Source organism: Amia ocellicauda, chromosome 17 (genome assembly GCF_036373705.1).
Source record: "Amia ocellicauda isolate fAmiCal2 chromosome 17, fAmiCal2.hap1, whole genome shotgun sequence".
Lineage (NCBI taxonomy): Eukaryota > Metazoa > Chordata > Actinopteri > Amiiformes > Amiidae > Amia > Amia ocellicauda.
The window spans coordinates 24038377-24146281 of record NC_089866.1 but is presented as its reverse complement, the minus strand read 5'-3'; the positions used below and the strand labels follow the sequence as shown (position 1 = coordinate 24146281).

Genomic DNA, 107905 nt, shown 5'->3' with positions numbered 1-107905 from the left:
ATAAAGCTCAACAAGGCAGAACAAGGTCACCAGTGCTGGCACCCTCTGCTGTTCAGAACAGCACCATTGCATCAATGACCACACGTCAGAACCTCAGTGTAACATCTCATTGAAAGATGCATAATCCAGCTGCATAGTACTCGGGCAAGTAGGTGGAGATTTGCTAGACTATTCAGGTACTGACGAGGTCCAGTCATGTTTAGCATTTGAGATATGAAGGAAGTGTAGGTAGTATTGACTCATACCCACAGCAGAAGGGACCTGTGCTGGGTTGATGTCCACAGCAGTTGGTGTAGGACCTGTGTGTTATGAGACCACACAGCCAAATAACATGCAAGAACACCCGGACATGACAGATATTTTAAGGTTAAAAAGGAGAGAAGAACTGGAAGATGAAGGGGGCCAAGTTGGTGAATGAAGTCTAGAAGCAAAGTAAAGAAGGTGAAGAAAATAAGATCTAACAGTGAAGAATGAAACCGTTTCATATGACATCAACACGGGTAGACTTGGCTGTAGGGTTACATCCATCATGATGCTGACAGTCACCAAATAGAGTGCGCACTTGTTACGTCATGAGTACCTGTCGCTGCAATCATACTAGACAAGCGAAGCAATTCAAAGGTCAATGGTCTTGGTCTGCTGTGCACTTATGAATATGTGTGATTGACCAGTGTAGATCCAAACTAGCCTGCAAAACATTACTACATCCAAATCATTGATGCACATGGGGAGCGAAGGCTGGCCTGTGTGATCCGATCCAACAGATGAGCTACTGTAGCTCAAATTGCTGAAAAAGTTAATGCTGGTTCTGATAGAAAGGTGTCAGAACACACAGTGCATCGCAGTTCGTTGCGTATGGGGCTGCGTAGCCACAGACCAGTCAGGCTGCCCATGCTGACCCCTGTCCACTGCCAAAAGTGCCTACAATGGGCACGTGAGCATCAGAACTGGACCAAGGAGCAATGGAAGAAGGTGGCCTGGTCTGATGAATCACGAGTTCTAGGTGTTTACCTGGCCTCCAAATTCCCCAGATCTCAATCCAATCGAGCATCTGTGGGATGTGCTGGCCAAACAAGTCCGATCCATGGAGGCCCCACCTGGCAACTTACAGGACTTAAAGGATCTGCTGCTAACGTCTTGGTGCCAGATTCCACAGCACACCTTCAGAGGCCTAGTGGAGTCCATGCCTCGACGGGTCAGGGCTGTTTTGGCGGCAAAAGGGGGACCTACACAGTATTGGGCAGGTGGTCATAATGTTATAGCTGATCGGTGTATGCATAGAAACTCTTCATATAGTTGGATATTGATATTTTAAAATCTTAATTCAGAGGAACTGCATTTATTTGACAAATCGGTTGTTTCTACAACATTTGCTGTGTTTGTTCATCAACATGTGTGGACTACTGCACTGCACTTTATCTACTGAGGTCCTGAACTGCTTTTATTTTATCCACCTTGACCCCGGATCGCACAACCCCTTCTTGACAAAAACACAAGAATAAGTCATTTGTGGGAAGTCTCTCCAAGGCAACTATTTTATTTACAGCAATTATAATACAATCTTCATATTTAGAACATTATACACAATATGGAAGTGTTGGTATATTTGGTTTAAACATCAAGACAGTAGAAGATGTATATTAGTAGTGAGCCATTGTCCTAATAGAGATCAGAAACACAATATTATTGCATTATATGTAGCTCTGTCCAGCTAAAGGTAATTGATTGTTTTTATATACTTCCACCCCTTAATGTTTTCTGTTCTACTCTGTGAATACAGGGATCTACTGTTTTGGGGAGAACCTTATAATTTGTTTAATACAAAACACCATCACTGAAAAGAGAATGCAACATTTGATTCATTTTTGTTGTTGTTATGAATTTAAAGTAAACATTGCATGGCCGGCTTGATTTTTCTCCTCTTCTGTCATTGGACGCCAAAGCTATTCTTTGATGACATTTCCTGCTTCAGCTTCAGAGGACTTGCGGAGAAGTGTTGATTCTGTTAAACACACAATGTTGCCATGTAAAAGCACAGGATATGCATTCGCTTCTACATGGGTAGAACCGATCAAAGGTGCAGATTTGGATGAGGGATCTTTTTTTAAAACAAGCTTTAAACATTATTTTATACCCCTAAACACACAATTTCACTTAAATTTAAGTGTGAATGTCTATGTGTAACATGTTCCCTTTGACCTGATAGAATAGAGGCCAATGTGCTTTTTCTCACAGGGTCCCACCGTAAATGAATCAGGCACACTGTATACTGCACTGCATTTAATTAATAAATAAAGAAACTCACTCTGAGAAATCAGTATGAAGCGGACAGATGACTTGGATACATGAATACCAGCCCCCAGTCCATGCCCCACCTATATTTGACCCACTGACCACTACTACAAATCTGTGCCTGACTTTTTAGGACAAAGCTGAACCAATGTGTAACAATTTGTTAACAATGAACACCCCTAAGTTGGATATATACAGAACAATATGTACAGATAATTGTAACAAAACAAAATAAATCAGCTGTACTTATGAACTATGATCTTCATTGGTTTGAAACGAAGGGTTTAAGAAAGAAAGCTCTGTCTAAGAGGGGGGGGTAGATCATAACTATAGGAACCTCCTCGAAACATATTTTTATCCAAGCTGCCTATAGGCCCCTGTGTGTGTCACTCAAACAGTCCCTTCCTGTTTCCTGTTTGTATATATTACATTACATTATTTGTCATTTAGCAGACGCTCTTATCCAGGGCAACTTACATTTGTACCCATTTATACAGCTGGGCATTTTGCTGGAGCAATCTAAGTGAAGTACCTTCCAGTTATGAGTCCAGAGCCCTAAGCACTACTCCACAGTGCTGCCCGTGTGTGACACACACAGGGACTTCCTCTATACCTGGAGACCGGACCCCCACGTGACCTTGTGACCCTTGGGCAGAGTTTCCTGTCTCAGATGACCGGGGCTGCGTTCACAACCCATCGTTATCTGTCGAGTGGGAAGCACTGCCCCAGGGGGGTTACTGTGTGACCAAACCGCCCGAAGGGAGGGGGCAGCGAGCTGGTGAGGGAGTCTGCCCCGAGGTGTACCCGCTAGGGGGGCCTCGCTGAACCAGCTCTAGATAGAGACCACAGGGGTCCCTTGGGGACCTTGCGGACTTCTTCCTCTCCTTCACTCCTTTAACTTCTCTCTCTCCCCGTCTCCCCCCACTCACAGGGCTGGCCGCCAGCTAGACCTCATCTTCTCTAGAGGCTGCTCCCCTTCAAAACTCTCTGTGACACCCATGGACATCTCAGACCACCACTTCATCTCCTTCTCCCTTTCCCTCCCCTCCCCTCCCTTCCCACTCCACCCACTCCCTCTGGTCACCTTCCGCCGTAATCTCCGATCTGTCACCCCCTCCACCCTTGCTTCCACTGCCCTCACTCTTACCTTCCATTGACTGTTTTTCCCATTTATCTGTCAACTGTGCTACTTCCTCTTTGTTCTCCTCACTCACCTCCTCCCTTGACGCTCTCTGTCCTCTCACGTTTCATCCTACCCGTCCCTCCCCTCCTCAGCTTTGGCTCTCTGCTGTTCTCCGCTCAACCCGAACTAGTCTGCGTGCCGCTGAACAGAAGTGGAAAAGGACCAAACTCCCAGCTCCCCTCGAACTCTACCGCTCTCTACTGTATCCATTCTCCTCCTCACTCACCTCAGCCAAGAAGTCTTACTTCCAATCACTCTTCAAATCCAGTCAACAACCCCCACAAACTATTCTTCACCTTCTCTTCCCTCCTTGCCCCCCTCCCTGGGCCCCCTCATCGCATCCCATGGTTTCTCCTACCACTTCTACGCTGATGATGCCCAGATCTTCCTGTTTTTTCCCTCTTCTGACCCTCTCATTCCCTCTCACATCTCTTCCTGCTTGTCTGCTATCTCTGCCTGGATGCACTCACACCACCTCAAGATCAACAACTCTTGTTTTTGCCGCATTCTTCCTCACCTTCTAATGACCTCCCCATCTCGATCCCCTTGGAATCCACCACACTCTCTCCTTCTTCTTCTGCTAAAAATCTCGGAGTGACCCTCGATCCTGCGCTCTCCTACTCCCAGCACATCACCACGCTGACACGCACCTGTAGATTCTTCCTGAGCAACATACGCTGAATCCGTCCCTTCCTCACTGACTACTCGACTCAGCTGCTCGTCCAGTCACTGGTCCTCTCCCGCCTGGACTACTGCATCTCCCTCCTGGTCGGCCTGCCTGCAACTACTATCCGCCGCTCCAGTTCATCCAGAACTCTGCGGCTCGTCTGGTATTCTCTCTGCCCTGATTCGCACACGCTACTCCACTACTCTGCTCCCTCCACTGGCTCCCGATACCAGCACGAATTCAGTTCAAGACATTGACCCTCACCTACCGCTGTCTCGACCACACTGCACCAAGCTACCTTCAGACACTCGTCTCTCCATACATCCCCTCCAGACCACTGCGCTCCTCCGGTGCCAGAAGATTAACTCTACCTCCTCCAGAGCCGCTCCTTCTCATCCCTGGCCCCTAAATGGTGGAACGACCTTCCCACCGAAGTCAAAACAGCAGAGTCCTTGACCTCATTCCGGCGCTTACTCAAGACACATCTTTTCAGACAGTACTTGTAATATTAGTCATTTTAATCCCCGTTAGATAGCACTTCAGTTCGTTTTATTATGCTTCTTGCATTTTTGATTGTCTTCCTCCTGGCTCCCTTTCCCGTAACGTCTCCCTTTAAGAGAGTGCTCCTAATCTCAGCTCGTTACCTGTATAAAAGACACCTGGGAGAAGAAATCTTGCTGATTGATAGGGGATCAAATACTTATTTCCCTCATTAACATGCAAATCAATTCATAACTTTTTTGAAATGCGTTTTTCTGGATTTTTTTGTTGTTATTCTGTCTCTCACTGTTAAAATACACCTACCATTAAAATTATAGACTGATCATTTATTTGTCAGTGGGCAAACGTACAAAATCAGCAGGGGATCAAATACTTTTTTCCCCCACTGTAGCTTTACCGTCCAGGATGTATAACCTCTCTTACTGTACTTGCCTGTGTTAATTGGAAGTTGTAAAATGTATTATATTTTGAATTGCTATGTTTTATGTAAATTGAATTTGTAATGTTTGATGCCTTTACTTAACTGTATTTTTGCACTTTGTTTTGCACTTATGTTGTAAGTCACCCTGGATAAGGGCGTCTGCCAAGAAATAAAAATAATAATAATAATAATAATAATAATAATAATAATAATAATAATAATAATAATCTGGGCTGCCCAGGAGTGAAGACCTCAGTAACACTCTACTGAGAACAGTGATTCAACAAAGTACAAAGCGGGGCAACAGAAGTCGGTTCTCGTGCCTCCGCCTCCCACAGTAGCAGCGGCCTGTGTTAAAGACGCTGCTAATATCCACTGCAGAAAGTGAGCGGCCACAAATGACATTCTGATAGATATCAGAAACTCGCTGTCACTGGAAAATACATCCAAGCTTTTAGAAACTGCTGGTCCCCCACTTGAGCATTTCAAACAGGAAAGCAATCTCGATCTTGACTGGCAAAGGGTCGGCGCCATGCAGATGTCATCAATTGTCACTCAAAGGAGACTGAGACCAACTAATCAACTGTCAAGAAACCCGTCTGGGACCTGCTGGGATGATTTAAGGTAAGAGCATTTGAATACCTTGATAAGAACACAATATTGACTCATATACAATATGTATTTCCAAGTGTATTGTTTTACAATTAAAACTAAGTTCAAATATAAAATGACAAATGCTCTTTATTCTCAGTGGTAAACGGCTGACCTGGGCTGCAGGACTCCAGCAATAAGGTGTCATACCGGCACTCTCAGAATCTCAGTTTCCACCACTGTGTGTAATATCATGTGTTTAAAGTGACTAGTGGTAAAATGTGTATATAAACACTGAGACTGAGCCGAGACACAGCCGGAGCACCGGGGCCTAGTGAAGAACTTTAACAACAAATACACACAGAGTTAAGAATCAACTGGAGTGACTCGGGGGCGGATACACTCTCGTTGCCGTTTTGATCTTGGACTCGTATTGCAGAGTCTTTGTTTTCTGCTGGCTGCTTACACCTTATTGCTGGAGTCCTGCAGCCCAGGTTAACCGTTTACCCCCAAGGGGCCCCTGTGGCCTCTATCTAGAGCTGGTTCGGCGAGGCCCCTCACCAGTTCACCCTCCCTTGTGACGGTTTGGTCACACAGTAACCCCCCTGAGGCAGTGCTTCCCACTCGACAGATAACGACAGCTTGCAAATGCAGCCCTGGTCATCTGAGCTAGGAAGCTCTGCCCAAGGGTCACAAGGTCACATGGGGGTCCGGTCTTCAGGTATAGAGGAAGTCCCTGTGTGTGTCACACTATATACAAACAGGAAACAGGAAGGGACTGTTTGAGTGACACACACAGGGGCCTATAGGCAGCTTGGATAGAAAGATGTTTCGAGGAGGTTCTTATGGTATCGAGCTAAGCCCCCCTCTTAGACAGAGCTGGACAGATAACCTCGTTTGACTCCTCTTCCACACCAGTGAAGCGGGTTGCATAGTTCTGCCACCAGCGGGAGCTGGTTTCATCACACAACTGGGCCGACAGCAGGAGACACAGATTATTTTGAGTCTCATTTTTGAGCCCAGTTGGGACTACAGAAGCAGAAATAGAAATGGTTGAGATGACTGCTTTCTTACAAATTTTTTCAGGGAACCAACCAGAGAGTGTGCATGCATTGATTTGATATTTTCAAATGACCAAGATAGAGTCAGAGGGACACGAGTTAGAGAACCAATGGCAGACTGCGATCACAATATGGTTAGCTTTGAGGCATACTTTCAAAAACAAGGACCAAGTCTAAAACAATGGTCTACAATTTTAGAAAAGCAAACCCCTTGTCCCCTTAGAGGGAAGGGTCACTGCAAATCATTACAAAGTTATTCTGAGTGATCACCTTTATCCTATGGTGACACATTTCTATCCTGATGGGAGTGGTCTCTTCCAGGATGACAATGCCCCCATGCACAGGGCACGAGGGCTCACTGAATGGTTTCATGAGTATGAAAATGATGTGAATCATATGCTATGGCCTTCAGTCACCAGATCTCAACCCAACTGTACACCTATGGGAGATTTTGGACCAACGTGTTAGACAGCGCTCTCTAACACCATCATCAAAACACCAAATGAGGGAATATCTTTTGGAAGAATGGTGTTCATCCCTCCAGTAGAGTTCAGAGACTCAGAGAATCTGTGCCAAGAGCATTGAAGCTGTTCTTGTGCCTCGTGTTGCCCAACACCTTACTGAGACACTTTATGTTGTTTTTTCCTTTAATTTGTCACCCGTCTGTGTATAGAGCAGTACATTAAAGTACACTTACATTTCCAAAAATGTAGGATACCCTATAGTCAAAAGCATTAAATACCAACCATTTGTAAGAATCAGAATTTGTTTTATGACTCTGCCCCCCCAAAACATTTAGCTGCAGGACACCGCTGTTAGTTGGTCTAATTAAACAATTACCTGGATGCATTTAATAAATATTTTCCAGACTCTGAAATGTTCTATGGGTTCAATGTTTTGAGTAATCAGCAAATTGTAAGGTATCAACTATAAAGATTAAATATTAACATTTTAGATAAGCCTATTTGAGTAAATAATGACATTAATTAAGTAATTGAGAGCTCCAGTTGGAACAACAACCAAAAACACTGCGGACTCCCAGGACAGGAGTCTGACACTCCTGATCTATATGATCAAGACCTTATTTCATGGAGGGGTAAAACGTTGTACATTTAGTAAGACTAGTACTGGGAAGTCTGTCATCTGTATCTGTGCTAGATTTTAGAAATATTTGCAGAATATGTTTTTCTCCAAGAGTAAAAAGATCAGGATGTGTGTGAACTGCCTGGTGCATTTTAAGCAGATGATATTGCTGGAGTTACTCCTACATCAATGATTTTCTATATTTATGGTTTTATGGAGGATAGTCCTCACAGAAAATTGTAATGGCCTTGTTGTGGAGAGTATGCCTCTTCTCTTAACAAGGTGGCAGTCATTAAGTTCAAATGTAGTCCAATAACCAATTCCTATCCATGCTGATATTTCTTAGATAATTTCTTATTTAATGTAATCTTACTTGCCTATTTTTATTATTTTGTACTCTGTTTAATCCTCCCAATTGATTGATACAAATAGTGTACATGATCCTAATTTATGCTGCATAGCCCCAATACATGTAATCAGTGTGTGACTACATGGATAGGGATCTGGGTCTCATTTAGACAGATATGGTTGCATTTTATTATCCTTATAAATACCTTTATGTGAAGCAGTCTATCTTGGATTTGGACATTCAAATGAAAGTTAAATATGAAACATCTATAGGAGTCTTTACATCGTCTATATATTGAAATTCAATTCCCCTTGGGGAACCACGAGAGAAATTATTTAACAGGTTGCCAGGCCTACTGCTTCAACATGTCATTATCACCGGTATAACGTTTCAGTCCAGTGTCAGGCTGTCCACCAACCCAATACCACCTGGAAACTGACCTCCTTTCAACCACTTAATATTTATTCGTTATTCAAATCGCAAATGTCGTGTCTCTTGTTAAGCAACTACTGCACTATAACAAAGAAGTTGAGGAATACCTCTCCACACCTCATCTTCCACCATCTTCTGACCCTCATCAGTTCTGGAAGACAATACCTGGGCTGTATGCAACTCTCAAGAAAAATGCTGTGGAATACATACATGTTCCAGCATCTTCTACAACTGGAGCGCCTTTTCAGTACAGGTGGCCTTAAGACCAGACTGCTGATAACTGTCACAGGAACTGTTTGAAACCCTCATGTTTATAAAGTGTAATAATGCAACATTTTCACTCAGATTAGGGATTTACTAATGTGAATGGCTATATGAATATTTTCATTAAAACATAATAAGGCCTATTACTGTGCAGGTTTGTTATTGAATGTTGAGATACTGTGAGTACTGCTGGAAAAATACGTACCTTGCACACATAACACATATAGTCAGTGCTAATCATAATACTGTTAAAACTATAACTACAATACAAATGTGGCCATAAAATGACAGAGAAGGTAGAGACTTCTGCAACTCAACATTTACTTTCAATTGGAGTCTTCATGTGTTGGTATTTGTAGAGCACCTTTGTTGTTGTGCTGAGTTTGTTGTGATGTACAAATGAGATTGTATTTGAAAATACAACCCATACATTGAAATACAAATAACTGAAAACACAGAATAACAAATACTTGTGGAAATACATATCTGAAGTATTTACAAATTGCATGTCAATACTTAAAAAAAGTATCTTCAAATACATTAAACTAGTAAATGGAAACAGGATACAATATATTTTGGCAAAGCATTTGAAGTCATTGGAAATACAGAACATACATATATGACCCAGGTCTGATAAACTCACAGTCGCAGCCAAAACGGCACCAATTGCCTGGACTCTGTGCTTCCTTGGGTGGCGCAACAACCCAGTGGCATTTTTTAATTCTTCCCACTTTTCGTTTTGACTGATAAGAGCACGGCCCAATCGGGTGCGTCCCTGCTCTGTCTCCTCACTGGAGCGAGCGTCTCCCTCTCTGGCCAATCAGCGACGGCAGAAGGCGGGATTCAGTCGACATTGAAAAAGCGCGGTGACGTCAGCGCCTGCGCAGCCGCAGCCGGTGAAGAGAAGATGGTGCTGATTAAGGAATAGTGAGTCCAAATGTTTTACTGTTATTTAACGTTTTTTGCGGTGGATTTCTTCTTTTTTAACTTTCTAAATAAAAACAAGCATTCGTCGGGGCCACACCTTATACGCGCAGGCTCTAATTTCTGAATTATGTGAGATATTAGGAGAAATGCGGTGCTGTATCTGTGATCAGGATGTGGCTTGGGTGTAATTGCCGGTTTCTTGCTTGGGCCTGGCCTAACGGTTCTGACAGTAATTCCGAATAAGATGTCAGAATATCCGATCGAGTGTAGTTTGTGGAGGTTAAATGGAAAGATCCATCATTTGCTGACTTACGATAACGAGCAGTGCTTTCAGGAGTTGTAGAAATACCATCAAAAACCAGCCTAAGGCTTTCAGAAACTTTCCAAGCTCACCCTCAGTCACAGTACGGTTAAGGCAGCTCTTTGTGAGGAAAGTTCACAGTAACTGGCAAACTGGGAAATGGGTGGAAAGTTGGGCAGTGTGTGCCAGGGTGTATTTATTAAAAAGTACGCAAAGCCCACACCAAACTTTGCCTAGCGATATAATCGATATTGACGGCTGTCACTGGGTAGCCTGGCAGGCTGATCTGGAATTCATTATGGGTCAGAAAGGTGAGCGTATGGAAACTAGACTGCTTTACTGGGATTAAACTCCCTTGTTTAGTCTATATGGTCATATTAGTCGTGCTTATTGTCGCTTGCGGGGAGTCGGACGCATCCAATCCAAGTTGCCTGGAAATCGACGGTGTGAGAGCAGGTAGTTACCCAGACGTCAGGAGTGCCGATGCAAATGGTGCTTTTTAATGGAAAGGCAAAGACGAAGCAAGGTCTGACGATCGGTTCTCCGGCGAGATCCATCCACCTGTTTCCTCCTGCACTGAGAGAGTTTAAGGCCCCTGTCATGCTGTCAGTGTCTTGTGAGCTGTGCACTTTGATCGGAGAAAAGCACTGCGCCGCAGAAACGTTCAGGTGTTTGAATAGTCGCTGAAACACACACGATTGGTTATTTTAAGATTGACTTAATACACATTTCCTTATTGTACCCCCTCGTCACGCTTTGTGAAAGCAATGGCGCACACATGTGCTTGGAATGATCTCTGAAGCACATGATTCAATAATGGAAATTATGAATCAGTTTTGGGATTTCATTCATTACGAAATATTACAGAATTATGTGATTGGGATTTCAAAGTAGATGCACCTTTTAATCACTGATTTTATTCTTCATCTGACCCAATTACAGTTGTTTAATGGGGGGATATGCTGGGTATTGTCCTACTGTGAGGAATTCTGGCCACTGTACTGGCTAGAGTGGACTTCAGAAGAGCCTGGGTGTGTTTTTGAGTGTTTTATCTTGCTGTAGTTTCACAGGATGTCATTCCTCTTGCAGAATACAACGATTGTCTATTTTGTGCAGTGAACAGCACTTGACTGTTTAAAATACATAAGCCCCAAAAGATCTGACCCTAAACTTTCGCCATATTTCGGAAAATCTGGATGAACCGCTGTTTACAAATGGAGTTTACAAAAGGCCAAAAAGCATTAATAAGCTTCGAAGCAATCTAGAATATTAGGGGTTGAGCTCAGATGTAGCTACTGTAATAGTACTACTAGTTTCTGTAATAGGCTTGGAGTGCATGGATCTGCCAGAGTGTAATTTATTTGATGCCTTCCCAGAGGTGTAGTTTATTTGCATCATGCGCCTTTATTTTCATCTAAGGTTTTGCATATGCTCTGTCTTGGTTTGGTATTTTGGTTCCATGTATTGGCAATCGTGTCTGTGTTTTTTTCGTTGTGAAAGAATCCTATACATTTTATTCAAAGGGTACTGAATGGAAATGACTGTGCTATACAATGTCTGTAGTCAGTCTGTTCCCATGGTAGATTCATTTTTACACCTTTCCAAAGTCTATTATTTACTGCCATAGTCTCCAAAGCTGTTTTTGTGCACAGTGTGGTAGATTTGCTTGAGCCTGCAGAGCATTCCACTTATAATAGCATGTGAAACAAATTGGAAATGAAAGTAAAAGGCAGGTGATCTATCTTAAGCCTTTTAAACTGCTTGACTTATGTTGCTTTTCTGAACAGTGGCATGCTTGAACAGTGAATAGAAGTAGAAGCCTTCATGATTTCTGATTTCTAACTTCTAACAGTGGACAGTCTGATCCTTCCCAATCTGCAAACCAACAATAATATTTTAAAACAATACTGGACAAATCCATAATTGTGGTTGTCCCTATGACAAATGTATAAATCTTGGATTATTGAGGAAATTACTCTAGGCAGGATGAGGCCTGCAACTCATTATTTGTACTAAGAAGTGTAAACACTTTGAAACTTCCAAGGTATTACGGTGTTAGGCTTAGAGTTAGGGATTTCCCCCAAGAATGTTGTTACATGCTTTACTCGTGGCCAGAGTACCCAGTGATATCCATGTAGATCTACCTGTACAGGCACCTTCTGTGGTCTATAACACTGACTGCTGTGATTGGTGATAACTGGAGGGTTACAGAGCCCATACAGTGTGAAAAGAAGCCAACAGACTGACTTCCCCTGTCCCGGAGGGTGATGGAAAGCGGCATCGCGGGCAAACAAAGGGAAGGCTCAATACAAAAACGCCATTGTACTGTAGAAGGAGCACTTTCATTCTTTGCTCTTTTTGCCATCTTTTTTTCTTCTAGATAAACTTGTAATCCCCCCCCCCCCCCCCATCTTTGTTTCCAAACCATTCAATCTGAACAACAGAGAAAGCAAGTCTTGCAAGTCTCCCCACAGTGTTAGTGTATTAAGGGAGAGGACTGCTTTGTGAAACCTTTAACTTTTTAAAAAAAATATTTATTGATGTGAAGAGTCAAACCAGTGCTTTCTGGGGTATAGGGTGGAGGTCACCTGTGCAGTCACTCAGTAACCGTCTATTACAGATGATGTTGAGTGTTTTGCTGTTCTCTTCACTAATCGATATGCTGTAACCAAATGGATAATTTGAACAAGGTCATCATTACACTCCAAAGATGGTGACGGCCATTAAATCCCATCCTGTACCAAGGAGGGACTGTGTGATTAACAACTGAAGGTTCCTCAGTCTCGATGATTTTTCATTTTTTGAGGCCACATTTTATGACAACAGAAGGAAAGATGATCTCAGATTCTGTAACTCACATGAGGCATTTCTACAGCATTGTTAAAATCACCAGAATTGCAACTGTATATCATCTGAGGTCTGTCTGCCTTTCTCATTTTTTGCTATTACCATGATTTGTACAGACCACAGCTGCCTATAGCAATCTAATTGTGCTATGTCACAACAACTGTCCCCCCCCCCCCACAAGTCTGGCCTTGTGGTTAATTGTATATATGGAAGTAATACTCCACTGGGTATCAGTGCTAATCATAATACTGTTAAAACTATAACTACAACACAAATGTGGCCATAACATGACAGAGAAGGTAGAGACTTCTGCAACTCAACATTTACTTTCAATTGGAGTCTTCATGTGTTGGTATTTGTAGAGCACCTTTGTTGTTGTGCTGAGTTTGTTGTGATGTACAAATGAGATTGTATTTTCAAATACAACCCATACATTGAAATACAAATAACTGAAAACACAGAATAACAAATACTTGTGGAAATACATATTTGAAGTATTTACAAATTGCATGTCAATACTTAAAAAAAAAAAAAAATACTATAAAGGTATGCCTATAATACTCCACTGGGTAGCTCTGTATTCTTTCATTAAAGACAAAACTATACCAAGTGTAGGAGATCATTTTGTCAAGGATAATACAAGACTTCAATAGGTATCTACCCAAAATAATCACAATTAATTAATTTTGAAGTTGTAATTAATGCCACTTGTTTCTTAAGCTCCCTCTCTGGGTGTTTCAATCGATTTTTATTTTTCCTAGAGTGCCTTTTAATGGCAAGCATCATATCAAAGCACTCTTAAGCTCTCAAGGGCAGTGAAAACTCTTCTGTCATTCTGCTGAGGCCATATTAAACTGATTTTGAAACAAATCGGCGAATGGGATGAGTCTGTGTTTCTTATCTTGGTAAGCTGTGGTAACATTACTGAGAGCAGGTGCGCTCATGTGCAGCAGTAGCCTCTGCATACCCCGAGACACCGCCCATGAAAAGATCATAGTCCACCCAACCAGCGCCGGGTGTTACTTTGAATCCTAACCAACATCAGCAGGGATATTGAGTGTATTGACCGAATTCACACTCCGTGTTGTTAGTTCCAGTTCAGTGGTGGCCAGTGGCTGATAGCAGGTCTCCCACAAAATATCTTAACAAGCCTCTTGTGGGAGATTGCGTCACATGCATATTTCAGTGCGTTAGAAAACGGTTAATTCTCAATCGGCTTTATTTCGTCGTGGGCAGGGGGCTTTTATGGACTTCCTGCAAATGATCTGTCAACATTTGCGTTTTTATATTCTGCTTTTGAACAAAAATTCACTGTTTAAATGTAATATTGAAATTCACTTAAGCTTGTGCTTCTGTTTGCTAATATTAGCTATAACCATTAGCACATGTCCTTCAGCTTTTCAATTACCTTTTCTTTCAATTAACCATTGTAGCATGCTTTAAACCAATTTGGCTTATCTTTTATTTTACTTTTACTGTTTGAAATATATATGTGAGAATTTAGTTTTTCCACATATTGGATCTCAGTGGAAGTACTTAGCACTGGCATTTCTCAGTCTGCCAATGTGAGTTGTACTGTACAGCAGAGTTGTAGCGCTCCGTCATTTTGTCATCTTCCATCTGTCGACATGGAAGTCCTGCCGCGCTTCACAGAGCTGCAGGAATAGTCTGAGATTAACGGCCTGGGTTTTGGCAGGAGGCGCCCTGCCTCACACCTGTAAACATCCCAGAAATGAAGTCTCGATCATGGATATTGGAAGGGTGCCCAGACGGTGTGGCCAGGGAATGCCCTAAGTGGGTGAGGCAGGAAGTAGGAGCCTGAGATGTATCATTGAATTATAGTGCTGTGCTTCTGTGTGTGTTTCATTTATCCCAGTGTGTTCTCCAGTGTTCCTACATATTTCATACATGCATAACCTTAGTATGTGTGAACTTCCATAGGATTGACTAGTCACTTTATGCTGCCTCCGTATATTGTGCTGTGTATCTGTAAGGTTTATGGAAATACAGCATTGTTGTTAAGTTAAATTATTTGATATGGCCAAGTTTTGACTAGGGTTCAGTGTAAGGCCTTTGGTCTGGGTTTCGGTGTTGTATTTCAGATAAAGAGCTGTGGTAGGGATGGTTGATTTACTTTACTCTACGGCTAAACGTCTATGTCCAAACTAATATGAAACTGAAACTTACATGATCGACACCTTCTGTGGATTTCTCTGTGGATTTCTCTGTGCACCTCTAGCACTGACATCCACCAACAGAAGTGCTCCATTGCATCATATTGCTCTCAGGAGGCCGCCCTTTCAAAACAAATTCGTTTTGTGCACAAAATATTAACGCACAAGCTGATTTATTTTTGTGCTGACTCGAGAGAAATGCAAATTTTTAAATCCCCGACTCCTTTGAGCTTTTGAGATCCGAACAATCGTATTCTGTTCTTTTTTGTGTTAAAATGCTTGCCAGTGTCACATGAAAGGTATTAGGTCACGTAATCGGCACTGTCTTTCTATCTCGTCTGCTAGTGTAGCAGGAGGGCCAGCCCCTGTGTATAGGCCCCCTGCTCCATAATCATCACCCAGTAACCGAAGGAGTAGGCCATTCAATCTTCATGCTCAGCAGTCCTCTTAGTTTTCTCATCCTTGGTTTCCCAGTCAGTCCTATATGCTTTACCCGTATTGGTGTTTTTGAAGATTTAGTCTAGTTTGTTTTTACAGTGGTCCAGTATCTGCACAGTGGGAGTGTGGGTAAGGTGTGGACTTGAACTTGAATTGTGAAAGTGTGCAATACACCGATCAGCCATAACATTATGACCACTGACAGGTGAAGTGAATAACACTGATATTCTCATTATCATGGCACCTGTCAGTGGGTGGGATATATTAGGCAGCAAGTGAACATTTTGTTCTCAAAACTGATGTGTTAGAAGCAGGAAAAATGGGCAAGCGTAAGGATCTGAGCGACTTTGATAAGGGCCAAATTTTGATGGCTAGACTGGGTCAGAACATCTCCAAAACTGCAGCTCTTGTGGGGTGTTCCCGGTCTGCAGTGGTCAGTACCTATCAAAAGTGGTCCAAGGAAGGAAAACTAGTGAACCGGTGACAGGGTCATGGGCGGCCAAGGCTCATTGATGCACGTGGAGAGCGAAGGCTTGCTAGTGTGGTCCGATTTATTATTATTAATAATAATAATAATATTATTTCTTGGCAGACACCCTTATCCAGGGCAACTTACAACATAAGTGCAAACAAAGTGCAAAAATACAGTTAAGTACCAACAGACTTAACTCCAACAGACGAGCTACTGTAGCTCAAATTGCTGAAAAAGTTCATGCTGGTTCTGATAGAAAGCTGTCAGACTACACGGGGGTTGCATGGGGTTGCGTAGCCGCAGACCAGCCAGGGTGCCCATGCTGACCCCTGTCCACTGCCAAAAGCGCCTACAATGGGCACGTGAGCATCAGAACTGGACCACGGAGCAATGGAAGAAAGTGGCCTGGTCTGATGAATCACGAGTTCAAGGTGTTGACTTGGCCTCCAAATTCCCCAGATCTCAATCCAATCGAGCATCTGTGGGATGTGCTGGACAAACAAGTCCGATCCATGGAGGCCCCACCTGGCAACTTGCAGGACTTAAAGGATCTGCTGCTAATGTCTTGGTGCCAGATACCACAGCACACCTTCAGAGGCCTAGTGGAGTCCATGCCTCAACGGGTCAGGGCTGTTTTGGCGGCAAAAGGGGGACCTACACAATATTAGGCAGGTGGTCATAATGTTATGGCTGATCGGTGTATATTTGTGCACATATATATAAGTCCTCTGTCATTTCCCCTTAAAATGTGAAAACAATAAGATGCATCCCCTTTTTTCTTTTATCATTTGAAGGACTTTGGTTCATATTCTGGTCGGCCCTATTGTTATGCTAATACCGTGGATTGAAGAACAAAACCAAAAAAAAACCTAAAATGAACTTAAAATAATCATACTTTCAATATTGAACATGGCTTTCTGATAACAAACAATGATTGGCAATTGCAGGGTCATTGTGGTGAATATTTTCCATGTCATTAAGCAGTACCACTGTTTGCTTCAATACACTCTCTTAGTAGACTAACCAGTGAAGCAAGTGAAAGCCTGCTCTTACTGTAGATTATAGTAGTTGTGGAAAGACAATGTATGTGTGTTTATGTGGGGGAAAATTGTTTTGCTAGGTCTAGGGTACTATACTTTTGTAATGCTTAAATAGTAATTTGTATTGACTATATTACTGCACATTTGTATTGGTTATTGTGTAAACTATAAGTCACTCTAGGTAAGTGTGTCTGCTAATAAATTAAACAAATAATCCCTGTGGAATTCCAAACTGAAAGTGTTATTTGCTTTCTTAAACTCTGTTCTATGCATTGTTTCCCAGAATGTAATGCACCATTGTAAATGCCAAACAAAACCAAATCAAGGATTGTGTATGTCTAATTTTACTAATCAAGTAAACTCTTTGGGTCTTATTGCCATCTAGTCCTCTACTAGACTTCTACAGAAATGTATGGGAGTATTTATCGCATTTGGTCTGGTCCACATCTCAAATGAGAACAAAAAAAGTCTTGATTGATTGATTGACTGACTGGCCTTTGTTCTTTCAACTTCTGTTGTGTAAACACTGCCGTACTGTGTGTAGGTCACATCTTCTAGAATCAGGCACCTATCATTTCAGTTTCTGGTTGAAGCAGACAGGATTGACTACATTTTCCCTGCATTGTTGTAGTTCAATGCTGTGTGCGATCACGGCTATCTCTTGTGTGAACTAGTCTTGACTGCATTACCTTTGTTTCATTGCCCTGTGTGAAGAGAGTCCAACACTGAAGGAAACTCTTGTTAAACATCAATTCTGACCCGGTTGTCTGACTGGTGAGATCCAAAGAGGAATGTCATTTTTCATCTTTGGCAGAGTTTTGCAAAGCTTTTTGAGCCCCTTGTCAAATCTTTTAAAAAGCATCAGAAATAAAAACTATGTGTTTCTGTGGCTTATGGAAAGAGAATATCTGAGAGGCAGAACAAGGCCTAGAACCCAGCAGCAGTATTGAGACATCTTTGCTTCAATGTGTCCTCTGGTTTGAAATGCTGGAAAGTAACTGGGTTGGCTGGTCTGATTACAATATAGGCCTGTGGAATAAACACTTACTGCTTTTATTATTTACAACATAAAAAACAACCTTTGTACAGCTTCAGTTAAAAATAAAATGAATGATACATATAAATAGGGTGGGTAAACATTAAAATTCAACATTTATTCACTTTTTTGTCTTTAATATTTGTGGTGCCATACATAATTTGCATTTGGGTTTACTGAAACAAGTTTCTTATGTGATTTTGCAAGATGTTTGACAGCTGTTTTCTCAGTGTTCTTGTTCAATATTATCTCCTGGGAATTGCATGTTGTCAGCAGAATGCTTTATACTGCGCTGTTAAGTAGTATCCTCTACAGTGAGGGAAAAACGTATTTGATCCCCTGCTGATTTTGTACGTTTTCCCACTGACAAAGAAATGATCAGTCTATAATTTTAATGGTAGGTGTATTTTAACAGTGAGAGACAGAATAACAACAAAAAAATCCAGAAAAACACATTTCAAAAAAGTTATAAATTGATTTGCATGTTAATGAGGGAAATAAGTATTTGACCCCTTCGACTTAGTACTTGGTGGCAAAACCCTTGTTGGCAATCACAGAGGTCAGACGTTTCTTGTAGTTGGCCACCAGGTTTTCACACATCTCAGGAGGGATTTTGTCCCACTCCTCTTTGCAGATCCTCTCCAAGTCATTAAGGTTTCGAGGCTGACGTTTGGCAACTCGAACCTTCAGCTCCCTCCACAGATTTTCTATGGGATTAAGGTCTGGAGACTGGCTAGGCCACTCCAGGACCTTAATGTGCTTCTTCTTGAGCCACTCCTTTGTTGCCTTGGCTGTGTGTTTTGGGTCATTGTCATGCTGTAATACCCATCCACGACCCATTTTCAATGCCCTGGCTGAGGGAAGGAGGTTCTCACCCAAGATTTGACGGTACATGACCCTGTCCATCGTCCCTTTGATGCAGTGCAGTTGTCCTGTCCCCTTAGCAGAAATACACCCTCAAAGCATAATGTTTCCACCTCCATGTTTGACGGTGGGGATGGTGTTCTTGGGGTTATTCCTCCTCCTCCAAACACAGCGAGTTGAGTTGATGCCAAAGAGCTCGATTTTGGTCTCATCTGACCACAACACTTTCACCCAGTTCTCCTCTGAATCATTCAGATGTTCATTGGCAAACTTCAGACGGGCCTGTACATGTGCTTTCTTGAGCAGGGGGACCTTGCGGGCGCTGCAGGTTTTCAGTCCTTCACGGCGTAGTGTGTTACCAATTGTTTTCTTGGTGACTATGGTCCCAGCTGCCTTGAGATAATTTTGTGTTTCTTCCATTTGCGAATAATCACACCAACTGTTGTCACCTTCTCACCAAGCTGCTTGGCGATGGTCTTGTAGCCCATTCCAGCCTTGTGTAGGTCTACAATCTTGTCCCTGACATCCTTGGACAGCTCTTTGGTCTTGGCCATGGTGGAGAGTTTGGAATCTGATTGATTGATTGCTTCTGTGGACAGGTGTCTTTTATACAGGTAACGAGCTGAGATTAGGAGCACTCCCTTTAGGAGAGTGCTCCTAATCTCAGCTCGTTACCTGTATAAAAGACACCTGGGAGCCAGAAATCTTGCTGATTTGATAGGGTATCAAATACTTATTTCGCTCATTAACATGCAAATCAATTTATAACTTTTTTGAAATGCGTTTTTCTGGATTTTTTTGTTATTCTGTCTCGCACTGTTAAAATACACCTACCATTAAAATTATAGACTGATCATTTCTTTGTCAGTGGGCAAATGTACAAAATCAGCAGGGGATCAAATACTTTTTTCCCCTCACTGTATGCTTTTGGAGTTTTATCTCTCTTGATCAGTACTCTAAACAGCACAAACATTATTATAACCTCCTGATTTTGCCAGCAGTCGAATAAACTCCACCCATTGTATTGTTTTCTTTTCTTAGCACCTGATATAAATAGGCTATCTCCTACATGCTATGTAATGTCCAGAAAAAAAAAAAAAAGAGTAGCCTTCCCAATTTTATGTTTCCAAGTAAAGGTGTGGTTGTTACACAGGGAGCTTTAAAGAATGTTACAGACTTGGAGAGCTTTAACTTTTTTTTATACTGTGTTGGCTAGTTTCACAGTCCAGTAGTCTGAGAAACTGGCTAGTCTAGGCCTACTCTTCCTAAAATAACATTGAGCAGGCCATGACTAGTGCTAATTTGGATTAGAGAAACCAGTCCTATATGTCAGAGCTCAAAAAGCAGTCCTTTAGATATTTTTCACAAGGCTTTGCTCTAGTTTCTAAATGGTTTGAGACATAACTCAGTTGGTCCCATAGCTGTGTATTTGAAATGGTTCTGTTCTATTATGGTGGTTTGAAAAGTTCTGAACTCAAACTTGATGAAAAGTGCATAATTATAAAACCAGCTTATTGATTCAATTGTTATTGTAATAAGCTGAAATGGTTAGGCCTATATGTAGTTGCAGCAGCAGTGCTTCCTTCTGTATGGAAACGATTTTAGTTGTCCAACTAGAATAACTTTGTTTGAATGTGTATTTCAGTATTCAGAAACCTTGCAACGCCAGTTTGTACTGTTCACACCCTCTTATGTATCCTATGTTTGAGTTAATGAACAATGAAGTGCTTCTAGCTTGGTAAACTTTTGTTTTAATCGGTCATGTTATAAGCTAATTTAGTGTGGTTTAAGTTAAATATCCCCCTTGTTGGCGGTTAGTTTGTTTCTCTCCAGAAATTAGTAAATAACCCTAAACCATTACACTAAATAAGAAAACTCTTCAGTTCTAGTGGGACAGGGTTACTAAAGAGGAATACCAGTTGTGCATTTCCATAGAAATGTTATTAAAGTAATCCACACTTTTTTTAAAAAATAATTTAGTGTTCATTTTAAGAGCAATATTCCTTTAATTCTGAGTGAGTTTGTGTATTCTTAATATATATGATAGCTTTCTTAGATAGCCTTGGTTTCTTCACAAGGCAAACATAAAAATAAAATGCTATATATAATCATATAATCATGATTGCAAGAACATCAGGCTGTTTTCAATCAAATCTGGTTTGTGATTTGTCTGGATTTCAAGATATCGTTTTGATAGCAGTGCTAAAATCAAACTCCTCGTCTTCCTGAATGAGTCGTCTTGTAACAGCTTTCACAGGGAATGAGACGGGATTGCTTCAATCCTGGAAATCCTGCTTGTTAAAGCTCCGAACTGGCAGTGTACAAGAAAAGGCTGAAGTGTAGTTTTATTGGGCAATCTTCCAACTGGCTTTTCAGCTACAACACCTGTCCATGCTTGGGGCTCTTGTGTGACTGTGAAATATTGTGTTCCTGAGGGAGGTTTCAGCAGAAACTAATGTGAAAAAAAAGACAGCGCAAAACTGAATCACAATGAGAAATGTGGTGGTATCAAAAAGTGTACTCCTAGTCAGATGAAATCCAATCCAAAGTGGAATAATACTAAGCCTGTCCCCACATACTGGCACATTGCAATAGCCTCAACTCGAAAACATGTTTGGGCAGAGCTTTGAGAAGGGCAAGAAAATACAGGTTCAGTTTTTATTGTCCTCTGTTCTTCTGGGGAATGTACTTACAGTTGCACTAGGCTACCATATTTGTTGTGGAATATTTCACACCCTGCAAATCACCAGGTTTGCAATCAGAAAATTTCAAATTAGTTTTTTGTTTTTTTAAGAACTCTGGTGTGTGCTCCATTATTGTGCTCAGCCCCTTGTTGGAGTGTGATATTTTTGTCCCTCTGTGTAGCTGCTGTGGTTATACATCTGGAAAATGGCTGGCTGCCTCGCTCCTGTGTCAAGTGAAGGCAGAGAGAAAACTGCAGTAATATTCTAATTTCGAAATCTGGTGCATTGCTGTTGACATCCTGGGGACTTGCATTCGCGGACACTTTTTGTTTGCAGCTCACCAGCTCATACTTAATTTTAATAATTTAATATTTTAATTAGTCCTTTCACATGAATAGGCTTTATTTAAAATGGCATCTCTATAATACCCCTCTTTCAACCAGGCTCTAATCAATAGTTAGATCTTTGCCTTTTTGTGTTCTCTGCAGAAGGCAGGATCTTGCTAAATTATCGAAATGATTATCTGAATGATCCTTGTTGCAGTACAACCTATATGATTTAGTCCTGATATAATGACTCACTATCCCAGGCTTAGGTGACCTCAGAATATGTGACTATTTCAATATTGTATTAGTCCACGCAAGTTAGCTTCCAGACATAATCTTTGTTTGTTTGTTTTCCTTGTGTTGTTCTACACCAAAGAGAAGACTTTGCTCAAACCACTTTCTTTGAACCACAAAAAACAACACTGCACTACTTAAGCCAGACTCCTTTGTAATGCATTGAGGAACCACAGATAAGGAGTGTGGAGTGCTTGGGGTTTTGTCTGTGGAGCTGCAGAGTTATCAATGATCGCTGTATCGTGTAACCGTTACAGTTGTACCTTGTTTCTTTAGTCAAGCTAAAGGCATTTGTTATTGGCCATTTAGGTGTCAACTTGTCCATGTAGAAATTCCATGGTCCTAGATAATTTCTAACCATATTTTAATTTCCATATTTTAATTTAAAGATTCACATCTTCAACTGTAAGAGTTATCTTCCTAAGATAATATTTCCCTCGGACACATTCCTCTGGACCAGAATCTTCTACTTGAGCTCTTGGGTGAATCTCTTGATTGAACAGCCAAGTGAAGCTTTCAATTATATCAAGTCAGATCAAGTTTGAAGTTCTAAGATTTTGCAGATTTTGAAATCTACAAGTGGAAGTGGAAGAGCCGAACTAGTTAATTAAGTGAAATGATGAGGTTAAGGTCTATACCTTGAGCTACCCGCAAATTACACATCACAAACTAGTACCTAATCATGATTTTATTTACATCCAGTTTAAAGTGACAATGAGAGAGTTGCTACAGGTTTGTAATTTGCAGTTCATGGGTAGGTCAGAGTTTTGATTTGGTCTAGGTCTAATTAAGAACTCGTCTGCTACGTAAAACTGACTGATATTTTTAGAAGCATTGAGTTAATTCAGTTCTGACTGATGTGGTTTGTTTTGGGGCTGATACTTAACCACTTCTTCTCTTCTCTTTCAGTCGTGTGGTTTTACCCTGCTCGGTGGAAGAGGTGAGTTTGTCTTTCTATTCTTTACTACACTTTCCACAGTATTTTAAACTAATTTTGCTCTGAAAAATGTTGGTTGGACTAATAAACATTGCATTTAGGCTTCCCTTGGGACTCAATTGGGTTGTTAAGGCCTGATTATCTAGAAAGGGTAACCTCCACTACATTAAATACATGGATATCTATAGAAGAGTACATGCACAATTTCAGTGGAGTGTCAAAATCTCTGGTAGAATGTACAGGTAAGTTTTGACTGTCAAGACGTTCAGCTGTTCCACTAGATTCAGTGCAAACATCAGTTCCAGGACCATAGTTTCCACCCACTGCTTGCTCATCACAAGCATACTTCACCAAGTCCCTGGGCCATGTTAATTCCCAAAGCTGCCCCAGAGTTGAATTGTACATGGTCTCTGAGTTTGTTACCTTACAAACAGTGCAAGAGTTGCCCATGCATGTTTATTTACAAGCTCATGTGCTTGTTTTCAGTTTTATCCAAGTATGGACATCTCCCTTCAGTTATTCTGCTCTCCGCTTTCTCCCTGGCTCCATATTTAAACACACTGCAAGACTATAGGAGACGGGCTGCTTGCTTTTTGCCCTTATTCCTGCTAAACCGACTCCTCCTGTGCATATGGAACACACTGGTTAATCACAAGATTGGTTTCGGTGAACTGAAATGGGGAGGGGGAAATTGAAAAAGACACGCACTGATTCATTTGCTCCAGCAGGTGCTGTGCCATGCAGTTGATTGCAGTTTGAAGTAGCATCCTGCTGAATGCAAGTGTGTAATTAACTGTAATTGTCTCGGCTATTTTTGGTGGTTTTTGTCATTTGCCAAGTTTAACAGGCATTGAGTGAATCCCCCTCTCCCCCCTCTCTCCACATAATGACTGCTCTATCCCTATAATAAAAATAAGCCGATATTTGATCCTGTTTAATGAACATCAGGTCATAGGATCACTCGGAGTTTAAGAAAAAAAATCAGCCGAGCTTGTTGATAAGTTTTAGTTGCAACTTTGGATGCCATTGGAGATGTGGAAAACTTGCCACGTCAAGGCTTATTTTGCAGTGTTCTTGCATTGGATTGAAATGGTTTGCTTTGTTGTAGCTGCTTAAGCTAGTTCCTTGTCCTTTATCAGCCTTTAGTGTTTTGTTCCAGTATGGCAGAAAGTTTATTGAGGTTAAAGCAACTTTGGCAACCCCAAAAATATGTGCATTAGCCTCCAGTTTGAATCTATGTTGTGTTGTTTTTCTTAAACATTTAAAAGCTCATAGAGTCCACACATGGCAGGTATTGTTACAGTAATTTGCCTTTTTATGGTGTTTTTTTTTTTTCTTCCCCCTCCTGGGGTTGGCTGCCAATTTGTGCTAAACCCTCAGTCATGTTATGTTCCATAAAAGTGCAGAAATTAAAGTCACAGTTGAAGGGCCTATAGTACTGGTATACAAATCAGACTACAACCAGCCATATAGAGATGTTCCTCGTATTCACCTCACGATAGCTGTAAAACTGCAGTTCAATGTTCTGTATACACTATAAGTAAAGGTCACATGAAGTCAGGTGCCTTTGTTTTGCAAAATAAATGGCACTGAACCAGTATTTAAGTCATTTTAGTACATGCGTGATGCAAACCATGCTTGTTTGGTAGGGAGGGACAACCAGAATTGATGAGGCTTTACTAAATGCCTTAAAGTTCAACATTTATATTTTGTAGAGGATTTGAAAAAAAAAATGCACCATGAAAGCAATACGTAGAAATCATATCGCATTTGCCAAATTAGTTTCAATCGCTGCAAGAATGTTTGAGAGACATTTCAAGAGCAATCAGAGCCGAGAATACCGCAAAGTCTGAACCATTAAAGGAATAAAATCAAAAAAGTACATCGTATATGAGTTTTCTGGATAGGATGAGCTTCTGTTGATGGAGCTGAATTCGATTCCTCTCAGGTTTCCAAGGCGCTGATGCACTTTGACCTCAGGGGGGAGACTGGGATTTGGGAGGTCCTCACAGAAACGTGTTGTTGTTTTTAAGAAACCCCCCAGTAGGGGATTTGCTCAGGCTATCTGTTCATTTAAACTCAATTGGTTGCTTTGGGAATTTGTATTTATTTCCTCTCCATAAGACGGGTCGTGTTTTAAATCCCATTGTGCATTTTTGTGTAGATGCCTGTTGTACTTGTATGCAAGTGGTTTCATTACAAATACAAGATATTGCATTCTAGTTTGTCGCAGTTTACTATTATTAGCTACCGATCTAAACAGTGGCAAGCATTTTTCACTAAAGGGAAGGGTTGAAAATATTGCTACATTTATTCAAGTAATTGTAAAGTTTTTATACATAATGTTTGCATTTCAGTTTATTCCTTTTCCGCTAATATAATCATAATTTAAATTACCTAACTTGCGTAGCCTACATAGAGCACCAGCTATTTGCAGTGTGCTGGGAGTCATTAAGCACTGCTTTCTCCTCATTTGATCGGGAGGCTACAGCGGTTGAAACAATTATGGAATGTAATAATGGAATCGCTACTTACAGCAAACAGGAAGCAGCTCTCTTATACGCATTAGGCTTTGGTTTTATTTTGTTCAGTTGGTACTTTAGGAAAATATTGCAGTGTAGTCAGTCTCCTTGTCTTATTGAAACACCTGATAAAGCGAACCCCAGATATCACTTTCAAGATGTTGTTTTTGTTCATAGCAGTCAAGTGCTTTATTTACTTCCCATTCCCTGCCAGTTGTACTTGTTAAACCGCAAAAGGTTTCGGCAGCGTCTCGGATTTGCTGCAGTGAGTTTCTTTTCATCCTTGGTTCACAAGCCGCAGAGCCTTAGTTCACAGGGAGCTGAGGGAACACAGCAGCTTGTCTGGGTTATGTCAGCCGCTTTATGGAGTGCCGTACCTGAGATTTGAAATGAATGCTGCATCTCACTAGGAGAACATCCAGGGGCAAAGCTGCTACACAAACAAGGTCATTTGTTTGCTCAATTACATGCACATCTCCATGGTGTGGTGTAAATACACGGTCATCTCCATCAGCAAACAAAATTACGCCACCAAAAAAGGTATTAAAGCGCTTTCCCTCTTTCAAGGGCTCTTGATAAGAAATTTATTTTTAGCATCAAATTGGAAGTAAAACTGCATTCCCCAGTATTATGTAACCACACCTTTTCAACAAGGTTAAAAGATTTTCATTTATTTGTTTTATTTGTTTTTAGGTCAGGGAAGATTTCTCCTTTTTCTGAACTCTGAGCAGAGTTGCTTTGATTGGTAGTGCAGTGTAAGAAAGCTAGTGATCTGAAAGGAATCGGTCATGTAATGGCATGTGGAAAGTAGGTTCAGGAGCATTCAAACAAGGAGACATTTTACACTGAGAGAAGTGAGTGGTTGCATGGGTGCTTTGCAGAACCAATGGATTTATGCAGCCAAAATATCAGCCTGGGCTACATGGTCTTTTTGCTTGTTTTTAAATATTGTATTGTTCTTAGATATCTGTTGATCTGCAGTCTTAGCGTCTTACTTTGCTGTGTACTGCCATCAGTGCTAATGACTGCCGGCACACAAGTTATATCCTCCACAATGCTGATGCTATTGTGTTTGCAAAATGTTCTTTGCTTTGTGACGCCACAGGTTCTGAGGCTGAATTCACCCTCGTCTCCAGTGCCCCAGTTGAAATGTTAGTATTGAACTTCCTTTCTTAACTGTCAGATCTTTCTTGAAGGACACTGTAGGGCTTCTGCTTTGGTAAGACTAATATAAACTACTATATGGATCTCTGAGGGAAACCAGTGACAGTCCACAAGCCCCCCACTGTAATGGACCAGGACAGATAAGAAATGAGTGCAGTGCACACTATTGATCTGCTATATAGAGATGTAGGGGTGAGAAACCTTGACATGAAGGCTGTTTACATTTGGCATTCTTAATCTGAAATTGTGCCTCATACTCTTGACTTGACTTTGCTGAGTGCTGTCCTGGCTGAGATCTATATAATTGCTTTCTTTTGTTACAGAAAGCTAGCGGTTTGGAAGGGTATAGCTCAGAAGCCTCAAATCTATCTTTCTCAACCTGCAGTAGAGACCTCGAAGTGCAAAACAGCAAAAAAGCAAAAATGTAGTTAGTTTTAAATTGTATGACGAAGTGTAACATAATTTGACGAGACCAACATTTCTTATTGAGCTAAATTACAGTGCTTACAGTCAAGTGTCTTGGAGACATGTTTTCTGTAGACTATTCTCATTGCACACGTGCTATAATGAGTGTATAAATGAGATCTAGAGCCGAGTATACAATGCGACCAACTAGAGGGTGGAAGAAATAGATCTCTGAATTCCTAGTGCTGTGACAGAATACAATGTTTATGATCAGAGACTGTACTAAAACTTTTCCTTTGAAGAACAAGGAGTAATGCTACAACTGTTAAGCATAAATATCAAATTTTGAAGTCTTATTTAATAGCTTAAGTATCTTAAAGTTTAATCTTACTGTTCCTTGCAGTGGATGTCAAACAATAACCAGTGACAGGGACAACTATGCAGAGCAGGGAGAATAAATCACACATCAGAGGGAATAGGATAAGTCTGCAGCCAAACAACCTACACAGGGAGTCTTTTCAACCATGTAATTCTCTCATCTTGTGAGCTGCCCTGTAACAACCTTATACTCAGGTAGGATGCTCTCACACATACCAATGTGTCTTAACAATGCTTACTATTAGTTGGGCTCAACCTATGCTTGGATACCCTAGATCTGCTCAGTGCCCTGACCCCAGTCCCCCCAATTTTATTTATTTATTTATTTATTTATTTATTTATTTATTTAGACTTTCCTGGCAAAGCAAGTCTCCAGTGTTTTATAAGGTATATTCTGTAACTGTGCAAGGTATTAGATTTTCTTATAAATCGTATTGCCACAAAACAGATTTCTCTCTAGATGCTAAGGTGAGGTGCTGATTTTGTTTTTTGCAAGTACATGGGATTTAGAAGATCGAAGTGAATTTCAACAATGTAGCAAAATGTAGTGTATTAAAGTTCTGACTCCCCAATCTGCTTAATTATTATTTTACAAATAAGTAGTGTTAGGCACAATCAGATTTTTTTTTTTAACTCAGCATGAGAAACGAATTGAAAGACAAGTGGTACAGAAAGAGGAATTATTTTCTTAACTCGGCCAACACCATTAAAGCCATGAGATTAACTCGGGGTTGCAGGGGAATGGTGTTGAGAACCATTTTACGGCCTGTACAGCAAACTTGATATCGTAAGACCTCTTTGGCATGATTTAATGAGGAACTCCTGCTATATTAGAATTGGCACAGTATTCCTGTGGACACCCTTCAAGACGGACCAAGTATCACCCTGGTAAAGATGGTGAAAACAAGCTGTATTCCTCTCTCCTGTTACAGTCTGTCTCCTACTCCTGCTTCCTCCCTCTGAACTTTGCCCTTCCATGTGTCATGTATGCAGCCACAGTACTGTACATTGTTAATGCCTTTTCTGTTAGTAATAAAGCCAATATTAGCTCAGGTTAGTGGTTAACCTGGCATCTTGTTCAGTGCACCAAATAGGGATTTTTTTTTATAAACAGTGGCCCTGGGAGTCTTTCTGACAAGCTTGTATACAGTACTTAATTCCACTGGGGTAGCATGGCCTAGTTTAAGCGAAGTTGGTGTGATGTGACACTCCGTAGGGACCTTTGAATCCTCCCCGAATTGGGTTGCAGTAGCCGTTTCCATCCTGCTGAAAGTTGTCTGTTCTCCTCCTTAAAATATGTGGTGTGTTCGAAAGTGAATTCTGCTTTCCTAATCTTGAGTGTTTAGACCAAAGTGCCTTGACTGTGACAATTGTTTTAAACCTTTTCATCAACAAGAAACCCCGTTGTCTTGTGCCAGACACACATTTAATCCCATGTGTAATTGTGTAAACTTTTATCTGACTATTAATGCAAACCAGTTCATTCAATTTGAAATGGCTATGGTCAAGAAAGAAAGAGGTGGAAAAAAAGAAAGCAGAGAGTGATAGTCTTCCAAAGTGACATTCATATTGCCTTAAATGTGAACAGCTTAGCAGAACTAATGTTTAGCCTTAGCATAGCCTTTTAGTGTATCTCTATACTGTATTTGAACAGTTTTTCTCTATTTCACCATGTTATCCGAAGTGAAATGTGATATCACATCACTAATGGATGAACACCTCTAATCTTGACTGTTTCTCACTTACATCCTATCATTTATGACCCCTCCAAAGACAGACATGATTAAACTAAAATCTATTTACAAGCACTGTAACCAAGCATGTGACTGGGCCTCTATCTAGGCCTGTTAGAAGACTTTTATAGACCCGAGGAATACATTGAATGTGTTTATTATTACTCTATATTAATTAAATTGTATTGTTGCATGTGTGGTGGGGAAGGAATTGTGTGCACCTTTTGGGGGAATGCAGATCACGCATTTCTACAAAACAAACTAAAGAGGGCCTAAATCCAAGAAAGATGTGGGTCTGTTGTGCCTGTACTACAAGGAAAACTGTTAACCTTCTTGATAACCCAGTTTAAACCAAATGGAAGTCTATGAACAGAGCATGAGAAGTGGAAATAACTGTATTATATAAACTATTTCTAAGAGTAGAGCTATCCTTGTTTAAGTCAATACAGCTTGTTTTAATTGACTGAGCAAGAGAACAGGCTTTTCCACTGCCTTTGTTTGGTTACAAGCTCACGTGCTTATTTTACATGCATACATTGTTCCTAAATTATGTGCAAAGTGGAGTGATTGCTTGATAAATATGGTTCCTTGAACGGCTCAAAGAACTGCTAATTTATTTGTTCTCTTAATTACGTTTTTTTGAGTAATTTCAGTAAATCTGCTCGCAAGTAGCAGCAAGGTCAGAACACACAGTGAGAGAGAGAGAGGGAGAGGAAGGGAAAAGAAACTGCAAAAGTGCTGAACTGGCAGAAAAAGCTAATCTGTAAAACAATTGCATTCTACAAAAAAAAAAAAATCCATGAGAAGATCTAACATAAAATGCAAGCAAAGACAAATAACCAGTCCTAGCTTTCTTGAATGGAAATGCATACAAATATAATTTACATATTTCATCATCATCAGCTTTTATCGATCCACTGCATGGTGTAGGCCTCCCCAAGATGTTTGAACTTGTTATAAAAATGTATAGTGCTTTGCTACATTGACTCCTGCTCGCTACATGGCTCAATAGCCTTGCAAAATCTTTCAGTCCATCTCAGTCAAGACTTATTCAATCAACCGATGGATCAGATACGGCGCCTTTCATGTCGAGGCAACTCAAAGTGTTTCACGGTATTAGAATAAACTTTATAAAGAAAATTAAAGTAAACATCATATAAAAATATAAAATACAGCAAAAAAGCAGTCAGTCACTAGTTTCAGAAGTACCCTTCCTCTCCGTGTTTGGTTCCCAGTACATTTCTCTCACTGTCCAATCTGTCTTCATCTGGTCAAAATACAGCGCTGCTTTCCTACTGTGTGCAAAATAACTAATCAGTTATACATTGGCGATATACAGACACCAATGGGAATCACACCCTAATGTAATCGGTACAGTTACACATGCCCCAGGTGGTTAAATTCCACTTCCCGAACTGGCACACAAGCATGTTGGTACAGGGTTAATGCTCATTACTTTTAAGCAGCTGAAAAAGCAGGAGAAAAACAAAGTCCAATGGAGTAAATAGATTACTCAAATGGTTCAATAAGCCTAAGTCATTAAGAGCTCAGTGAGAACAAAGTACTTAAGACACAGTAGGACCTGGGGAACCTAAGACCTAAGACACCCAGCATTAGGCGGTGACATAAACTGGGCCGGCTCAGCACAGGAAAAACAGGAACCTGGATAGGTTGTGAAATAGTGGGGCTACATTCCTCAGATTTGAAGTGCAGGCCTTTGAATTACAATGCCTTGCTCAGCTCCTAGTGGTAGCTTGTGACAGTTTCCACCTGTGGAATATACACCCACCCTGTTTTGGATTACCCACAGTGCTGGAGGGAGGCTCAGTTACCAGATCTGGCTGTGTCCTGTCCGCCTTGCCAATCACAAAGGGGGCTTGGAAAGCTGTGGCAACCTTTTCTTTTTGTTACAGGACACAAGGATCGCAAACAAACAGGCCTCTCTGTGTTGTGGGATTAGCGTTTGGTGCTGAACAAAAGCTTGTTTGTCCAGAAGCAGTTGAAATCCTATTCAGCTGTACTGCATCTGTGGTAGATGCCTTCCTTCTGACAATACAGAACCTTTGTGAACAGCCCAGCAAAGACCATTTTCTCAAGGCTGTTAATCAGATTACACTTGTAAATATCTTAAAGATTTAATTTCAGTGTTTACATCATGTATGTATAAAGATGAACTTATACACACAACATCACTGTTTGGTCTGGATCAAGATGCAAGGCAAAGGGGAGGACCATTCTGAACATTTAGGTTTTACAAAATGGCACAATTTAGTCCTTCATTGCAATAACACTTTTGTTGTGGTGCTGTCCACCTCCACACTGCCACAGTGGAAATTCTAAGATATGAAACGCACTGTAAAAATGTTATCGGGAATCTTAACTATGGAAAAGCTGTGGTAGACATTTTGAGGAGTTGAATACTATATTTTCTGAACCCTACTACTTCAATGGTGTTTACAGGTATTATTCCCTCGGCTTTGGAATGTCCAAACTCATTTTCTGATTATAAAATAAAACCTTTCCAGGGTGAAATTAATCTTCTAATCCTTTTCATTTATACAACCATCTTGACCATTTTACATATTTTGGTATCTGTTCAACATCAGGAACTTGATTGATGGAAATCAGCAAAAGAATACCAACTTGTTTCATATACTTTTTTTTTTGTTTCTATACATATGCTTTTCCAGTTTTACCTATATTCCTATATTTACTAGCCCCTGTGGTAGTGTTTTCTTCAGACGCCTCCCATATTATAATTCAGAACCAGTCGAGGGATGCAGAAAAGATGCTTGCACAAGGCTGTAAATCAGATTACCCCTGGTTTACATTTATATAGGTATAAACACAAATCTGTATATATACTGTGCAACCTCTTGCTAGGATTAACATGTTTGACAGAGAGGATAAACACTGCTGAGCCATTTATTGAATGACTGTAATGATATCCACTAAAGCTGCATAAAATGATAAGAAAACCAACAAACAAACAAATCTGTTACAACTAATTTGATGCCACACACAGCTAAACGTCTTTTCATTTCTTTATTTTCTCTGACAGTATCAAGTTGGGCAGCTCTTCTCAGTGGCGGAGGCGAGTAAGAACGAGACCGGAGGAGGAGAAGGAATTGAAGTCCTAAAGAATGAGCCCTATGAAAAGGAGGGGGAGAAAGGACAGTACACACACAAAATCTACCATCTAAAGAGGTAAGCAAGAGGCGTGGCATGGAGCCTTGTTTGTGGGCGTGGCCATGTGTCACCTGACATAACGCCATTTTCTCAGTCGCTCAATTTGTTAGGCTGGGTAGGGTGCACCGAAAAAGGTTTTGCTTCTTTACAATGTATAGTGCTTACTGGTATACCAAGCATGTGGTGATAGTGAAAAAACTTCACGTCACGTCTTGCAATGAAAAGGTAGCGGCCAACTTCGTCAAAACTTTGGAAATGTCTGGATTCTGATAAAGGGCGGAGAAATGGAGTTCAGTGTCATTTGTATACTGGTGGTTAAGTATCTGGAAGTGTGATAAAGGGTATCCGTTTCCACTCATGGAGTGTCAAACGTGGTCTGTTTAACTTGCCTTTGTGTGTAGCATCAGAAGAGTGTCTATAACAATGGTTCAAAGACGTCCATCAGCATGACGTGCAGTGCTCTTTCTCGTGAGTCTCTGTGGTGTGTAACACTGCCTCACAATATCACTCCAGTGAGTGGGCAGTCTAATGGCTGGCTTTAAACGTTGCCCTTTAGGAAAATGTTTGTGAAGCTTGTGGTGACTCAGAGTGGGGGAGTGAGTCAGCTGGAAGCCAGGATACTTGGCGTAGGGGAGGGAAATCTCAATGGTGCCTGAATCATCTCTACCTCACTCGCTCATGCTCTCTTGCTCTTTCCCTCCCTCCATCCACATCCCTTCGGAGCTAAACATTACTCAGTCCTGCACAGGAAGTGATGAAATCCATTCCGGCCTGCTAAATTCCTCTTTTTTTTTTTTAACCTATATATGACATCATTGCTTTGTCAGCTCCCACCCATCCTCTCTTTGACTTCCTTAACAATAACATGTATATCTTCATAATACGGTGGTTCAAGTTTCTGTCATTAGCAATAATAAGCAGAAATGCATTTGACATGTAGAGGAACCACAATAACTTGACCTCTGTTTTAAGGCTTAGAAATTAGAGAATGATTTTAACAGGAAGGAGTGATGATGATTTTATTTGTGTTTATTCTGCTGCCTGTGATGAGACGCGCAGACAAGTACTGATGAGTGAATGCTGAACTACAGGGATCAGACTCTGGCACATCAGTAATGCACATCCATGATTCCCAGCACAGATCTGATATTGATTTATTCATTTTCCACTTCCCCGGCACTCTTAGCATTAATAGCCATAATTATTAATTTCCTGTCCACAACCACATGCTTTACAGCATACCTGGTTTTGGATGGGCCCATTTCTGGATGGCTTTTCAAAATAATGATCAAAGTAACACACAAATTCATGAAAGGAGAGTTGCTTCCAAACTAGTCTTGTTGCCATGTTAATACTAAAGAATTGTTTAAATTAATACCTTGTGTATAAATATAGTGTCGTCTTACAACATGAAACTGTATTCAATAATGGCACTGATTGTTTCTCCTATATATGAAAGTATTTACATTTAAAATTTTCCACATAAACTTTTTTACATTACATTACATTTAGTGCAGTTTTGTCTCAAAACAGTATATAGTGCCCCCTTGTGTACAGTGAGGAATATTTGCAATCCTCTAAGATGAACTAATGGGTTGCATTGAACTAGATGTAACACAACAAATGTTATGTATTTCACCTTCACATTACCACACACGGCCATGCCCCTTCTTATAACATGTAATCTTTGATCTTTTTTTTTGTAGTCTTTTTAGGTATGCTCTTGCATGACATTCTCCTTGCTCTTTTGTTATTGTGGTTACTTTCATTATTAAAATCAAAAACAGTCATGTGTGCCATTCAGGATTATTTGCATGGTGAATAATAAACCGTATCATAATTGAAACCATTTCTATGTGCACTCTGTTGTGTAAATGGAGAATGTATTTTATCAAGGCCACAAAGGCTATTGATCAAACAAAAGGATTGGGTTCAAATTAAACTTTATTAGTAAATTACAGCACTGCATTTCTAGCAAAGTGTTGCATAGCTGAAAGCCATTTCATGAATTACCTTCAGGCTCTTCCTGCTCAGGAAAGGATGTACTAGAATTTCCATTTTTGGAGTTTTATGATGATGATGTCCTAATAATTGGCTATACAGGCAGTCCTCTCAGAAAAGACCAGTGTATTTAAGAGTCAAAAAGCACAGCCTTCCTAATAAACAAAAATATTAAAGCAAATATTGCATCTAAAAGTATTCTACATTTGGCTGTTAAAATATGTAAATATAGTATGCTTTTTTGCTTTATTTTTATTTGTATATTTTTCACAAAGCTATATCTATATATTAGAACTTGGATTCAGATTTCCAATGGATTTTTTTTTTTTAAGCCATGTGTACCCCAAGGGCTGGTTTCACAGACCAAGAAAAATACTAGTCCTGGACTACCTACTGATATTTTGGTCAGGGCAATACAAAACTAGTGCTAATCAGGGTCTGTGAAACCTGCTGTTAAACTCTTAAAGCTTTAATTGTTGCTGATGGATGATAAATAACTGGCCAGCTTTGCAGACCATTCACTCTTTGAGCAGGTGAGGTGATATCTGAAAACAAATGATCCCACTGGTCTAAAGTAAAACAATTTAATGTATCTATGATTTTATGATGGATTATAGGATTGAAAGGTATAGTTACATAGCTCCAGATATGTAATATGTGCTACATACATTTAAATAATAATTATGTCTTTCAGGGGGTAAATAACCTGGAAAATCAATTTGGCAACATTCAAAAAGTATTGTACAGTATTATGGACTGTTCAAGCCAATAATAGATGGGTGTGTTCACTGTCAGTAATACATAGATGCATATAATAGATGCATAGATTATTAAAGTCAATATAATCCCAAGAAGGAGCATTTAATTGGTTTACAGTTGAATCTCTGTAGCTCTATTTATTACTTATTTTGCTCAAGTCTTTATTGAAGCTGACTTACTAGGCTGACAGTAAGTAAATACAATACCTTATGAACAGAAGATTAAATTCTAGAACTGTCATAAATCACATTATGTAGGAAGACCCAACATAAATTGAATGTGTAATATCTGCCTATGTGAAATGTATCAGAAAAGCAACATTTCCGATTTAAGGTCTGGTCTTCTATATTAATACAAAAAAAAAGGCACTTTTGCAACCTTACTGTAAATTTGCTTCGTATGGTCAAATATGGGCAAAGAATTCAGCTCCGGAGGAGAGAGGGGGGTGGGGGAAAAGGCAGCAATTATCAGAAAGCAAATAACTCCAGTTTGAATTTTACATAGCAGAGCCTCAAACCATACTCTGACAGAACAAACAGGCTTTAAATACTTCTGACCGTGTGTGGGTATTAGAGAGAGAGTATCTTCTGGCTTATTGCTGTTAGGTACTCATGAACTTTCCCCCTGGCTAACTAAGGGAGAGTGTTTTTTGGGATTGGTGTCCATTTTATCCCCTGTATTCTTCCCTGGAGGGCTGAATGTTAATTTGCCATGTGTGGGAATCTAACCAAATGCATGTTAATCATGTATTCCACCTCAGGAAGACAGCTTAAAGTTCAACATGGAGATATTTCAAACTCCCAGTGCAGCACTTTTCCCTGTATGTGTGGGATGGATTTGGGCGCTTCATGTACAGTGTCAATGCACAAGGGTGGCTTGTTTGTTATTTGTATTTCCTTTGAGGCTGGTCAATAAACAGGGTCGTTATTTATTCACCTTTAAATCTACGTGCATGATTATAATTATTAGAGCTGCTTCATCTGTTTAAGACACCGTTAAAAGTGGCAGCTCCATTTTTCAAAAGGCCGGAGCAGTGCTGCTGTGTAATTGCTATCTATGACAGGACTGGCACTACAATCCATTGCATTGCCATTGACCCACACTCTCATGAACAGAGATTGAATATTGCCATATTATCTCTGCCGTGTGATCTGACTTGCAGCGAAAGTTGTGGACTGGAGACGGCCAGTGTTGGATCAGTTTAAGGTTTTAACCTTTCTGTGTAAGTGGCTATAAACAAATTAACGTTTTCCCCTAGAGAACACATCGAGGTATCATAACATTTCTCACAGCCTGACGTTGGCAGTTGTTTGATGCTTATTCGTTTCGCCTGCCTTTAAGAAGTGCAAGTGATTAGCGAGATATTGTAGAAGAAACTAATTAACTGAAATGTACACAGTGGTTGGGTTAACCAAGTGTCTTAACTTATACCTCTGTCCAGAGTGCTGAATGACACCTACACCCTAGAGACCACAGGCTACTGGCACCAACTGGCCAAGCAATTGCTATGCCGGAGGTCAGACTCAAGATCTGGGCATCTTAGCTTATTATTCACTAGTGACTACCATTTCTTGCAAGCTCTTTTTTCCGCTTTAAATGTAAGATTACTGGTTGGTATTTTCGACGTGCAAATGGCCCGATTCATTTTTTGGTTGTTGTTAGAGTATGTATGGGTCTTCAGATTCCTTCGGTTCTTTCATGAAATAGGTTATGAAGTTTCAATTTCAGAAAGGAGTGTGGAAAAGACAGAAAACGACGGGAAATGATATTCCCTGTCAGTTCAATATGATAGAAAGGATCTATCATGTTGGATTTTTATTGTTGTTTGTTTAAATGTCGATCTTCACAAACCTGTGCTGTTCACATGAAGTGCAGGGCTTTAAGCATAGTCTCCCCTGTGGTTGTCTGCAGTGTAATGGACTTCATTGAAATCTCTTCTTACAATTAGGAGGGTGAAGATTGTTGCCTGCAGCCTCCTTTCTTTTGATTTGTTGCTTCAGTATAGCAAAGTGATGCTGTCATCTTTACGGGAGCAGGAAAGTAGAAGCAAACAACTCTAGTGGGTTCCAGATCTTGTTGCAACTGAAAAACAACTGAATATTCGCAAGCAGTTTTTTTGGACCTGTTTTTCCCATTAGAAAGACAACGATATGTCAGATAACAGCTAAAACACCTACTGGGCTCGTGTAATAGAGAAACCAAGAACCCAGTTAAACACTCAGACCTTCATTAAGCATTCATTTAAAAATCAGAAGTCGCCCCTAATCGCCAACAAATTGAATATAGACCAACACAATAAATGCAGAGGAAATGTACTGAGCCTACTTTTTTCCCTCCGACTGTTCTTGTCTGACGTTACGCTTTGCATTTAAAGTAAATACAAAAAGTTGTGTGATATATGCATCCCAAATAATCCAACTGTAGCAAATATTTAATGTACTGTTAAAAAAATATTTTCCAGCCTTTCGCAGTCCCTTGCCTGCACCAGTAGATGACAGTGTTGCCTCGCCTTAGCTGCTCATATTTCAGTCCTCGGTTTGTTAAGAAGGGCAGAGTCTTGTAGCCACAATCAAGCTGTCTCGGTTCAACATAACACAGCCAGCTCGTACTGGATACAGACTGGTATATACATTGTTCTCTCTGGTAGTAATTAAAAAATGGGAAGACATTGCTTCGCCTTACCGAACAAAGACTAATTGTCCTATTGTTTTTTGGATTAGTCTTGTGACGAGCTTGACGGACCTTTTTTTTTTTAAATGGTTTTTATTTATATAATTTTTTTTATTTCCGAATCCCCACACTGCGATTTCTATTGATTTTTTATTTTTTTTTTATATAAAGGAGAGCCACACAAAAGCTCTTATCTACTACGCACAACCCTGAGGTCACTGGTATCCTGAGAACAATAATGAGAGAGATCACGGTTTGCTTTACTGCAGCGCTATTTAGGCAGCTTTCTTTTGCAAATCTCCTAATACGTTTTTAAAGCCACCATTTACCCATTCAGCGATCCTCGTCCTGGGGTTGCAGTGCAACGATTTCTCCACAACACTCATTTCAATTGCGTCTCTTTAGTAAGAGCACTAATTTGAATATTCTCAGTGAAGAATAGATAAATATACTGAGATTTGACCAAGGAAACAGTCTTGAATGTGTAAAACAAAAGTGAGCATTTCAGGATGCCTAATTTAGTATTTGTGATTTTTCCGAACTGTTTAAGGTTATAAAACATTTGTCCTGTTTTTTTTTTTTTTTTTCCTTCCTTGTTCCTAGTAAAGTTCCCGGATTTGTAAAGATGATTGCACCAGAGGGGGCCCTGGTGTTTCATGAAAAGGCATGGAATGCATATCCTTACTGCAGGACAAGTAAGTGCCCAGCATATGTGTATCTGTTAAAATCTGCTTCAGAAATCCAAGTCACCTTTACAACTTTCAAGAAACCAAGGGGGTTCTTGTATCATCATACATCATCACCACCATCGCCTCATGTTGTGTACTGCAATTCATACACCCAGCATCTAAAAGGTTAAAATGCATTGCACCTTTTTAGATTGCATATATAGAGGACCATAAATGTCTTGACACGACTTACACTGACTGTGGATAGGTCTTGAGCTCTCTAGAACTGGCAGTTCTTTGTAAACACGCTCTATACGTGGAAGAAAAACAAAAACGGGCAAGATTTTCTCCCATAGTTTAATGAAAGTATTCACACTTTGATATTGATGAGATTGACTGGATAATGTTATATATCCAAGCAATCTGCAGTCTGTAATAGCTGCACTGCTCCAATCTGCCTCGTTCAGTCGTCTTCCAAAACTTCTTTTACAATTAAGGAATATTCACTTCAAGGAACTAGAGTTAACTTGAAATGAACAAGCCCAGTGCATGTTGTGTGTGAAAACTAAGCTGTTGAAGCACTTGAACATTTAAAAAATAAATACATCTGCAAATAGTATTTCTTTACAAAATTAAAGTAACTGTAGCATTAACCCTCTCTCACTGGTTCAATCCCTGTAGGTCCCTTTATGTCTGCTTCCCTGTTTCATGTCGCTCAAGGGCAAATCCTTGCCTATGGGCCTTATTTATTTATTTATTTGATTAATTTCCTGTTTGGAATGGCGGATAAGATGTATATAATTCTGAACACCAAAGCACAGCATCTGAGGAGTTGTGGGATCGGCCTTTAACCACTTTTGAGTTGCACTGAAAGAGGCATATTGGGGTCAGTAAACAGACACTACTGAGTTCAGATCACAGGCCTGCCTCAAAAGGTTGCGTCTGCATGTGGCTGAAGGCGAGGAGAATATCTGTGTAAGATGGAATTTGTCCTAGGTGTTTAATAATCCATGGCATAAAAATATATATGTACACACACACACTTAAAAGAATTGCACAAAGAAAGCAGGTATATATTTGATATACCTCATCTGCAGACTTTCAGAAAGAATGCCTGCTGAGCAAATTTGACATAATTATTTTAGGTGTAGCATTAATGCTCTGCTGTAATCCTGAATTCTTCCTAGCCTTCATTAGAAATAATGTCCGGTGATTCATAAATCGTCTTCATTGCACTTTATTCGTGCATCAGTGCCGTCTTTTCACAGATTGTGCAGTGCCGTTTCGGCCCAGAGAGCGCTGTAGATTTAAATCAGTGCCGTGGCTGTCAAATGTTGACGCACACCCTGTCTGAACTCATTTCAGTCATGTGCGATTGTGAGTTTTCTCAAGGCTGAATCGGTGTTCGAGCGAACTCCAAAAAGATAAATAAGATTTTTTTTTAAGACTAAATGAATCCCCAAGTAACACGTTTCTGATAAAGGCTTCGTATTCGGAAAGGATTCGGTTTCTCAACTGTGGTCGTCGATGGCCAAAGGGTCTTCAGATTTTCATTACACCTTTTTAATTAGGTAATTGAACCATTAATAGACATACACATAAAAAAAAGTCACCCGAACTACTACTACAATAACAACAAAATATTGCTAGACTGGGGCCCTTGACAGGTGCAGTTGAGGATCAGTGCTTTAGGATGTGCAACAAACAAGAAAACCGTGCTGATTGGACAAACTGCTGTACTCCTTTCAGTATGTAAATAGGTTCCTTGACTTATGTCTGCCATTTATTTGCTGCATCCTCCAGCCTTCCTTTTTTTTTTTTTGTTTTGCTCTGAATGGGGACAGTGGAGTGAGATTTAACCTCCCCAGTCCTGATATTCATTTTAATGGATATGTAAATGCATACAGGTCAATGTGAAAGGTGTACCAAGAATCTGAAAAGTAAATGGACTTCTGACTCAAAATTAATATGGAAAGACCATGCAATCTGGCAAAATAAATGAATAAATAATCTAAATGAAAAGACTATAATGAAGCTGAATTCTATTTTGATAAGCACATGCTGAAAATTCTATGTTGTTGAAACGTGTGACTCCTTTTTCTGTTGCAGGATGTTGTATAAGTTTCTCTTGATGTTCCTATTGCATGCTGTTTTGTAAGACATGATCTAGATCTTTAAATAGATTTTGTGTTATTTATGCTATACTAGTACACTGTAGCCTACATCATCTAGAATACCATGCAAACTATCTGAGTACAGCTGTGATAATGCTTTGGAAAACTGGTACAATTAACAGAAGTGTGCGTTTGATGCTAAGCAAAAGATCTTGGGGTCGTTTTGTGTTATTTATTGTTAGCTTGAAACTTTACCATGTCTAGATTACATGTAACCAACGCACTGAATGATATTTACTGACATTTCTCATTTATGTATTTTTTTTCTTTTCATGAATTTAATAGTCTGTTTTTTCTTTCTTTTTTTTTTGCATGCTTGTTCCATGTGCTTCAGTTGTGACGGTGAGTAGCCCGACAAAACTAACTCTTGTCTCTTGTTTGAATTCGAATGGCACGCCTCAGGGTAGCTCCTGGTCTGCCGGTCTTTGCACAGTGACGCGGCTCGCTTTGGTGTCTTTTTACCTGCCCTCACGTTTTCACTTCAGCTGGGCCGGGCTGCATTGACAGAAAAGCTCAGAAATTAATGGAATGGGGGGCATGGGGGTGGGCTTCTCAGATTTGAGGCTGCATTTCTGCTTTGCAAGTAGTGGCTGCAGGCTTATGTCCCCTCAGCTTGTTTTAGTGTTTAATTCCCTAAAAACCCAATACTGAAATAAGCTGTTTCCCAATCTCCGTGTCAATACAAACTAACAGCGTTTTTCCCCTTCTTACAGCAGTGCCTTCATTATTCCATGTATACCAAAAGAAGGGATCCTTAACATGAGACCAGCTGCACTGTCCTTCAGCTGTTGTTCCCCTGGTAGCTCTCTTAACTCCCTCTGTCGAAGTGGTCCAGTAATCCGCTGTTGTAGTGTGCTAGTACAACTAGTTATAAGTATGTCATTGAGTTCATTAATTAAGGCTACATACTTTGGGAGACTTGTTTATTTGCTTTAGTTTTTTAACTTGCTTTGATCCTTCTGTTTCAAACTAAATGACCAAGGCTTGAGTACAGAATATAGATGTTTTTATAATCCCTCTTTGGTTTTGGAATCAGTGATGTGAACGACTGTATTGCAAACATTTTAATATCCTAGAAACCCCTCACGATCACCCCCACAAAAAAGAAATGTCTGCAGCCTTCCCTCCCACGTAGTAAAACTGTTGCATTTCCCTGGTTGTCTACCATTTTGTATCCTTTAAGCATGCGTGTCCACCGTGCTAATAATTAGGGCCCTGTGTCTTACGTGACCTGCATTCTTAGGGCTTCACTTTATCCCTCCCTCCGCAAGGTGGTTATGTAGTCTGCTTAATTAAACTACTTACTGATTAATAATCTCCTGACTCCTTTAATCATCTCAATAAGTCATTCTATTAAGGTACATTGGCACTTTGGTTAAGCAGCAGCGGCAACTGACATTTATTTAAATGTACGTACATCCCTTTATTACTGATAAAACATTTTTCAATATTATTCTTTAGAATGTTTACATACATTTAAGTTGACATACTTCTCAGTTGACCTGCTGTAGGAATTGTTCCCACATTCGTTACAAGTTTGTTCAGAAATGCATGTCGTTTGGCATTATCAGTTTTTGCAAGTTGGGCAAAATAAATTCTACCCATGTACAGAACACCAGGTGGATATTGTTGCGTGTGTTTGCTCAGTGAAGTGTTTGATTGGGGTGTCTTTGTCTACGTGTTCAGATCTTGATGTTTCCAATTGCCTTTTAATCTCATCATAATGCATAACTCAAGCAGAATGTGTTGATTTCTTAATTGTGAAATCGATTACTATAGCTTGGAGAGCCTGCCGGGAAATCTAGCGCGTAACAGTTGAATTACAACTGGGGGTAAAAGACAAGTTGCATAAAACGCAGGGCCCTGCTAACACTGTATGTGCTGTGAAGTTGTTGTGCTGTTTGCTGTGTGCCTTTCGGTGAGGCTTTTCACTCTGTTCAGGTTGTAGCGATCATTTCACGCATATGGCATTATTGCATGTACAGTCATGGGCAGAAGACCCCAAATAACATGGTGTAATGCACGAAATGTTTGTGATTTTTATTTTATATGCCTTAAATAGGGGGTGGGGCTTGTTGATCTTATGAAATTTGTCTTCAGAAAAGTGAAAAGTGACTCAGATTAAAATTAACTGGTCATTTTGATTTTACTTCCTGGAGGTCCTGTTATAATAACCAAAATGCCTACAGTCTTAAAACAAGTTACCCACATTAGTTGGGACCAGGAGATTAAATAGCTTAAAAATCTACAGGAAAAACATAACCTACATAGACCTACAATATCAAGAGCTTTGGATCAAGACAATCATAAAAATAGTGGTCAGGGTGTGATTGCATAGGATACTACACCAAACCACTTTATCTTTAAAACCCATTTAGATTTTAACCTTGGGAAGGCTGCTAAAATGTAAGCCTATTTTGTTTTTTTAAAAACTGTAATTGAGCTTCCTTTCTTCTTTCAGAATGAATACATGAAAGATGACTTCTTTATTAAGATTGAAACATGGCACAAACCAGATATGGGAGCACTAGAAAACGTAAGTACTTCTCTGCACTTCTTTGCAGCGCTGTCTCCTAAAGAGTTAAACGTTTCCTGCCAATCTGTCAATATAGTTTTCTTGTATATTTCCTTTCCCATCCTGACAACTTTTCCAAAACTAGCAGCAAATGTCCTTATAAGTTGTCTGTCTTTCCGTCTGTTTGTCTGTCTGTCTGTCTCTCATTTAAAAAAAATGAGACACCTTGGCAAGGTATGCCAATCATGGACATCTGAGTACACGCTGGGGTAACATCTGTGCTAGGTGTCCTCTGCGCACTGTTCCAGCTGTTGGATCATGCCCTCTCTTCTCTTGTAGGTTCATGAGCTGGATGCCGACACATGGAAGAATGTTGAAGTAGTACCTATTGACATTGCAGATAGAAGTCAAGTAGACCCTGGAGTAAGTAGACCTTTTTTTTTTTTTGTCTTTTGTCATTTTGCCACTTCGCACATTCATACTTCTTATTCTGTTTTACATTGATACTCACAGCCTTCTGTTTCTGATGCAGGGTTAGGGTTCATTCACAAACACACATGTCGTTGACAGGTTGTGGGAAATGTTTGCAAGCTTGTGTATATGTGTGCACAGTAGAAAGCCCTGGTCCTGGAAGGAATATGGGAAACACCGTAAAATAGGTGGGAACTGACCCTATCCCAAACTTTGCCGCTGTCTCCCGCTATCATGGATTCAGAATGTTTGCTTATTCGTTTTGGTGGTGCATGCAGCAAGAACTTTGTATGTACCTGTTGGTGAACTGAAACTGAAACCTTGCGATTGGAAGTGTTTAGGAAAATCCGAGTTACTGCAAAATAGAAAATCATTGTATATCCAGTGTGAGTGAATTAACATGTCATCCTCTTCATGTGCACAGAATAATTTAATGTAACTAGCTTCACCATTTTAAATTGAATCAAATATGAGATCATCGTCGCGACCAATTTATAAACTAAATTCGACTTCTCTGACCTTGTGAATGATGATTTGTGAATTCTATACAAAGTAAGTTTACTTTTCTCATCAGGATAGACCTTCTATTAGGGCAGATATAAAATGCAGGCGTTTTCTAAGTAATTCTAGATAAACTTATTGTCAACACAATATTATTTGATCATAGTTTTTCAGTATAGATAGCCCATATAAAAAGAGAATTTGGTGCCACCTCGTGGTGTACCTCACCCAGTGCACCACATATATGGGCCAGAACAGAGCTGAATGGCTTCTGCGCACAGCTTGATGTCAATGTCTTTGTGCGCAGGAAATTGTACATAATAATTTCTATTTCTTAGAAGTTATAGTGGGGGAAAAAAAGATTTAGCTTTAAGAAACCAAAAGAGAACAAAAACAAACAGACAAAGTAAGCCTGCAGGCTGGTGCTTCAAGTGCCACTAGGTGCTTAGCTAAAAACAGAGAGAGACACTGAGGAAATATTGCACAGATGATCTTCCCAGGTTTATCAACCTCTTCTCCTGCTAATCCTGTTGATTATATTCCACTGGAGACATTGTTTGAGAAATCTTAGCCTTGTGTTCTTGTAGCTGGTGTTGTTTCATGATGCCCATGTGCCCTGTTGTGATGCCCTTGCTACCAGTTCAATACCCGTATCCTGGCCAGTCTGTGCAGTCGTTCAGATAATTTTTTCAAAACGCATCAGGATGAGAACGAAACCCAGTTCATACATGTCGGATTATCCGACCTTTCGCACCTTTTGGAAGCTGTATTTAATGTTGCTCTGTATAAAATGGTAAGCTGTTGTTGCTTTTATAGTTCACTGGTGTGTTCAGCCCTACAAAGTGTAAAACTAGGAGGTTATCATTTATTTAGCTCTGTGTGTGTTTTTTCTTTTGAATTTAATTACTTGTTAGTGTAATCGCCAGTGTATTTAGCTGACAGCAGAGCAGGGCTTGTTAGTAGTAACTGAAGAACACAAAAGCAGAATTGAAGGGGAAAAGAGGAGATATTGGCTTGAAATCCTGGTCAGCAATGATGGATCAAAGTATTGGAAGAAAAGGGATTTCTCATTTTCGTTTAGAATTAAAATGCTGCACACTTGGTTAGACAGCTAGTGCATAACATATAGATATTTTATTTTATTATGTTTGGTAAAAAGATGGTTTACGTTATAATTTCCTTTTTCTATTTGAGCTTGGATTTATCTCTAGCTTGTAGATTAGTCCCACATCTTTAGGCATAAATGTATGTTAATCATTTGACATAAGATTCTGGTCGGTTTCTTCCCTCCGAGTGGATTCCTGTATCTCCTGAAATGATGATATACATTTGTTTTGCTTCCAAAGACCTACTATGTTACTCTGGTATCTTTTCAATACAGTCTGAATGTATTTAAGTAGTACTGCTTAATCTGCACCTCAACAACAGTGGTAAATATTTAAAATACCCATTTGAAATGTTTTTGCTCATTAGAGATGTATGAAGCTTAAGGCTTAAGGACCCCTGGTGAACCAAGCTCATAAGGTATGGAGATGGAGACATTTCCCCCAACTTGTTTGCTTCTGAATTGGGACAGCAAATCATAAAACGCAGTCAATGTGTATCCCGAAAAGCCTAATTGACTTCATGTGCTTATCTGCGGTTCCTTTTCTCTAACAGCAAAAACACAACAACAAAATGGGGGGGGGGGAGGAAAACGTTATGTATACAAAAGATGCCGTCCATATCCGATTTTTCCTCTGTCTTTATTTAATTCACAAATTCAATCCTGCTTGTGTTTAATCAAGCCCAGCACTGCGCTGTAAGTTTTTCTTGATTTGTGTACATGTAGTGGGCCCCATGGGAGGCGGGGTATTTACTGTGTGTGCAAAGATGTACACGCAATTAACTTCACAGAGGGCTAAGTTTGGAAGTAATTTTAAAGCAATTGAGCCTGGTACAAACAGAGATTATTGGAATCAGGTTAGGGGCTGCATGCAAGCCTTGCCATAAAAATTCACATTCTTCTGATATTTTTCTCCGCGCTCTGCAAGAAAACAAAACCATACTTTGCACCCACACCCTTAGTAACGGTCTTCTCAGACGGGATGTAAGAATTCAATATTTCTGCAATGACCTTAGTATTTATTCATGTTTGTGGTGTCTGTTGATGCAGTGGTGCCGCGCGTGATTTTGGATCAGTTCTGTAAACAGTCTAAAACGTTTCTTCTGGAAGGAAAGAAAAAAATTTACATTTAGATTTCAGGGTCATTTTCTATAGATCTTCTAAAATGTCGCAGAAACCATTAGTTACTGACAAATCTAAATAAATAGTCTTAATTCTGAAGTATTTTTTTTTTTCTTTTTAAGATCCTTTCAATATATTTATTTTTCCTTTTTAAAGGCATTTTCAACATTTTCTTTCATCTCTTCATTCAAGCCAAGACTTTTTGTAACTGAAGAACAATCTCAAGAATTTTGTGGTATAGTTTAAACAAGATTATGGTGTTACTCTTGCTGTACAGAAAGCTTAGTATCTGTGTCATGAAGCAAAGTAATTCTGCCTGGGGATACATTTGAGGAACTGAAGTAAAAATAAAGCAACTGGGAGGCAAAATTAGGAAAGTGGGTTCATGAAGCCCATTTTGGGATGAATACATTCCAGCTTTTTAACATCCCACATTTCTCCTGGATGCGTTTCACCTCTGGTAGAATGCAAAAGCGCAACATAACAGGAATAGATTAATATAATGAGCTGTAGATTGTGAAGAACCTGTTGTATATAATTTTGTGCTGATTTGTGTATAAATACCCATATACTATGTGCAATCCCCTCTGCTATAGTTGAAGTAAGTGTAAAAATGTATGTGTGCTCTTTTTTTTTTTTTTTTTTCAGCTCGTTTTATTTCGCATTCGTAATGTACTCTGTTTTACACGTGTTCAATGATTGCATACTAAACAAGCAGCTACATTAAAACATGACTGTTACCTTTTGCTTTTATGGGGAGGCAATAAGTAGAAAAATAATTGCTTTTTCCAATGTAATTCCAAATTAAACAAGCCAAACAGGAATCGTTTAAAATCTTAGCGGAATAATTATATTCACACATCAGTTCAGTTCGTTTTTGTTTGAAAATTGAAGTTCGGGTGATTTAGGTTCCCAGCCACATCAAGAACCATTATGCAATGTCTCCTTTATAATAATACGCGTACCATTTTAATACAGAAATACATGTGGTGGGGTTCAGTGTTGCAGTTGGTTATGCTGCAAGACAAAGGGAATTAGGGAAACTTAGCACTCCTCAATGGATTGGAATGAGGGCCCCAGAGGATTTCACTTTTAGAGGTAATTACTAAGGAAGCATAAAGACAGCTAAGTCATTAATTCCAATGGAATTAACGGCTTTATTAACTGTTCAGAGTAAAATTCACTAGCTGCAACTGATTATCTACTTATACAGTTTTTTTTTTGTTTTTTTAATATTTAAAAAGGGAATAGAAACTAGAAAAAAGTGTTCTGAGAAATATTTGTGATTATGAGGTGCAGTTCCGCTGTAGTGAAATGTGGTAACACTACAGCTATGGTCACCTATCAGATAAATCAAATACATTATTATTGAGCTTTCGTTTGTTGTAATGTCTTGTTACTTGATCTAAACAGATCTAGTGACATTGATATCCAGAACTCAAGCTGTTATATGTATTTATCGACAGAAGAAAACAAACCACTATATATTATATTGAAAACTACAAAACTGTTTCCTTCCAGTGAAGCCATAACTCAACAAACCAGCAAAGTGCAAAACTTATGTAAATCGCCAAATATTAACTTTCTTTTTGACAGTTTGTCAATTGATATGAAAGCAAATGGCAATCGAATACCTTAAGAAGCCCAATAGCTGTTTGATCATTTGAATGAACTTATCCAGATGTTGCGGGAACAACACAAAATAAAATGTATTCTTCTGAAAAACTGCAGCACAAGGTGAAATATTAGAAACCCAACTCTGTGTGCCATATCATTTCACCTGGAAATGAATGTGTGGCAGCTTGTGATTGTTCCCAGTCAATAGCTTACACTATAACACCGCCTCTCATAGAGTGAGTCTCCTGCTTTGCATTGTGTCCCCGGAGGTCTGGGCTTCAGGGTGGCCCAGGTTGTCATTTCAGTGATTTTTGGTGGCACCAACAAAAAAAATAAAAAATAAAAAAAAGATGGGACCAATTATTATATTTATTTTATTAAACTGTAAAAGTTAAATGCAGGATGAAATGATTATAACTTACTGGTGCTATTCATTTATTTGTTGCGAGGTTTGCCAAACTAATATGAAAATGAAACCGAATCCAATTTGCCTTGCATTTTGTGCCGATGTTTTGTCTTGAATAAAATGAGAGCCATATTTTGACATTTGGGAAAGAATACAATTGATTGTGTGAGTTCTTCTTGGAAGTGGAAGTTCAATAGCCATTCACAGGCATTTCTTTTCAGCCCAGATAACTGCTTAATTTTAACTAGTTGTTTATTTAACTGGTCACAATTATCAATTATCTCTAGCAGGTGTTACATTTAAAGGCTGTTTTAAAAACTGCAAGGCTGTGCTTTGGGCATCTTGGCTCTAGATAATCAACTGCCAAGAAACTAGAGCAGATGTTAATGTTGACCCCTTAAGCCCCAATAATTTGAGTCAATGTATCGATTAAATGCTTTGATAAAAACAAATCAAAAGACCCTGTGGTTTTGCAGGACCAAGGTCAACCCCCCATGTTCACAAAATTAAAACATTTACACTTACTGAACCTTTTTCATGTTCATTTCATTTACTTTTGATTTTCCTCGGTTCCCAAACCGGTAAAATATTTGCCAAACTTTTCCTCTACTCACCCAGTTTAACCCAACATTGTATTTTAAATAGTAAGGTATTATCCTTCCTGAATCTAAATATCGACTTTGCTACTGCATTTTAAGCTCATTAAAGAGTTGTTTTATTATTCATTGCATTTTCCTTGAAACGACTTAGTTGTGCATAATTCTCTCTTTTTAGGCAGATTGTTATGCTAACGGTTATCCCAGCAATATAATCTATGCATTTTCAGAGCTGTGTCAGATATTCTTCGCGAGATATCCAGATATTTCTCTCCAGGACTGTCAGTGACAACTAGAGAATCCAACACACTGACAGCAATATCTTGAGAATATATAAAGAGCTACACAGCATATTATTGTGAGAATCATGTACTGGACGAATATTGTACCCCCCCCCCCCCCTCCCTCCCCAGTAGTTTAAATGAGAGAAACTAATCAACTCCTAATTAAGCTTCTTGAATACAAGCCTGTCCTGACACAGAGCTTTGGAACAGCATTGTCAGGAAAGATGTATTTTTTTCTTCTCAATTTAATAGCCTATGTTTTAAAAACACAACCAACTTCAGTGGAAATTAATTGTGTATTCTGCATAGGTTTTGTGTGGACTGTGTTTAATTAATTTTGGTCACATCCCATTGTACAGCACTTGTGTACGTATGTAGGTGGTTAACTAAGAAGTAATGCCAGTGAATGGAGGTGTTCATTTCTTCACTGGGCTGATAACAGTTTTTGCCCTAGGCAATGCTACAGGCTACAGCTAAGCTCTCTGCAGCAATGAGTTCGTTATCGCAATTAGAGGGCACACATTCCATATGCATGCTGTACTGCAGCTAACGAATTGGTTTTGGTAATTGCTAAGAATTCCTGCTTCTTGCCTACTTTTGATTCGGAAGCCTATTTATTCATGGCATACTAAACATTGTTCCTTATGTGGCTGTTTTTGTAAATGTGTGTTACAACATAAAAATGTATTTGTTTATTCATATATTTTGCCATCAAGTAGCCCTGAAAAACAGATTTGCTCGAGGCGAATCATGATTTATTTAAAATTAGGCACCCTGGAGTAGGAGTTAATTTTAAAGGCACTATATGTGTGTGTATATATATTTATATCTAATGTGCTTTTTTCCCATCCTTATTAAAAATTAACACAGCCAAAGACTAAAATCCATAAGCAACCCATCTGGCCTTAGACTAAAAGATCACTCATTGGCTGGTTTCACAGACCTCGATTAGCACTAGTCTAGGTCTATGCTACCTAAAACAATGAGTAATCCAGGACTTGTCCTAATTTGGGTCTGTGAAACCAGCCCTTAAAATTGCATTTCAGTGAATATGCCTCATTTGCATCTTGAGTTTCAACCAATGTTGTGCAGTGGTGACCAGCAGTGTTAGGAGTGGTAGGAGAGATCCCAACTAAGTTTGTACCTCATTAGTGGCTTTTCAGAGGAATTTTCTCAAAGCACAGTTAAGTTGTTTTACCAACGGTTTTCACATTTTGTTGGGTCCTTCCATGGAACCTGTCTGTGGGTCTCACCTTGCATTATGGGAGAAATAATTGAATTAACTTAGAGAGCACCCCAATTTTTGATGAGCGTCTCTTAACCCTTTAAGTACATGATTTGAGGATCAGTGTCCAGTGATCGGAAGTGAGAGAGCTCTGGGTGTAGGAAGCCACCCAGTTCGCCATGCATCAATGAGTGTCGAGGAGTCCCACAACCCAGAGTCCTCCTCTGGGCCATTTCAGATTGTTTTTTTTTTTTAATTCATAAGGTTTCCCGTACCATGGTTTGATTCCAGATTCGCAGTCTGAAGCGTCCCATCATGTGCCACCCATTCAAGAGCTGCACAAGAAAGCTCATTAAACGGATGTTGGAACAGCCTAAGAAGTAAAGCTCTGCTCTGATCCTGCTGCATCTTTCATATAACCCTTTTATTGATAGAGCATTTCAAAGCAGGTGGAAAGGTTAAATCCATAGTGACCTGGCTAGTTAAGTATGGAACACCTTATAACTTGCCTTCCAATTATAGTCTGCAGCCCTGCCCCAACTTCAAAACCACCGAGAGCATCATTTCTCACTTTCACTCTTTATTTTTGTTTGCTTCTCTTCTCTTTTTTTTTGGAGCATGTTTTCTGCGGCGCGCAGCTTCCTGGCTGCGGGGTGACTGGGAGGGCAGGGCAGGCTGTGCCCCCCGGAGCAGAGCTCGGGCCCCTTGCTCGCCAGGGCTGCAGCTGTCCACTCCCACACCGCTTCCGCTCCGCTAATGAGAGGAGAAGTCTGCAGCTGGTGGCAAGAACCATGAACTAAGACCCACAGGCCTTCAAAAACTCACATCTCTTCCCCCCCCACCTTCCTTCTCCCCTCCAGCCCCTCACCGAGACGGAATATTAACAAGGCCAGAGGGGCTGTCTCATTCCTCCCTGCTGCTCTTTTTCTTTTTTTTTCTTTTTTTTCCACTGTTTTCCGCTTCCCTCTTCCTCTCTCGATTTTCACCAATAAACGCTGCAATGTAATGAATGCATAAATAGATGTGTTCTGCAGGTGAACTGGTGCACAGTTACTACTTTTGTTTTTTTACTCGTTCTCCATAAGTCTATTTAAGTCACCTCAATGATATGTTTTGTTGGAGTTTCTTTTCAGCAGATTACATTAGAAGTCACTAATAATTAAGCAGACTGATTGCTTTTTCTATTAGAGCAGAGGTTTTTAAGCATTCAATGTTAAAAATATTTGACCAAATCACCTTATTTAATGCAGTATGAGCAGGGAATGAATGCCACAGTAGGTACCAGGCCTGGGGTTTCTCTCTGGGTATAAAATACACTACTCTGTATTGCATCTGGAATACTGTACTGGTCCTCCATTTTAGCTATGGAATTATGAAAGACTCAAAAATGAGACATAGATATGTCATTTTAATTCTACTTCATCACATCATTCCAGTTGTTGCCCCCCATTTTTAGTAGAATGTTATGAATATTCTGAGAACTTCCACACCCTCGGTATCGGTATACATTTTGCCAGCTGCTCTTCTGTTGAAGTGTTAAATTGCACCAATTGGAGCAGTTTAACCCTTTCTGCAAAGATCAATTCAGAGACCTGGCTCCTGCTATCAATTGAGAATAGTTGCCCATTTTCTATAGAGTGATCGCTATTAAATTGCTATGTGATTGACTGCATTTCTTAATCAGCTTCTTGTCATTGAACCGTTATAATAATTTAATAGTATTAATAAAATGTATAATACAGAAAATATGATTGTGGATGCTTTTAAATCGTATATGTAGTTCTTATAAAAGCAAATTGTCATGCTCAATGTGCAGGTTTGTTTTTTCATTACCAATTTGTGTAAACTTATAGTGGTTATGTAACCACCCATTAAATTATTTTGTTTTGGAATATTTTACCACACTGCCTCTAACAGTATCAAGTACACCACCTGTAGGCATTGACTTTCTAGCTCCTGTTAATAATGCAACCGTAATAGTGCAGGGCAATTTCACCTCCATTTGAGTCAATGCCCATCTCCTACTTCTGACACAATGCCAGCTCTTCACCCTTTGGGCATGGACTAACAAGAGTCTGCTATTCTAATCCAGACCTCCATTTGCGTGGGATACGATTTCATGCCAGCACGGTGTGGTTTGGACACGGCCGCACAAAGTATCAAAGTCAAGATGGTGATGTCTTCTGAGACCTTCTGAGCTGCATGAAACGGCTCCATGAATTAAAATAAACAGCAAAGCAAACCTCGGGTGGTATTTGTTATTATTCACAGAAGTATTTGCTTTTTTCTTCCATTTGCAAAACAGACAATCTAGTATGTGTGTGTGTGTGTGTGTGTATATATGACATTTAGGATGCTTGTATATATATTTTTATTTTAAATAGATGTTTAATTTGTATCTTTATAAGTGTAAATTAGGGTTAATCCATGAAGCTAATCTGCCATGCAAAAAGTGCCTGTTTATTCATGAAAGTCAAAATAAAACTGCTTTTAATAATCCAACAATATGTCTGCAGTGGGATCTCCTGGGCTGCCTTTGTGATAATGCATTTGGCATTCCTTTAAAGTGATTTCCCTTACGCTATGGTTCTGTCCTCCTTCAGCTGCTCTCATTTACTAATGACGCAGGCAGCCACGCAGGGTTAAGGCCCACGTGCTTCTTCTCATCTTGTCTCTGTCTCGTTTGTGGTGCTCGAAAGTGCAAGGGCTACTGCGCAGCTCCTGCTTGGTATAATATATGCACACATTTGTGGCCAAGATCAGTCATTGTTAATGTCAAAAGCCCGCGACACAGGCAGACAATGCCCTGCAGGTATGAAACCAAGGGTCACGGTAATGACTAGGCAGCAGCCGCCACGTGCTCATCTCGCTAACTATGGGCCTCCGATGCAGAGCTACTGCACATTAGCACACCACCTTACTGCTAGTAGGAGCCTTTCTGCACGTCTTGTTTACAGTGGTGAACCAGCTAGCCTCTCGCAGGATTGTTTTATGCTGTCCTGGAGTTTTTCTTTCCCCTGTCAAAGAAGCAAGAGTATTTTCCTGCCGTAAAAGTGCCTTTTTCCCCCCCTCTCTCTGCCTTCTTGTTCAGCACTTGCTATGCTGTGTAAAGATCTTTCTTCTTTTATACTCACATTAATTACAATTCACCATACTCCAATAAGATCCGTTTGTGAGATTGGCAAGAGTTAAACCAGGTGCTCCCCTCCCCAGTTACTGATCAGACTGGTCAAATGTACTTCTGCTTTTATTGGAGAGACTTGCCTCGTGTTAGTGCAGTGTGTTTTCCACCTCTGGGACAATAATTTAAAAAATACTATTTAAAAACTCAATTTGATACTTTCGAACATCTCCTGGAAATGAGATTTGAGGTTTTGAAGATCCTGCAGTTGTTGGTAAATAACTTGTGTTGTTTTCAATGGGAGACAGTGGAAAGTTTGAAGTAGATTTATTATAAGGACCCTCAACCAAAGTCTCACTTGAAATCTTCTACCTCTTCGTGTTCTCATCTTGTTTATATGTATTCCCTCCCCAACAACCACAAGAAAAGCTGGTTTTAAACTGTTCATGATTTTTTTTTTTTTCTTCCCCCACACACATGCTAGGCCAACTTGACCTTAATAAAACACACTTTTTTTTCCGTATTAAACATTTATGAAGTGAAATAATCCAGTGTGCTGCAGTGGCAGGGTCTGTGTTCATGGCTTCGCTCTCACCACTCTTGTTTTGTTTCACAGGATTACAAAGCTGATGAGGACCCGGCATTATTTCAATCCGTCAAGACTGGCAGAGGACCCCTGGGGCCTAACTGGAAGGTACTGTGAACAAACCTCGCTGCCTAAGCTCTAGACAGCTCTAGGGAGAGCCGAGGAGCGGGGGGGCGAATGATGATGATGGTAGTTGGGAAAAGGGAAAGGGAAGTGGGGGAGGGGGCGGTTGGCTGAGAAGGTTGTTAGAAACTGTGAATGGCAGAGCTATAGGTTCTGGTTTGATGAAGACAAATTACCTCTTTCTCTCCACTAATTTGGTGTAATAGAAAGCAAACGAATGCAGCCTAGATTAGCGCACACAACTAGATCCCTCCTGTCAGCCCTTAGCTGGAGCGAGGGCTGTCTGCATCAAGGAATCATAGTCCCTGTGTCCCCCCCCCCCGTCCCCCCCCCATTTAGAAAAATAATTTAGCATGTCCTATTTAGTTTTTTTTTTTTTTTCTTTCTCCTGTCTGTATTTTCTAATTCTAAAATCCCCTCATTAGTTAACGCAAAATCTGCGAGCCAGTTCGTTTGAGCCCCCAAAGAGTTTGAGCATTTACTCCTGAGCTTGTGCAAGCCCCACGGACCAGGATGGATGCAGAAGCTGTGCCCTTGGTAAATGAAGGTGTCTGTGGTTCATTTAGAGGGATATCCCCATCTTGCCTAACTCTAATAATTTGTATGATTAAGATCCCAGGCGGCCTAGATGCAATTCAACAAAATATTTGAAATTGGATGCATATGCTGTAATAGTTTATTATTGGTTCATTTTCAAACCGCAGAGGCCAATCAGCGGCTTTGGGAGGGGTTTACTTTCAAATTGTATTTAGCCAGATTAGGGCTGTGCGATATGACGATAGAAAAACGTCTATCGTTTCATATTATGCTCTATCGTGTATATCGTTGTGTCGCAAATCGCACTATTTACGGCAGTATTTTTCATCATTAGGATGGTTTGCGTTCTCCCTGGTTCTTCCACAGGTGTCGGATGCGGCAAAAAATGTGCATCAGAAACACAGACAGACATGAGGAGAGTGAACTGACACACAATAACCAACACAACCAAGAGATACTTTAATGCACAAGCGCACACGGTCCGCCCCACTCTCGTCGCCGGGCTAAACTCGGTCTGCAAGCAGCACCCATGACAATACACGATCGCACCCCCACCCCCGCTAATTTAGACGGATATAATTTGTATAAAATTAAAGAATAATAGTTTGCATTTTAATAAATTGGAAAGCAATGCAAACAGATGCAGAAAGTTTCATGAGATGGTGAAGTGGTACAACAGTTTTTTTTATTATTATGATTATTATTAATAATAATAATGTTATTAAAACTATTTAGTATTAACACATGCTGTACCAGTAAGCAGAATCGAAATGCGACAGTCAGAGGAGAAATGTCTCTTGTCTAGCAGATGTTAAATGCGCCACTATAAACTCGGCTGTGGTAACTATAACTGAATCTGTACCATTTTACAGCACGTGTTGCGTGATTACTATTACTTGTGTTATTGTTATGTGACAGTAAATCATGTGTATATGCATGTATGTATGTGAAAAAATATATATCCCATAAAATAACACATGTAATAGTAATCACACACCACTTGCGCTGTTATATGTTGCATTCTGCATATATTTACCATGACAGCCTGCATGTAGTTTTGCATATTTAATGATTAAATAAAGACTTGTTGTTTAAATGGCTTTGGTCTTATTTTGTAGCTTGATTGGATAAAAACAAGACATATTGAGATATATATCGTGTATCGCCCAAACTTCCAAAAATAGAGATTATTTTTAAGTCATATCGCCCAGCCCTAAGCCAGATATATATTTTTAGTTAGTAAATATATGAAACATTTATAAATAGTATTTGTATATTAATCTGCACATCTCAAAACACAAAATGAGATGTTGGAAATGCATCTTGTCCCTTTTTGTGCATGTTAAGAACAGGACCAGTCTTGCAGCCACCTATTTTTGTGTCTGCATTTTCAGTGCTAATTGTCTAATTTTCCAGTTACAAAGCGAGCACCTGACATTTTATTGCCTGGAACGGGCTTTACATCCACATTACACAAGCAGGGAAGCTCTAATAGATTTGAAAATGTGTTTTAAATTATGTAACAAAGGTACTTGAGCTCATTTGGCAATTAAGAGATATCTGTGTCTTGATTAAGTACATAGAGGGCTTAAACATTGCGAATTACAGCTTTGAAGACAAGCAGACCAATTATTATAAATAATGAAAGCAAAGAGCAGTAAGTATGCGGCGCATTTCAAAAGTTGTTTCTTCCTGTAAGTGTCGTCTTTCACATGAAAACAATCTGTAGTAGATTATCGTTATTCATTATTTTGAAATGGTGCGACTTTCCCATCAATCCATTAATTTTAAAAGAACAGATCTCCTGGCTTCAAACACTATTGCAACCTCCACACCGTTCTACACAAAAAAAAACACATCCAGCTACCAAACACTGCAGCCTGAGCTCAAACATCAGAGCTCAAACCTTTAATTGTGTACAGTATAACACGATCTACATCTCCAGATACAAATTAAAAGGCTGCTGCAATTGTAGCGCTTGTGACGTGAGAACTACTTGAAGTCTTCCAAAAGAATTGTTTCCTCAAACTTCCTGAAAGTACAGAATTGTAACTTTTCTCCTAAGTTCAAACTATTTTTTTCCCTGACAGGAGAGAGTGGCTTTAAAAAAAAAAAAAAAAAAAAGCCACTTAAAGTTACAAAGTTACAATGAAACCAACATTACTGAACACAACCCCCCCCTGCCAACTCCCCCTTCAGTTCTCCTTTTTAAATGAAGTCCTTGTCTATCTAGACACCCAGACGTTCTGAGACTATCAACGTACTTTGAATTGCTAAAATATTCCTTCTTTGAATAAAAAATGTCATCCTAAGTGTTTTGATGTCGGAGCTGTTTAATGTAAAGTTCTCCTTTAGTGCAGATAACTTTCCACGCACTGCAAATTCAAATTTTCTGATCGAAACATCAAATGATGTCCTTGTCAAGCGAAATGTTGGGAGCTGGCATTTTTCTCCAGTGTTGTTGAACATTAAATGATTAATTAATCTTACCTTTTGAGGCCAGGGTGTTGAGGGTCTTTTATATTAATAATTGAAAAGAAGAGCCGTTCTGCTCGGGAGACATTTTATCCCTTCAAAATTACACTTTTTGTTTTGTCGTTTTAAATGTGCCACAGTGCAGTAAATTACTTTTACTTTTTACTTTTTTAAAGGAGTTATGGTGCAAATGGGTGTAGAAAAACTGGTGGGCAATGTATGTCTGCTAATTGCTGTCTGTATGTCCTGTTTAGGTCTCTATACACAAATCTGAAACCATGGTTAAAGGTCAAACATTGAAAACAATATGAACGTTTATAATTTGGAGCCAAAGTGATGCTTTCTTGATGTCTCTCTGAAGATGTCTCTCATATGAAGTCCTCAAGATTGTATTGCACTAAACACATACACACACATACATATATCATATATCATTTTTATTTTATTAATATTTTTTAAGAATGCCAGAAACTGACAGTTTGAAGTATTCATGCTGAAACGTGTAGCCATTTAACTTCTAAGGGAAGAAAAATCACATATTACATATGTTTTGTAATGTAAGTCCTTTGTGTGTTACTGAACCACAGTTCCATTGATTCAAGAGGAAAGGGTTGCCACTTGCCCTCTTGAATTGTTTGCAAATGACTAATATGTGGTTGGTATTTTAAGTTCAGTTTTCGCCACAACAAAAAGTCATGGCAACATTTATTTTGCGAAATTCAGATTTATGTAATGCCACATTTACAGTATTCACTTCATCGTGCGCACACACACTAGTCATACTTTTTTTTTTTTCCCTCTTTGTTGACATTTGTGGGCCCCAGAGTTGTTTTTTCACAAAATGGAGGAAAATATATATTTATTTTTATTTTGGCACCCATGAATTGGATGATTTGTTCCGCATCCCTTATCAGTTTCTTGAGTATTGTTTTCTGACAATTATTAAGGTTTTTGTTCCCAACTGTATGTGATTAATGCAAAAAAGTGCTGCACCTTCCTCTTTCCTTGCTAATAACACTGCAGAGCGCTGAAGGATGGACACAGTGGGAATACTCCACATCTTCTGTCCATAGAAGTGTGCATAATGAACATCAGGGATTTTCTTGATTCCTAGGGTTTAGGAGAGCTCTGATTAATGATTTTCCACAGTAACAGACGAGACCCTGCCTGCTGGATGTCTTAATCACGAAGCGCAAAAGGATTTTCTCTGTAGTAAAGAATCAGTGTTACTGTAATTTTTTTCTCTAAATTACACCATTCCACCCCCCTTTCTGTTTGCAGCACTCAAGAACAGATAAGCTGTGAACACTTTTATTTATTTTGACCTGTGAACTCGGGTGTTAGATCAGTCAAAAGGCACAGTTTAATTAATCCATCGACGTAGAATATTTTCTCACTCCGTTGCCTTTGCGTTGTCCGTTCTTGTGTGCCATATGTAGGTAGGTGTGTGTGTGTATATATAGTCCCTGTTCACAGGTTTTGCTAAAGAGATTCAGAGGTTCTTTTGGACAGAATGTAAAGCAAAACAGTCATCCAGTGTCACAACCCAGAATATAAATGTCTTAATATTGGTTGTCCAGGTTTCGATAGTAGATTTTTTATGGGACATGAACTCAGATCACTCTCATTGATATCAATAGGCACACAGGTTAAGTATTGTGGAACACACTTTAGGGTGGGGTGGGAGGTTTCAGGTAGCCCACTAAAATTAATAGGTATATATTTCATCCCTTTCATGCTACACAAAACATACGAGTGAGAGAGCGAGAGAGAGAATTGAACAGCCGATTCTAAGACATAGCTATCTAGTACTTTAATCAGCCAAGTCATAGTAAAAGCAATTATCTTTTTTTTTTTTTTTTTTTTTTTTTTTTTATATAGCTCCTTTAAATCTTTTTAGCTCTCCCCACCTAAAGCTCTCCGACTCGCTGCGGTTTTGCTGCTGCTGCCGCCATCTTCCCAGACCTCATTCCGGGTGCAACTAACATTATAGGACGGCTTGCTGAATTTAGTGCACCACACAAAGTAATTGCCAGAGCTGCGCCGCACGGAGACTTGGAGCGATGGGTACTGCGCTGGATTAATTACTTTTATTAATGCGTTATCCTGCCCTCCATTACAGGGTTTTGTCTCATTCTCGTGTGACGTGTCCATTTATATGTAAGCATCAAGGAATCAGGGCCAGTCCCTCAGGTGCCCAGGGGAAAAGGAAGGCCCAACTTAGATTTAGATTTGTGCATTTATTTAGTGAACCTGACAAACATGTTAACCACATGTTGGTTGCTAATTATATCTTTTGCTCTCCTCCTGGCTTCACTGCTTTCACTTACTTAAAATAGATGAGGTTTGATCTAGAAAGTGCTGGGTTATAACTTTTTTCTTCTTTCTTACTATCCGATATGGAAAGGACCTGTTCTCAGATAAGACCTGAAACTAAACTATTTTTGTTGTTGTCTGTGAACAGTTTTCCTACTAGAATGTATGTGTGGTTGGGTGATGGGGGATCTGGAGCAAAAAGTAAGACAGCTCTCGGATTAGGTGGTTTTAAAAAGGACTTATAATACAGCTCACCATGTCGAAGATGTTTTTTCCTGCAAAGGTTCATCTGTAAGATGCACTGTGCATTGTGCAGACTGTTATTTGATCCAACCGAGTTCTCTATTACTTAATTTAACTTTTAATTTAACTAATAATTTGCTGACATTTGACTTTTTAAATTGTGTAAATGATCAAAAGTTGGTTTGTTTATAAGTTCCTTATACAATTTTATACAATACAATTTTGGTTGAAACAAAAACCAGCAGGGTATGGGGTCCTATGCTGCATAGTTCATTAAGGCAGCATTCAAGGTTTACTTCAGTCCTAACCTGAAGTAAACTCAACCTGCCACACTTTTACCAAAGACAATTTTCCCAATCCATGTGAAACCCATCTCATGTATGATCCCTAATCCATTTATGGTGGAAAAGCTTAGAACGAAAGAGAGAAAAAAGCAGGCAGACGAGCCCAGGAATGAGAAATGAGGCAGGGGACCATAATAACTCCACTGCAGGTGAAGGAAAACCAAAGAGTGCGCCGCTGCCACTAGGTCCATTGTTATACGCTTGGCGTTTCAGGACCCTGCAATGTAAAACAGAAACCAGAGCCGCTTTATAAACAGAAATCGGGGATGGCCGAGAGAAAGATACCGTGTGTAATCTGTTGAAGCAGGCAGCAGTAAACAAGAAGTAAAATCTACCGCCCTGCCTCAAAGCCTGTCTCTGGGCAGTATTTAGTCTGTGAGGGGAAAGTCACGTCTCTGTCTACCCCCCTTCTGCCCACCACCACTTCCTTTCTCTCGGTCGCATCGATGGAAAAGGGATCGAGTTCCTTCACAATACACACGGATATTATATTCATTGATTTTCCTCTAGGGAAGGGGTAACCGATACCACCCGCAAATGCACCTTCCCACCTTCGGCACAAAGACAGGCTGCTTTTGTTAATCATATCTGTGACCCTAGGAAAGGGATTAATTTCACCTTCCACCTCACCGAGTCAAAATAATGAAACTGTAGCGACTTGCAAGACATTGTTCCAAAGCTAAGAGGTAGCGTCGATTCCGAAATGTTTTCGTTGGCTTTTAAAAAGAGACCTAATACTGGGGAGACTTTCCCCAAGTGATGTATTCTGAACTTCTCCAGTCTCTTTCTCTTAAAGCATTTTTTTTTTTTTAAATATTGTTATAGTTAAGACTAAAAGTTTGAAAATGTTTTCCCAGCTCGTGTATAGGCTTAAAGCGCTTATTTTGGCTCATCAGTATCGTTTGATTATAATATTGAGCCCAATATGTTGCACAATCCTAATAGGAAGGGGATTTGGGGATTTTTTTTCTTCTCTTCATGCTGCTAAAGGCTTCAGTAATGCATCCTTTTACCACATTTTATTCTTTGCTTCTCCCTCTGCCTCGGAATCCAAACGAATGAGTCTCTTTAATGAACTGCAACTGCTGTGCGCTTGTGAACCTGAAACAAGGAGTACACCTTTCTATTTATTGTTGAATGGAACTAATTACAGGTCTGGTGGTTAATCTTTGACATGCAGCCTCAATTAGGACACATGAAAGCAGGAATTGTGACTCTTAAAAGACTCTGGCCTTCTCCCATCCCTTCCCAAATCAAAGCACAGGTTAAATTACACACAAGTGTCTTCCACATTGCTGAGACACATCTGCCTGTTCTCCAGTGTACTCTGTACCGCAGACACAAAAGGCGAATACAAATCTATGCACAGGGAATGCCGGTTGCCTAGTAATGCAGCTCAACATACAGTCAAATAGGCATTGCAAGCCCCCACCCACCCACCACCAACCACCACCACCACTGAACTCCCTGGGCCCCTCTCCACATATCTCCCAGAAACCTGATCCTCATTGTTAAATGAAAACCCGATTGGACCTTTTGAATTTCATTTAAAATAAGAGACATGAAAAGCCAAGGAAAACAATCAGATCAGCTAAAGAGATCAACTAAAATAGTGACCTTTTTCGCAGCGCTTGTGTGGCAAAGCTGAGCAGGAGTAAAAGCTTTTTTAAAGATGCTGCTTTTACTCTTTGCAGCTGCTCGGGTCAGTGGATCAGCAATTTAGATCATACCGAAGGATTTCAGTCGCGCTCACGCAAAGATGTCTCCTCATTCCTTTGAAGCTGGTGCAGCTGTAGGCTTTCTAACTTCCCTAATGGTGAAAGAGGGACTGCATTGGTTAGAAAAGTCTTCTGCCATGCTCCTGCTTTCTTCTTAGGGGGGTCTCTCTTCAGAGATACTTCTAATTAGAAAAGCCTATTTTGGGAAAAAGTGAAGAGAAAATAAGTTATGGTTGTTACATAACAGAAACGCACTCCGTAACTAAAGGCCTCTTGTGGTTGGCGGGTGTGTGAAAAGATGCAGGTTTGTGGAGGAGCTCAGGTTCCTCTGGGCTCCTTGTCTTGCAGGTATCCGCTTTCTGCTCCAGGCGGCTGTCAGTTCAGACAGGTTATCTGGAGAGTCCTGCCTGCATTCCCCCAGAAGAACTAGCAACTTTTTTTTTTTTTTTTGAGGCCTCCTTAAATTCAGATCACACCTGCGCAGTAGTAGTCTAACCTTCCCTCAATTTTACTTGACTTAATGTATACCTGATTTATAATAGTGTTGCCCACACCTAGATTGTATTTTAGTTTTTGTTCAACCTGGTCACATCCAAGTTACATTGGATCAAGGCATCTGCCAATAAAAGTTTTCTCCTTCCCAAAAACTCAACATCAGTTTGTCGCTCAACTGGAATTAATTTTTGGAAGTATTATGTTAAGTTCTAAGATACAGACCTAAGCTAGGTTTTGTCAGAAGGAGACATAATGGGTTTATAGGTTGCCCCAAATTCTGAATTGCACATGTGACAACTGTTGTGTTCCATGAACCATCTGACCATTTACACCTGTCAAAAAGAATCCAGATTGTTTGGCTCTGGAGGTTGTTAACCCTTTGACTCTTTGGGCTTCACCAGACGTAAGGCATTGACATTTTTTGTGATTTTCTTTCAAAATATGGTCCCTCCCCTTGTTGTGCTTAAGTGGTGCCCTTTCCTGCCATGTTTTGTTTAAATTAATAAGGTAATTTGGTTATTTTAGATGAACAAGTCGATATCCTGAGAATTAAGATCATGCCGGTCAAGCTTCAGGGCACACAAAGACAGACCGGGAAGACTGAAATAAGACATTCAAGTCATTCTCCACTTACAGTTGGATTCAGACTGTTAAGAATATTGTGCTGTGGAAAAACTGCTTTCAAGATGCTGAGAAAGATGCAATGAACAGTTTCCCATTCTTTGTTACCTATTTATTTATTCATTGGTTTATTTATTTTCTTGCTTACTTTTTCTTTGTGCAAGTCCCCCCACCCCCCCACCCCCACAACCAAGAAATAAGGAGAAATCTGAAAAAAACTCAAACATAACCACACTGATCCTTGATGTTAAATGCGTCAGCCCACAGCAACCAAAACGATTAGTTCTTTTATATGCAAAAAACAAAAGCGCAGAAATACTGTCCCATTTAAAAATAAAAATGAAAAGCATAATGTTGTTCTACACGGCTTCATGTGCGTCTGTGCTGAATTCTGGGAGTGCGGACTCGATTAACCACAGCAAATGGAGGAATGTGCCAGGCAAGTGGGGGGTAGGTCTTTTCATTCTCCAGCCGTAAACTTAAAAAACGTGTCTGTATTGTTAGTTTCTTCCTTCATTATTTTATACATATATTTAATATTCCAGGTATGCTTTCTATGCAGTCCTAAATGATTTGTTGATAGGCCCAAAAGTGGGTTACAGAATTCTCTTCTTGCAAAAACTTTATAGTGTTCACCTTGTCACTTTTTTTTTTTTAACTGAATGTTTGCAATGTTCTGTTTAGTACAGTTGTCAGTCTCTCCTAAAGCTGAAAGCTTTACATTTTTTGGCAAAAGAGGTTCTGAAATGGAGCTAACCAGAAAGGAAAACAATGAAAACCCCTCTATCTACACAGACACTTTGGTCAGAGTTTGGCAGCGTTGCAGGAGGAATATCGTCAATCTGAACTGTCTGTTCTCATCTGTGCTGCTTGTGGTTGGTGTGGACTGAGCAGGGCAGCTGCAGCTAGGGGGCCAGTTAGCACAGACAAGTTTACTTCACATTTTGCTGACTGATGTCTCAATCCTCCAGTAGGAGGTCACATTACACACACACACACACACACACACACACATACACCATTTATGTATTCCTTTATTATAATTATGCAAAGAAAAAACATAGCTTTTGTTGTTTTTGTGTGTTTCATGTTCATTGCCCCCAAGGTTGCTTGGAGCCTCCAGTCAACTTAACTGATCGATCAAACTTTTATACAATTGCAAGCCATCTTGGATACTGTTTCAGTGGCGTATATATCTTCTTGTATAGCTTCAATCAGGGGAATAACAGTACAGTCATTTCTGGCTAACACCTTTCATATAAGGTATTTGGACATATATCAACCAGTAATGTATGTCTCAATAAGTGCACTGTTTAAATATCCTTGTAGCTGGGACAATATAAATTCTTTACATGTATATCCTTTTATATTTTACACACAGAGAAATGAGCCACCTCTTTGGTTTAGGAAATGTATTCTTTAAAGAATATGTGGGTGATTGTGTACAGTACAACGGGGAAGAGACTAACAGTATGATTAAAAGTAGTTTGAAATTGTATACGTGAAATTATACTTTCAGCCGTGTTAACTTATATTTAGCCCTTGTGGTTGTATTTGCCGTTTTTGGACAATTACCCATATGGTTGCCATATTCTGGCAGTATATCAAACCGAAGCAGTCTGTTATTCAGAATATATTGTTTAAGGCAACTTCAGATGTACCTCATCATTAAGAGCAGCGCGCAGTAAAGATTCCCCTGGGAACACCCTGTAATGATTATGGGGAAAGCAAGGAAATGGTCATAATTGTCTATTTTGGAATATGAGTTGTTTCACATGTGATCCTAGTAGTGCATTATATACTGCTGACGATCATTTCTCCCATGTGTCATTTAATAGTGCTATGTTCTTTGGGTTTTTTTTTTTTTTTTAACTTAAGCACCATGTGCCAGATTTATTTTACCTTATCATGAAAGTTTCCTTTATTTACGTTGCAATTCAGATATTTCCTACATTTTGTGTAAACGTTGTATGAGTGCCTTATGTAGAACGGAGGTCATGAACTAGAAAAAGAAGCTGGAGCAGCATTTAATGTATTTTTTTCTTTTTGTCTGCCAACAGAAGGAGCTGGTTAGTAACACCGACTGTCCCCGCATGTGCGCGTACAAACTCGTCACTGTCAAATTCAAGTGGTGGGGCCTGCAGAACAAAATAGAGAACTTCATTCACAAGGTAACAACTTCCTTTCCCGTTGTCATTCTCATTGAGCTCCGCACAAAATGTACATTCTGTATGTGCTGGCTGCTTGAGAATATGGTAGAAGGTTGTGCCTGCGTCCTTGTCTGTGTTGTAATCGTAGTCATGTTCTTGGTCCCGCAGCAAGAGAAGAGGATTTTCACAAACTTCCATCGTCAGCTCTTCTGCTGGATTGACCGATGGGTGGAGCTGACCATGGAGGATATCCGGAGGATGGAGGACGAGACGCAGAAAGAGCTGGAGGAGGTATAGGCCCGCTCCTGCCATATGCCTTTCACAACTTGCACGCTTTGCACACTCAAGTGTTGTGGCAGCGACCCTTGCTCTGGTGTCGGGTACATACAAGCCAAGAAAAACTAACTTTTCCCATTCGCATTTGCATGATTGTGTTTAGTACATTCAAGTTAAAAGCAGCATTAATACTTGCATGATGTTTTTTTTCCTTCATTAGTTTGTCAATGTTTTATAGATGCAAAGTAAAAATGAAAGTTCTTGAATTGTATGTATTCTTAATTCTGGAAACAAAGTGGCCATTAAACAGATATATTCAGATCTAATTTGTCCACACTGGCATATTGCTTCAAGAGAACTTGTAAATTAGAAGGTAAGTAAGGAGTTTTATTTTTTGTAACTGTTTTCAGATACTAAGGTCAATAAATTGAGTCTTCTTTGTAGCGTTATTTGATAGTGAAATTATAGATGCCCTACATAGCATAATTCGGAAAACCTTATTCTGCCCAAAAATATAAATCCGTGTGAGTTTACCAAACCCCACCTGGAAGTACATCAGTACATTTATGTTAGGTAGGTCTAAAACTTTCTAAGACTTTCTGCCAGGTCCCTCACCATTGCTTCATTGGAAAACAAAATCAACAATTTGAATGTCTAAAATCATTACACCAATCATTATAAAGTGTCTTATGGCTGCCCCAAATAGATAAATATGTTTCACTGTTTATTTTCATATCCATGTCAATTGTGCATTTCGTTCCCAGTCTGGAGCTATCATGCAACTAATGTTATGACTGCAAGTCTCTCGGTCTTAACAGGCAGTTTTTGGATAGTGTTAGAGATCAGTTAAGCTCTTTGTGTCACTGCCACATACATGTGGTGTAAAAGATGTTTGAGAGCCAGCTTGTGTATAGATTTATACATTCTCAAACTCTGCACTAGAAAGGCAGAGAGTACAAAAGCCACAGGTTATGAACATAGGGCAAACAGAGTGGTAAGTGAAGTTAAAATTTCTGATTAATTTTAATCTGGCCATAAGACCTTTTAAAGGAACATAGTGCCCTTTAATCCATCAGTGTTTGTGTATTAAATGTATTCTGCATGATTGCTTTCTGTTTGCTTGTCTGTGAGAGATTCTAACTTACTTACTCTAGCTTTCTAACTAACTTACTCAATTTTGCATTCTGTACATTGTCTGATGCCAATACTCCTTACTTCCTTACTTTCTTTCCGCAAATATAGTCTCGTCACGGCAAGAATGTGTTAAGCCGGAAACCCTACCAAGATTTAAAATGGAACACAGCTAACTGAATACATAGCAACTGGAGAATGAAATAGCAGGAAGCAGCTCCTTTGAGATGTCTCTCCTAATCTACCCACCGCTTTATCTTTGCAAATTGTTATTTTGCCTTATGTCACTTTTATAAACAAACAAAACATTGTTTTCCTGCCAACATTACTAATTCCCTTTGTCCTTAACCTTTTTTTGTATTCATGTTGAATACATTGAATACATGTTATATACCTGGGAGAACAAACAGCACACCATTGTGGCAAATGCACCAAAGCCCACGACCATGTGTTAATTAAGATGATGATGTAAATGATAACTTTGATTGGCTAAAGGGGGACAATGGCGAGAAATGTCACTTTCTTTATCCTTTAGTAGCCCAGTTACCCGTGATCTCTGAATTCAATTAGCGATTGTCCAAGGCACAAATGCATCTGATAATGTGTGCAACCAATGTATCCACACATAGATTAGTGCCTAGATTAGCTCTTAGTGCTGGGCGTCAAACTATCCTACTGCAGTTGACAGAGTATGCTTTGTTCCCCTTTACCTATGTGTGTTGATGTGAGAATGCCATGTTCGTGCCAAAGAGGAATACGTGCCCACCAATACTGGCATTGCCACGGGTGTTCAGCACACTCCACAAGGCCGCATGTGGTGTTCAGAGCTTGTATAGACCATGTTCTATCGCACAGGGGGGAAGGACTGTTCTAGATTGCTTAACTTTGTGTCACAGCTGTCAGTTAACTGGTGAGAGAGCCCATCTTTGCTAGAGGAATCTGAGGACAAAGCCTAATGCAAAGCTGGTTGAACTGCAGGAATACTGATACTGACTGGCAATAAGAGATTTAATTCCTCATGAAATACTCCACGTATTTATTGAGATGTTTTCATTGGATAGAGATCAGAATTGACTAGGTGATTTACAGCCCGTGTGGGAGTCGCAGAGCATTGATCATCATAGGCAAGACTAATGGAAGATGAATGGGGTTGCTTATGGAGGGAGAAAAAAGGAAGCTGCACATCAGTATTGAGCATGGGAGAAAGAGATTGTTTTGCAGCAACACATTCCTGGAAAGAGCGAAAGGCCTCAAGATAATTTCCTCCTACAAAAATATTAGTTATATCCCTGTATTGTGTTTCAAACAAATGTCAGATTGTGACTCGTTTTCACCCCAAGTTTGTCCCGTAAGATTCTCATATCTAATCCTGAAGTCATCGGTGTCTCATTTCCACCTGATCCCTGAATTAATTGGTTGACATGTTGATGATGCTGATTAATGACTCAGCTAGATCTTTTTGTTTCCAGTTCCTAATTATTTTCAGAATTGGCGTAAAATTCAGTTTTATTTCCCTTGTATTGCTTAAACTCTAATTGCAATCCAGACTGCTGAAAAAAATATGAAAAATGAAAAAGTACACCTTGATTTAAAATAGTTTTGATTTATATGATAACATTGGTTTTGCCAAGTTCATATAAAATAAAATAAAATATATTAAGGAAGTAACATGATTTTATAAATTTAATTTTTTTTTTTTTTTTTTTTTTTTTTTTTAATGAAAGCTGTTCACTCAGCAGCAGCAGGTCCTTCTTTGCGAAAGGCTTACAACTACAATGGGTTAACCTGCTTTGATGTCAGGGTAATGATTAGGCTTTCATTACTGTTTGCCAGAGTGACATATTTGAAAATAGTTGAAAATATTTCAGCTGTTTTTGTCCCAGGTCTGAAAGAAAATGTCAAATTAGGTTAAAAGAATCTGTCAAACTACAGATGTACTTGACTTTTGTCTTTTTAAAATTCCAGCTATGTTCCAATACAAACACCAGCTGATGTTTTATTAAGTACAGAAATCAGATCTGATTAGAAGAGTGCAGCGTTGTGGGAAAGAAATAGCGCAATTTTTCTTAGAAAGGCAACAGGTTAAGAGAAAGCCGGAGAGAACAGATGTGTCTTGAGCCCAGACTCTACAGAGAGGATTGTAGGGCTGTCTGACATCATCTTCGTAGTAAGGAACGAACAAGCTTCTTTCCAAAAAGCCGGGATTAATCATTTGCATTGGGCTAAATTCAGATGAGGTCCATTTTAAACAATCTAAAACCTAAATGGGTTTTCTCCCGGCAGCTGCTTAGGACTGACAGATGAAGAATACATGCTTAGAGTTTGGAAAAGAATTGATGATGAAATTCCGATGGGCTCTCCTCAGAGGAGCTCTCAGTTTCTTATGAGCAGTTTTTCCTTCCCTCCAGTGCGGCTGTAGTCTGCGATGTCTACTAACCCATTTTGCCAGCGAGACTCGTCACTCCAGGCCAGGCCCTCTGAAAGGCCCATGACGGTTTCTCGCCAGCGCCTTACTAACCCAGCCAAAGGCCCATGATTACCCACTGATCCTTTTATTTTACATCTAGATGCGAATGAAGGGTGCTGTGAGGGGCACGTCGGCTGCGGATGATTAGCAGACCCCTCTGTAGATTCAGAGGCAGGCTGTGTAAGTGAAAGGGAGGAGGAGCCACATGCTGGTGATGGGCCTTTTCATTCCTGACAGTTTTCTGGTTACCCACTGTGTCAACCCACTCTGCTGCGCTGCTTCCATTCCCATCCCTAGGATTGTATTAAGTTTGAGATAGAAAAGAAAGATTTCCAACTTGAAAAACATACTTCTAATATAGTTTTCCTCAAATTAAGCTTATTTGGTTGCATAGAGCATCTTTTTGTTTGGTCAATGTCTCCAACCCTTTAATTTGTCTTTATTTTTCTATCCAAAATGCTAGTACTGATCACTGGTGACTGTACTTTGATCTTTATGATTATGCATGCTAATGAATTCTTGGCAGGCAGGAAAGACTTTATGGCTTTACAGCTTGCCATGCACAAATGCTGGCCTAGGACGCCTGCCTTTTGGCATCTCGATAAGTGCACCAGAAGCCGCTGTAAAGTGTCTCGAACAATGGCAGAGGCACTTGCTGCTGTAACTGTATCCTTCTGCTGAATATCAAAGTTATTACAGCAGATGAAAAAAAAAAAATCTATGTTCAAGTAGTTTCTTATTCAGTTAGTTTCGACATCTGCACAATCTCATTGACGCCTTCTCATCGTTGAAAGTTTCTTGGTCTTTGAAGGCCTGAATTTTGTGGGCCGTAAACATTTACTGTTGTGCTTTTGGCCCTCCTGGTTTCTGACTCAGTGCATCATGTAAGAAGTTTCATTGTATAATGCTAATTTAATTACACACCTAATATGAAACACATTTGGCTTTATTTAAAGGCCGGAATTATGAAACGCTGCAAGTCCTACTTTTCTCAGAGTGAAATCATTGCGAGCTGTTAAGTGGGTCAACTTCGAGGGCCTTTTGCTGTAAAGGCCAAGTGATGGCACTACATGCCTTGAAAAATGGACTCCATTAGTCCACATTCCCCTGTGTCCTGAAGAAGCAACTATGGAGCTGAAACCTGGAGCTCATTCATTGAGAAAATAAGCCATCACTAGCAGTACCTTGTGTGTTTTTGTGCAGACACAGGGTATATACACCCTTCAAAAGAGAAATAATCCAACCTAAATACCGAACTTTTAATCAGTTGCAAAAATCCAAACTTTAGCTTCCAGATGATTCATTCTGTGACCATTTAAGCCAAACACCAGTATAAAGTTACTGCGCCGGGGTGCGGTAGCAGGTGTTTTCAATTCGTAGAGTCGTTCACAATTCTGATCAAAGCCGTAATCCAGAGAAACAAATGCTAACCAGCTTTAGTGTGAGTCGCCTGCAGCCTGCAAAGCCCTGGAAAGGTTGCGCTCATGTAAATCGTGAATGCGATCCCCTCATTTAAAGTCAAAGAAACATTTGAATATGCTAACACTGGCATTCTTGAATCCTTGTGCTCTTTAATCCTTCTTGTCCCAAGAAATGTTTATAAAGGAGAAAATATCCCAAATATGTAAAATCACCATCTCCTTGATAGTCGTAAGAATCCTAATTTAGCCTCCTTACATGTTTTCAAACCAAAGATGGACAAAAGAACTAGGCCTCTAAATGTATGTATGTGTGTGTTGTGTGTGTAATTGAATGTGCCTATCAAATGTAAAAAAAAATAAAAAATAAAAATAAAAGTCAAATGTATCCTGCACACACATCCACCCTAATATGCAAGATTATAGTTACAAATAAGGTTTAGTGCAGTTGCCAGTGATACTCTTTGTTGCCATCTCTTTAAACATTTAAAATTTGGTATAAACAAGCAGTTGGAAGCCTTGAAACTAATCTTCCACCAGCTCTCCACAGATCTGAGGTTTAACCATTTATTTTTCTTTGTTCTTGTTGTGTTTTTTTTTACCCACTACCAAACACCAGAAGTACAATTATCATTACTTCTGGAAAAGTACATCTGTTGAGACCTGTGTGGTGCAGGTAAATATTAAGTATTGGCTCATATATATGATTGGGAGCCCTTGATCCTAGCGGGAACAATGGAAGCAGTGTGTGCAGCGTGGTTGCTATAATCCTCAATTGTTCTCTTGATTTGCCTTGTGCCGATTTTTCACACATGACGACGTCTGTACTTGTGCTGCCTTCCCCTGCAGCACTTTTTCCAAGCAGTACTCTGTTAAAAAGAAAAGGAAAAGAAAAAAACACAACCGAAAAAAACGCTTTTGTATTGAGTCTCAATCTTGGGCTTTTTTTTCTCAAGTTAAAATCCCTGCTGCTTTTTGTATCCAATTTCAAAATCTTACAAGTGTGTACCTTTGTGATCTAAGGCAGAAGAGCCATGGAAAGCAAATGTATATATCATCACCATCAGCCTATATCGATCCACTGCTGCATGAAGGCCTCCCCAAGATGTTTCCACTGGCTTTGATCTACATCTGCTTGTGCAAATGCAAAGATGGACTGACAATCCAATTCTTCCCTACACTGGCCACTCACTAAATTTGGGCCCTCCCTCCTTTTACAAAGAGGAAAATAAATCTCCCCTGACATATAAAATTACTCTCCAACATTAAGCACTGCCCCCTTTTTTTTTTTTTAAGCTAAATTGGCCCTTTTAGATGCAGTCTGTGTCTGAGAGTCTTAAGTGGATTATTTTAATTTGTCCTGGCAGGCTAGTCTTTGACATGAAGCGACAGTACCTTCTTTTCCTTACAATGCTTCCTTTCATTTGAAAGGTGTAATCTAAATTGGATTTTGTAGATCCTCTATGTCAGTTGGAAAATATCCAGCAATTCCACTGGGGGTTTTCTTCATGCTGAAGTAATGTTTCTCTTGAACATGGCAACCAGGAATTGACGGCTTTATGAAGCTCATACAGTAGTTGCTTTGCTAGGCTTAAATAATTTCATCTCACTTGGAGATCTCATTTATTCCCTGGACTTTAGTTTTATGCTGCCCTTGATAGCAAAAGTCTATAAAGTATCCTTTTTGAGTTACTTAGATATGACATGAGATGCTGACATGAATGTATACATATGTTTATATCTAAATATGGGCCCTTCCCCCTTTAAAAAAAAATTAAAATGTATTTGACACTGTACTGAAATTACTTTCTGCCATTGTAACCTATATACACACACACACATATTTACACATATAAAAGATATAGACCTAGAAGAAGACAACCTAAAAAATGGGATGATGAAATATGATTAGCTGGAAAAGAGACTGAACATCGAAAAGGAAACCGAAGTGGAAACATCATGGGGAGACCTTTGTCCAGCAGTGGAGTAACAAAGGCAGACACACACACACACACACACACTAGTTACACATCTTTAAATCTTCTTAGTCCCATAGCAGGCAGCACATTGTCTACATCTTTTGTGCTGTAAGACTTTAGTTTCCATCCCTGAGAACTATAAAAAACAGGATTTGGAATTAAACGTGCTACATATAAATATAACTAATAGGAATTATACAGAGAATTCATCATCCCCTCATGTCTGCTAATGGCAGCCATTGATCGAGACTATTTTTGGAGCGTTTTTGTTGAATTTGCGGGTGAAATGCTGCCTCTTCAAGTCATTTGCTATGCCCTATATGAGACGTTTTAATTTTGGTGGACGGCTATTTTGGGAGAAAGCAACGTATCAATGCGTTAAGGAGCTGCTGTCAAAAATAATAAGACCCGTAATTCCAATTACTGATTTCGGCTTATTTTTAAGCATGCTTTTTTAATCGGCAGAAGGGTTTGAATTTCTTTACGGGACAGGGATATGTGTGGGTGACGTGTAACAATCTCAAGAGAGGGACTTTAGGTACACAAGTAGCAAAAGTCTTTCAGAGGATCGAATCAGTGAGAAATCTCTTTGTCGAGCATTCTGACAGACGCCAGGCATTGCTTGTGTTTAACAACAGGAAAAAAAGTCCAAGATTGTACAAACGAGACTCATTAGCATACAAATGGAATTCTGCACTTGAAAAGCGCCTGTTCTGTGAAAAAGAGAGAGAGAGAGAGAGAGAGAGAGAGAATTCTGACTATATGGCAGCAAGCTGGGAGGAAATATTAACCACTTTTTTTTTTTTTTTTTTTTAATAATGCAATGCAAATACCTTGAGCTCAACATATTGGTAGTTTGAATTCATTTAATAAAGTGGTAAAGGCTTTCAATAAAGGAAAAAGGTTGATGTCCCGTAGTTTAAGATGAACCTATGCATTCCTCAATTTTCATCATAAAAAGCTATAATAAAAAGGTCACACAGAGAGAGAAAACATAGCTCGCAAACATTTCAATTTCCACAGGTTCTATGTGTAGATGAAACTGAAAATGGGGCCTACCAGAACATTCCAGAACAATCGTCTATAAATTAGCATTGTTCAGGTTTAATGTCTGCACAAGAGACTCTGCTCAATTAGTTTATATATTATACACGGATAATAATATTTGTCTTGATATAGTTAAGGATTTATCTGGAATGGTGATAACTAATAAGGCAAGAAGCATAACAATTAAATCCCCACCATCCATCAAACCAACTTGTAAACTGAACAGCTTCTTCAGTGTAAAGGGAGTTGGCAAGGCCCAACTGAAAAAGGGTTTGGTCACAGACTGGGGCTTTTCATGCAGAATTCACAATGTTTAGGCCAATACTTATTTTGGGATAATTTTGTATTGGTGCTTAACCTTTTGCTTTTTCTCTTCTCTTTTACTCACAGCTTCGTAAACAAGGTCAAGTCCGGGGCACCAGTGCTGCAAATGACGAATGAGGCAGTATGAGAAAAAAAAAGGAAAAAAAAAAAAAAAAGGAAAAGGCCAATCACTGGCAGAGTTTACCTTTTCTCACCTGATTGGGGTTTGTTACAATTGATCAACTGTACTGTTCCTGACCTCATCGAGATTGATAAACTGCTATAGACAAAAAATTAAAACAATGAGAAAAATAAGTAAAAAAAATTAAAATTAAAAAAATTGAAAAACAAATGTTAAAAAATAAACACAAAAATAAAATACTTGGGGCTACATTTGAAAATCCAACAACTACAGAAAGAAAATATGTGAGTCCTGTTTTGAGTAACGGAATACGGTTGTAATGGCAAACCATTTCCAAAACAAAACACCTAATTGGTATGATTTCATCTTTGGCAGGTTTTGGACCAATTTGTTTTTTCTTTTTTCTTTCTATCTGAAGTTCTACTTCTTGTCGAGTCTCTTGTGTTAACTGTTATAGTTTGTTTTTTGGGTGGTTCCCTTAAAGAACTATGTACACACCATCTCTCTTATTCCTACCCCCATCACTTGGATCGTCTGTGTATGGCCATGCATCTTTTAAACGTCATGAGTTAAAAATTGGAACTCCAGGTTTTGTTTTTGTTGTGTTTTACATTTTAATTTAGATTTTTGCCCTGTTCTTTACTCTAATAATCTGCCATTTGGAAGAAACCATAAATTAATCCTTGGATGATTGGGAGACAAACTCCCCACAAAGAGCCTTGTTCAATGATTGCCCTCAGATCAGTGCTGAGAACACATGGCCAAAGGTAAATCTTGGTTAACAAATTTCATAAGCTTCACGAGTCTGGCTTTTGGGATTCAGTTAAATTAAATGAGAGGCAAAGCTGCCTTTTATTTTGCTTCTAATCGTAGCAGGACTTTATCTCGGCCACCTTCAAAGTATGCTCCAAACCTTTTTTCTTTCAAGGAGGCCTAACTGATATATATAATATATATATACACACGAACACAGACTTTGTTGCTATGGACAACTTTAGTTTTTTTGTTGTTTTTTTGCCCCCCTGTCATTTAAAGTTGATTATAGCTGCATTTTAAATATTTATTAGGGCAAATGTTGAGAGTTGCAGCGTTTTCTTTTTTATAAATGTCCTCTAGCTCTAAAGCGAAGCAGATATGGCTTCTGACAGCCATAGCCCCCTGGTAGAAGCAGCTTAATACCACAGGCTAGCTTAAAGCACCCCGCTGCATGTAAATTCTGCGTTCTCCAGAAACGTCTCGGCTTCCTCGTCACCTGTTGCTTTTAAACAGAATGCTGTTCAATTGAGACACAGGATCAATGTTGAGTTTGTGGTTTTCTTACTCCTAATGTTGAGGAATAAATTGTCCCCCACCCCCCTTCTTTTTCTTTTCTTTTCTTTTTTTTGTGTCCCCAATATACTTGTATGACCAGATGGCAGGGATGACATTATATTACCTCACTATCAGGACAGAGCATCTTTCATTAAGGGAAGCCATTAAAGAAAGCAATGTGTGTGTTCTGCAGAAATCTATTACATTGACTGTTCAGGCTTCGTTTTGGTTTGTTTGTTTTTGGTTTTAAATTGCCCTGTGATGTTTCATTGACTTAACTGCTGTTTATTGGTAGAACCTTTCAATCAATGGATTGTAAACCATGCTGCTTTGAGTACAGCCATGTTATTTTAGACTATGTTTGATGATAGAATGGTCAAAATGCAGTCATTATACATGTTTTTTTTCATTTTGTTATTGATTTTGCAGTTGACCATCTCCTGAGAAAATTGCACGTTTTGCAATAAGCTTAACCAGATAATCAAAGTTGTAAATGTTTTACATAATAAAAGAAGAATTCAGTGTTTGCCGACCCAATAAACGTTTTGAGCATACCACACGTGCACGGACACAGTCCTGTTATCCAGTCTATATCATTTAATTGTCAATCTTGTTTACAATGCGGTAGTACTTTAGAGACATCATGATTGGTTAACAGGAGAGGATATTAAGTGTTAAACTTAATATTACCCTACCCTTAATGTGACATTTTCTCAGTAAATGGTCAATTAGATACTAAAGTCGAATTAGCCTACAAACCACAATGTAAAAAAATAAATTTGAATGCCAAGAACTTTAAATTTTTAATTGACCTGAATCTTGGCGCATCTCTTTCCATCCAGTTGCTTCTGTTTGTCCTGTGGTACACTGCAAAACCATGTCAGGTCTTTCCTGATAGATGTGTTTTCAACCACTCACTGATCCATATCTCTATTCAAACTGGGCTTCACAGTGAGAGGAAAGTGAGTGCTTCATTTATAAATTAAAATGTTAATCTTGTTGATTTTAACATTCAGTTTGATCAATGTCAAAGGTCAGTTTCATGGCATTGGTTGGTCCCAAGGCAGGGGGGAATAAGAAAACGATTAAAGATACAAATGACACTGACAAAATGGAGTTTACTTTCTGTACAGCAGCATCTTTATGGGTAGGGGGGAGAAAAGGGGGGTATGGGAGAAAAACAAATGTACAGTATAATCATGATTAAACATACTTTACTTGCAAAATCGACTACTGTTAATTTTCTGAAAGATACTTTTAAATGTCACTTATTTTCTGATGTTGAAATTCAGGGGATATTGTAGTGAATGTAAAATGTTATACTTTTTTTGTTGTTCTTTTTGCAGTTTATGAACTGCAAGAGATCTAGACAATGGAACTAAACCGAATATCTAATAAATTTCAACACAAAGTATGTGTGTTTCTTGTGACTCCACTTCCAAATCATTCAATAGAGCATCCTTGATTCAAAATGTCCTTTTGCCAGTGACTTTGCTCCCAGTTTGGGGCTGTTATTAAAAGCAAGTTTGTTTTCCTTCCCAACATTTCCCTATAACTAAATCAAATCCAAGCTTAGCTGAATTATCTGTAGATCAACTTGGGACTATGAATGAGAAGAAGCTGAAAAAAAGCACATTTCTTTAGTGCCCACTGTTGAGAAGAAACTTGTATCACCCTAAATGAAATGTAAATCTATCATGCAGCTCCCAGAATTCATTTGCAAGTCTTGAGTTCTGCCCAGTTTCAAACATAATGCACTGAACTGTGACTGTAGAGCACTTAACACTCTCGCTACTGAACAAATGTGGTCATTAGCTCAGGTTAAAAAAGTTTTTGTATTGCCTACCCAGAATGCCCTACTGTTCTGTGTTGCCATGTTGAGAGCTACCTCCAATAATACATGACCACTCATGGAAAGACCTGAAACAAAACATCTAGCTCTGTCTGTCTGTGGCACTGGAAGCTAAATCTGACATGTGCGATGGCAACACTTGAATTCGGTAAGTCTGTATTGAATTTCCTCCCCCCCCCCCCCCCCAAAAAAAAAAAAATGATGTGCTGGATTTTCTTTAAGCGAAAAGGATCTGGAATGGCTTTTCCAAAACCTAAGAGTTGTTATAGGGGAGAATAAAGGAGGATTTAGTGAATACAGGGGGATTACAAAAATGCCCATAATCCCAGCGCCTTAGATAGATCTTGTAAAAATGTTTTAAAATTATCGCTGCATCAGTGTAGTGCTCTTTAAGCCCTGCAAATTGTATTTTAACTAGGTGGGGGTGGAATAAAGAATAATCTTCAACAGCCTAATCCTCACAGAGCTGAGAGCTTCCACAATTAAGTATGGTCTTTTGGATGTTTGTAAATTGCAGCCTGGCATATGGATACTTGTTTCTGGGCCTAATAAGAGTGTAATAAGTTATTTATCCATTGTTTGGGCTAAGTGCTGTGGAAAATGTTTTGAACATGCACAAACTCATGTATGCTTTTTTTGTTTTTTTTTAACCTTCAATTATCTCGTATGTATGTATGTAGTCCCGCTACAAAGAGTGTGGCTTAACAAGAGTGAAGCTCTGCTGTGAAATGCGGTTCCTATCCGTTTAAAACACGAGCGAGCACACTTTTGGAAGGCTTGGCATTGCGTGAGAAAGCCGAGAAGGCAGGCGATGTGTAATCGGCATTCTGCAGGGTTGCGCGCCAGCTTGCAATGCAATGCCTCGAGGCAAGGCTTCTTGTTTCGGAACTGCATTAATAAACGGCCCCAGCTTCTCTCCTGGTCTCCGCTTGGCCATCTCTGTCTCGGCGAACTGCAAGGGCCAGATGTGCCAGTGGCTACGATAAGCACCCGGTGTCAGAATGTGTTACAGATCAATGGTAGAAGAGGAGGGGTGGTGGTGGTGGTGGTGTTGAGGGGGAAAGTTCTGGTTTCAAATCTCCAACTAGCTCGCCAACTGTTGTCACGGTGAGATGGGGAGCGGTAGGAAATGTTTTTCATTTGTCTTTGCTGCCTCTTCCTTCAAGACATTATCTTCCTTGTGGTGGTGAATAATGTGAAATACTCCTGGGACAGGTGCTGTTTATAAGGCGGGAAGAAGTGTATTTAGCAAACCAAAAGAACATCAAAAGACCTATTTTTGTCAGCAGGACCAAATCAAAGAATGACCTGTATGTGAAAGGGAAAAAAATAAAATAAATTGTGCTTATCTTTCAACTTCTGTCAGCAGTGATTCTGAGCCCACCTGGCACTATATTTGGAAAAGTTAATTATTTAAAGGAATTTACCCTCTTTTCTGTAAGATCCCCAACCACTTCCCCACCCTCTCTATTTCTCATTGGCACCTAGGTTTGGGTTTCTTTTATAGGCTACAACCATTTCTGAAAAGTCTAATGGCCACTTTTCCAGGATTCTGACCCTGAGGTGTCAGATTAAAGTTTTTTTGCTCTTATTCATCACATTCTGAAGGTCAGTTTTAGATGGTCCATTAATATGCAAGTGCAAATTGCAACTTGACTGCAGTAGTGGCCTGTTCCTGCAGGAGTCAGTGGGCAGCAGGTCAGTGTTATAATATAAGAAGGCCTGTGCTGCAGACAAGGTGGAAACACAGTCGCTGAGATACGCTCTTGTATATTTATGCATTATCCAAAAGACAATGATATTTCTCATGAGGAAAACAAAAAGCCTAATCCACTATGACTGCCTTCAGTTCCTTTCTGCTTGTAGGCCCACAGTGACGATTGTTGGCCACAGTAACTCCATGCGCTTCCAGTTTATCATATTTGTGCCTGCGTAATAAGGGAAGGGAACGCCTTGGATGTCCAATTCTAGAAGACAAGTGGTGACATTGGTATGCAGGTAAGTGAAGGTTATAGGAAATGTACAGGTAAGAAACTATTTTTTGATGTTTATTACCTAGCTGCATCACTTGGTAGTGTAAATTAAAAAAAAAAAAAAAATGAAAGGACAGCCCGAGTGGATCTGGGTGGAATGGTCTTCTGCCATCCATGGTTGAGCGATCTTTGTAGTTTATCTGTCAGACTAACAACATAAGACATGGCAAATCCAAAAATTGAATATGTCACATGCTCTTGATTACAAACCCTGAGAAACTTTGAGCTCACCTGTTCCTGACAGCGCTCTGACCAATCTTTGCAGCCCATTACAGAGCCCTGTTTATACTAGCATATGATATTGCTCAAATTTGAACTTGCTATCTCTGGGCTTGGGAGTCCAAGCTATCCTCCCAGCAGAGGCATTTACAGGTGTAGCCACTCTGAAATATCCTGTTAATGCATTTGTTCATTTCGCTTTTGGACATTTATTTTAAGCCAGTGTGGCAACAGTCAATCAATCAGTTTTATTTAATTTACCTCCCTTTTGCAAAGTTGCTGCACAGCACTTAGTGGATTAAAACAATACAAGATTGTGATTACTTCTAAATGTTGTATCAAACTAATAAGCATGGAGGAGAGTAAAACAAAAAGTACTATAGGATGACCGACTGTTATAGGAGAAAAATCTCGGTGTCCACAGCTCCAGGCCTAGGCCTAATGGGCAGCATGAAGATCAGGGCTCTAACTATGAGTTTCCTAGCGCAATTGTATTACATCTTGAAATAACACTATCCAACAGAGCATAATGTAAAGGACAATGGAGAAAGACTGAACTGAGGTCAGAGTTGACGGAAACATTTAATTTAAAGAAACATCATATTCAATTTTTGGAGTATCAGAAAACAACTTCAGATTCCCCTTCCCATCTTTGGTTAACAAGATTAATCTGTGCTGCACTGCGTCAACGAGACAGATTTACATTTTTGATACATGAATATGAAACCAAAATGAATTGTGGAAGTTGCTGAGTGGTACACACAGGCCTTAATTAATAGAACTAGCGCTGAGCTGGAAGCCATTTGTTAAATCTAAAATAAATGCCTATCGAAAATGTTATAACATCAGCATAACTGAGGTGCATCAATCTTCTGCGAAACACGTAAATGGCATGAATCAATATGTTTGGCGGAAAGGGGGTGGAAGACCATATCATGCGCACGTCTTTGTTTCAGTCATACTCAGAATCTTATTTCTAAATTAAAAAACAGCTTGGTAGTCTTGTATTAAGATTATTTTTTAATAATGAAGCATAGTCAGAATAATATCTGCCTTTTTAATTTTTATCGAACTCAAATTTGCATGGGAAGCTTTGAGATTGCTCGCTATGTTTTTTCCAAGGCAGGGGCTGTCCTATATTTAAGTTTAATTCCTCTAACAAGTTCTGTAAATATGCAGGTGAATTTATAATCCAGTTTAACAGCACGTGACTATTTATAACTGGCTGTGTATTACGAATCACTTGCTTATGGTCTCAGACACTGGGGAAAAAAAAGTAGGCAGGGAGAGAGTGTAAAAACGTAATGGACAACGAAAGGTTCTAGTTTATTTATAAAGCAAAGCTACTCGCCACTCCATCCAACTTTTTAACATGCGCTTGATTAACAAGTACTGTCAGAGCTCGCCCAAACCCCCATCTCACTCCAGTCTCCAGATCACGGCACGGGGACAACTGAGCAAAACTAATGCCAGCTGCTGATGCTGTTCGTTACACAAGATGCAAGGTTTGTCAATACCGGGGAAGGAAGTTGCATTACAGTTCCTAATAGCAGTTCTAGCTTTGGGCAATCAGAGGTGCCTCTTTGCTAGAAAGCCTCCAAATTAATTATTTGAAAATAATGCAGTGGCAAAACAAACGTGGAAAAAGATTTATTTACAGCACGAAATCTGCTATTTATCACTGCAGTTGACATGCGTGTGCTGATGTATTGTGCACTCGGAGACCTAATTGTCCTTATATTTGGTCATTTAGCAAGAACAGACCGGCAATGGTTGACTTCTGCATCAGCCAGGGCAAGAAGGAGTACAGGACTACTCTTGCCAGCATTCTCACCCTTTACTGTTGTACTTCACCCAGATTTGCAGAGTACAAATGCACTGTAAAAAGAGAATCAGACATTCCAACTTAAAGCCTGATATTCAGAGCTCTGAAGCTAAGCATAGTTGGGTTTGATCACTACGTAGTGTTGTAAACGTCAAAGGAATGCCAAGTTGTTGTTGGGACAGGAGGTGCACCACTTCCTTCTGAAATGGAAATCCGGTGAGGTGTTTTGGCATATTACTTGGTTCTATGAAGGAAACCAGGCTCCACATTTTATTGGGGTATATGTGTTCATATTTTCCATATATGAAAGACTATAAAATGACCAAGATGAAGAAGTGTCAAAGGGTGTCTCTGTTTAGTTTTTAATGCTTTAGGTCCTCTTTTGGGTGTCTGAACTGTACTTATGCCACAGCAATTTAGGCAGTTTGTTATAGCTCAGCTCTGTCCTTGCCTTCTCTCTCTTTTTTTTTTCCTTTCTTTTTTTTTTTTTTTTTTTTTTTTTTGTATATAGAGCAGGTATATTTGCCGACAGGGCTTTGTATCAGAAATCTAAAACGCTTGCTGGAGATCAAGGTCTATGATGTAACAGATCAGTGATACAGTGCAATTCGTCAATTCGAAGTGTTCGAGACAGATACATTTACATATTTATAAATCAATCAAAATTGTCCTCCAGGATGCGAAATCCTGACAAAGAAACAAGATTTTAAAAGAAAAGAGGAGCCTGATACATAAGTTATAGCACTCTGTATTTTGTTTCAAGATGCCCCCATCAAATCTTTAAATGTCATTAAATGTATATAGTCTTTTTTTTTTTTGTATCAACCATCTGTTAGATGCTCTGGGCTTTTGCTTGTTGCATGAACTGGAAGTTGACAAGAGATATTAGCCTGCAGTATAATTCATGAATAAGTTTAATAAATACGATGTCTAATAGGCCAATTCTCACACCTCACACCTCCAAAAGCTCTACTGCTCGAAAGCTACTGATAGTTGGCCACATCATTTAATTTGTCAGTATCGCATAACACTGAGTTTGTTGAATTCGGTTTTCTGTATTTGGAATGTGATTGTGACCGTGACACTGAGGGGTCTTTAGAGGTCAAAGCGTAGAGATCAGTAGTCTGATGGCAGCGTGTCCGATCTGAGAAATGCAGTTCTCTGCTCAGATTATGAAGCGTACCACAGGAGACTAAGCAAACTTTACAGAATGATTCATCCTTTATATAATCATATTTTACACCGGGATTATTTATTTTTTTAAGTAAAAACTTTCTATCACAGTGTTTATTATAGGAATTGCATGTGGTCCCCTACCCGAGTGATTTCTGTATTTTTAGTTTGATTTTATTTAGTTGGTAGAAGAGGGCTGTGTGTAGCCTACAGCTGGGTTGGTCTCTTGTTTCAAATGCAATTTGGGAACAGGATAGTCTTCAATTCTGTATTGAATTGCTTGATTTTTAAGTCAGTTTGGGCTATAGAGTTTTAAACTGAAACAATTTTAGTCAAGTCACTCTTCTCATCATAGGAAACCGTTATTCTTTTCCTCTGCAAGTGTTCTTGAATGTGAACAGTGCAAATGTGTCCAGGTTAGCTGATGAGATGTCAGTCTGCTTCTCTCATGCAGATCAGGGCTACTTTTAGATAACATTGAAATAATTGCTACTTTTCTTATTTTGGGAGAAAAACAATAGTCGCTATTTTACGTGTTTTTCATTTCTTTTTTTGTGTTTTTTAATCCCAGAGATAATGTAAATCTTCTTACCCCAAAGTTTAGCACATTGGTTTGCAAATTCTGCACATCCATGTGATGTGTTTATCTTGATCTAAAGGTGACCTGTATTCAACAACATTGTAAAAAGTGAATATATACATTACATTTGTTGAACACTATGCAACATAATGCAGTAACTCAAACAGGGATGCAAAATAAAGGACAGCATCAAGCCAGTACAGCAAATCAAGCGAAATGTTAAAACAGAATTAGGCTGGCTGCTTTTCAGTGCGTAGCTACCGAGCGTGTTGTCACCACTTCACACAATCTGTGCACCGATATCAGCGTCTGCTTAAAAAAAAAAGTTAAAAAGGGATTTTGTTATTGTCATTTCTGCCCTTCTAAAAATATAATACATACACATGCATGAATTGTTAAAGGGCATTTTATTATTGTATAGTTTTAAGTCTGAAATAAATGAGCAGTGCATTAAAGCCATGCATTTGTTCTCAGATTTTTCTGTGTCGATAAAACAGCAGGATTGAGTCCTTTTAAATTGTGTGCGAAATTTCATTTCCCAATTTCATCCATTGGGATGGAGATTTGTGGCTTGGCAGTTTTCTAAACTAGCTACCTGTTGGACTTGTGTTAATGTGCTCTTTTACACACCTTAAGGCCTACTTTTCCTCATCCTACACTTACTAAGCTAGGCTCTGATCTTTCTTAAATCAGTGTTGTAATGAACTAATTTTTTATTTATAGTCCTCTTCCTTCTTGTGCATTATTTTAGGGATTGTTTTCATTTAGGAGCTGACTTGATAGACATTGATAGTCCTCTTCGGTCTGTTTACATCTATTCCACGTACTTGCATAGCATGGCTAATTAGGACACCCTTGTAATGAATTGCTGCCAATTCTAGTTTTCCTATTCATCATAGTTCAAATGGTCTTTCTGTGCATGTGTGTTTAATACTTTGAAAAAATCCAAATGCTAGGAAATTGTTTTCTTAAATTTTTATGTTGGCAAGAGTATTTTTTCAAGCCCAAACCTTTAACTTGAATGTCTACTTCATCTCGTCTCCACATTTGGTACCTGACTGTATTTCTTTGCTTCACATCTAATTTTATGACACGCGTGAGTCCGGAAATGCGCACACTAATTGCAGGGGTCGGGTGGGGGGGGGGTTGTGTCCAGTGCATTTATTTTCGGAAGATGGATGATGTAAATGCGTTTCCTCTCTGCGGTGCTGCGCCCCAGCGATTCAAAGAACACCTTCCTGTAGTCCCAGTAGGGGGTCAACAATACAGGACCCGACCCGACCCGATTCTGGTTTTCCTTCTCTTTTTTTTTTCATTTTTTCGCCCACTTTTGTTCCTTTGGATGACAGATGCTGCTTAACCTTTTGACCTGCTCTGATACTGTTACAATAAATGAAAGTTTAAAAAGAAAAGAAAGAGGGGGGGGTGAATAAAAATAAAAAGTCATTTGGGGGAAAGGAAAGAGGTGTTGGTTACATTGGCAGAAATTAGGTGTTTGTTTATTCATTCATTTTTCACGCAAGATAATTTTTTCAATCAGGTCATTTCAAGTGCAACCATATTAGCCTTTACCACAGAAAACAACTAATATTACAGTTGGTGTGATTCATAATTTGTATAAAGTTGATCCAAATAGACATGTTTGTGAAAAAATGTGACTTTAAATAAATAAGTGGGAAGGGTGCTGTAACTGCTTACCTGTTTATGTGAAAAGGGGATCAATCGGAGAAACAGATTTGTGCAGAAAAAGCAGAACATTTTGAAACCCATTCAGAGCTGAATTGGTTTGAGGTTTTGAAGAACTTGAGATGTAATTGGGAAGGTTCAGAACTTCACTGGAGACCTAACATCATAATCAGTTCCGTTTGGTCATATATTGGAAACACTTCCAAGACTGTATCACGTGGACTTGCATACCATTTCTGTTCATTAGTTGCCGTAGGATTAACTTTATTATAAAAAAAATTATGCCTTGGTGTCTTTTTCTGCCAGCTATTTGAAACGGTTCTATACGTAATATGTTCTTTAAGTATAGACCTTCATCTTTAATTTGAGTGTAGTTACATCCAAATTGGGTGAACGGTGTAGGAATTACACCCATTTTTATATGTTATCCCCCCAATTTAAGGAGCTCAAACGTATTTGGACAAACTAACATAATCATGAATTAAATTGTGAGTTTCAATACTTGGTTGCAAATCCTTCGCAGTCAATGACTGCCTGAAGTCTGGAACCCATAGACCTCACCAGATGCTGGGTTTCTTCCCTGGTGATGCTCTGCCAGGCCTGTACTGCAGCTGTCTTTATTTCCTTCTTGTTCTTGGGGCATTTTGCATTCAGTTTTGCCTTCAGCAAGTGAAATGCATGCTCAATTGGATTCAGGTCAGGTGATTGACTATGCCATTGCAGAACAGTCCACTTCACCTTAAAAAAGTATTTGGTTGCATTCGCTGTATGCTTCGTGTCATTGTCCATCTGCACTGTGAAGTGCCGTCCAATGAGTTAAGTATTTGGATAAATCTGAACAGGTAATATAGCCCTAAACACTTCAGAATTCATCCTGTTGCTTTTGTCAGCAGTCACATCATCAATACATACAAGGGAAACGGTACTCTTGGCAGCCATACATGCCCATGCCATAACATGCTTCACAGATGAGGTTGTATGCTTCAGATCATGACCAGTTCCTTCCCTTCTCCATACTCTTCTGTTCCCATCATTCTGGTTGATCTTTGTCTCATCTGTCCATAGGATGTTGTTCCAGAACTGTACAGGGTTCTTTAGATGTTTTTTGGCAAACTAATCTGGTCTTCCTGTTTCCCATATATATCTTGTGTTAAACCCTCTGTATTTACTCTGGTGAAGTCTTCTCTTGATTGTTGACTTTGACACAGATACGCCTACCTCCTGGAGGGTGTTCTTGATCTGGCCAACTGTTGTAAAGGAGTTTTTGTTCACCGGGGAAAGAATTCTTCTGTCATCCACCACAGTTGTTTTCCGTGGTCTTCTGGGCCTTTTGGTGTTCCTGAGCTCACCAGTGTGTTCTTTATTTTTAAGAATGTACCAAATAGTTCATTTGGCCACACCTAATGTTTTTGCTATCTCTCTGATTGGTTTGTATTGATTTCTAAGGCAAAACTGAAGGCAAAACACCACAAGAACAAGCAGGAACTAAAGACAGCTGCAGTGCAGGCTGGTGATGTCTATGGGTTCCAGACTTCAGGCAGTCATTGACTGCAAAGGATTTGCAACCAAGTATTGAAACTCACAATTTAATTCGTGATTATGTTAGTTTGTCCAAATACTTTTGAGCCCCTAAAATTGGGGGGACCACATATAAAACTGGGTGTAATTCCTCCACTGTTCACCCAAATGTGATGTAAATACCTTCAAATTAAAGATGAGTCTACACTTAAAGCACACCTTGATTGTTTCCTTTAAAATCCATTGTGGTGGTGTACAGAGCCAAAATGATGGCAATTGTGTCACTGTTTAAATATTTATGGACCTAACTATACATTTCCCAGAATCTAATTTCAGCTTTCATGTAAATACCTTAAACATGTAATTTTATTACATTTAGGGTTTGTTTTCCTTTCTTTATGCAAAAATAAATACATGCTTAGCTAGGTGGGAAATTATTTACTAAAATGGCCCATTGAGATTGGAAATTGCACTTGACTGGTAAGTCTTCAGAGTTTTTTGAAGGAAGGCAAATATGCTGTAGCTCCCAGAAGCTGTTTTTGACTGTTGTTTGTCTGTGATATGGTTGAGGTGCTTTCAGAATGATAGTGCTGATACTAAACATGGAAAGAAAGTTGAAGAAAGTGTTCCAATGGAATCGGATGTTATATTTACAGCCAGCCTTAATCTGAGCCCCCAGCTATTATTTAATTGGTGCTCAGCTCGGAAAGCCACGCTGTGACTCACAAAAGCCTGCAAGACAAGGTATTTATTTCCAACTTGCTTCTTTAATATCAAAGCCCATAGTGATCTGGTGCCAATTTTCCAGCCACCAGCAAACAGGTAACTAGACCTGCATCCACCAATAGTGTCCTTAAGCAGGGGTCAAACAGATTGAGTTTCCCTGGGTCACTAACAGCAAAAGGTTTTATGCATAAACGTGTGTGTTTATAAATATATATGTATATATGCTAATAAATAATAATGCAGAGCAAATGAGTTCTGTAACTAGGATATTTTAAACAAAATGAACCTGTTGTTTTAGTTCTTTGAGGATAGGATTCTGCACACATCCCAATAAGGCCAGTTAGGTGTCTGTCTGTAGCTATTTATTTATTTAATTTTTTAAACCCAGTCTAGTATTTTACGATCATGTTTTGGTCACCGATTTATAAAAACCTAATAAAGACACCTCGTGTTGGGTCTTCAGCCTCTCTATATTGGACGCATTGACACACTCAGAAGATGTCTTTTAAAGTGCGTAATGAGTAGGAGCTGTGTTTTATACAGAATACTTCCTCCCTTTATCTTATGGGAAGGAAATGCATCATAATCCTGTAGTGCCTTGTTAATGTTTTCACTTTGTCAAAATGTGACAGAGGTGGTATTTCACTGACAAATGTTGACTACAAATGTTTCTCATCCTTATATCCCATAATTGATTCCCAGATGACCCCAAAATCTTGTCAGTGTATATCATCGCTGGTAAAACTAACACCTTGGGCATACTATTTTTTTTGTTGGTAGTGGTGGTGGTTTCTACTATATTTGGACAATATATTTTATCCACATTTTAAATTATGTGATTAAAAAGGAAATGGGTTTTTGTGTGTTCTAAATATACATTGTTCTTGCTAAGAAAATAATACTACTACTAATAATAATGAAACCTATTTGTTGGGATATATCTTGCATAAAAGGAACACCATCACCAAGGAAAACAAGCAAGTGCATATAAAAATCCCCTAGAGGCCCCCACAAGTATTGTCATTGTTCTTGCTGTTTTTGTATCATTGCCCTGATATTTGGCCAAACTGAGGAAGATGTCATCTTGCTAATTTAAGATCTAGCAAGCAGGAACATGGGTGTGAGCAGAGACTGTTGAAGTTATTTTTTTTAAATAACTCAATTGTATTTTAGTCTGTTGGTTTGACTTATTATACTCGCTGGGGTTTATTGATAATTTTTTTTCATCACAAAAAAGTAAAACAAACAAATCAAACCTGAATACGATGTTTTGGATTCAAATGGCAACTGATACTTAATTGAAGAGCTGCAGGAGTTGGTATTGATTAATTAGCTCTGCGTAAGGAAAATTAGGGAGACTGATCCACCTGGCAAGAGAGAGACGGATAAATCCTGATCACATGGAGAAATCCTCACTTCTCACTAGGTGAACCAGTTTCTCTGCTTTCTACCCACAGTGCGGATTAATAAATAATTTTGCAGCTGTTTTTCCGTTTTAAGTGTCAATTGCCTCGGTGGGTGTCACTCTGCCTTTCCCAGGCACTACCATCAGAATATTTGAATTGTTGTTTTGTGCAGCACAACTAAAATGGCATCTTTTGGGATGATTATTTTGAAATAAATACCATGTGCACTTTATATTCGTAAATTATTATAGAAAATGTTCCCTTACGATATATCCTCCATGCACCATATAGACACTTGTGTACCTGAAAGTGGTGTTGGGCCAATTCCCAAAACCCAGGACTGGTTTGACAGTAAAAGCAGTTTACTTTTAATTAGGTAGAAATGTAGGCAGCCAAAGCTGTGTTAGTTTTTGTTTGTTTGTTTGTTAAAAGCGTTAAGGGGTTGACACCTGTTTGTGAAAGCTGGGCTTCACAAGAAAATGGATGAAAGCCAGATTTAGGGAAAACAGAATTAGAATTGGAAAGTAATTGCATTTCTTTATGAAGACAGCTTCTATCTCTCTGAACCCAGCACTGCCTGCCTGCCTCACTCTCTCTCATCCTCGGGACACCCGCGTGCCTCTGCTCTCCCCCTCGGGGCTTGTCTGCACTTCCTCGCGCCCAGGGGGCTTTGTGACAACTCTGCTGAATAATGAGGTGTTTGATAGAAACTTTGTGGTATAACACAGCACAGTGATTTTCTATATCTGCACACCTAAAAATATTCACTGGAGACTGACGACAAAGCAGCAGGCTCTGGATTATGAGCATGACATCTGGGAGAGGTGTGAGGGGGATATATTTCTGTACGTCTACAGGACAACATATTGGTGGCCAAAAGGATGATGGTAGTACAGAAAGTAAATAAAAAGTGTTGGAATCAATTCCCTCTTAGTAAGTCTGTAGTAAGCATCAGTACTATTAGGGTCTAAATCAAATTATTGTATTTTAATAACCTCGTCCATGGCACCTAAAAATGTCACATTCCCATTTTGGACAACCCTGATATTAAGCTTCGTGCCTTAACTCTAGCACAGTGGTCCTTGCTTATGAAGTTATACTGTAATTTATTGGGTTGTGTGAAGGGTGTCTCTTATTGTGTAAGTGATGTCATCTCGTGCAGTTTGTGCCAGAGGACTGTGAAGCAAATAAGACACCCTTCACCACCTATTAACTTATATAAGAGGTATAGGAATTTTGGGGCATGCTGCTCTGTGGCATGGCTGGTTTCTCATATGTGATTTATACTCTTCTCTGAAAGGTAAAGTTCCACAGTAACATAAAAAATTAAGTGAGATTTATTGTCATAACAGTGTGCCACGTCCAAATATGAACAACACAAATCATGATATTCAGTTATTTAGAGTTCGAAACCTGTGGTTCTCAAGTTCTCAAACCAGGAGTGGTCCGCAGAAAGTTAAAATCCATCCAAGAAGGGAGCAGTAGAACGTTGTGGTTGGTTATGGATATGGTTTAACTTTGGAATGGTCTTATGGTTACATTAAGGTTGCTTAGAGATTTAGCTACATTAAGCAAAGGAATCAAACTAGGGGTACATTTTTGGGCTAGGGTTGGAAATTAGGATAAGGATTGCATTCCTGTTGAGATTACAAGGACAAATGTAGTTGTGGATTTGTTTAAGAGTTGGGGATCTGGCTATCAATGGAGTTGGTATGTTATGTGTATTTTGCCAGGTCTTTTTTTTGGGCAGTGTTGGGTCCTCTGCTGAACTAGGAGCTTTAACAAGTGAATATGTGTGTTCGGACCACAATTAACCCTTATTTTCCTAGTGTATTGTGAGCTTGTAAGTTCGTGCAATGCATCCATATCTAACACAGGACCGAATGACTCAACATTTCCACTCTGGTCTGTTTTTATCTTTGCGGTGTGTTCAGGAATGTCTATGCTGTTTCTTCTTTTCTGATAAACCTCTTTTTTTTTTTTTAATGCCTTGGTTTAAGAAAACAACTGGCCTTGCAGCTATTTTTCTCGATTCAATTTTGCAGTTGGTTTAGTCAGCATTAGGCAGTACAGGAAGGTGATAGCACAGTGGTTCCGGACTTGGCAAAGCCTACAATCTGTGCTGGACAGACAAGGGAGAGAGGGTGTTATCTTAAATATTGTTCTTTCTTTGAAACAATACAATAAAAAAGGATGTAAGTCCACAGAAGTGTCTTCAATATCAATATCCACGCTAATGGAGGCGGATATCGTATTGTGGTGAATGCAGCTGGTATGGTTTTTGGGGGAGGGCAGGGGGGATTTAGTTTAAAGCCATTTTAGTTGAGCTACACAATATTGATCTTACATTGTCTGGACACTTCCTTTTAGCAATGTGTGTAATTAATGACATAATATACACACATACAGTACTGTGCAAAGTTTTAGGCAGGTGTGAAAAAATGCTGTAAAGTAAGAATGCTTTCAAAAATAGACGTTGATAGATTATCAATTAACAAACTGCAAAGTGAGTGAACAGAAGAAAAATCTACATCAAATCTATATTTGGTGTGACCACCCTTTGCCTTCAAAACAGCATCAATTCTAGGTACACTTGCACACAGTTTGTGAAGGAACTTGGCCGGTAGGTTGTTCCAAACATCTTGGAGAACTAACCACAGTTCTTGTTTGGATTTAAGCAGAACTCAGTTGCTTCTCTCTCTTCATGTAACCCCAGACAGACTCGATGATGAGATCAGGGCTCTGTGGGGGCCATACCATCACTTCCAGGACTCATTGTTCTTCTTTACGCTGAAGATAGTTCTTAATGACTTTCGCTGTATGTTTGGGTCGTTGTCATGCTGCAGAATAAATGTGGGGCCAATCAGATGCCTCCCTGATGGTATTGCATGATGGATAAGTATGTGCCTGTACTTCTCAGCATTGAGGAGACCATTCATTCTGACCAAATCCCCAAATCCATTTGCAGAAATGCAACCCCAAACTTGCAAGGAACCTCCACCATGCTTCACTGTTGCCTGCAGACACTCATTTGTGTACCACTCTCCAGCCCTTCAGCAAACAAACTGCCTTCTGCTACAGCCAAATATTTCAGATTTTCACTCATCAGTCCAGAGCACCTGCTGCCATTTTTCTGCACCCCAGTTCCTGTGTTTTCATGCATAGTTTAGTCTTGGCCTTGTTGCCATGTCAGAGGTATGGCTTTTTGGCCGCAAGTCTTCCATGAAGGCCGCTTCTGACCAGACTTTTCCGGACAGTAGATGGGTGTACCAGGGTCCCACAGTTTTCTGCCAATTCTGAGCTGATGGCATTGCTGGACATCTTCCGATTGCAAAGGGAAGTAAGCATGATGTGTCTTTCTTCTGCTGCAGTAAGTTTCCTTGGCCAACCACTGCATCTATGGTCCTCAACGCTGCTCGTTTCTTTTTGCTTCTTCAAAAGAGCTTAGACAGCACATTTGGAAACTCCTGTCTGCCTTGAAATGCCTGCCTAGGAGAGACCTTGCTGATGCAGTATAACTACCTTGTGTCTTTTTGCTGTGCTCAGTCTTGCCATGGTGTATGACTTTTGACAGTAAACTGTCTTCAGCAACCTCACCTTGTTAGCTGAGTTTGGCTGTTCTTCACCCAGTTTTATTACTCCTATACAGCTGTTTCTGTTTCAGTGAATGATTGTGTTTCAACCTACATATTGAATTGATGTTCATTAGCACTTGTTTGGTATAATTGTTTAATCATACACCTGACTATATGCCTACAAAATCCCTGACTTTTTGCAAGTATACCTAGAAGAATTGATGCTCTTTTTAAGGCAAAGGGTGGTCACACCAAATATGGATTTGATTTAGATTTTTCTTCTGTTCACTCACATTTAGTTAATTGATAAATATAATCTATTAACATTTTTGAAAGCATTCTTACTTTACAGCATTTTTTCACACCTGCCTAAAACTTTTGCACAGTACTGTATGCATATTTGATAAGAACAGTGTAATGAGTGCAATCCTGCCCAAACAAGAACAAGGACCATATTAAATAAACATTATTCCATACTCCTTATGGATGCTGCAGTTGTCACTAAGCATGGAGAAAAACACCAGAAAGTGCATGCGAGAATCATGTACTTTAAATATTACAGGTTATTAATGATATAAACCCCTAATTTAATCATACAACCTGGCATTAGGGCCATCTAGTACGCAAGCTAGTACAGTTTATTTTTTATTATTTCCCTTTTCTTGAGGCAATACCAGCAAAGCAAAGAGAAACATCTCTAGGAAACATGAATGCTTTTCATCACTGAAATTTCAGATCTCACCGAGCAGTAATTTGCCAGGTCAGGAGTAATTGGGCATTAAAGCTAAAGCAGGCAAAGTTGTACTGTACCAGCGGAGCCCCTTCCATTTACAAAGGCTGCTGCGCACTGAGGAGGAATGTGAGGAGACTACTGTAGTGAGCTTCCCTTCACAAATGTCTGTGAAAACTTGACAAACACTGTGTCTGGGGACTGCTTGTAGCTTATTGCAGCAATGTCCAGGGCCAAAGTGTGGGCAAAATTTTAAACTTTAAAGCCGGTAGTGTGAAAGGTATTACACCTTGGTGTTTATAGTATCTTATCAGTAGGCCTGTTACTATGAGTATGTGGTATCCTTATTAAGCTACTGGCTCCATAGTAATCGAATTGATGGTTTATTTATCAGTTGTATACATTGAATCTGACAATAATCCTGCATTAACTGGAAGGGTCAGTAGGTAGGATGCCTTGGTCTTTTGCAATGGTCAAGTGTTGTTAGTCAATGAGAGTTTGCGTTTTTCTTTTTCAGGTTTTTTGTTCAGTAATCTTAGCATGGGTAATGTTGTGTACAACATGCAGTCAATAATGTATCTCTTATTGTGAATGACAACAGCATCTGTGAAGTTGTTGTCTTTTGACTTTTCCCTTCTATTTCCAGTTCAGATTTTTCCGATTCCTTTCAATTCTTTGACAAGAGTCAACCAAAAGCTCTGTCGTTGTTCCTGTGATACATTTATTACTGATATACCCCATATAAATACATGTACATGTTACTGGTGTTCCTCCAGGTCACTGAGACTGCTCTGTGGCTATTATAGTGCTCCAGCAACTGTTGTGGTCTCTAATTTCATGTCAGGAAAGGTAAAGCAAACAGTATAGAGCTCTGTGTGTAAACAGGGGATTGCAGTTTTCTTGTCTCTCTAAAGTAGTGTAAATAAGAACATCAAATTGAATGGAAATAAATGTAGGATTTGCTTTGCATAATCCTAGAATTATCTATAATGCTGAGGTGTTGCAAAGCTTTTGGCCATAGTTGGATTATATAAATTCTTGACCCAACAATATGAATCTGAGTGTACATGGCATAGAACCGTAAACGCTAACAGCTAAACAGCTAAATCGAAAACAAACCGAAGGCTGAATCCCTTGCCCTCTAGCTTTTCTATTGTGGGAGTAAAACAAGCACACAGTCACAGCAGGTGCCTGTGTAACCCCCTCTTAAGCAATCTGCCCGAAACCTGTAATCAAGGAGAACAAATCGCAGGCTGAATTTATAAACTTACTGTAATTGCAGCCACAAAGCAACAGTTTCAGGGGCTAGAGAGACATGCAGGGAAATTGATTTCCCCCTGGCAGCTCTGCCACTAATTACTCACTGTGACACGATTTTGTCTTGAAGGCTGCGGCTCGCCTTTTGAAACGCCGTGGGAGCTGAAGGGCACAAGAGTGAAGGGACAGCCATGAATGTGGGGTTGGGCTGGTTCTTGCAACTCTCAGATCGAGGTTTCATACCTATTATACCCTGACCTGGCGGGGGAAGTTTAGAGGGGGAGAGAGAGTAAGAGGACTCATCAACTATTTCAGCTACTGTTACTGTGTACTTTGGGCAGATCCCTCCCAATCCTTTTTTAATATAGCCAGAGTATATGATCCACCAGGAAATCTAAACCTCTAATAAAGCAGACTTTCATTGGCTGTCCGTCCACCCCTCCCTACCTCCTTCCTCTGTCACTCTTCTCTCCTTCTCTTGCCCTGCTTGCCTTCAAAATGCATCTGTCAGCCGCAGTGGCACGGCCCCCAGCCATTCCCCGGCACCAGGGCTTCCTCTGGTTGCCCCGCAGTCTTGTTCCTGGATGAAGGCGCTGACTGCACAGGGCTTGCTTTAACATGCTCAATCCCAGCCCCAGCACTGATTAATCCTCTGTAAGAATTTCCGCAGGAAAATTACATCTCTCAGCCCAGGCCCTCCCCGGTTCCTTATTGCCTCTTGTGCCGAGATAGGGCTTGTCTTCTCCTGATTAAATTCCCACTTAAATAAATTAGCCACAGCAGGCCACTTATTTGCTTTGGCTGGAGGCTGGCAGCAGAGGTAGCTAGTGGGCGATAAGGCGTTTATTTATTTTATCGTATAGTGCTTTCTTTTTGTGGGGGGAGAAGGTATCCCGGACATGTAATAACCTCTTTTCAAGCTCACAGCACAACTCTGGCCTCGTGAAATCAGAGCATTGCTGATTGCAAGGTACAGGGATGCAGCATGCACTCAGACAGGTTCCTAACACAGTGCCATTTATTGTAGTCTTGCTACCAGGAAACTCTCGTGTCCTTCAGGTTAACATCTATTACTTTAATTACATACAAAAAAAGAAAAGAAAAAAGACTAATGACCATAGTGTGCTGCTGGCCCCTGATTCACACACCCTGAACAAAGACCTTATTATTCATTCCGTTTTCTAACAGCTTAAAGGTGGAGTCCTTGTGGTTTTGACATCAATTGCCGTTCTGCTTCGTCACCCCGCATGCTCGAGCTTTTACAAACAAGGCTTGTTTACGCAGGACTCTGAGTGGCTGCGCTCTCTCTTCGCCAAGTTGACACCAGCTTTTGTTTTGTCCCCAGAGCGCAGAACAGAAACTTTTTTTTTTTTTAGTTTAACGGGTTTGTGGAGGATTATTTGTGCAAAGTACAAAGGTCATCATATAAAGAGTCACGACTCTTGTCTGTAAATGTTGACATAACAGCGCTGTGCTACAGTCAAACTGGGTCTGCACAAGGCACAGAGGGCAGAATGCGGGCAAGAATGAGTCAGTTATCATAGATATCAGATGATACACAAAGTATCTATTTAGATCCGATAATTATGGTTCCCTGAATTTAAGAGCTGACGTTGAAATTATAAACAATTGTTACCTACAGTAACTCCGCTTACTGGAAGCTACCTGTGTATTGGCAGGGTTTGTTTACTACATTACTAACAAAACCCTTATTATACATCAGATACCTCAGGTTAGATGTCTGCCTCTTTAAGCTTAGATGTCAGATTAACTTTTTGACTTTTTATGGTTACTTAGTTGAGGTGAGGTGTTCCCATCAAAGCATGGTTGTTTTTAAGAATTTAAGTGTCTATTTGACTTGTGGGCATGCCCTTCAGTTTGCCTTTTATCCGATTTAAAGTCAATCGATGTTTTTGATGTAGTGCCAGTCTTCATTTTCTAGAAGTGTACTGTAGTGCTTAAGAGAAAAGTGGTCTGGGTCAGAGATTGAGCCTGGAAAACTGGCCTTTCAGGCATATGTACTCCCTACTGCATCTCTAACAGGCCTGAGATGAAGCTCACCTTAACTAGCCCTCATAAAGCTCAAGTAACCTGAGGTGTCTTGGATATCAAAGGGACACTATTGCAGTACTCTGTGCAAGCTTAGACACAAGTCTGATCCTGAAGCTTAGAACCAACATTTGCCAAACCATGCCGACTGTCAACCAAACTCACTGCCTGCTAGCCAAGATGGCTCAAAGCAATACACAGGTACCAAATTAGGATCCATTCTGGTGAGACTGGGAAGGTGCTTGCAAAGATAATATAACTGCTATAAGCTACCTGTGTTTGAGCAGATGGACAACTTCATATGTGGTAGCAGGGCCTGTCACACTAGACTGTGTTCTGAAAAGTGTTCTGAATGCATTGTAACTTTTTAAATTTGTTTAATTACCATTTAGAAAATGTCTGCTTCATGTTAAAACCCTTCAGTCCTGACCCGGACTAAAATAACTCCGGTTCTTTACAGTATTTAGAGGTAGTTTTACCCTGCTGGATTTGAACTTGACGGTACCAAAGCTGGATGACATTCCGTGCGGGATTTCCCAGGGAAAGGGGGGGAAAAAAAAAACTCAACCAGCAGTCTGTGTTTTAATAACATACTAAAAATGTATTCATTAAATAATACTTAAATCATTTAACAGTTTGAACCCAGTCGTATTGTTCATATCTGTAGGGAATTTATTCTTCCCTGACAAAGAGTTCTTTGTTGGTCTGAGTGGTGCATTTCAAATTAGCTGGGAACCTGATAGCCTGACATTGAGAGACGATGGGAGCACAATACACCTCGTCGTCTACCCAGGGGATTAACATAACCTTTTTTTTTTTTTTAACCCCCCCCCCACTTCTTTTTGATGGCGGATCATGTGACTTCGAAGCTGACTTTCTCACTTGGTGTTTAACCCTGAAATTACCTGGTGTGGCTCCGTCCCTCCAGTCTCTCGCTCTTGTAGGAACAAATGTATCTGCAAGTGCTATGGACAACCAGAAGAGGCCTTTTTGCTTTGTTTTCAAGCGGTGCCCTGGGAAAAACAACCCTGGCTCTTGATATCAGGTGTCTACCTACTCCCAGTTCCCTATCCTTCTATGTAATGAGTTCCAATACCAATCTTACATTTGCTCATATTCTATGTCCTTCTTGCTTATAAGATATATTCATGCCTTTCTCAGAATGCTGTGGTCTAGTTCTGTGTTTGATATCTTTTAAAAGACACACACATAAAAAAAAAAAGCATTGCAATGTGGTAATAAATGTTAGCGCTCATATGTGAATCAATTTACAAGGCACCTACGGTCGTCTGCCCTATTGTGGTGTCAGATTTGCGAAATCGAGTTCCAGCTGCTGGTAATATTGAGAGGACTACGATTCATTACCCTCCACAGCTTTATTATAACCCCACTCCTTACTTTAATCCATTATAGTGTTTTTTTTGTTTGTTTTTATGGCTCTCATCAGTGAACGCACGCTCTGTCTAATTAGCAGTGCCCTAATGATGATTCAAACCTGTGAAATTTAGCTTTCCTAAACTAGGGCATCTAGAGAGGCATCAGTACTAGGCACCAATAAAAGCACATCTGGCTCAACACTTAGACTATTACACGAGAGGCTGTTGAATAAATTGGTCTTCTGATTACAGCGGTCACAGGGAAAAATGGCCTACATAATAGGGAGGCATTGAAAACGGATTGATCTGCTTTGAACCTTTTAATGGCAATGATCAGATACCCATCAATTCTCAGTTGCTGTTTTTTATTTTTTATCATGACAATAGCACAGGGAGAACTGCAGATTTTGTGAGCTGTTACCTTATTAAATATGATGTTGAAGCTGAATCAAATAAGCAGGCAGCATATATTAAATAACAATCACAAACTGCTTAACCTTCTGAACCTTGCTCTGGATAAGAAATCTTCTTCCTTACAGAATGGGAAACCTTTATTTGTGATCATCTATACCCTACAGTGTAAAAAATGTAATTGTATTATCAAGAGCTCAATATATCCCCACTATATGTGCCCAAATATATAAAATAATTGAAAAAGTAAAACAATTACAACATTAGACAAGGTAAACCTTTAGAACAGACCTGCAAGCTTATTTCCAATACATACAGATGACATGTATTCACTTTGCACATCTAATAAGTGGTTTAAAATAATTTATTTCAAGCTGTTGTTGTATTGCCTTAATATTAAATTATCTACTGTGTGGAAATCTTATGTTGTCTGGTTTTGTTAATATAAGATTTCATATTGTAAATGAGAAGTGCATCGAAAGTGGCTACAAAATGCCAAATCCTGTGCTTTTGCATTAAGAGACGCGCATTTTCTTTACCATTTAGTGATATTTGTGTTACAGTTTGCTGGTTTGAAGTTTGAAAACAGGTGGGACTCAGTGAGTCTACTCTGATCCCAAGAACTGCTTAACCTTTTGCTGTGACTGTTGGTGAAGCCAAAGCAGGTCCTTAGTGGCTTCTGTGCTCTCTTGAGTGATAAGGGGAGATGGCCGCTTATCACAGTTTTTACACTTGTCAAAACAAACAACCTAGATTTGTGTTTTTTAGAAACGTGTGTAGTGGAGAAAGCAATGGAAACCTTGGAAGTATAAAGTGCACACAGGGGAAGCTTTTGAGAATAGTGCATAGTGTGATTAAAAGTTTTGGGACAATGTGCGGCTCAGAATTGACTTCCCCACAGCGGGACTGATTGGCGTTTGAGGTGACCTGCTAAAGAATGCTGTCGAAGCATGTCATGTAAGGACCATTTCTTTCAAAAGGAGACACAGCCATTACCCCAGTCCCACGGGACCAATTATAATAACCTGGAATGATGGGATGTTTTTGTTTAAATCCCGCTGCCTCTGATATTTTTTGTTTCACACAAACTGAGGAGCGCCAGGAGTCCAAAGACGACAACTTGGGCTGTTCCTTTCTTTTGCCCAGTTTCCTTATTCTCTGTGTATCGTTGATCCTGACCAACACTAGTCGGTCAGAGAATTGCCTCCAGATCGCATGCACAACAGAGACCAGCTGACAACAACAGCTTCCAGTGATAATGTCAAGACTGGTCAATTTGCCCGCTTGCTGTATTGCTCAACATCTAATCTTGGGGGTCAAAACTCATAGATGTAGGTTTGAGCCAGCAAACAACTTGAACTACAGGAAGAGCTCTTCAATAGTATTAAGTTTGACTAGGAAAAAATTGTAGTGTAAGAAGAGAAAATAGATCAACTCTTCCTGATTTGTCACTTTCATGTTCTAGTGAACTTCAAATATGTTTGTCTGCTCCGTAGCTCTGAGAATCACCACAATCCTGTCTTGCCCCTCCCCCCCGCCTTTACCTCTCAACATTCCCCAACACAATCAAGAGCTCATCTTACCATCACTGTATTAAGAGCTCTAAATGGGTTTTAACATATTAATAGCTTTCACATGCCAACGAATGCCCTGGAGATGATTGGCAATCATTGTGAATGAGAACATCTGCCATTAATACTCTCCCGCTCCCCATACTGTAATGGTTATCAGCATTTTTTTTTTCAAATAAATAAGTACAAAAAATGACTTTAAGCATACCACTGGGGCTAATTAAGGGGTCACTGCATTGACGGGATCTTTGCAAGCCCTGACACCTGCTCCTCCAGTATATATATATATATATATATATATATATATATACCGTTCAAAGTTTGTGGCCACAAAGTTCTTTATGTAAAGATATAGTTTGCCTAAAACAAGCACCTGCCTCGCCCTGTCGTTTTACTGATGTCCAAATTTCCTATTTATCTATTTTCTATTTATACTTTGAGTGACTCAAAGTAAGTTTCCATGTGTTCTCCTTAATATACAGGAAGGCATAGAATCTGACTTGGATGTATCCGCTATATGTAACCTAATGTGGCACCTAGTTTAAACATAAGTTTTCCTTCTTAGTTTTGCCATCCAGTCCATGAAAACCTTCAGTAATCAAGGTGATGGTGATTTGAGGAGTATAAACATTGACCATGTATCTCCTTGACTATGTAGTATTGTGCGGATTGTGTGCAACTTTTAAAATGTTTTGCTTTCACTTGTGTGTGAGAGTCAGTGTGTGTGTGTGTTGGTTTAATATGCTCAACTGTGGCGCTGCAATTAAATTACTTTTTTCAATGGAACGCCAGGGCTGGATGTCCCAGCGTGCAGCAGTGGGCTCTAGGCTCTTGTGCAGTGTGTACTGATGAAGCAGATAACCAAATATATACGGCTTTTTCTTTTTTATACAAGCATTTTAATTCCTCATGTCTTCCTATGCAAATGCACTCAAACAAGCGTGAAGTATCCAGTACCTGGCATGGATTGGTTTTCACACAACAGCCTGCAGCTTGTAAAATAAATGAAATGTCTCAACCGGCGATTGCTATATCTCATTCCCCTCCCCACATGATTTACTTACATTTTGACTATGTGCTTGACTCTGACAAAGATGACAACAGTCAGATGTTAGAGGACAACATCTCCCTCCTCCCTGCTAAACTAAGGCTCAACAGACACAATAATAATGCTCAATGGCTGTGTTTACAGACAGGTAAAGAAGTCATGACACTAGAGGTTATTGACTTATGGTGGGTAGTTCTATATACAGTTTTAAATAGGTTTGGTTTTTGTTTGGATACAAACATCACAAGAAAAGGTCCAAAGCAGAAATTGTTTAACTTCATAGTATTAAACAAAACACCCTTAAATTTGTAACCTGGCCACATCACCTTAATAAAAATCAAGACTCTACCTACTGTCATGATGTTTTACAAGCATGCAACACAGACAATGATGACTCATACTTTCATTTTACTACACTGCATTGTGTTGTCACTGACCAAGTTGCCACATAATTGCATTTAATTAATTTGCATAATGTAATTTTATGAAGCTACTGACATGTATTTGAATTATTTATTTAATTGAATAAATATTGTGTGTACAGTTATAAGGATGCTCTATATATTAATCCTTTTTTATTAGCAACAAAAAGATGAATCTATTTAATCATATTATTAATGTTATTATTATTAGAAGTATAATTGCTAATGTCAATATTTCTCTACTGTTAATTGTTTTCTATGGACCTCATCGATATATGATCGGGATATTGTATTCCTCAAAATGGTAATTGTTATATTTTATTGCTTTTTGCTCAGCTTTGAAGTCTATAAATAAACTGATGTGTGAAACACTTGCAAATTGTTGTATAGTTAAAGTTTGTTTGATTTGGTAAAGTGACGTGAAATCGTTCCCCTTCCCCTCCCAGTGAAAGTGAACCTGTGAAATTGTGAGTTTTCTGACATGAAATGTGCTTGTCTTGATACAGGATATTTTTTTTAGGTGTTCTTTTCCTTTAAGTGAGTACCAGGAAAGCTTTCACATCAATTTTAAACTTGCTCTGGCCCATTGTTTGTTTGTAGCAGTACAACCATGCACAGTGCTGATTTATTTAGTGTAGACCCAGGCTATGCGTCTTGCAAACTGAAAATGTGGTAATACATGTACTAAAAAATATCTACTAGAGCAAAAGGTGAAGACTACTGGACTTTTTGCATAATGAATCTGTCCTCCGGAAGTCCCACTGGTTAGTAGTCAGTGTGTTAAGGCACATGTTGATTAGTTGTTTCTGTATTAGCATCAGTCCTGAAGTGTGTTGTTTTTTCTACATGAATCCTGTTTGGCCTTTGAGCATGTGTCTTTAAAATGAATACTTGGGACTGAGAAGTACAAGCATACTGTACACACCCTGAGCTGGTTCTTCCCTGCAAAATGTACACCTCTAAATTAACATGCTTTTTTCTAGTGTGCAAATGCAACTGGATGTTAAAGCATTTGATATTATGCAATCTAATTCTTTCGGATATGTTGCTAGCTGTACCGTGCTTTGATATATTGGTATGATATAAAATACTCATGATGTTAATTGGTGTTTGCAAATCCGAGCCAACATATGCTTAACAGCCTGGTTCAGTTCTTTTAGGTACGTTAGTGATGCTTACCTCAGAGAGTGCAGGCTGTGGGAAGGGATTGCATCCTGATGTTTCCAGTGTGTATTGTGATAAGTCTGGCAGGAGGGGGCTAATTTGTCAGAGCAGTCTCCACTGGAAATAGCAGTATATATTTGCCTCACACAGGCCTGAACTTTTTGTGTTGTGGTAACGTTCACTTGTGGCACCAATGCAATTAGTGCTGCTAACCACTACTTGTACCTTGGAAAAGTGACAGAAAAACTTAACTTAAACACACCAGCTCCAGATATATACATGTATATACAATATGCATTTCAAAATGTCATGGTTTTTAGTGCAATATGTGGCATGACTCACTGACCTCACTTTCAAAATCCTATAAAAACATGATTTGTACAGTTGTACCAATTTTAGCCTCCCCCTGTCCCTTCAGTCAGGTTCAGGTCCTTCTCAGATAAATAGTAATTTCAACTAAAATAAATCAAGCACTTCAACAATACTAAAACAAACAAGCAAGCAAGAAATAAATAATTAAAGATTATGGGAAAACACATCCATTCCAAGCCACTTAAATCTATTTTAAGAAAGGGTTTTTGTTTTGTGTATGCTGGTTCCTAAAGCGTTTGCATAAGTGTGCTTTTTTTCATGGAATGTTTTATTTACTCCTTCATGCCTTTTTGCAAATTTCTTGTGATTTTTGGCACTTTGAAACACAATTTGCAGGGGTTGGGGGTGAGGTTGGGGTTGGTTCTGTTGGCAAAGAACTCCCAATTAAAATCCACTATTTTGTTTCATTTGCATACCTTCTGCAGCACAATTTGAACAATGTTGACTGCTCAGCTGTACATGCCTTTGCTGGATATACTTCACATGAACAAGACTAGCATTTAAAATCTCAAATGTTGTCACGCACTAAACATACTAATTACACCGTACTGTGTAAAAGTATAACCTCGAACTAAATAATCAGTTTGAAATACTAAAGGCATTGTAGTTATCACTGTAACAACCATTTCCTAGCAGGTCAATATAGTCGTCCTTCTCCAAGACTTAATAAGGAAAACACATGGACATGCCATCAGTGTAACTTTTATAAAGTTTAATTGGCCTTGAAATAAAGTATTCCTTTTCAAGTGTTGCGCGAAGTACAATGCGCATTTTATTATTTTTGTTTGCACAGTTTTGCTCATAACCCACCTTCATATAATAAAGACTATGAACTCACTGAGTTTATCTCTGTATCACCCTGGGATTTGAATGATTGGAAGCTATTACGCATGTTCTGGTTTCTTTGTGGAAGCCGGTGCGTAAAAGCCGTGCGCGTCTGCTCTCCCCCCGGGATGCGGGCATCCAGGCTGTGAGATCAGGAAAGGCGCTGGCACCGGTGTGCCAGGCAGAGCGTCAATCACAGCAGTGATGGGCAATCTTGGAAATAATGTGACTGTCAGTTATGTTTTCAATACTTTATAAATCAATCAGAAGAATGGCATTTAACTCGGACATATACAATCATAGTCATGAACGAACACTTCCCTCTGTGTTTAGACTTTTTTGGTTCCAAATTGAAAGGCATATACATACTGGAAATGTGTGTCTGTTAAACCCTGGGAGTAGATGTTGATCGATCAAGTATTAGTTTGATTTATTCAATGTCTTATTTGCGTTATCGATGTTGTTTTCTGTTGTTAAACATAACAAGTCTTGTCATATTTAAAACCAGCTTTCTGTCGACGTGAATTCGCGTCCTGCTGGTTTATTTTGAACGGTTTACCTTGTAATTAAGGTCAATTGATTAGGTCCCTTGACAACAATGCTCTAGTTTCAAGATAAATAAGTAGATTAGTTATAGGGCTGGACCAAATCAAAACTTTCACCGAAACGTATAGTGAAAGTTGCAGTAGAAGAGAGTGACTTCTGACAATAAATCAAAACGCGCTGGGATACGGGTTTGTAGGCGCGGAGGTCAAGGCTATGATCTGGTCTTGCTCACAGTTAAATAATTTAAACTGAAGAACATAAATATTGAAGTAATATCCATTATGACTTTCTACCTAATCTCACCGCGTTTTCTTAAAGTGTATGGTTCTCCTGTTAGTGTATATTAATGGTGCAACAGAAGAAAAAAAAACGCAAGAATAAAATGGGCTCATTGTAAGCGGCGCTAAGATGTTTTAATAATCAGTTTATAAAATGCATATTAAACAACTAAACAACATGTAGCCCCTTCACACCTGTCACACTGATTACATTGTATTCGACTAAACGCATAATAATAATAATAATAATAATAATAATAATAATAATAATAATGATGATTTTTTCTGCGTGTCCATTATAGTGGAATTAGAATTAGAATTAGTGGAATTCTTCGGAATTAGAATTATGACAATTCAAATTCTTTAATGTTCCTTCTCATAAATCAGGGGCAGCAGGGTGTAAAGCATGTCTTACCTTTCCAGACATGGGAGCTTGTGAGGTTTTCTGAGTTGCCTTTAACCCCCAGGTATGCAGGCTCGGGAAAAAAAACTTGAGGATTTATGATTTCTAGTTGGTCTGATTAGAGGAAAAACGCGTCTCCATTCACATATAACATGAAGAACGAATGAATTATGTGGATCATAACCATGCTGTCCATGAAGTTAGAGGAGCATATATACATACATATGTAATGTGTGTGGGTGGGTGTCTTTGTAGTTCATTTTAATTTGTATTTATTTAGTTGCGCTCTGTGACAGAGGTGCAATACTAAACAATCAGTATTGGTGGAAACTTGCATCCCTCATTAATGTTAAAGGATTTGAAAGTAACATGAGGAAATGTTGTGCAAGACCATCATTAAACGACGAATAACATTTATAATATAAGCCACAAGATGCAAAAAAAGAAAAGAAAAAAAGCTTTTAAAAATAAACACTATGACCAAAACAAAATTGAAAAAGAAAAAAAAAAGTTTTGTGGTTGGGTGGAAACTCACGATAAATGAGAGAAAACCCAATACCGATCTAAGGCAATATACATCAATGTTACATCAGTGTTGTGATACTTTTTCTCACTTTCCTTTTTCGACAAATCGACCCAAGAGACTAAAGAGACTAAAGAGGCCTTAATGAAGGACGAACACACTTGTGACTGATCCTACTAAACTGATGGGCGAAAGAGAGATGCACTATTAGGAGTATATAACATTCTGTAAAATAACTACAATCTAAATTATCTGAATATTGCATTTAATGGAGAAATAGTACATTAACTGTATTTTCTATGCAAGCGACTAATTCGGGAGTTTCTTTCGAGAACAGTGCATGCAATAAATAGCAAACGTGTTATTTGCAACAGATGCATTTAAATCAAGTAATAATCCGTATTCCCATCAACTAAACCACCACTGTCAAATTGTTGCAATCCCTCCAGAAAGACTTGACCAGGAACTCAGCACCAGAAATAGGCTGTACTGTATGAATCCTTTTGAAAGTTGAAACCTTTAGGGACTATAGGCAAAACATGGGCAAATACCTTGATGTCATAATCATTATCATTTTATTTAAAAGGAAGCGTTTTAAAGGTAGCATGGAGACTTTCCCCTTTCTCAAGAGGCCAGTAAAGTTGGACATTTTCTTCTGCCACCTCATCAATGATGCTTTCAAAAACCTGAGGGACTCTTTCTATAGCATTGCCCACAAGGTGGCACTGTGTCTGTTCCATAAAATAATCTCCCATTCAAAGCAGATGCTTGTGGATTTGAGGGAGTAGTACTGAAGACAAATTGGACTGTTTTCAATTGACTTTTAACACAAAAAAGTAAGAAAAATAAAAAAATCCACTGACAAATAAATAGATTCACAAACCCGGTTATTACATTGATATTTCGTAACTCTATTGTGTATCACGTAAGGTATATAAAAGGTATATACATTTTGATAATTATTTCTTGTTAGATACAGAATGTGTTTAAATGTAATAACGTGCTTGGTGTGACTATCTTTTTGGTTTCATTTTTACTACATCTATTTAAAATGCGCAGCAGTAATATCATGCAATATCAAGAAACATTAACAAAATATATAAGTTGATAAACTCAATGACCTCTTATTATAAATTAATATTATGGTCGATGTAAAATACATGTATAAAAATGTTCTTTTTATGTGTATTTATGTTTGTGTTTGTGTGTATCTATCTATATCTATCTATATCTATATCTATATATATGTATATATATATATATATATATATATATATATATATATATATATATATATCGCCTATATATGTATGTATGTGTGTGCTTGTTGTAAATGTTGGTAAAAAGGCTTGTTCTAAACACAGACAGCCCTTTTCTCAGTCCAGCAAAGAAAGTCAGCGTATAAGCCTGTCACTTTCCTCAGTAATAATTTCCATGTCCAATTCCATTTCTTTTCTAGTTCTGAAATCTCTCCTCCATCAGCGAAGAGGATAGTTCACTTGAAAACTAATTACACAAAATCAATATTTAATCACAGACCAGCATCCTGATCTTGCAGGGGGGAAAAAAACCCTTTAAAAATCCACCGCAATATACAAATAACCCCTTTCACCTCCTGATATACTCTTATACTTTTATTCATATATATATATATATATATATATATATATATATATATATATAGATAGTATGTTTTATGATGATATGCACCAAAGAACACGTTTTTAAGGCTCAGCCATAGTCTCAGTTGGGGGGTAGAGGGGACAGCTATGTGGGGAGCTGCAATATTTCTTTCTTTCCAGAAACCCCATTGCTCTACAAGTCGGCAGCAGACATGACGTTGAGGGAACTTGTATACCTGCCATTGGGGATGTTACAGCAGATGGAATTGATTTTTATGTTGTTTTTTTTTTTTTATCTGAACTTTCGTTCAAAATTATCAAACATGCGTAGTTCATGTACGTTAATAAAGAAGGCAAACAATGCATGTTAAAAAAAAGAGAGAATTAAATTGGGGAAAAAAGAACAGTGCTTAAATAAAATACCCTATGCTAATAACTATAAACACAATCCAAAGTATCTGATATGAACCCCCGGCTTGTCATTTGTTGGCTGGTGATCGAAATCCGTTGTGTTTATTTTGTAGAAATGGAAGTATAATCTTTTAAGTATATATATTTTTTTCCTTTCTTAGGATCACGCATCAATAGAGCCGATTGGACTATTTCATTCCAAAGCCCCATCTCCCTTTTCTCCTAATTGCAGGATGGATTGCAGCCCCAGTAGAGAACAGAAAGGTCTAAACATTTTAACTAAGATTATTGGGATAAATATTTCATAAAGAGGAGGGGGTATTAAATAACCCCTATTGATTTTGGTATCACAACACAATTGTACTCCTTAGCCCCTCCAGTCTAATTGATCTTTTAAGGAGGATTGGGTAAGTGCAACTCACCAAGCGTGCTCCAACAAGCTGGAGTCTGCTGCCACGGATAGTGTGTAGGCAGTGTGTAGGCAGTGTGTAGGCAGTGTGTAGCACAGCCACACGCAGCTCTGTCTTCATGCTCGTTTTGACATAACCGGGAGACACTGGCCATGTGGATAGAAATGAACAGATTCTACCCCCTGCGTTGTTAACTGTGCTGCACCCAGACTGGGGCATGAGTTCCCGAATACATCTATTTAGTAGTAGTAGTAGTAGTAGTATTACCATTATTATTCACTTTTAATGCGCTCAATGTTAAGTGTTAAATGTTAAATAAATGTTAACTAGAAACTGACGGATGAGTGTTGTTCTCGGATGCATAACATTTTTGCCAGGGCAGTTTTAATGCTAGCTTTGCAA

At 39.3% G+C, this 107905-nt stretch overlaps 1 protein-coding gene and 1 long non-coding RNA gene across 2 annotated transcripts; one reads left to right on the top strand and one right to left on the bottom strand.

Annotated features, from left to right (window-relative positions):
- Nucleotides 1-1506: 1506 nt before the first annotated feature.
- On the bottom strand, nt 1507-10728 carry LOC136713146 (uncharacterized). The gene is made up of 2 exons (XR_010804911.1): nt 10537-10728; nt 1507-2002 (listed from the first exon to the last, which is right to left on the bottom strand). It is a non-coding gene; the product is annotated as an uncharacterized LOC136713146 (long non-coding RNA).
- Nucleotides 9687-76906, top strand: pitpnb (phosphatidylinositol transfer protein, beta). Its single transcript, XM_066690140.1, has 11 exons — nt 9687-9771; nt 23157-23187; nt 32448-32593; nt 38609-38700; nt 41182-41189; nt 43309-43383; nt 43702-43785; nt 54427-54504; nt 65329-65439; nt 65587-65709; nt 74127-76906. The coding sequence occupies exons 1-11, from the start codon at nt 9752-9754 to the stop codon at nt 74175-74177; spliced, it is 819 nt and encodes a 272-aa protein (XP_066546237.1). The 5' UTR covers nt 9687-9751; the 3' UTR covers nt 74178-76906.
- The last annotated feature ends 30999 nt before the right edge of the window (nt 76907-107905 follow it).

Excerpts from the sequence above, each read along its gene's own strand:
- pitpnb (XM_066690140.1), top strand. The coding sequence starts at position 9,752 with ATGGTGCTGATTAAGGAATA. Across the intron at positions 23,188-32,447 it reads TACCCTGCTCGGTGGAAGAG|TATCAAGTTGGGCAGCTCTT; the intron begins GTGAGTTTGTCT and ends TTTCTCTGACAG. Across the intron at positions 43,384-43,701 it reads ATATGGGAGCACTAGAAAAC|GTTCATGAGCTGGATGCCGA; the intron begins GTAAGTACTTCT and ends CTTCTCTTGTAG.